This window comes from Strix uralensis, chromosome 2 (genome assembly GCF_047716275.1).
Source record: "Strix uralensis isolate ZFMK-TIS-50842 chromosome 2, bStrUra1, whole genome shotgun sequence".
In the NCBI taxonomy this organism is placed as follows: domain Eukaryota; kingdom Metazoa; phylum Chordata; class Aves; order Strigiformes; family Strigidae; genus Strix; species Strix uralensis.
This window is the reverse complement of record NC_133973.1, coordinates 126458137-126602315: the sequence shown is the minus strand read 5'-3', so window position 1 is coordinate 126602315 and position 144179 is coordinate 126458137. Positions and strand designations below refer to the sequence as shown.

Below are 144179 nucleotides of genomic sequence, written 5' to 3'. Positions count from 1 at the left end.
TGCAATACATAATAATACAAAATCCCACGTATCTGAAATGAAAAGACATTTATATAAAATGGCTATAAAATGCTTTGCCAGTAACACCTTATTTCAAAGCCATGGAACACAAGGCATAACCTAAAGAGACTGCACACCTAAAGCCAATGTACATAAGTGATCTTTCCTAAGGAGACCCTTACATCTAAAGACTCTTTCCAAGGCTGCGCCCCCACCTTGGTTTTTACTTTTTCCATCAATGTAGTCTTAGTTTCCCACTCTTAAAAAACCACAAGAAAATAAAATTCCAAGTACCTGGAGAGCAACCACTATTTACTGAAGACGTCAATTTTTAAGAGAGCCTATCTGGCACCAACCAGTGAAAGGATGAACAGAGTAGGTAGTGAGTGTGCAATAGTGTGCACTATTGTAAATAATAACTAATATTAATTTCTACGAGAAACAAATGTATTCATTTCAGATAAGAGTGCAAGTATTCGGTATGCACACAGCATCGAACATTATAAACCCTGCTTTTGGTGGAAGAAGAACATCCATGAATGTAAAAAATAACACCAGTTAAGAGACAGCAAAATAAAACAAGTGCTATACTAAATACTTCATAGCTTTTGGCACCCTCTAGTGACAAAATAAGAATTTCAGAGAGATGATAACATTCCTGCTGTCTACACATAAACAGAGAAGCATGCACTTGGTTGTCTGTGCTACAATTATTTTCCTAATGCAAATTTTCTACACTGAAATGTGACAAGTTATGCTGTTTAATCTAGATGTATGATTTCAGGAAAACATGAAAAATCCATACAGATCTAAGCTTTCATTTTAAGCACTGTGCAAGGACAGATGCAATAGAAGCCTTTCCTACACATTACTACTCTCAATTTCTAGTTCAGTACATTTCACACAGAAATACATGGAAGAATTGTTGCTATTTTCACCATGTTATTACTGCAGAACACAATTTCATTGCTGCATGATGTGCTTCAAATGCCCAAAGAGATGAGAGACACTTTCAGACACTGTAATGTAAAAGACCACTCACAGGCCAGATAAGAGAATCAACAGTCTTCTACAGCAAAATTTCTGCACTGAAGCAGCATGGTACAGCCTTCCAAAGTACCTAACTCCAAAACTGCAGAGCTCACTGGTTTTGCAGGCATTGTTGATTCTGAAAGTAAATTTCTATATTGTTAGCCAGAAGCAGGCAGGCACTTACATTGCTGCCCACAGCAGTTAAAACACTGTTTCCAAGCTCTTCCTGGTGTCTGCTAGATGCTACACCCCGTTCACTGCCAGCTGACTCTACTGCAGAGCTTTCATGAAAAATATTAAACTCTGAGTGTGTGTTAAGCTACAGGAAAGGTTATGAGTAGCTCAGAGGCACCAAAACATAAAGTTGTCACACCAACCTTAGATTTGCCTCTCGATCAGCATTTAATATGTTTATTTAGCATATTCTAAAAACCACCTCAGATTACCTTATACAAAGATGACAGACAGGTGGCTTGTTTTGGGGAGGTTTTTGGATGGATTTTCGGATGGGTTTTCTGTTTGTTTGGTTTGGGTTTTTTTTCTTTCTTTTTTACACTAACAGAGAATCTATTTATAAAAACATAAAAAACTATTCAAACTGAAGCCAGCAACACCTTTCAAAAGGACTAAAATGATTTAAGCCCTACTCAAAAGAAAGCACTTACTAACAGCAGAAGAGGGAACACTGCACATACCCACCACTTCTGCTGCACCACCAGAGGCAGAGCATTTCAGCAGTGCAGATGAAATACCTGGACTCTAAACTCTATTGCAATACAACATTAGAGCTTGTACAGTTCATCCTAAATTCTGATCAGTTTGACAACACTGACCATTCCCAGAAACAGTCCCTAGAAGTCCACTCATCAATCAGGGATTTTGCTAATGAACTCCATCCCAACAATCTCTCTTACACCAAGGAGGTGTGGGAGCCAATGGCATAGGATTTGATTCTGCTCACAGGAAAATAATCTCTGACTACAGGGACTTCCCTCTCCTTTCAAGGGCAGAACATGCCGTTTCTACCTGTAGAGAGAGATTACAGAGAGGTATGAAGGCTACGTATCAGTTGACTTTCCAAGTTCTGGACAGACTGCCGTATTATTATCTGTTTTTGCAGAGATATTTTTCAAATAAACCTGCCTGTTTATAATCATGTGAAAATTGTTCTGGTCTTAGAGTTACCACTGGTGCTCCTTGCCAAGGCAACACAGCACCAATGCTGTGAAAGAGTACCTACTGTATAAAACTTGCAGCCTTAAAAAGAAGCATCAAAAAGAAAATATTTTTATTTCATAAATAAAAATTGTATTTCTTGTTTCAAAAAAATTAGTTAACAGATGAAATTACACTGGACAGAATGTAGCTATAATGCCACTATATAGTTTGGTATGATAGCTGTCTTAAGAGAAGGACTTGCTTATGAAAAGCAAGATTATCTTGACTCACTGCCTCTACAAAGTGTTGGGAAGGTGAATAAAACGTTTTAGTGAGTAAAATGTTCAGTATGTCTACTAAAGAAAAAAAATCTTGACGATTACTAGATAAAAGGACAAATCCATCATACTTGAGAAAAGTTTTGAAGGGCGCTTACTTTGTTTGCCAGTTCTCACTCATCCCAAGTACTTAAGGCACACCAGTTTTAATAAACACCATTTTGCAAAAAACAGATGCTCTTTAATGGATGACATTTTACCTTTCGAGCCTGTTCCTCAGCTCGTTCTTTCTTGATTTTTTCCAGTTCAGCCAGAAGAGCTGCAGTGTCATCATCATCACTGTCTTCCAAGTCCTCATCTTCATCATCTTCCTAATAGCAACAAATGGGAATGAGAAGCAGCTCGTTCATTTAATAAAAAATGGTCCAGGTCCGCCCAACTAAAGCTGCAATTGGTTGCTGGATTATTTATGAAGTACTTGGGTGATTGTAGAGGTAGCAAATACAATACAAATGGTTTATTTGCTTTTGTACAGTAAAGTCAAGACAAAAATGTTTCTTCTTTTTGGATGACTGCAATTTTTTATAATTCAAATGCTATGTAGCTGACAGATTCTAGAGATTGGGCTATCCCCAGTCACTCTCTAATCATTGTAACATAATTCATAATAGCATGCCTGAATGCCCTGTCCAATATTGTTGGGACCAAATATAACAAGATTAAAAAACCCCTGAGTTTATTGTCAAGCCCTAGACTCCTAGATGCCAGCATGCGGAGGGGAGCCAAGAGCAAGAATCCATTGCTCATGCCAACAGTCAGTGTATCTCGACAATTCTACCTTTGGGGAATGCGAACTAACCCAGTAGTTGACCAAATCTAAGAAGTCACCCATTCCCCATACTTTAAGTGGTATCTTCAGTTCCCTAGTTTTTGTGTGCTTTCCAAGAATACCATTACAGCGTGGACCAGAATTCTCTGAACCACTCTGGACTTCCACCACAGTAGAGTAACTGTAAAAGGAAGATACATTAGAACTGATCTAAAACCTTTAGCAGACCTAAAAGTACATATTCTATTAACAGCAAAACCTGAAGGCAGGACAATGAAAGGAATGAAGACAGAAAAAAAAGATACCTACATCGGTAAGAGGATCATCTGCATCAAGATTTGCTGCAGGAATCTGGTCTAGCCGAGGCTTCTTAGACACAGAAGATGATGTTGTGTGTTCTATGGCATAAGATTTTAAAAAAAAGTGACTAAGTCACTTCATTTAACAGCAATGTCAGAAAGCAAAAATCTTCACAAACCATCTGACTCGCATTAGAGTAAGAGATACAAGCTTATGCTTACTTTTTCCTCACTTCTCGATCTTAATGCCCATGCTAATTCCTCCCCTGCAGGTATCCTCATGGGAAGCAATGACATTCACAAACTTACAATTTGGCCTCCAGAAGCGTTCTGAAGTCATTATTTCAAGAAGAAAGAACAGCAGAAGAAAAAGTTGTGGAGAAATATCCTTATTCTATATATCTAATTGGAGGGTTCCCACTGAGGAACACCTGAACACATTACTGTTGGCTAGTTTGGTCCAAACCACATCTGCTTTCGTCTGTGAATTCGAAAGCCCCACAATACCTTCACACCTAAACCTAAAATACCTAAATTCTGTCAAGCTTAATACTAAAAATTAGTATTTCTCAAAAACAACTCTAATTTTAATTATCACTTCACTATATCTGAACAGAATCGCATACTTTAAAAACAGATTTATGGTTACACTCCATAAGAAGGAGTCATTCTCCTTCTTCCTGTCTCACTTGTCCAAGTACAAAAAAAAGCCCTTTATGAGCTGTACATACTTGTTGCCAACTCATTACAATCATACTGTATCAGCTGGCCTGCATGATGGCCTACGCTTTTCCGCTGGCTGGCCTAGATTCCTGCTAGCATGAAGCCAGCGGACATACCCTTGCAGGTCAACAGCTCTGAACTATCAGACCAATACCCTGAATTCTACTCTCATGACATGCTGTCTGCAACCCGCAAACTTCTTACAACACCAAGTTTTGTGCAAGAGCCATGTCACACAAAGGTATTATGATTTTTGTTTCTTTGGTTTTACCTCTAGTTGGTCTGTCTCTATTCTTTTCTCTTGCAGCGACCCGCTCTCTCTCCTCGAGCTCCCTTCTGAAATCACGGTTACGCACCTCTTCAGGAGCATCCTGAGTGGTCTGTCTAAAACAACATGAGTGGGGGAAAAAAAAACCTGAAGTTGACAGTCTGCAGCTGGGAGCAGTTCTTTCAAGGAGGCAAATAAATCCTGGGGTGAACAGGTAAGTATAGAGAATAAGAACTGGGTACCACATAGACATATGTTTATTCTCTCTTCATCAGCCCCCTTCCCTGCATGCATTACACACAGGCAGACATGCAAGACCACACACGCACGCTCCTTCCAGTGGCTCTCAAATGAATTAAAAGACCATATATAAATTCCTACAAAACCAGGATGACTACATCTAACTTTTGTACGTATGTCTAAATCTTCTGTTCTCCAGCAGCCCAATCCCAGTGTCCTAGCAGACACCCACAAGCATTATGGTCAACTTTCTTCACCGTTTTATCATCCAAAGTTGCTGCTGCAAACCCAGTCTCTAAGGCTTACAGATAAGACCAAGACTAGAACATACTTTTCATAAACCTTTTTCCCTCCAAGAGACATACCAGATAATCTCCCACGACCATTAAAAAAAAGGTGGGAGAACAGGGAAAATACTAGTTTTAGTGGAACATATTGCAAATACATGTTTTTTCTTCTTTTATACAACACACTGGCCAAAAGCAACAGACTATTTGAGTCACAATAAGTTTCACCTAGAGAGCACTGAATTTTCTGTGGAAAACTTGAAAAGAACTAATGAATAAAAACAAGCAGCAATTTCTTTCACCTTTCTGTGAACCCAATGCTGGAAATACGAGTGCCTGGAAGAAACCCAGACTTAAGCCATTCTAAATACGTTGTGTGCACAGCCTGTCTCTATGATGAAGTATTTCATTTGCTTTTGTAATTAAAAACCTGAACTTGGAATCCCTGATATAGCTGCAAAATCCCCCCAAACCCTGTGTCATTCAAGCAAACATGAGTGGGACTGAAACACTGAACTCTTCCTGCAATAATGCAGCCCTGGCAATTTAACAAAGATAACTTTGTGTTAGGTATTTGGGAGAAAGAACAGAAGACACTTAATGCCCCCTCCACCTCTCCCTCTCATGCACACAGAGGGATTTGTTAAAACATATATTGTATATTCCTGTATATATCTGTCCTCAGTACTTCTTTCAAAGCAACAGACTGGTGTTTCACACTTCACTTTTGTTTAAAGAAACAAACCACCAGCGAATTTTCCCCTAACAACAAACAAAATTCATTTGACAGCACTTTCTGTGCTGCTGATTTTCGTATTCTCCAAAACACTGCAACTCCCTCATCCATATGTATTCTTAAAAAACAAAGGGGCAGGAGAGAAGAGGTGAAAAGGTAAACATCTGCATAAAAAAGTGCAAACGTAAAATTTTCACAGTAATTTTACTGATAAGAGTAACATTAGTAAGATAAAAAGAACATTTTTAGGCTGACACATTTCATTTAAACTCTAATTATCTGTATCACTCTGACTCCAGATTTCATTTAACCTTTCAAAAGGTTAATGAAGATTTATTATGTATTTAAAACAGAGGAAAATATTCCTAAGATCCCATTATCTTTCTCACTGATTAAAGCAATTTCCTCTCCCAGGACCTGCATGAACCACCTGCAGTGTTTAACATCAGCTCTTCCAACACGTACTACTGTCTGAGTGATTTCCCTGCCTCCTCTTAATACCCTTCCCAAGCGGTCCTTTACCAAATACATGATGTGGTTTTCCTACTTTTAAGACACACTCGACTTCGCTCCTCTTATCCCATCTTGCTCTGCAAGAGACAGCACCCTCCATGGCTCAGTCCCAATGACAACTTTCCACTCCACTGCCTGAAATGCTTGGTCTCCAAACCTCACCTTCTGATGATTCACTTCCACAAGCAGTAATAAAATACCACTAAAGTTAAACCTCTCCAATTATTTGCAATGCATTTGATGTCCTAGGTCGGCTTTTCAGATTTACACTTTCAGCTTGCTTATTCACCACTCCTGCACAATCCCTGATCTCTGCTCAGTGCCAAGCACATCAACATCTATTGTGAAAATTTCATAGTACCGCTCATAACAAAAAAAAAAAAAAAAAAATCTTTCCCAGCCTGTTTTGCTGCAAGACCAAAAAACCCAATACTAACCTGTATTTGATTTTAGTATGAGAAGGAAGGTCTCTGCTGGAATATTGTTTGGATAGCTGACTTAAGTCTCCTTCACCTTTTCCTCTTCCTCCTCTTGCAGGTTCAAATGTTGGCCTTGCTGCTGTCGTCATTTTAAATACTACAGAATCAAGGGATAAAAACCAGATGTTACTACAACTTACAGTGAAAGACATTCACCAGAAGCTACTTTGTTCCTGGAACTGTAGAAGCAATGGCAAACCCCACTACAGAATACCAGCTATCACTTGGCTCATGATCCTCGAAGTTTGAGAAGCTTTTTATTGACAGACTTGACAGAATCTATTGAGATTTTCAAACTAAAGTCTTTTCTAACATGCTTGAAAGATGACACACAGACTCTAACAAGAATATGAAACTACATTTGTAAAGTAAGTAAAACTGGCCAGAAGCTGTTCTCCTATGCTTAAGACAAGCGACAGTCTTGTAACTAAACTCTTTCCCCTCCTGAAAAATGACAGACAAAAAATGATGACTGCCTACTGGGAATGACCCCTCCATTATTCCCCAACCATATCCAGGAATCATCACCAGAAATGCTGGCTGACACAGACCATAGCATGCCTAGGATGGTGTTGGTAATTAAATACTGATGAGGATGACGCAACTGAACATGAGCCAGCAGTGTGCCCAGGTGGCCAAGAAGGCCAATGGCATCCTGGCTTGTATCAGAAATAGCGTGGCCAGCAGGGACAGGGAATGGATCTTGCCCCTGTACTTGGCACTGGTGAGGCCGCACCTCGATTACTGTGTTCAGTTTTGGGCCCCTCACTACAAAAAGGACATTGAATTACTCGAGCGTGTCCAAAGAAGGGGAACAAAGCTGGTGAAGGGTCTGGAGCACATGTCGTACGAGGAGCGGCTGAGGGAACTGGGGTTGTTTAGTCTGGAGAAGAGGAGGCTGAAGGGAGACCTCATCGCCCTCTACAGCCACCTGAAAGGAGGTTGCAGAGAGCTGGGGATGAGTCTCTTTAACCAAGTAATAAGTGATAGGACAAGAGGTAATGGCCTCAAGTTGTGTCAGGGAAGGTTTAGACTAGATATTAGGAAGTATTTATTTCCAGAAGGGGTTGTTAGGCATTGGAATGGGCTGCCCAGGGAGGTGGTGGAGTCCCCATCCCTGGAGGTGTTTAAGAGGTGGGCTGACATAGCGCTGAGGGATATGGTATAGTTGGGAACTGTCAGTGCTAGGTTAATGGTTGGACTAGATGATCTTCAAGGTCCTTTCCAACCTAGATGATTCTGTGAACTTGAATGCTTGAGCCCTTGTCATGGCCCTGTTCAGTTCTCTAGTACTGATACAGCACTGTCATTAATACTGCAGCGCAGCCCTTTGGGAGTGACCTGCAAGAGCTCCAGCTGGCCAGCAAATCCTTCGGAAGGGCTAGGGTTAATGTTTCCCTGGTAGCACAAGGCCACAGCTTTACTCTTATGTAAATGAAGGGCAATTAAAAAAGCTTGGACAAATTAAGACATTTTCACCAGCTCTCACTTAGCAACTGCAGGCACTGCCAGCATGTCCTAAAAAATGAACTAGCTGATGCCCAAAATCACTACTATCAATTCTTCTGTTGCAAAGGAGTGAAACAGACTCCAATTACCCTCAGCCAGGCAGACACCCTATCAGCATGCACTGCGTTCAGCGCTGCTGGACAGGAGCTGGAGACCCTGCAAGCCCAAACCACTGTGCCAAAAGATGGTTAAATAATGCAAAAAATCCCTGCACAACCAACCAGCACCATCTTAAAACTGCTATATGAAACGATGCTCATTCCTGCTTCACCAAGACATGCACATCCTTAACCACAGACTGAAGATATATAAGGCACAAGAGAGATACAGCTGCAGAGATACATAAAGGCACCAGTTCTACCAACCAGAAGGTTGGATGTTAAAGGATGACATAAAAACATAATAAAGAATATTAAAAAGCAAAGAAAAAACCATGATATTGCTCCATACACTTCTGTGGTACACAAATAAAAGTTATTTATGCTCTGCTTGCATGTTATTTAATAATATTATGAATTATTTAATAATTTTAAATGAGATCACAAAACACAGTAGTGTTAAAATTATAAAATAATTTGTCAAAGTAACATCCCATCAGGCAGAACAAAGTTACTGCCACTGAACTACTACTCAGAAAACAAAATTAACAGACAGAAACACCTTTAAAAAGAAGGGAGAGAGTAACTAGCCGTGACTCATTAACCAAGGATTGCTGACACTCTTCACTGATGCTGTGCAAGTCAGCTGGAGCTCAGCAAGACATTTCAGCTCTGCTTTGGCACAGACTCTGCCAGACCCATGAGAAAGCCACTTGCTCTCAGAACCTGTCTGTGCTAATTATATGTAATGGAGAAAGGGAGGGATCCATGAATTCAGGTGAAGAACCAGATCCAATGTGGCTTCATAGTTTCATGAAGCATTAACAAATCCCCTGGAAACTGTCCCTGCTTCTTTTAAATCAGTTTGTATTCGTCTTGGCCTTAAGGGACCCGGGCTCAATCTGAAACCACTCAGTGACTGTCACACTAACCTCTCAGGTTTTGGAAATACAGCCCTAGAGAAGCCTCTTCAGCGCTACACGAAGACAGGACCGGCCACGCAGGGCTTACTAGCCACGAGAAAATCACTGGGCTCGGCCTGGAGCTGAAACGCCTTGGCCACGCAGGGCTGCGCTACCGCCGGCCCCTCCCGACCGCCTTCACGGGGCAGCCCGATGCCGAGCACCGGCCCCGGGCACAGCCCACCCCAGCAGTCACCCCGCGGACACCCAGACCCGGGGCAGGAGCGGGGCTGGAGCACCGCGCGGCTCCCGCCTCCACCCACTGGGCCCCGCCACACCGCCCGATACCCGGAGCTCCGCCGCCAGGCCCGCCGGCCGCCCCTTCGCCCCCCACCCCACCACCCGCCGCTGTTCTCCACAGAAACGCTCCTCCTCGCCCGCCCCAGCTGCTCCCAGGGCCCATTGCGTGGTCCGGCCACAGCCCGTCCCTTCACAGGGACACGGGGACACGACACCCCCCCCTACCCCAGAGCCGCCCCTTTCCCCCCTCAGGACACCACCAGAGCCCTTCCAGACACCCCCTCCCGGGCCAGGCCGGCCGAATCGCTCGCTCGCCTGCCGCCTGCGCGGTTACTTACACCGCCACCTCCTCCCACTCTGCGCAATCAGGCCCTACACCACCACCATAATCCCGCCAAGCGCCCATAAGGCACCGCGCGGGAACCATAGACACAACGCGGCGGAAGCCGCCGCCGGGGAGGAGCTACCATAGAGAGAGATGGCGGGGTTGTCACGTGACGGAGGGGAGCGCGTCCGCCATGATGCTACCGAGGCGGAAGTGGGCGCTGCGGCAGCGTTGCTGCCTGTATAGCAATGGCGGCCTCCTACCAGCCTTCTACTCCTCCTCAGGCCGGGGTCGGGCGAGCCCTGCTCGGAACAGGGACCTTGGGGCGCCTGTCCTAGGGGCTCAGGGTTGCCCTAGAATAGGGCCTTGCCCTGAGGTGCTACCTGGTCCTGCCTGGGCAAGGCCTGCCCTTGGCAGACTCTGGGCTCTCACTGGTGCGGGGGACCAGGCAGGCCCTGGGGGAAGACCAGGGGACCGTTAGGCAGAGAGTGAGGGCCTCCTGAAGCCTCAGTGTAACCTACTGGTGTGAGCCACTGTCCAGTCTTCTCTCACAAATGAGCTCATGCATAGACTCCTGAGCTGTGCATCTCAGAGGAGTCTGCCCAGAGGCTGCTTGCTTGATGTAGGAGGCTTGGAAAAGGGCAGTAATGTAAAAATGTGAAATTTTAAAAATAATGTGAAACAGGATTTCATGGCTTCACAGTGCTTGCCCTGGGTATCGGTGGGAGGAGGGACAAGGGAAGAGCCGTGGAAGAGGGAAGTGGTTAAAGACACAAGGTTGGGATCCTTCTAGGGATAATGGGGTTGGATAAAAACTGTCAAACAGAGGGAGAGGGAATGCCTTAGTTATTCTCTTTGCTCAAAGTTGTGTGTTAGCAACATCAGTCTAAGCCCGACTGTCAGTCAGCAAGTCCCCCGTGCCCGTCTACACACACACACACACACACACACACACACACACACACACACACGCCCTTACAAAGAGCTCCTTTACATGTATATTCATTTCTGTCTCTGAAAAGAAACCAAAGCATGAATGAGCATCACTCGGGGATTAAATTTCCCCTCTTAAAATGCTGTTCTTTCCATGTGTTTTATGTTGCTTTTAGATGCATCTTATTACCAAACTTCTGCGAATCTACACGAAAGCATGTGAAGTAAAAGGCTCTTTGATGTACCTAGAAATCATCACGGAAACATTTTCGTGAGTGCTCTTCACTCAACGTGCAATTTAGAAGAGAGCCACAAGAGGTCCCCAAAGATATTGCTATCCAGAGAGCTACAGCAACAGTGTAAATGACTCCCTTCGGGTCAGGGAGCCATCAGAGCCACTTGGAAGAAGTGGGCCCTTGGTATACAAAGAAACCAGTTATTTTAGGCAGCTTGTCATAAATGTTAAACTTCATTCAGAGGTGAGGTAAATAATAACAATAATCACTGTGTCATTTCCCAAGAGCTATACGTATCAGCAACCAAGTATCCACCATTGCATTTTCTTATCTGCAAGCCTCAGTCCACACCCTGTGAGATAGGTTTATGATTTCTTTCAGTACAGGCAGTTTAGACTCAATATCAAACGTCGCAGAGGAGTCGGGCTTCCCAGCTGGGCAGTCAGGAATTCAGTATTGTCAGGCTACAGATCACAGCAGCCTGAAATCGGTGCATCATCCTATGATGGTGCGTATTATTCAGAGATTATAAATCTGTGGACTTTAAATCAGGAGGAACTGTTATGCTAATTTGACTGTCTTTGTGCAGCAGAATGTTGTATTTTGCTCAGTAATATGTCCTGACGGCAGTGCCTGCTATTCAGTTTTAATATCCATCTGGCAAAAGGTATCGAAGTCCTGATTAAAGACCTCAAAAACTGAAAAGAATTCTGCTGTTGGGTAAGAGTAAATGGCAAATGTTCTCTGTGTGGAGGATTACTTGAAGATGAGAGCTAAAAAACTAGAATAGTTCATGCTCTGGACAGATACAATGTTTCTTTGAATAATAAAGGACTGGCTTAATGTCTTTGGCCAAAATTGTTCCCCACAACCCCAAGGTGCTTCCCTTCCCCCAACTCGTGTGTATCAGTGTGGAGTACAAATAGCTACAGACATTTTTTATGGTCAAACATTTGGTTTCCTCAGAAGACTTGGGCATTAAAGAAGGATATTGGTGGAGTGGAGGTGCCTGCATCCAGACTCCTGAAAACCCCTACCTGGTCTTGTTGCAAAGGCACCTAACCTTCACAGATGTACAACATCTGGTTTTAAAGATGCCTAAACATACAGAGTTTTGCCCAATCTTGAACTTGTTTGGACTTAGTTTAGGTCTAAGAAGTTTAGCATCATGCTCTCACCAGGACCTAATAGATACATCCCCCAGCTCAAGTGTTCAGAGAACTTTCATCCAATAATTGTTCTCAGAGCATGTCCAGCCCTCATGACATCACGAGCAGCCTCTCGGCCCCTCTGGGGCACATTCTATAGTTCTTTCCCAAGCAGCACTGACCCTGCATGTGGAGAATTGTTGCCCTGTCAGTCAGGCAGCTCTAGACTGCTTTGATTTTAGGGGTGTTCTCCCTGTGTTTTTGAAGCTGACTAGGTGCACGTAAGGGAAGGAATTAAAGATTCATTGAGAAAGAGAGCACGTATGTAGAAGGGTACACCAGTCAAGTTCAGTGGTATTGGCAGCAACTGGGAATTCCTGGATTCCAGGATTATGCATTAAAATATCATCCGATTAAACAACTAGACAATGACAAAACCCCATGTCTTCCCCCTTCCCATGGCTGTTCTAATCACAAAACAGCTCAAGGCTGAAGACATCTTTCTTCCTGTGGCACACTAAGCCTTGGATCTCTTTGCACACAGTAATTGGCACGAAGGATGCACCCTCAGTTATTATTCCTCTGCTCAGCAATTTGGCTGTGGCAGCCCTTAGAAAGGTATTGTGTACTGCATGGAAAACATGAAAAGCAGGAGAAATCACCACCTCCCTTGATCATTTCCTCCAGTGATTAATTATCCTCACAGTTTAAAACTGCACCTTATTTTTAATTTCAGTTGGCTTTATTCCCAACCACGGGTGCCTGTTGTGCCTTTCTCTAGTAATTTTAAAAGCCTGTTTTCTCACCAGGTATTTATACTTTGTAATCTAGCCTTGTGACTGCTTTTGGATAAGGTAAGTAGACTGGGCTCTTCCCGTCTCTTAGAATTGTTTCCTTCCTCCCACCAATTATTTGAGGGCTTTTTCTTGCTCTCTATCCAATTTATCAACATCAAAAATATAAGAACTGTTTCAGCATCAGTTCCACTATTGTGAGAGATAAAATCACTTTCCTCCCCCAGCTTTCCACATGCTTATTTATCTGTCTGAGGATCACACTGGCCTTTTTACCCACACCACTACACTGGGTGCTTAAGTCCAGGTGTGTATCCATGATGCCTCTTGAATCCTTCTCAGTGCTGTTGCTTTCTGGATTAGAAAATTCCATGTATTCTTGGAGTTGAGACAAATAAATGTGTTTGGCTGTGTTAAAGGCATCTGTCTTGAAAAGAAATCCCTTGCTGGTGTCACTGGCATGGCCCCTTAGCTATTGTACCAAACCCTTTATGGTACATGTACATATTCTCAGTGCAATTTTATATTTGCTTGTGGATCACACCAGGAGACCAACATCCTTTGGTTATCTCAGTGCTCTAGGATGCAGGTCTCTCCTAAATGCTGCCCTTCTCTGAGATTATTGCAAGACTGCAAAAGACATCGTGACCTGAAAGAGAACAGAAACACTTATAAAAATCTTGTGTCTGTTTGGAACTTTGTTAATGTTTTTCTCATCTACTTCTTGGCCTGTAGCGTTATGAAGATTGCTTACGTTCCTAATGGACTTTAAAAACTCCCTCTTAGCCTTGCCAATACAGTGATTTTTCCCCATTTCCTGTGTAATTTTTCTGCTCCTTAAAGCTTCTCATGTATACTCTTTGCTATCTGGTTCCCCTTTCTTCCATCTGTAACATTACTCTTCATTGTTGCTTTTCACTGATTGTTTCTGAATCCAGATGGGAATTTAGTCGAGGCAATTTTCTTTCCTGAATTTTTGGGTCTCCCACTGTAGACTCCAGGGCTATCTTCCGCCCACCCTTAAAGTACAGCATCAGGGCATGCAATCTCCTCTTTCAAAGCAGCGTGGTAGCGTGAACATGAGCATTTTCCCCCATCAGGGCAGAGGTTCCGTGACAGAATGGAAATCTCCCAGCTTGAATTTTCCCCTTACCTCCCTTCCTGTAAGAGCCTGTCTTTTGCCGTCCGGGGCACAGCTTGCATGGGCTGAGCGGCAGTAAATCCCGTTTCTGCTTAGGAGAGGCTGTGGCACATTTCCTCCCTCGGGCCACTATGTGCTTTGAAGGATTGTGCCTCCCACTGGGTTACAGACGCGGAAGGGCACAGGGGATCGTCAAGGCCTGGTGCAGGAATGCTCAGCATCTGCATGGCAGTCTTAAAAGAAGTTTGTGGGAAGTTGCTGTTTCCTTGATTGGGAAAAGAATAGAGGCCGAGCAAGGCTGTGACTCAGCCAGTGAGTCAGCGGGGGCTGCTTTCCGATGAGGCCATCGTTGGCTGTTTAGCTCTCGTCACGCCCTCCCTGCTGCCATGGGACAGTAAAAACCTTGTGCTTCTGCTTCTCTGTGTTCACAAAGTCATCCCTGGCCTTAACCTCTTCTCTGCCACCTCCCACCGCACTGTCTCTCCAGCTTTCTGTTTCTGTGCTCCATCCCATCCTTTGGGCTGCTCTCTTCCTTTACACCTTCAGTGCTCTGGTCCCCAGTGGATTTAGTGGGTGTGAACTCCTGCTTTGCAGTGAGGGAGAAACCTTGTAACCTATTCACAATGGAGGGAAAATCCCAGGACTCAGCAGGAATTCCCTACAAGAAAAGGCACAGGGTGAGGACCTGATCTGGATCCTGCCTGAGGCAGTGATGACCTTCATCAGACATGGCAGACTGTGGTTTCTTTGCCAGACATTAAACAAGCTGGACCAGTGCTGCGGGTCCGACATACTGGTTTTGAATGCATGTTGTGTTTACTGTGTCTTTCTCTGTCTGCTTCCCCATGTGTGCTGCTCTCTGCTGAGATCCCAGTGCTCTTTCAACGTGAGATGTGATGTCAACCAAAAGGCACTCAGGAGACATGGGGAGGGAGGGTGCTGGAGGAATGAGTGACACCCCGAGACATGCACAGCTCACACTTCCTGGCTTCACAGTCTTGGATGCACACTCAGCTCCATGGAAGCTCTTGTTTCTACCGTATCAATTTTTTTTTGAGCTTGGACAAAGCAAATAATTCTAACCATGCAGTATTTACATCCAGGCGAGCAGCCAGGACATACCTCTTGTCTATGGTTTCATCCACTGTTAAGCAAAAATGTCCCACTGTTTTATTTATTAGCCAAACATTTCTACTAATAGCTAAGCTAATTTTATCCCTTTCTTAATGCTGGCTGACGATGACTCAGTCTGGCTGGGAGGAGTCTCGGTAGCACAGTGCCCAGACTCTGAAAAACCAGTGTTACAGAGCCGGCTGTTCATGCACCACAGTGGCTCTGGCTTTGGACCTGCTTGATTTCCTTCTGTCTTCTCTATGTAGATGTGGAACAGAGAAACCAGTGAAGTATTCCACAGCTGAGCTTATCAGGCAGGATGGAGTGGAGATGCACTCTCTGTAAGAGCCAGATGCAGCTGTAACTTTTAGCAATAGCATCAGGAGCTGGTACCCATATTGCTCCATTAAGTTTTTTCTCAGTTTTAGTTTCTTATCCAGGTTTTCTGCCTGTGTCAGTCCTCAGTTCATGTGCTACTCTCCCTTAACTTTAGGATTACTTTCACAGGGCTCTAGGCAAGTGAGGTATCTAGTCTAGGTAAATCTTTAAGGTTCCTTTTCTGTTCAGTGGACAGTGACAGGTTCCTCTTGGGAGGTTATCCACTCACTTGTCTTGGGCAACCTCAGAAAATCCTGCCCTGTATTTCATTAGTACATTATAAAGGCAGGCAGAAGATGTTGAGGTTACAAGGTAAAACAATATAAGTAGTTTTGTTCCAAATATGAGGTTAAGTTAGATGAGATCCTTCTGAATTAAAAATTTCTGTAGCTGAAAGCTTCAAGATGCAGCTAAGTACTTTTTATAAATCGGGCTGTAACGATAGAGCAGCCAGTGTGAAAACACAGAATCTCCTCATTTATCTCAAGTCCCCAAACTGAGAATACAAGGAGGAGTTTATAAGAAGAGTAAGACAGCTAGGTGTCATCCTGACCAAGTTAAAACACAATTCAGGTTCCTTTCCAGCAACATCTCAGTAGTGCAGTCCTCAAACTCATTGAAAAGGTTAGCCGTGGGATCAATCCCCACCTCCTCCAAAGGTGTCATATAAATGTATCATGTTTTCCTACCTAAGAGGATTCTAACTGATATTAGCCAGCAGTGACCTATCTTCACAATGGTGATAACCTTTAGTTATCCTTTAGTTACTGAACTAGTACATTGTGCAAAGGTTTTGCCCAGTAGCAAGGCAATTTTGGCTTTGGAAGAGTTTTAACCACTTGTATTGTTTCTTTCAGACGTGGGCAGAACCGAGTTTACTCTGATTCAGATGAAAACAAAGAACAACAGCTTGGAAAACAATGAACTCTTGACCCACGAGTGGGACCAACCAGGTTGATTTTCCTTTAGCCCTTGATTGCAAATTTGCAGTATTTTAGCTGCTGAGGCCTCGAGGGAGAATTTTGCTTATGTGGGGCTGTGGCAGTGCAGAGAGCTGGTACTCAGGAAACTTCTTTCCAGCGCTGCCACTAGCCCGGGGACCTTGAAAAAGTTACCCCCTCTCCCCAAGTCCTGTGCATTTCCTTCTTTATAAAACCATGGATAATAGACTAAAGGCTTTTTCTCTGTGATCTGTAGATGCAATATCCCATGGAGAAGGAGGCTATGAAATTTGATTTCCTGTATTACAAAGCCCAGAGGGCTTTACTGTGTAATTTTACCATCAGAACCATCACCTCTGTTTGAGCTAGACTTGTACACCAAGTCCTGCTGTGGGACACAAACTAGGGATGAGGCAGGGTTCTTCTACAAGGTAAGTAACCATGACTGAAGCCCTTCCTGGATGAGATGAGCCTGGCAAAATTTGTTCCCTTCCTGGGTTTTGATCTAGATTTTGGTGTTTTGGCAGAGGGGAGGTAGGTGTTCAGCTGAAGTTAGTTGGTTGTGTTGTTGTTAGTTGTTAGTTAACAACTGTTGTGAGTTAACTGGTTGTTGTTAGTTAACCGGTTGGTTAGTCCTGGTTGGGAGTATCAAAATCCGATTAGCAGAGTTGGTTAGTTCAGGATTTGCGGTGGCCAGTTCCTTCAGCTGAACATGGAGCTCCATGGTGGGTGTAATCAGAGCCTGATCTGCAGAAGCAGGAGGCCTTCTGAACAGGGCATTGCATGCTCCCCTGCAGACTTGGGGCACAGCAAGAAGGTGTGTGCTGCAAACACGTCTGCAGACGTGCCTTGTCTTGGCAAGACTCTGCCTGTTTCTGTATCATTGCTGATGAGGATTAGTAACTGAAACCAAACTTTGTGTTCCCCTCCCGCTCTTTCATGTTGTTCTTGGCCTGTTGCCTTCCATGAGCATGGTGCAAGCAGCCACAGCTCACGTCTGTCCCTGCAAAAACACTCACGTGAAGCAGCTTGAGCTCATTGCTCCTATCCAGTACTACCTTAGTGTGCTCTTAGTAACTTTGTCTTGACATCCTTGCAGGTAATAAAATTTTAAGCAGGAATAGAGGGAGAAGTCCTGATCCTGTGCAAGGTGCTGCATCCCACTGGTGGTGAGTCCCATCAAAGCACAGCGGTTCAATGAGGAGCTGTGGAGGGAAGCACGGATGGAGCTGGTGCCTGTGGGGGTAGGGCTTGCACAGGAATGTTTGGCGTGCAATGAATGTGCTTTCTGCACTGTTCACATCTCTCCCCCCTTCAAGTTTTCACTGTGTTGGAGCCTGCCTACTCCAACAACTCTCAACTCCTGCAGTCTTTAACAGCTATGAACTCTATAATCTGTGCTAGGTAGTCTTCAAATCACTTCCCATCAGGTGTAAGGATGTTCAGTTAGAAACATATGAAGTGGTTATGCACTGCCTTGTGCTGAAGGAAGGGTAGAGGGCTGGGGTGATCTCCAGGGAGTTCTGGTTCATCTGGATGCTGCACAGTGGAGATTGAGAACACTATGTCATGGCACGGGCACAGGGGCTGCTGCTCAGGTGAACTGTAAGCAGTGTGGCGCAGGCTGGATTGCGGGTCTCTTGCTCTTGTGCTTTCACTACAGAGCTAAAGGGCAGAAAGTGTTTCACCTTCTGACTTCGTGAATAGGTGACTATTTGTGCAAAGTCCAATAGCAAGCAGCCCAGGGCAGCAGGACAGTGACTAGAGCACTCTTACAGGAGTGAGACAGTTGACCCCAAACCTCTTCTGCCTCCTGATGGAGGTAAGACTAAAACCTCAGTCTCCTAAATTCTGAGCTTAAGAGAGAGAGAACAAAGTTACCTTTCCTTGAGTGCCTTCAGCCAGAAGAGGATTAATGACTACAGATCTGGAGGATACACAGGCTTTTAATTTGCAAAGCAGTGCCAAAGCCTTATACTTTGCCATTAGTGACTGTCTAGCTGAGAAGGTCCCTGTGTAATGTGCTGCCTTCTATGGTTTCTGTTCTGCTGCATCCTCTGGGGAGCCATAACACCTACCCTGAGAGCTTGAGTTTTTCTGCATGGAAGGAGATCTAGACATGAGACACTACAGCACTGAAGCTGAGTGCACCCTGAATATCACTTGATGAACCATGTGTTTGGGGACTTGCTGCTCCTCAGCCTCGTATATGACAAGTGTTACACGGCCACAGACAAGTTAATGCCATCTCCCAAGAAAGTCAAGTTAGACGGTTACACAGCAGATCCCTGCAGAGACACTGCAAAGTCTGGCTCTTTTCTTCTGAGCAGTTTTCAAAAGCAGGAAGATCCCAAGTCTGCTCTCCAGAGGCTTCAGGTTTTGCACTTGTAATTTAACCTGCAGTCCCAACCAGGCACCCATTTATTTACAGCACTAATTTAAGGCCAGTACTTCCTTCCACCCTGCTGTCAGTTAGTGTGACTAAAAGCACTGCTGCTTTTGTTTTTTCAGAGGAAATACTTTGTCCTGGCTGTCATACACCAATGCTATTCTGTGAACTCTAAAAGCAGAAGCTGTATGGTGTACTCACAGCAGTGACAGGATCCTGGTGGTTATGTTTTTCACATCTGAACCTTGGCAGTACTGGCCAAGAAGCAACATATGTGGAAAATATGATATTACATTTACACCTAGCAGCAGTTGCAATATGTATTTCAGTAGCAAGGCCAAGGCCTGAAAGGAGCATGGAGAAAGACCTGCTCACTCTTCCCTCACTCAGCCAACGCACTTGATTTTTCACAGGCTAAATCCCTGCAGTGGCAGGATTACATTAGATCCTGCCCAAGGTTTGTCTGACCAGCTGTGGACATCCTGGGCTTGCTTTACAGCCGTCACAGAGGCAGAGGCATATATGGAGGATGCCATCTCATCCTTGCCTGGCCATGCAGGATGATGCAAGTCACACCCTTGCGGTGCCTGCTTCTCTGCTTTGGCCATTGGGATGACTGGGCTCTGTGTGGGCACCTCCACTGCTGATCCGAGCAGCACAGAGGGCCTTGGAGCCAGGGGGCCTGGTTGGAAGCTTACCTCCATCTGTTGGGTCTGGCCAAACTCTTAATGCAGAACATCTCACTCCTCCTCCAACTCCTTGGTTCCAAAACACGATGGTGTTACTGGAGACAGGCAGTCTTGGGTGCGGCTGCTATCTTGCCACTTGATGAAAGCTTCTGGATCCTGCCAGCAGGTTTAGCTTTCTCAAGGATTATGGTTTTCTCATTCTCTCTTCTGAGATGATGCAAGCCTAACAAGTCTGTACCTCTAATTTTGTTCCCACCCGTCAGTCTCCTGTCAATGCAGACTGTCAGGAGCTGTCTCACACCTTGTTTTCAGGCAGCACCTAGCATGTTGAGCTCACAGCATTCACTGAACTGCAACACACTTTTGAAAAAATAAAATATAGCAAACAAATTTTCTAAAAAGTCAGTAATAATACCTAGAAGAAAAGCATGCAAGTGGGTAGCTTTCCTGTCCAAAATAGATTTAAGGCGTGAAAGAACTGCTGTGTCTCTGACCAACTGACAATCTGTAAAACAAAGGCCATTACTTTTGAAGCATCAATTCTTTTATCATAGTTGTTACTGTGTTAAAAGCATCTCTTGATTTAAAGAATGAAAGTCTTTGGAGCTTTCAGCACATGTCTAAATAATTCATTCCGATGGTTAATCATTTGCACTGTTAAAAACATTGCTTTGTACCACTATTCTAAATCTATTCTACTTCTGCTGTCATTGTGCTTGTTTCTAACAGCCTGAAGATTAACAGAGATCTCTTGAGCCTGAAGGCTGTGATAAAGTGCCAAAGGATGTAGCCTCTGGATTTTATTAATTTTATTCAGTATTTATGCAATGCATTTGTACTTCATGGTTTACAAGGTCCCTGTCAGACTCCCACTGTGCAAGTTTTTGTACAAACCCAGAACCGGTCCCTATCCTGATGGTGTTATTACCCAGAGAGCAGTATGTTTGGGTGCTTCACCATTCCCAGTTGTCACCCTCTTCCTCTGACTGTGCACCACAGACAACCTCCTCCATCATTTTATTTCTTAAACCTCTCCATCTTTTTCTCTTCTGATTTCAGTTGACGCCACTTCGAGACATCCACTGGCTGCTGTGGACAGAGACCATGAGTGCAGCCAGGAGGAAAGGCAAGTGAGGAAGGAGAGTAGCCAGATCAGCATTCCTGACATTTTGGGGCAGTTAGTGGCCTCTTGCTGGCCCACCCTTGTTTGTGAGCATCATGACAAAAGATGAGCAACAAAGCAGTACCACCAGCAGTGGGCCATTCCTCATCAGCATGAGGGGCACCACCGGGAAGGTATGAAGATGTCTGTGTAAACACCTAACAAGCAGACAGCAGAGACTGGCATCAAGACCTGGTTTAAGGTGGGACTCAAAATCCCAACAGCATGTTGCTAAGCTCTTCCCTGAAGAATTTATTGTCCTTCTGCCCTCCTGGCCCTTGAATCTTTTAGTTTTAGCAGGAAAATAGTTTCACTTCTGCTTTTCTCCCTAGGTCAGCACTGGGCTCCTTTCCCAGACTAAGTTTTTGAGCTAATTTTAAAAAGACAGTCTTTCCCCATGAGACGGTGAGGAGGCAGATGTGCTCTCTGACATGCCATGGCGTGTCTGCTGGCATTGCTGTGCTCCAATCTTTGGTATCTCCACTGAATCGGATGGTGTCTCTCTGGTGGGAGTGCTTGCCTTTGAAGACACTGTCTTCTTCCTTTCCTTCTCAGAAGAATGGGACAGTCACACATAGCACTGGGGTCCCACCCAGAGGTCATGGTAGGAGACAGGAGATCCAGCCTGGAAAAATATTTGGAGTCAAGAATGTTTTGAAAGACTAGACTAGAGGGGTCAGGCATGCGAGGAGAAAGATTTGCTATTTGTAGCAATTCCAGTGTCAGCCATGTGAACAGAGAGACAGGGCTGGAGGCACAGTGTGGGAAAGCAGGCAAACAAGCCCAACAGCTTCTCTGTGGCTAAAAGGTTTGAATGCTGGCGTGTTTATCAGGTTTGTTTGGCAGGGAGGTATTATTTCTTTGAGACATTGGTCTTGGTGCTTGAGACCCTTGAGGAAGAGGACTGGTCATCCACATTATGTCAATTAAGATAGACGAAAACCTCCTTTCATTCTCCTTTCCTCCTCCTCCTCCTGTTTTCTCCTCATTTTCTTACCACAGAAGGAGACAGCTTTCCTCATCTCGCTCTCATCTTCTCACCTGACCCTGGATTTCCTCACACCTATTTACATTCATTTTCCTTCTTAACCTTTCCTTAGTACCCCAGTTTATAAGGAATGCAGATCACCCTCAAGTCTATTTTTTGCCCAGTATCTTCCTTTTTCTCCTGGTCAACACCATTTTCTGGATCTATACCTCTTTTCTTGTCCTTCCCTCTCTCCAATCTCTCTCTTTTCCCTGACGCACTTTATCTCTGGTGTGCCTTGCAAACTCTGTGTCCTTACAGTTTATTGCCTACAGCCTCACCTGTCCTTCTACACAGCTCTGCCTGCCACTGAGAGATCACTTTTCTCATGTGTCCCATTCACTACATCACCTGCCTCTTTGCAGTTTCCTTCGGCTCCCTCTCCCCCACCACATCAAACATAAGGTGCTGGCCTGCACTGCTGACACTGCTGGGCCTGTTGCACTGTCACACCTCGGTGGGTTTGGAGGAGGCAGCCCCTGTGAGGTCATGCTGCTGCTGCTGGCTCATGCTGCCTGCTTCCAACCCAATGTGCATTTTCCCAGAGCCCTTCTGCTCACATCAACCACCTTAGGGCTGTTTTGGATCTGATACTAATAGTTACTTTTGCATCACTCCCTATAGCCATCATTCCCTGTGATACAGGGAATAGATAAAGCTTGTGACAGCAGATAAGCTACTGGAGCATTGACTAATCAAAACCTCTGATTGACTCCATCTCATTGTGTTTGACTCCTCTGTCTGTCTGTGATCCCTTGGCTGAGAGTGTGATCTTCCCAGGGCAGAACATTCCTTTGGCCTTTTATCTTCCCAGCACCATCAGTGCCACATCATGAGGATGGCAGACAGTCTCTTCAATAATAGGGGTGTTAGCAAGAACAGAAAAAAATATCCAGCTCCACGTTCAAGGGTCACAACAACTACCTTAAATTAGATAGAAACTGCAGAAGGGCCTTGTTTGGAGAGAAAATGGGATTGGGAGTAGAGGAGTAGAGCTCCATGCTGGCTTTCACATTGATGCTCTTCATAGGAGTTGAGACCCTGAGGCTCATGCTCTTCAGGCTGAGTCAAGACTTATCCATTTGCTGGCAAATACAGAGCTAAATAGGCAGACAGACCCCATCCTCACAACCTGAAGGGAAAGAGTTGCTCAGAGTTCCCAAAAAGCAGATAAGAAGTCCTTGAGGATCGGAAGACAGCTTGGGGCTGTGCATCCCAGTGAGACAGAGGTGCCGCTTTGAGGGAGGAGGTTGATGTGCAGGTCCGGGGCAGAGGCAGGATGTCTGTGTTTCCTGGTGGAAGTCATCAATCTGCCCAGCATGCTGGTCACTGTCATGCTCATCTTGAGACACCTTATGCTGCTTTTTTGTTGGATTGGGACCATGTCTGTCCTGGGGTAATGCATGTCAGTCTTGGAGTGGGGTGTTTAAAGGCATCGCCTGGCCTAGGTTTGCCTGGGGAACATGGCTTACTATGCTTGTGAAAATATTTTCCTCCGCTGCCCAGGTAATTGCAAGCCTGGGATCAGACAAACATCTAATAGCTAAGGTTTAGCTTCAGTTCTTGATTTCCATGAGCCTTTTTACATCCAGGAAAATAAAATTTTAAGCCTGCCTTTTGGAGCTGTTGTCTTCAGGACAGGCTGTGGCTGTGCTTTTAGATCCATCATGTTTCCTGAACATGACTAACTCTTTCTGTCAGAGCTGGGTGACCATGCACCTGCCTGGATCGAAACCAAGCCCACTTACTACATTTCCTGTTGTTCCCCAGCCTGTCCAGACCATCTCTGTCTCCCCCAGCTGATAACACCACACCAAGAGGTGCAGATGTATTTCCTTGCCTTGATACTTCTAGAAGTCATCCCTGAGTAGAGAAATTATAGTCTTAGAGTCCAGTCTATTTTTAGCACTTTTACAGGCTCCATCTCTGACCTTGGGCAGGCACTTTAACCACCCGCTGTCCCATTTCGTCATGTGCAATATAGACTACTCCTACCTCATCTGCAAAGCACTTGTGGGTTGGTAGCACTTGGAGATTTTTGCTTGGAAATCACTTTAACAGTATAAACCAGCTTTGTCTAAAAGCAACCTGTGCCTTATTGGCACCCAGGATTTTTTAAGGTTTTTGGCAACACATATGATCATATCTAACTTCCTGGGTGGGAAATTGCACATTTTCTGGACTCTGAGGAACTGCTCTGTAGTCTCCTTTCCATCCCCACTATTCTGAAAACATTTATTTTCCCAGTCCCTGAAGGAATACAGCCTTTACCCAGCAGTAGCTCTGCTGATCATAAACTCAGAGGAGTGGTTTCATTCCCTTTAGGTAGATTTTTTTTTTCCCTAGTTCTATAGGTATGGTCAAAATATTCAGAGGTGGGTGTTGATTAGGTGTATGTGATCCGAGTGTCTTCATCCTTCTGCCTCTTGTTAATCTCTCCTGAGGGAAGGTCTGCCAAGGTGAGGTGATGCTGTTCCACAGGAGGGTTTTGGATGCCCATTACAGCTCCCGGAGAGACAGGAGGAGAATGCCTTTCCCAGGTGCCTCAGCAGCACATGGCTGACAGCAACAGTGATGACAGACACCCCAAAAAGGGGCAAAGTGGTTTCCCAGCAGTGCCAGTATCCTACCACCTGTCTCCCTCTCCCTCTCCCTTAGCCAGGCTCATGGCTGGAGAGGGCAGCTAACACCTTCTTCGGGGTGGTGAATGTGACTTTGCAGCATCCCCCCTGGCAGCCCCAGGGAGATTTCTGGCTGCGTCAGCCAAAATTCCTGCTGGGGACTCTGCTGCAATGCAGCACACCACACCCCCGCCAGCGCTGAGCCCCAGCCTGGACAGCCGGTGCTGCTCAGCTCCGGCCCCACACAAGCTTCCCTCCTCTTCCCAACAAGCCCTGATGATTTCAGGTTGCTTGGCATTATCTCCTGCAGGCAGTTGGCATCCACAGCGTGTGTCAGCGCAGCCTGGCGCACGTTCGGTTTCACAACGTGCTGCCTGCAGAAAGCGCTGGCTCCCGAAGGGACTGGCTGTGGTTTCATATTTCATTTCCCTCGCACGCTACACCCAAATTCCAGACGCTTTCTGGCTTCGCTACTGCATGGACTCAGAGCACAGGTCCTTTGCTGTACCCAGCGGAGGCAGACGGGGCTTCCCTCAGCTCCAGGGAGTGGACCATGAAGACGTCAATTGTATTTTTGCTTTGCATCTCAGTTTTCCCAGGCTTTTCCCAGGGCAGAGTTGTTGGAGACGATGAAACTGGTTTTGCTGAGTGTAACATGTTCTTCCCTGGACAAGTCCCACCCGAAGGATTTACGGAGCCTTTCCACGTGAAAATCTGTCAGCAGTACAACAAAGAGCCACGCTTTGCAACCCTCTACAGTACTAAGGACAAAATCCCTCTTTATTCAGCTTTTAAGTATACAAAGGCAGCACAAAATGAGGAGGAGAACTGGCTGGTTGAACCTCAGGTAAGTCAGCTTTTCCTTCGCTGTAAAGCAAATGTTCCTGGAGACCGTTTCCTCGGGGGTGAAGCTGGGGCTAGGATTTTGCAAAGGAGGCAGGAGCAATTCTTGTTGAACTTCTTTCTATATTAATTTAACATGAGCAGAGCTTATTTTTGTGCTTGGAACTGAGCAGGCAAATAGTTCCTTGTCCCACAGGGCTTTTAATGAAAGCTGGGAGAGGAGAGGAAAATCATCTTTGACACCAGCTGATGTGGCTGTACTGCCCAGCGAGCTATCACAGGCAGGGAGCACTGCCGGTGGGTAGCAGGGTTAAACATCGCAGTGTCAAGTGGAAGTTTGTTCTGTTGCCAGTGTGATCGCAGTGTTGATAAGAGCTCTTTAGCTTCGCTGGGCAGGGATAAAACATCCATTTGCGGTTCACCAAATTGACGCTGCAGCTTTTTGTTGTGTCCCTGTGTTGCAGACTCTGGTAGGGAAATGAGTTGCCGTGTCCTCGAGCGGGGCAGGCTTCAGTCAGGTCAGAAGTGTGCAGGATAAAATTAATTTCCCCCGGAGCCTCAGTTGTTTTGTCTCCCCTGACACTTGGCATGTTTAAGCAAGTCCTTCAGGTTGTTAAATTTAAAGGAAATCCTTAAAAGTTTGCCAGTGCCCTAAGAGAACATGCATGCTTTACCTTTTTTTTTTTTTTTTTTCCCCTGTTTCAAGTTTTTCAGCAGTGATCATGGGGAATTTTGTAGCAAACATCAAACTACCCCCATCTATTGAGGTCAGGAAAGATTGGCAGCAGGCAAGGGTGCTTCATCAGGGAAGGAATGGCTGCAGTATCAGAGCAGTGTGTTGGGAGCGGGGCCCTCGGGTGCTGGTGCTGGATGTAGCCTGAATCAAAGCTCACCCCTGTACCAAGAGAGTGGCTGCCATGATCATTTTCCTCGTGTGGGGTGATAAGATACTAAGACCAGGAGGTCACAGTCAGTGGAGACTTGAAATCTTGTGTCCCTTTCTTTATCTTGGACTGTCTCTCTGCTCTCTGGTCTGTGTTTTGAGTTGCAGGAGTTCCCAAGGGCCTTTTGATCTGCTCTCTTTCCACTTCACAGATGGTTGTGGGAGGTGTCCGCTTGACCTTTTAAAACAGGGAAGCTTTTTGCAGACTTCCATTATGGAGTTGAGGAAGGGTGATGAGTTTTTAAAGCACAAAGAGGTCGTAGGCGAGTGAGCATCTGCTGTCAGTGCCATGGAGGCAGCAAGGCAAAGCAGCAGAGATGAGATCCTTTCCCATTTGCCTCAGCTGCTGATGCCCTTTGTCACCTCTAGCCACCATATCTCCTCCTGCTCCCCATGGTCTGACTCACCAGACCTGCCCAGGCAGGCTTGAAATGCGTTCCTGCCATGGAGCAGCAGGCAGCCCCTCCACGACAGCTTCAGTTCTCCAGCACTTCCCTCCAGCTGGCTCCCCTGCCCTCCCCGCTCCATCCCTCTTCACCCCTCACTTTGTCGTCGTCCCCACCAGCACTCCAGAGTCCCAGACCTTGTGTCTCCTGCCTCTAAACCGTACTGCGGCCCCAGAAATAATTGGCCAGGTGTTATCTTTAGTTTCTCTGGCTTCTCCAGAGCATCCCTGTGGGTTGCTGTGGGTCCATTCTCAGTTTACATTAATGGGTCCCCTTCACCCACTGCTGAAATGCAGGTGTCTCAGAGGTAGGAGGTAGCAGATCTGCAGTTCACTGAAGGAACCTCAGTCCGAGACAGAAAACCACTAAAAAAGAATTGTCTGAAGAATCTGTAAGGAGAAGAAATCAGGACTACAAAAAATTCCTATAACTCAAGAAATAAGTATCTACACGCCTCTCAGATACTGCCACACCAGGTCCGGGAGGAGAAAGTGGGGAAGAGATTTTGCACTCATTATGTGTGTTCCTATCAAGACTAGTTCAGATAGTTAGGAAAGGTCAGATGGCTGGTGAAGGGAACCCTTAGCAACACCTGCTCTGCAGCATAGCCCCATGAGGTTATATTGCCTACTTTATGGGTAATTTTCTTGCCAAGACAGGGGTAGCTGGGTATGAGCAGACTCGGCTGCACAGTGGCCTGTGGTTATGCCTATGTGCATGCACATGGAGATACAGAGACACAGCAAGCAGAAAGAAAACACTATAAAAATGCTCTCTGCACTCTGGTGGGGGCCTCAGGGTTGCCACATGCTTTTATTTTGGGTAATGATGTAAGTGGTGAGGGCACCATCTCACTCACTGCATGCCTACCTCCTCAGGAATGTCTGCCTGAGAAACAAATGCCAAATGTAGCACAGGGGCAGTAATTGGGTGAGAAGTGCGAGGAATGTTAGTGCCACCCACTGCCTATTGGCAGCTGGAAACAGCGAATTAATTCAGCAATTAGTGAAAAATTAGAGAGCAGGCAAGGTAGGCTGATGAGCAGGGCACTGATGGGACTCCCCCAGGCTCGGGTCTGAAAACCTGCTCTGCCACAGATTTCCTAGGGGTTAAGAGCAAATCACCTTTAGGTGGCTTTCACCTCATCTCATTTCAGTTGTCTGAAAACCTATGGTTTTGACTCGTTCTATAGCTTAGAGAGAGGTGGAAAACTCTGGAGTTGCTTTTTCTATCCTTATGTATGACGGGCTGGATGAATCACCTTGTGTTTTCATTTGGTTGATGACTAACCACCAGCCAGATGACCAAGGTGGGATTTGCATAGCCCAACTCTAGCTACCTCTGAGCTACTCTTACCAGCTCTCTTGGTAGACAGTCAAGAGAAACAGGTAATTCTAGAGCCACTCATGTGAACGTCGTACAACAGAAACCTTTTGGTCTAAGATGCACTGTGCCTCCTCCCTGGGACCTGTACTAAAGGTAGATGAAGTATGTCCACTGCAATCAAAGACTATATAAGCATGCCTGAGGAAGCAGCGAGGGGAGTGGGATGCTGAAGTTCACCTGGAATGGTACTAGGGTGGGGAAGGTGGGAGGTAACAGCGTTCTACACTGTCGAATGACCAAACTTGATGGAAGTTGCCTGCTCTAATAGGTGTTGCCAAACTTTTAATCCCCCTCTGCCTCTACCCCTTCTGTGAAAGTGCAACTCCCACTTTATGAAACACATCAATATTGTAACAACCATACAGGTGTTCAGATGCATAATTTATTTTTAAATCCCCATCCTATGGATGAGGTGTTTACCTGTCTGCTTGGATCTTGCCCTTAGCTGTTCCAGGTTATTTGAACAGGTGGCTTATGGCTGACTCCATGAATGCAGGTATGCTTTGGCAGTGACACAAACCAAAAACTTTTTGAAGCAGTGAGGAAAGGTAGGTTGCAATATAGATTAGATGCAGTGCTGGAGACAGCTGCCTTTGGGGCTGAGCTGGAGTAGGCAGGAAAACCTCAGTTACACATGAGTTATTACAAACCATAATATGAGTTATTATAAGCATAACTTGGTGATGTCAGAGCCTTATGCATGAACAGCCACATTTTTATCATGTTTTTTTAATTGTGCCTAAACAATCACAATGGTATGTGCAAAAGCCTGCAGCTGAACAGGTAACCAGAGACATATTTTCTTGATAGGCACCTCAAGGTTTGCATGCATCAGCTCATAAGGAGAGAAAATGAAGTTTATACTATTTGCATCCTGTAGGCTGGGAATCTCTGTCAGGAGACAGACCTGACCCATCTTAGGTCCACCTGTCCTTGTGGTGTGGCACCTCAGCCCTCTTCCACCATTTCACTTCATTTGTCGAGAAGGCAGTAGAGTCCTGAAGCAGGAAAGGGGCTGCAGTGCTGCCATGGGAACAAGAAGGGGTGAGTGTCTCTGCAAGGGTGTCAGGCTCAAAAGGGCCATAACACAGGGAGCTGCTCCCAGGCACAGCTTCATACCTGTGCCTGCTCCCCCACCACCTGTACTGTGAGATTAAATGCACCGGGTGCATCCCTTGGCACAACACTGCCATCTCATCAGAACAGGGAAAATGGGTTGGGGGGCAGGAAGGGACAGTGATTTTGTGGAATGCAAGATGTCTGGCCTCATTAGCCAGCTGCAGCCCATGAGTTTGGGGTGTCTGAGCAAGAGGAGCAGAACAAGGCACAGCATGAGTCTTTTTTAAGTGGTGGATTTAGAAAAAGCTACAACTTGCGCATCAGCACTTAGGACTTGCTGTGATCCTTCCAGTCCTGAAGCAATCAGCATCAGATGCTTCAAAATGAAGTGCAAGCAACCTCCTAGCAGGACATGGGGGTAATGCAGCCCTCTGCAGTGGCCAGTGTTGGCACTGTGACCAGCCTTGGTGCGGAGGGAGCCCTGAGCCTGGACCGCAGGGGCTTGGCTGCTGCAGGAGGCCAGCCAGAGCTCAGTCCTACGGCAAGGGTGATGAATAGCTGCTGACAGTCGCTGGCGATGGCCCTTTCACCCTGGCTCTCAGCAAAAGCTGTTGCAGAGCTGTGGGAAGGTAATGCGGCACTAAGAGGATGCAAACTCTGCATGAGGTTGCAAGGATGTAAGTGGACATCTGTCCAAGTGCATTGCAGGATGGCCAAGGGAAGGGGAAGGATGACTGGGGAGTGATTCAAGGTGGAAAATGAATTGTTTGCCATAGGTGCCTCTAAAGTACATATTATATGGTGCAATAAACAGTCTATAGGCCAGGAGCAAAGACAGCAGATTTAATTGGGCCAGCACAGTGCTGGGACCGGAGGGCCACAGCCTCAGAAACAGAGACTACAGGAGTCAGCAACTGCTGGAGACCGTCTGCCACCCCTGAGCTTCTACCAACATGGTCACCCTCTAATTTGGGGAAGAAAATGACAATCTGGCACACCCCCTTGGAGCAGCTGCAGGCAGTGTCAATAGGAGTGTCTAAGGAGCACACAGAGCTGCGGCTGCCCAAGAAAGACCTGAGCACAACCTGACATTTAGTGCTTCTGCTCCCACTGCTTGTTACCTCCCTGTGCATGGCTCTGTGCATGACTCCAGGACAAATTCCTGCTGCAGCAATTGCTACCTCTGGCTCTGCAGCATGGGAATGGCAGACATGAGCAAGTAGCACAGATTCCATTAAGGACCTGTGGTGATGGCATCCTTGCCCATGTTACGCCGAGAGGTGTGGGGTCGTGAAGGATGAGGTTCAGACTGTTAATGACGTGAGGTTCAGACTATCAATGACAAGCCTTCAGAGAGCCCTAGAAGCTCGCTGCAATGTCTGTGTTCAAGGCAGGGAAGTTCAGGTCACCTGCCATGGTGCCTGGTTTTTATTCTGGCTTCTTACACAATCAGTGGTGAGAAGTAAATGACTTCTCTAGGCATCTTATATACCATGGGTTTTTTCTCCATGGTTTGGATTTGGTAGTTTAGAGGGACTGAATTAAGGTGCCACAGTACGTGTTTAAATGAACCGTTGTACGAGGTGAGAACAGTGCCCTAAATCAAGCCATCTATTGGTCTTAAAAATCTCTTCTAGAAAGAGAACCACAAGTTAGCAGCTTGGTCCAGGATGGCTGGTGAGATTTTGGAGGCTCTGTTGTGTTGTGTCCCAGACTGGAGAGCTGCAAGCATCCCTTGCAGCCTAAACCTATGTGTTTGTCAGGGTAGCTAAGTAGAGCATACGCTCCTCTGAAGCGCTGCAAGGAAAATAAGGAGGGAGAGCACGATGTGGTCTGAAGCAAATTGCATCCAGTAACTCTTCTCTCTACTATTTCAGATAGACGATCCAGAAAATGACCTGCGTGAGATGGTTCATGAAGCCAATATTGTTGGTACTGTGGCCAACCTTGGTGCAAATCAAGCCCTGACCTCAGACTATGTGGGCTCTGGTTATGAGAGAGGGTTGCTCAATCCCAGCTTGCTCAATGAGGAGGATTTCCAGATGGCCACTTACACGCTCACAAACGCCGTGCCTCTGAGCCCATCTCTGAGCAAAAGCTGGCACAGAGACATCGGGAGGGTAGTGGAGCAAGCTCTGGTCCCTCACTGCTCCAAGAAGGATCATCTGTATCTCCTTGCAGGTGCAATTCCTTCCAGTGTCCGAGTTAAAGGCAAGGTGTCAGTGCCAGAGACCCTCTGGCTGGCAGCTTGCTGTGATGCTCCAGAGGGGTGGTCCCTGGGACTAGTGAAAAAAATGAATGATGAAAACAGCTTGGTGGACCTCGCAGTGGGAGAGCTGGAGAAGCAACTTCTAGCAGGAGTTCACTTGTTCAAGGGCAACTGTGGGGAAGACAACCAAAGCCAGGGGAAAACAGAAGCAATACTGCAAGCTGTCAGTCAGATCCGCTCTGGAGAGCAAGTAGGAATAAGTGACAACCAGGAGGCCAAAGACAGTGGCTTTGTGAGAAAAGTGGCTGGCATCATTGCTACCCCTTTCATCAAAATTCTGGAACTCGTCATCTACGTGTTTGTGGAGCTGGTGAAATTTGTGTTTTATTTTCTGTGGCTTGTTATCAAGCGAGTTGGTGGTACAGTTCTGGATGGAGTCTATAGCCTGTGGAACGGGGTGGTGTCCTACCTTAAAGCCATCAGCATGGTGCTCATCAGCATCCCCTATGACGTGGGGAGGGTCATCGTCAACATCTTCCTGGGCTTCCTGCAAATTGTTCAAGATGTGGTGTCCCTCACCTACAGCATCCTGCGCATCCCCGTGGGGTTTGTCCTTCACCTCGCTGCTTTCCCTTACCACTCCATCTGTGCCATTCCCTCCGTCCTCAGAGACATGGCCACTGGGATCGGGGGCACCTTCTCACTGGTCATCGATGCCACAGCTGCACTTCTGCACGGCTTTTATTACCTGGCTGGTCACATAGTCAAACGGTTTGTCCCTAAAGGCTCCTCTGATGACTGATAGGGATGGAAATCAAGGCTGCCAAGACACGGACTGAAGGAGGACTGAGGCAATGCTTTAAGATACATGGCCAAACACTGTCAATTTTGTTCTGGTATTTATTGTAGTGACATTAATAATAATGAACCAACTGGGGCGTAACAGGGAGGGCTGAGGTAACGTCGCTGAGGGCTGCCACCATTGTAACTCAAGTTCTGTGTGTTGTAAAGTGCTCAGGTTTTATCGGTGCAGGCCACAAAGTTTCTGTGATTTGTAGATGTCAAGATGCTTCCTCTGGGAGATTTGCCCTAAATGTGGTACGAGGTTATTTCTTTCTGGCTATGATAACACTGAGACTTATGCACTGGCAGTGAGTTCTGCAGAAGCCCATCTCTGCCAGGGAGGTGGTGGTGAGGGGAAGATTTTAGTTACAGAGGGTTTTCTGGGACCTGGAGAAAGGAGAAGGAGGCAAGGGTGCAAGGATTTGGGTCTGGGAAACAGTGGGGAGTGGGTGGGATGGGAACAAGGTCCTGCTGTTGGTTGCACTGCTTATTGCAGCGGGCTCCCACTGACAGAGGGGATGAGACTGAGTGTATCTTGTAGTCCTCAGGTCTTTCCAGGCATCTGGAATTGCATGGATCTTGCTGTGAGGAAAGATCCGCTGCCCATTCTATTGCTTGGTGGAAAAACATTTTCCCTTAGCCATACCAAGGTCATCTTCCCCCAACCCTTCCTTGCTCGCTGGTGACCACTGGAGGTCTAAGCCCTGAAGCTTCAAGAGATGGCATTCCCTGAAGGTCTAAGCCCCTGAATGTCTCAGCCCTGAAGCCCTTGTGCCTGCTCCAAAGCCCAGCAGCACCTGGACATCACACTTTTGGCTTTGAATCAGCTGCCAGCCTGCCCTGCCTCCCTTGAGAGCTCACAGCTCCCCAAGCACGCAGTGCTATTTATGTGTCTGAGGTCTCTGTGAGATGATGCCCAGGCTGGTGATGGGCACACCACAGCCATCCTTCTGAGGCTTGTTTTGAAAGCATGCGTCCATGGGGAAAAATGATCCTCCTGGGTTTCTATCTAGGGCAAAAGAAAAGCAGCTCTGCCATTACCACTGGTCTGGGCTGGCAGCAGGGTCATCCTTATAGAGAAGGGACATGGGAGAGGAGATGCATGGGGAGCACGGGGGAGATTTTGCTGCTTTCACATGGGGTGATTTGGTGTTTTCATAGCCCCTGCCTGGAGGTAGAGTTGGAGTGGGGCTGTAGCCAGCCCTGGGCAGGGCAGGTGGGTAACCTTAGTGATGTGCTGGGAGTGAAGCTGACCTGAGGGATGTCAGGGAAGGTAGTCCAGCATCCGGGAGAGAAAAGGCAGAGGGAATAGGATACTTGTGGCAAATTACTTGCACTTGGAGGTCCTGGCAGCGCTTGTGAAAGAGGCCACTGCCACCAGCAAGAGGAGGAGAGGTCACATGGCTGTCGCAGCTGCAGGAACCAGCATGGCCAAGCTCAACCTGAGCACTAACAGCAAAGCCTTTTGCTGGGCATTTCCCCTCCTTAGCTGGTTTTGGAAACCTGGAGGAGGGAAAAAGCAGTTGTGTTGCCTCTGTCTCCTGTGGGGACTATGGACTGTCAGGTGGGAAGAAAGTCAGGAGTGGGATCTGGGGTGCAGCTGTGTAAATACCCACTTGGTGAGCCCATGCACAAGCAGACACATTTATATTGGAGGGGGACCCAACCCCTCTCTGCACCGCTTGTCCTCTCTGCTTGCTCTTCACCTCTTCTCCCTGCCAGTGTGGGCCAGGATACCCAACATCTGGGACACCAGAGCCAGAGTACATGTGGGGGCTTTGCAGGGGACCATCAGGGGTTTGCAGCTGGATGAGGGGCTGTCGTGGTTTAACCCCAGCTGACAACTAAGCTCCACACAGCTGCTCACTCAGTCCCCGTCCCACCCCCCAGTGGGATGGGGAAAGAATCAGAAGAGTAAAAGAGAAAACTCATGGGTTGAGATAAAGGCAGTTTAACAGGTAAAGCAAAAGCCACACGTGCAAGCAAAGCAAAACAAGGAATTCACTCACTACTTCCATCAGCAGGCAGGTGGTCAGCCATCTCCAGGAAAGCGAGGCTCCATCATGTGAGACAAAACACCATCACTCTGAATGTCCCTCCCCTTCCTTCTCTCCCCCCAGCTTTATATGCTGAGCATGATGTGATATGGTCAGTCGGGGTCAGCTGTCCCAGCTGTGTCCCCTCCCAACTTCTTGTGCACCCCCAGCCTACTCGCTGGTGCGGTGGGGTGAGAAGCAGAAAAGGGCTTGACTCTGTGTAAGCACTGCTCAGCAATAACTAAAACATCCTTGAATTATTAACACTGTTTCCAGCACAAATCCAAAACATAGCCCCATACTAGCTGCCATGAAGAAAATTAACTCTACCCTGGCCAAAACCAGCAGAGGGGCATAGCTGCTGCTGCTGCTGGAGGAGGGCACGGGGGTGCTGCCCTTCCCCAGGACTGGACTCACAAGGGGCTTTGGATCTCTTGGTGCAGCTGCCTGCAGGAGGGAGGCTCTCGGTCTCAGTAGCATTTGTTCCAGCTGGACTCCAAGAGGCATTTAGGAGTCCTACATACATAGATCCTTCCCTTCACCCCCACCTCTGTCTCTCCCTCCAGCACCAGGTTGGTTGTGGACCTCTAATCTGCCATAGCATCCCCTAAGGAGTCCCAGGGGTGTGCAAGTCAGTGTTGCTGTCCCCATGGGGGATGCAGCAGTGCTGTGTTGGTGGTGGCCAGTCCTGGGTTGAAGATAGCCCAATTACTCAACACAGCAGCTTTGCCTGTCTGCCTCCTGCTGCCTGCAGCAAGGTTGAGCTGGGGGGGGGGAATGGATTCAGAGGGTTAAGGGAATTTGAATGGTTCATGGCTGCAACAGAGTGTTGTTTCTTTAGCTCAGGGGCTGTGTTCAGTGCAAACCAGCTGTGCATGCACGGCCTAGACCAGCACACCCTGACCAGGTGGCATTCTGTTTGGCAATGATGCTAATGGCATTGTTAGGGATGCCAAATGAAGTGGAGACATGGTGGGATGAGTGGGGAGAGAGAATGACTCCTTGTCTCACTCTTCACAGGCCACAGCTGGTTTGTGGAGAGAAAGAGGCCACCTGCAAGCAGCACTGGCTTTGTTCAAAAGGAAAGGCAGGTTTTGTGTGTCAATATGGGTATAGCTGGGTGAAGTCAGTGGCGTTTTACACATCCCTTCTTCACCTCAGAGCTGTTGGTTTGGGATTTCAGGTCCAGGTTACTTCTCCCAGCAGGCAGACAGCAGCCCGCGGATGCTCTCCAAACTTTGCATCTCTGCCTACTTGAATGTGCCATCCCTGCTGCAGAGCCAGATGTGGACCTGGTTTCTCACTCCTCCTTGAGACCCTGTCCCAACTCCAGCACTCCTCCTGGACTATGTGGCAGCTGCCAAGGCAGGAAAGCAGCCATCTCAGGTCCCAGGAGATGCCAGGGTGGGGTGACAGGGGCACCAGCCTGGGAGACCCAGGGTCCCCAGCAGCCTCTGAAGGCACACGTGGTGGCAGAAGCTCTCAAGTGCAGCCCAAGCATTGGGGACGAGGTAGCTGCCCCCCACAGCTGTCTGTCTCGTGCCTTCTGCGTGGCTTCATCTTTGACCCATCTTAGCTGTGAAGTGCTGCACAGCAGCCGGCAATGCACTTCTTGGGGGTCCTGCACCCAGAGCAGCTTCCCCACACCTTAACCCAGCAGCCCCCACATCCCAGCTCCACCAGCATCTCCAGTGCACCCCTGGTCGGAGTGACATGGGAGCTCATGGGCTGAGAAGCAGCAAAGCTGAGGCACCTCTGGAGGTCTGCACTGCCACACCTCCATCACCATCGCTACCCAGCCCAGCTCGGGTCAGGCCAGCAGGTCTCCGTGCTGCAACCGTGTCTTCTGACCACAAGTGGACAGTCCTTGAAATCTAAGGGGCTGCAGCACTGTAGGATTTGGGAAGATGTGAAACAGTATTATTAAAATTGTCTTAACATGCTCAGATTTCAAATGCTAAGAACCGCAGCCAGCACGGGGCATTGCAGCATGTCTGAGCAGGCAATGGGAAATCTGCCTCAAACGCTGAGCAATTATCACAGAACAAGCAACATCCTGCTACAAACTAACTATTGTTTGAGATTATTCTTATCTGGGCATGATTTATGGCTTTTGAGCTTTACTCTATCCTTGGAAACATATGGCTTCAAAAAAATAAAAGTTACTTTTCCAAAGAGGGGCTGGTATCACATTTCTGTCATGGTTGCAAACAAGATAATGCAACCCGGGGTACCCTGACTAATCAAGAAAGCACCAGCAGCACAGTTGTTCTTTGTTACAGCTTGACATCTGATATTAATGGCCCTTTTGTGCTTTTAAAACACCTTTCCTCTCTCAAAGCACTTTAAAAGAGTCAATTCATTAAGTTGCAGAATATGTAGGTAAAAGCTGGGGGGTTGCAGGCAGTGAATTTATCTCTGTATGTGCCAGAAGAAAGAGGGAGAGGGGATGTTTTATTCTTGTGAGATGCGGTGAGGTGCACCTGGGCTGCAGCATGATGGACAGTTCTGACACAGAAAAACACATCACAGCAGGATGATTTTTTGCAGTTGACAGGGAGAAACTCCCTCTTGTGCAGTGTCATTCCCTTGGCCAGTTTTATCACAACTTCTTTAGGAGGAGAACAAAACACTACCTAAAAGTGACCATTTTCCTCCACTGACAGTATAGAGATCCTGGGATGAGTAAACCGGATGTTGGCACCTGCATTTTGCAGGTACCTCTCTTTGGGCAGATGAAACCCTCTGGTAAAGTCTGCATTCCTCTCTGCAGGAACTGGTGAGACACTGGCACAGGTTACCCAGAGAAGTTGTGGATGCCCCATCATTGAAAGAGGCCAAGACCAGGTTGGATGGAGCTTTGAGCAACCTGGTCTAGTGAAAGATGTCCCTGCCTCATCCAGATCACCCAACGCATCGACACAGGGGTCTCTGTGCACCTTGAGGTGACCCTTGTCTCTGCTGCATTCACTCCAGGACTGGGCACTGACGGCAGAGGGACTCAGCAACCCTGGCAGCACGGCCCCTCGGTCTCAGCCCTGGGCTCAGGTCCTCTGGGTCACACCTCTGCTGCCATTGCATGTTTCGGAGCTGCTCACCTCTCCATCACCAGCCCTGCACCTCCCTCCAGCCAGGGAGCTGCTTCAGTTTGGCAGGGAACAGAGCCATGCTTGTTCACAGGTTATCTCTCCAGCGTAGTCAGTGCCAGAAAATGGAAAAGATATTGGAAAAGAAATACCAGTGTAACTCGATTGGCCAGGAAGGATTGCCTGAGAGCAAGGAGCGTGAGGCGTGTCCAAGGTGTGTGTGTTAGCGAGATTGCAATCCCACTGGTTTGGCATGGGACAATTTCTCTTTGCCACATGGTCTCCCAGGCTGTTGGACTTCTTTCGATTTGGGAATGGATCTCACACTGGGTAACATCTGTCATTGATTTCCACAAAACTGGTGTTTCCAGCCAAGCAGAAAGGCCTGCAGACTTTCCAGTGGTGTTAGTGTTACAGCTGGTTGGAAAATCTCCAAGGAAATATATCCTGTCAGAACGGGGTGATTTATCAAACAGGGTTCTTTTCATGGCAATTTGCCATTTTTAGTGTAAAAGATTTTTCAGGTCCAGAATCATCCAAGGGCAGCCCAGGGTCTGGATTAGAGTTTTGGATGTGGACATTCAGCACCCGCTCCTGCCTAAAGCCAGGTCTGGCACTGACCATGGCTGTCTCCATCTCAGAGGAGTGCCCTTACAGCCATGGCCTGTCATTTTCTCCCATTTGTAAGGGTGAAAAAACCCTGTTTCCTTTCAAAAATTGCTGAAGATGTGACCATTTCCCTGGGAGGTAGAAGCCGTTTTACACTGAGACAGAGCAAAGTTGCCTGCACAGCTGAAGCAGTGGCTTCAAATTCCTCTGCAGAAACACCTTTATTAACAACTTGATGTTTTAAACTAAGTTAAGATGGTGGAAAAGGGACATTTGGAGCAGATGTCACTGTGTGTTTACTGCTGTGATATTGCAGATGTTGCCAAACCTCCCAGTGTCTGCTCGTAGAAGATGATTGTGGACCAAAGCCAGGAGCTGTGGCAGGTGAACAGGACAATGCTAGTGGGCAGGGGAAGAACTATGGGGGGTCCTCACTGGTGGGAGAAGAGCAGCAGATGGATGGGATGTTTCAGACTCGATTTAAGGAAGAAATTTTTTATGATGAGGGTGGTGAAACCCTGGAACAGGTTGCCCAGAGAGGTGGTAGATGCCCCATCCCTGAAAACATTCAATGTTAGATTGGATGGGGCTCTGAGCAATCTGATCTGGTTGAAGATGCTCATTGCAGGGGAATTGGACTAGAAAATCTTTAAAGGTCCCTTCCAAGCCAAACCATTCCATGACTCTATGATTCTATGAACCAAAGTAGGTGGTAGCTAAATAATGAACAGTAATGGCTGAGGAGTGGTCTCTGCTTGGTCCTGACACCAACAAGCTGCTGAGATGAGTGGAGCAGCTCCAGAGGAACGGTACAGTAAACTCAGGGGGACATCACTATCTGGATTGATGCCACCCAAGTGTGGGCATTTAACATCTCTTATCTGCAGGCACCGGACTCCCTCCATTTAGTGTAAATATCTCACTAGGATTTCACCTGGGCACGTCATCTGGATGCCTAAAGCTGGGGCCAGTGAAGCTTAGCTGGGGTTGGTGGCTGATGGGGCTTGTCCAACCCGTGGAGACCTTTGAGGTGTCCATTGACATGGGTCACCCAGATGATTGTACAGGTGGGATGGTCTTTTCCACATTGGTGGAAAAGGAATGATACCAGGGGCTGATGCCTCCTGAGTGCTGCTGGAAACGCCCCCCAGTGCTGGGCAGTGGTAGGGGTTTATGTGTGGTCCCACTGCAACAGACAGGATTAACCACCGTGTGCACCCCAAATCCTATGAGTTGGCCTGACCTGTGTGTAGTGAGTCCATTCCCCAAAGAACCTGGCACACGATTTTTTGAGTTCATGGAAAACATGCATATTTCTGGGGTGGCTGAGTGCATCCTTCACCCTCAGGCATCTGCAGGATGTAACTGTACAGTTTTGCACTGTAGGTGATAGCCTCCACTTGAAAAAAACACTGCACTCTGCAAAATTGAGATGAGTTATTTGTGTGGAGCAAAGGGATTTCCTTGTCAAGGCTTTGTGAGACCACGGAGCCCAGTGGCAGCAGAAGAGGTTTGAATGGTAACAATTAGGGTCTTGGTATCAGGAGGTGCAAATGATCTCTGAGGCTCATCATCCCACCAGTAGACAGTTAAGGAGAAAAGGTGACAACTCAGATGCTGGGTGTCATCAAGGACTAGGGCATAGGGGCTTGGGCTCCAGCGATGGAAGATAGTTTTGTTCATCCCCAGATCCTGTAATGCCACAGATCATCCCCCCATGCCCAGTCAGAGAGAGGCTTTGTAGAGTGGGATGTATCTGGGAACCTGGTTCCTGTCTTTTATTTCTCTCAGGAGTGCATTCAAAGTCTCACTCTTTCTCCATTACCCGTTCCCAGCTGTGAGCAGATGCAGGTGCAGGTGCTCAGCACTGAGCTCATTCCCGCAACATGCCCTGCCAGCATTGCTGGGACTCCAGGGGACCCAGCACTGAGACTCCAGGGGACCCAGCACTGAGGCTCTGGGTCTCTGTGGTGGTGGGGACTTGTACTCAGGTCTACTAATTAGAGCTAGTAAGGATGCTACCAGCTGAGCTGCTTCTGTTCCTGTTTTTTGCAAAAATTGCATTTTTCTTGTTTTTCTTTTTCATCACGAAAAACAGAAAGAAAAATCCTAGGGGTTAGCTTAAATCTAATAAAAAAATGTTTTCAGCAGATCTTTTTAGTATCACTGTGCTGTACAGAAGATGCGAGCTGGAGTTTAATCTTCTGCAAGCTGAATGCTGCAGTCCAACTGTGTTTCCCCTGACGTGGAGGGTGGAGGAGGATCAGACTTCCCCAGGAGATGATTCAGGTCAGATGTCACCCTCTGGTGGAGTCTCCCCATCTCTCCACTCGTTGCAGAGAAAGCCAAGAGAGATTAGCTAGGTAATGTAGCAAGACAAGTTAAAAGTCTGTATTCAGGCAGCATCATCTCCCCAGCGCAGCTCTTCTCCTGGTGCTTTCAGTGCATCGTGAGAGACAACATGGGAGAGGTGGACTGGGCTGAAGCTAAAACTCTCTTCTGTTGGGTCACACACTGAAGCAACAAACTTCTGGGGAACTCATTGCTGGGCAAGTCAAAACTGAATGTTGCAGGTCATGACTGCTAAAACACTTCAGTTTTGGCTGAAATCACATTTTTTGTATTTTGTGTATCCAGTTTTTGGCAGTTTTGTTCCCTGGACATGTTGGTACTCCAAGCACCAGTCACAGGCAGGAGGAGAAGGAGGACTTCCCCTCTGCAAAAGCACTTTCCTGTAGGTCAGAAACATTCAAGTTTTGCTCCAAGGGCCTGAAGAAAGCCTGAGGACAAAAAGCACATGTGGAGGATGCGGAGGGTAGGTTTTAGTTTAGCAGCAAATACAAATCCAGTGATTATCTTCTTCTATACATTGAAAGCATGATGAGTGATGTTATTCATAATCCTAGCTCAGATTTGCAGAGCCTCTGCTCTGCTGTCCAGGTGCCTCACCAGATTGCTCTGTCATGATCAAATTAAAAGTTATTGGGGGGGTTTACATGCTCCCACGTGGCCTATAATTTGGGCTAATTTAGCTTGCAGCGTTGAAATCAAGTCATGAGCTGGTGGGTGTGCTTCAGCAGCAGTTAATGCAAACATTTGGTAGAGAGGATCCAGTAGTTGCCCTGTACAGGGGCCTGGGGCTGGTCACCATTTCTTCCCAGTGCCACAGCATGAGGAGCCTGAGGCGATGCTGGGAAGAGGCCAAGGAGACCCCAGTACAAGCTGAAATCCAACCCTACAAATGTGGGCTTGCCTGAACCATGAGTGGGCGCCTGCTCTCTGCTTGCGGTGGCACACACTGCTGCTGGCCACCCTGCTGCTGCTCATGGCTTTTTGGCTCTGTCCGGGAGGCTGGGGGTGGCCGTGCTCCCAGCTGATGACAGTCATGGGGCACACTGGGGCGTCTCCCCGTGCTTTGTGAGGCTGGGGAGGGACCTGGGGAGGCTTGGGGTCAGCCCAGCTGGGTCTCCCCAAGGATATGACACCTGTGCAGGGCTGCCCACCCTTAGCCCAGGCATGGCCCTTTCCCAGATCCTAGGGGGCATCCCAGGGGGGTCACCTATGGGGTGCTGGGAGACTGTCCCGTGGCCACCTGGCGTGGGCATGAGCATCCCTGTGACGCGGTCCCTGGTCTGCCACCACCCTGCGGTCTCTGGCTTTCTCCGGCCATGGGCTGGGTGCCAGGGCGAGCGGGTGCGGGAGCAGAAGCCAGCAGGCATGTGGCTAGATGGCAGCAGAGCCATAGTGGCCTGGGGAGGATGGTCAAGGCGAAGGTCTGGGGAATCACCAACACACACAAACGTTTTTGTCTTTGACTGTCCTGGGGGGAACCAGCTGGAGGTGAGGGTGGGGTGCAGGGCAAGCCTGGAGTCCCGGGGGAGTGGGGCTGTCCTCCACCTGTGCTGGGTACCCTTGTCTGTGGGACCTTTAGGAAGTAAAGCAGGAACTCCACAGCAGCCCTTGGCTTTGAGGAATATTCCAAGTTTTTCATCTTTTTCTCAATGGTGCTGGTGATACAGTCACCCTCCCTCCAGTCCGGAGCTCAGTGGCCGTAAGGGGATGGGAAGGTCTGCCTGGACCCAAGATGATAGGTATTTTCAGTATTTTGAAACTCCCACTGAAAGCAAATAAGTAAGCTCTTTATATATTTACAGATCTACTTTTTTTTGTTGTGGTAAGTATGTTTTTCAGGGCAGGATGAAGCTGAACCAGCTGAAGATGCCAGTATGTAATGGCTGTGCTGTGACAGCCCTTGATCACAGCCCTCCTCAGGGTACACTCTACCTCTAACAGAACTGGTAATGTGTTTTTGGGGGGCTATTTCCATTACAGGGTGAGGCGAGGACAGGCCAGCTGAGCATCCAGCAGCTGGAGGGTAAGATACACCCAAAACACCTCAGGTCAGCACCTTGTGATAACTAGTTTTGGAGATGAGCATCTCTCCCAGGACAAACCCCCTCGGTGATCCCTCAGCACTCCCTGGGGGCTGGATGGGGCAGATGGCAGGACCACGGGGGCTTGGGGGCAATTTGGCTGTTAGATAAGCTTGGCATTGCCCTGAGTCAGCACTCTCTGCACACACAACCTCTCTCCTTTGCGTTTCCTTCATGATTTTATGGCTCTCACCCACTTCTGCTCTGGGGCTCGCTCAGGGCTCCCTGAAGAGGGAGTAGCTCCTGGTGCATCCCACTGCCCGTGGCTTTCACAAAACAAATTTCTAAGGGGAAGGTGACTAGCCCCATATCGAGTGAACATCATGATGCCCATCACCCTGTCCCTCATCACTGACAACTGCCTGTTTAAAAGACATCCCCTTCGGCAAGCGCTATACATTTTTCAGGACCTACATTCACATAGATTAAATAGAATTATTATCTGTATCTATGTATAGATTAAATTATCTCTATATAAATAACACATAGACTAAAAACCAGGACAGGGGCATGGAGGGGAAGCACACTTTCAGGACTGGATCTTGTCCCAAAACACAGGATGCTCTGCTCCAGAGATGTGTTTCCCCACATGTGGCAAATGATGGTTCAAACCAGAGACAGGTTTTATACATTTTATTTAACCAATGAAATTCCTACTGATAACAATGAAAGTAATTTCAGCAAGTATAAATGAGATACAGTTTTAAACAAACCCCATTGTTCCGTACCTATAAATAGATTTTTCAAAACCTCATAAAAAGTGCAGATTTATGAATTGCTGTTAAAATGTTAATACATGATTCCTTTGTTTAAAAATGCATTTGTCTCTTAACTCACAAAAAAAAAGTTCCTTCTGCATCTGTTCAGATAAATTCAAGTCGGGTAACTTAAAAACTAACAGAAGTCTCACACAAAAAAAAAAAAAATCCATCCCACTAGGTCAGTCTGTCCTCTGCAAAAAAAAAAACCACCCAACAAAAAAAACCCCAACCAGCAACAACAGAAAAAAAAAAAATTATAAAAGCTGTTGTGGAAACCCACAGTGAGCTCCTAGCAGCTGCCTCACCTTGCAGGCAAACCTCCTGCGAAAGCATGGTGCCTGTGGCATGTCTCTGGAGCTCAGGGCAGGTGGTGGCCCAGAAGGCAGGACAGGTGATATGCCACCCACCCGTGGGATGCTGTAGGGACTGTGGGACCACAGAGCTACCATGCTTCCCTGCTTCGTGGTGGTGGGAGGCAGTGGCAGGATCAGAGCTTTGTCCTTAATCCTCCATCCCGAAACACCTGCGTGGCAGGAGGCAGCAAGAAGCTGCCAGGCTGGGGCTGGGTACAATTTACCCCCTGTCCAGAGGGCGAGAGGTGGGAGGTGCAATGAAAGGCCACCCCCCCCCCCCCGGGCACTGCCCTGCCCTGCCTGCTGCCCCAGCCTGCGGGCAAGGGGGCTCAGACCCACAGCTGCCCATGGGGAGCCAATGCCCTTTCTTACCCCCGACATGCCGGGCTCTGCAGACAGCAAATCAAGAGCTAGTTTTTGCACTCGAGAGAGGCTTGGAAGCTTTTCAGCTGCAGAAACACCATGCCCGTGTTTTTGGCCTAGCAGCTGGTCCGTCCATCCCTCCCACGCCAGTAAGGCTCACGTGTACCCCCGTGCACCGGTGAGCAGACCGTGGGGGGCGGCCAGTGGCAGGCTTATGGGCACGGGGGGCTGAAACACAGGCCTGACCCCGACCTTCCCGGCGTTTGGGTCCAAATGCAGCCAAACGCAGGGCGGCCGTGCTTTTTGCAGAGAGGGGTTCAGCTCACCCATGGTCGAGAGGTCTGCCGGCACGCCTCCCTGTATCTACAGTGGTATTTTATCTACAGCAGGGTCTGTTTAGCAAGAGCAGTTTAAAGTGGCTATGTTTATCAAGTTTGCTACTTTATGAATTAAAAAAAACCCAACAAAACAAAAAACCAAATCCCAACAACTATAAATACAAAGACTCTCACACACCAGACACTTGCAGCCTGCGTGACTCATAAACCGCATCAATATTCTGTTAAAAAGCTTATTCTACTTAAAACTATACATAGTACAAGAGACCGAAAAGTGGCAGTCGTGTACGGGCACGCTGCCTGCCCCAGGGTGGCCCACAGTCAGGTGCTTCCTAAAAAAATCAAGGAGTTACAGTAACACGGCACAGGACTGCAAAGCCGATCACAGCTTCTGCTTACACTGCATACGAAGTACCAAGGGGAACACAAAAAAGAACTGGTGTTAATACTGATGGATTAAAGAGTAACTATAAAGATCAAAACAGACGTTCACAGCATGCTACATATATTGCTCACAAACTTTTTTTTTTAAAAAAAAATGCTAATACAAAACAAGGAGTTGGCAGTCTGATTTTCAGTTATGTCAGATAGAAAGATAAAGCATATACATTCATCGTGTGGCTTTCCAGCAAAAGGAGAAAAGGGTAAAACTGAGAAATTTCAAGTTTACAAAATTTCTATTTTTTTAAGCTACAGTTTATATCCAGTTCTGATCACAGTCGTGAAAAGATTTCTGACTGTGTCACCCTGCAGAGTCCAAGGGCTGTAGCCTAATTATTATTTTTCCCCTAAAAGTGGCCGCATCTCCCACCACCCTGAGTGGGCTACTCCTGCAGCCACCCAGGCACGTGGCAGCTGGGCTGGGGGGAAGAGGTTTGGGTCTAGTGGCACGACATGAGTGTGAAGTGGGGAATGGGAAACAGGTTTGGACCGTGTGTGTCTGGACCTGCTGCTGTCACTGCCCCGCCAGACCCTTCAGCTGGAGACACAATGTTTGGTGACTCACCCATTTTGTCTGAAAACTCCCTTCAAAGGGCTGATGGGGGCAAAAAAATGTAATTCAGCAGTGGCACATTCTTCTTGGGCAGAAGTGAACGGTTCCCTTCCCCTGCTCCATCCTTGGAGTAAGGAAAGGGTCCCAGCTCTTGCCCTACAGAAGCCCTCTGGACATCTTGGTGGGAGGCATCTCCCACCACCTCCCCTACGCGCAGACATACACAAGAACCTCTCGGACACACTGGTGAAGCTTCTTCAACTGACCAACATGTCAACTCCTCCTGCGCTGTGTCCCCTCAAGAGCCCTTGTGGTCTGTACCTTCTGATGCTGATGGCATGGCTTGCTCCCCACAATTAGTATATTAATTGGCACCTTCAATACCACCTGTAACTACTGTTGGGAACAAGAGCAGAATCCAGATTTCTATTTTCCACAAGCCCTGATGATACTCAGTACCTGTAGGAACACCCAACCCTGCCTACATCTCCAGCAGCCACTCCAGGGCGTGCATTTGGATTTATCCCATAGATATGAGAAAAACCCAAACCCACTTGTTCCAGAGGCTGGCTGCAGTCTGCCCGGTTGCAAGGCACCCGAGGAGCTGCCGACTCAACAGCCTTGTAAACCTGCCTGGCACAAGAGGACCTCAAATCCCCCATTAGATGTTCCTCAAAGAAACCTGCATGGATGAACAGCCCAAGCACAGGGCGTTTTGCCAAAGAAAGCATTTCCTTAATGGAGCCACTGGATTATTACTGTAACTCCAGAGATGGGATCTGACACACTACTGGCAAATGCTACCTAAATGTTGTAAGCAAGTACTGAGTGTCATCCTTTTGAATCAGATTTAGGATTTTCCTGTCCAGAAATAACCTAATATGGCAATTAAGTGTTTCTGAACAGAAGAAAGACCCTTTGAACTCAATAGCAAATGGTGGTATAGGAATCTAGCATTGTTTTACAAAGTTAAGGCTAGGAGGTTGGGAAGACAGGAAGCACTTGATGCACGGTGATGGTTGTGGCAGGGTGGAAAATGACAATTTTTGTCCCTGGTGAGCAGCAGAAGGATTAAATGTCTGCAAGAGAGACCTGATGTGTGTTGGGGGTGCAGCAGCATGACTACATGTCAGGAAATGTGCTCTGAGGGATAAATTAACACTGATCAAGATGCTCCTAAAGTTTCCCCATACTGCTGTGCTATCTCCATCTCTCACACCTGTGATCTATGCAGTCAGTATGAAATGCTAAATTCATTTTCATCTGGAAATAAAAATTTTAATTTACAATTCCCAATTGAGGAGAAGCTGGTGGATGCATCTCTTCAGGAAAACATAATGCTGGGGGACATTAGGGAGAATACATCTGAAGTTCAGATAGTGAAAATTGACATTTTTGTCCAGCTCTTGCTATGATCGCTAATGGCAAACCAATTCTTACAGATTTATATTCAGATCAGCTCTGGGAAAGTTCATTTATGATGAATCCACTCCCCTTCCCCTCCATTTTGTGCAACATCACCCCTTATTTATGGGAGAAGGATCCAAACCTCTAAGGAAAGTAACCGAAAAAACATCACTTGAAATCAAGAAGATTTGGAGTATTTCTTTCAGGCCAAAACTTTTTAGTTCAGGCACAAGCCATGCACTTGCTACCACCAATAAATCTTTTCTGCAAGTAGAGGTTAAATAATCCAGCTCTTCTAAAAAGGAGCCCAAACTCTGGAACATGAGCCTGAAATGCATGCCTATGTTCATGGAAAACACACATGCATGAGAAACATTGAGAACCTGTTCTGCAAGAGCAGCAGCTTACAGTTTAACTGCTTTGGGAAAGATTTCTCTAAGTCTATATTAAGTCCCCAAAACAACAATTTCATTAACAATTGCTGCAAATCACGCGGATCTGGCTACACATTATTCCTTTAATCTCTATGGAAACTGATTTTATTCTATTAAATTTAGGTGACTAAGTATCTTTAAAAATCTGACTCAAAAATGCATGTGGGCACCTTGCAGGATTTTGCTAAGTGGCTACGTGCTTAAATTCCCACTGAAATTTAGGCAACTAGCTGCTTTTTCCAAATCCCAGGAAAACATCTATCAGTATCACTATGAACAAAAATACTTTTGAAGAATCTGGTGCCTTGACCTTCTGCACTCAAGTAACAGAGAAGCAAAATATTTTCTTTTTTGTTCTGTTCTGATCTGTTCTAACTTTATAGAGACCTATGTTTATCATTTTTACAATCACTGATTTTTCCTGTCCTTAACATTTTTTTAATACATAAGAGGAGCTGATAGTGGCAATTCTTTAACTCTTAAAGCTGAAAGTACATCCTTTTCATTTTAATGAAGGCTTTAGGACAAAGAATGTATGTTTTATTTCAGTCTTGATGAAAATAAATCCATCTACAGCTCACCAAAATTTTCATAGGATACCACAACACTAGCTTTAGTAGTTATCTGTACAAACTGTACCCTAGTTAAAATGGGTTCTGCTCCTGTATGATGGCATGCTTGTGATGTTCAGCTGCAGGCAGACTGTTCTGGGAAATGGAAATGCCTTCTCCAATCGGCACCTTTTTCACTTCATTACCCCCAAAAATAGAGCCACTTCAGCAAGAATGTACTCTATCGCAACACACATTTTGAAGCTATTCTGCAACGAAAGAAGCTGTCCATGCTCAAAAGCTCTGTTCCCTACTTACAGCATTCCCTGTGCTAGCTGGTTAATTTGTACCTACGAAGCTTTCTCTTCAGTAGACAGGAGACTGCACACTTTGTTTTTATGTTGGTCACGGCTGGGATTTTGTGGACTAACTTTAATGCTGGTAAATATCAATTCCAATAAAGGAACACAGAGGGAGAGTATCTACACTTCTAATGATTACGGTACTCTTTAAGAATCATATTAATGAACAAAGTGTGAAGATTCACATTCATGAGTGCTTTAAAAATGCAAAAAATCCAAGAACACTTGCACATTAAAATTTGGCACAGTGTGAGCCTAAAGCGTGCATAAAGTGTATGGTAGAGTTGTTTAAACACCTATTCTGAACAAACATCTATTAAAAATCATAAATTTGAGTATAAAAACTAGGCTATAAACTGTTACACTGTAAATGCAATACTTTGAAAAAAAATGCCACGTGGAAAACATTTCCAGAAGTTTCAAGTTTGCATTTAATATTAAGAAAAAAAGAGAAATAGCAAACTAGTTGTACAATGACATTTCCTATGGTGGAATGTCTTGCAGGCCATATGTGACTTGATATGGCACCTCAAAAAAAAAAAATAAAAAAAAAATCACTGGTTTACTACAAATTTTATGAAGCAATCCATTTATGGTTTCTAGATTTCAAATCTGCTCAGGTACTTTACTCAGAAGGCATTTGAGCTGGCAAGTATATTTCATAAGGAAAGAAGTAAAGGCACTCATGTTTCCAAACGTAAAACTCAACCTACTCTAAGAGTCTTTGCATTTCTGAAGGGAAACTAAGCCATCATATTAGTTACCCAAATCTAGTTTCACCTCCTTTCCAGAGCTCAACTGTGCTTCTTGAGGACTACTTGACTTTTCAAAGCAAAGGAATTTGAAGTAGTACTGTACAGTTCCCATCACTTGAAAAAAACGAAAGTATTGCATGAAAACTTCTCTCAGCAGAACTGTTTTATGCACAAAAGCCATTAGGTATGGCCACTACAGTCACAAGAGGGAGGAAAAAGGATCATAACAACTTAGAAAGTTGATCTAAGTTCATATATATATGAGCATCTCAATACTTCTGAGAAATCTTTGCAGTTAGCTATACAAGATAAATAAATCTGATGTTTTACCCAATGCTCCCTCTAGAAGAGAGCCTGATGCTGTCTATTGGGTAGTTTTCTAAATAGCCAACATTACATTAAAAAAAAATAATTACTGATTTCTTCCTCAAAAGTTTTTCACATGCAGAGTCTGCAGTCTGAAAGTGCAGAAAAGTGTACAATCATTTAGCTTTCCAATCTGGAACAGATAGATAAAGCGAAAAAACCAACATGCAAAGTCACAGCACGGTATCAGGAAAAGGGAAGAGAAAACTAACTTTAGTAGCGTACTGGTCCATGATTTTGTCAATGAAAAGTGTTAAAATATGACTGATAGTATTTCTGTAAACTATTCTGCAATCACAAATGAAAAAAAATCCTGTATTAACTTCTACAATCCAATGGAACATTAAAAATAAACCTATCCAGTTAGTTTTGAATGTATGCAACAGAGATAAAGGTCACCCTCCTCAAATATGAAAAGTCCAAACCAACAGACAAAAGCTGAAGCAGTGATAACTTGCATCCTATCGGGTAAGTTTAAGCATCTCTTTAGGCACTTCACTGGTTCATTAAATGCAATACAAAATAAAGCTATAAATATCAACATTTTGTGCTCTTAAAAATTAGTCAAAAGCAACAGAGAACAGCACAAAAGTGTGACATTTTTGGCAGCTTATTTCTTCCCTTCCCCAATATTACCGTTGTCCAAGAATGCTTTGTTTTGGGGATGCTTTGGCATCTCAGTATCAGTTGTCTTAAGCCGTAAAAGCTAAAACAAAACTGCTAGGCCTTAGACAATAAAGAAATTTGGTTTTAAAATTTCTTTATGGCTATATAAGAAGGACACTTTAGCAGTGGCATGATAGGGAAAAAAGCTTGCTTTCTTTTTAAATATTGCACTTTTCTTTTGTTCACTCACACTAATGCATAGAACTTTTTAATCTTTGAATATTAAAATTTAATGTTATGAAAAAATTATGGGAAATAAATTTCTATACATCCAATATGAAAGAACAGATATGCTAGCCTTCCTTTACTTTCCTTAGTTAAAACATTGAGAAAGAAGAGAGTGCAAAAAAACCCACAACCCTATTTTTGGTCAGCCTGTGTGTTAACTTTATAGGTGCCAACTAAACAAATTGCAACATGTGATGAGCATGGATATTGTGAGGACAACTGAGGGTGACTGTCAGTAAAACAAGATTATGCATGATTGAAACACAGTAAGTGTGGCTGAAATGGCAAATTGTGAGGCCTCTTCTCTTGGGAAGGGGCACGACAAAGCAGATGAATTTTGCACTTCAGTAGCATGCTGTAGGATTTATCATGATTAATTTCACATTAAAGTGTGCTCAATGTTTGCATCCACATCTTGCATCACCTTCAATTGCTGTAGTAAGACAGTGACTGGCAAGCAGCCTCCAGGAGACACAGAAGAATCCAGTGGGCAGTTCAATGCAACGCAGCCCGCACGTCTCGGTCACAAGTCATGGCATGGTGGTACATTCTCAGGACAGGCAGAACTGATCTTCTGCTGGACTCCACTAATCTGAAAAATGATTGCTTGGAAAAAGAAGTCTCTAAGCACTTCACTCCAGTGCTTAAAGAACAAAGCGCTAGGATTGGATATAAGAAGAACAGTTTCAGGATCCTGACCACTGTGCAGAAATCCAGGCGGAAACAATGCAGAGTAGTGCTCCTCAGTGTTACTTTTGTTATCGTTAGTAATGTTAAGCATCAAGAAAATAAAACACGTCATTGCACATTACAGCCGTCAAGAAGCACGGCTAAACTTTGACACTAGAGAATTGAATAACCTGATGCTACATCACAAACAGCTTCTGGTGTGTATCTATTTCAAAAGGTCTTTACATACGCCGTAAAAACTCCTTTACTCCTGCCCAGCGAATGCTTCAGGTTAAGTGACGAGTTATGGCACGAAGGGCATACAGAAGTTCAGCTTGCATACGAGCTTCCATTAGAAGTAGATTGACATGAACCTGTTAAAAATTGTATCAGCCATTTAGTTCACCTCTGAATACAACAACGTTTACACATTTAGGCTAAAATTTCTAACCTTTAGTAAAGTATTGCTGCAAGAAACTGTTCTTTCTCCCTGTACCCTGCTGCAGGACTCCAGTTCCTCTAGAGACAGCTGTGTAGCATGCCAATACTAGACAAAATCTTAGGACTGCAAGGAACTAGCCTCAACCGCTGCTTTAAGCAATCTTCCATCTGAGAAGTCCCAATAAAACCATTTTTGCACCCTAATTGTATTAGATCTTTATGAATTATATTTTGTTTTCTTTACTACCATCTGTGACCACTATATAGGAGCAGAGATTAAGGAATAGTTTACATGCTGGATAGGCTAGCAGGCACACAAGCACTCAACTCTAGTCAGGAAGCATTTAACTTGGATAGCTGAAGACATGTTGACATTTTTATTGATGAAAAAATCACAAAGATTATATCTACATATATGAGTTAAGGCCTTTTTTGATCCCCAAATCCCAAGTATTGGCATAGCTGACCACTTCTGCATTCCCAAGTTTATCCACTTTTCTTTTACAGTGTCAGTTCAATTTTATGGAGAAGTCACTCAAAATATAAAAAAAGAACCAATCTTTCCAGTACACTAGGTTGTTTTTTTTTTTTTTGTAAAATTGATATCTAACACTCAATTAATTAATCTGTTTTTCTATGGTTAAAAACAGTTTGTTTGACAAATACTGCCATTTTTAGGTGTTGCCACATTTTCATTTTTAAACAGCATGGGGGTCTCTGTGAAGCCCGTTTGTCTTTGAAATACATACCTTCTCCGAGTGCTTGAACTGACGCCAGTAACTGTCGTACATGCGCTTGGTAGTTCTCTCTGGGTAGCAGGTCACTGTCTTTATGTAAACCTTCAGGCTGCGTTCAAGTAACTGATTAACTTCTCCATAATCATAGTCATCATACCTAAATAACAAAGGCAATCACTCTGTTGGATATAAGTTTTTAAAAGCATGGTCTTTTGCAGCATTATGTTCTTAAGTTTGGGAATTGGAGCATTTTACATGCTAGAAAACCACCTGTTGACAGAGAATCTGAAAGGCTTAGTACTAGGATGTTGCTTTTCTGAACAAAAGATACAGGCTGGCTTCAGAGAAGACATTTCTGTAATAATTTCCATCATGATTCACAATCATTTTCTCCACTGGAAGCAAATGTTATACTGATATGCCAGCAAAACCTCTTAACTTCCAGACTGAGGGACCATCTCCATTTTAAGATCATGCTTTTCACACGGTTCATTTTTCATTCTGTTTACACAGTTTAAAACGCACTCCTAAGCTAGGGGATTTTTGTCCATACCTGATTCCATACATACAGTGGACATAGTTAAATAAAGCTCTTCTTAGTGTAGTTGTATCAACATCTTCATGGGTTGCCATAGTGTTATATGTGAGGTTATATACCATCCGAAACTTCTCATCGAGGAGATGCCCAATATCAGAATAAAGCCTGTTTACAAGGGAAAAGCCATGATTTTCCCAGGTATAGTCCTGCAGGAAGAGAAGAAATTGTATAAATGCACAAATGAAGTGGAAGTCCCTATCTGATCTCTATAGCTCAATAGTTTTTGTAGTCTGCTAGTTATAACTTTACTCTCTTCAAAAAATTTCCAGTTTGAATCCTTTATCTATATCACCTGCTCCATTCTGCCAGGCTTCCTGGCAATGACTATCATGTTGGAGCACCCCACCTCCAGCTGGATATCATTAGCCTACAGGAGAAAAACCCCAAGCTTCTCTTAAAGCATTGAGGCAATTTTCCACCGTTTGCTCTGCCACTCCATCCAGTGTCATGCCATGTGGGATAGGCCTGTAAGTTTACAAACTTGTTCCTCTTGGAGGCTTTGATGCTTAGCTCTGAGCAGAGATGGAGTATCTACTTCCACCCAGGATGCACACTCGCTGGGTAAAGTGCTGAACCGTCCTTGAACAAACTAATAAAATCCAGGCTGCTTTGGACTTAGATAAACACCTGGATTGCAAGGATAAAAGTCTGCCTGCTCACATCAGGCACGGGAAATCTCTGCAGAGTGGTGACATGGCATCAGCAATGGAGAATGACCCTGCTTCAGACCAGCGTGAAACCCCTCTCCACGCTGCGCTTATACAGAACATGTTAGTTTGCCCACATTCTTGGCAAGTGTTCAATCATTCAGTCACTGATGCCATCTTACAATCGATGGCATCATCTCCACGTCCTTCCTGTGTCTAGCTGTTTTCAAAAGGTACTGCTAGGCAAGGGTCCTCACCCAGGTGCTTTAGAGCACATCTACTGGACTGGTCCCCTGATTAGGATAGTGGGGAAGAGCATGTAGGACAATATTCAGCTGTCTAACAGAGCCATTCACTGACATCTGAAACATGCCACAACATCACATTTGGCCTCCAGCTGCCAGTCCAAAATACTGTAAAGCTTGTGAGAAATATGACATACCTGTCAGCCCTGTAAAAGTGTCCAGAACACCTGGGGCATCACAAAAGCCTCTGAAAACCAGAAGCTGCTCACTAACAGCAGTTAATCCATACTAACAATGAAAAAGGGAAAAAAAACCCTGTTCAAAGACATTCTGCTGCGTATGGAATACCTTTTCCTATTACTAAATTTAAACTCACAGAGATAAAGGCAGCCTTGTTTTATCAGAATAAGGACTGGATTTATTGCAGAGTCTTGGGATGCTACTGCAATTTAAATAGCATTAATAGCAGAGCATTTGGGAGGCTGAAGAGTACGACATACTAATAAAGTTAAATTATCAATGTGACTCCTCTGAATGCAGGCCAGAAGCTGTCCTGTTTATTTAAGAGCAGAGATGTTTTAGTTCCAATTTCAACTTCTGTAGAGCTTTTTTCCATGGGAGCCTGCTGCTCCTAAAGTAGTTAAGCAGAATGTTTGATTTATAGGCACCGACTCTGCCTCATTCTTTTTGGCAATATCTACCTACTTTAGGCTCATATAAAGACTGCAGAGTAAATTATCCAGAGCAGCAGAGACTGCTATATAGCTAAATACATTTCCTGAGAGTGATTAGTGATGCTTTATTTCTTAGAAACATCTTCTGACCATGAAGTTTTCCCGCACCCTTTTTAAAATTTAAATTCTTTGATTTGGTTTAAGATTTCTTTTATTGCTTACAATTTATTACTAGACTGCTGATTAATCTACTCTGTAAGTTGAAACAGAATCACCTAGAATGTCCCTCCTGTTATATATATCATGAAGAAGTTCGTGAGTCTGGTCATAGAAAAAGGTGCAAATATGTAAGACAATGTACAGATAAAATGTACCTGTTGTTCTTTCAACAGTACTAAAAAAATATATTCAAATATAGCCAAAACCTTCAGTAATCATATTTAAGAACTCCTTTTCTGTCATTCAAAGTCCAGTGATTTGGTGCATATATGAGAACGATACTCACTCTCATAGACACATATTGTTCTCATAGACATATACACATCTAGGTATTGATAACCACTGGATGGAGAATACTTGATAAAATGACAGGAATAAAGAGTTCTTCCAGGGGATTTTTTTCTACAACATCTGAAGGGACAGGAAAGAAATTTTCTTTTCTACCTTTCATTTTTATTCCAGATTTAGTGATATGCTTTACAGTTTTCAAACATTAATTCTGGTAATAATTGGAATAAGACTGAAAGCTAAGTCTTCCATTGTCTGAGATTTACAAACAGTGAAAGACTCATCTCAGGTAGATTTATGGAAGCTTGCGAGTTATTTAATGGACCAGGACAAGAAAAGGAGCATGCAACAAACATGCCCCACTACAACTGCTTTATGCTGTTTGCCCTGTAATGAGATAAACAAACATTCTTTGAGTGAATGTACTTTAAAGAGATGGTACCTGAGCTCTGAATGTTGGCAGATGGTCTTCTCCTCGCCTTGCAAAGTCTTTGTACCCAAACCCAGGATCTTCAATATAGCGGGAGACATCTGTGGAAACTATTTCATCATCAAATGCTGTGAATAAAACAGCAAAATGCTTTGCTTTAGGCAAGCACAAGTTAGCACTGACTTCCAACTACCACTCTACTACAGGACTAAAGAACAATTTTAGAAGTTGTGCAAAGGAAGAGTGCAGTACGAAGGAAAGAAACATTTCAATCCCAACCTGCTTTTATGGGATCCACCCCTTTCATTGAGCCAAATAAATGTCAGCCTACACCAGAAATCTAATGTACTTCTCTAAAATGGGAAGAGATGGGCTAAACTTCTGTCTGGAGGTATGTTTTTCTCTCTGTTGACTTCTGAGAGAGGCTAGGTATCTTAAATCAGGAAGATGAATCCTGTTAGTAAAGTCACTGTGCTAGGACAAGAAAAGAAAAATGTACCCTTGATAGCAGGATTGCCATGCTGAGCAGGTACAGTGTCAGGAATTACACCAGCTCTGTTCTATAACCTGGAGTACGAGCAACCATAAAGCAATGCAACACTCCACTTGTAAATATCAGTTGAAGATTACAGGAAAGCAAAGAGCTCTACAGTACATCAGGCTGAAATTCTGCCAGAAGCTCTAGTAACTAAGCATCTTCAAAGAGCTCCAAAATGTGTCACTAAGCAAGCGCAGGTTCTCTATCAGGAATCAATCTTTTCCTCCCAAATAAACAGGTGGCTTGATTGTGTAACTACCTCTGCAGAAGTTGACTACTACATAGCTGACTGCATTTGACCCTGATGTTAAAATCCTGGCTCTCTTCCACATGCATTGACAGAACAGTTGCCATATGTCCACTGTTAGCACCTTGAAAAGTCAGTTAATCTAAGAATTGCAGAAGTGCTTTATCTCCTCTTTGCCTCATTAAACAATCAAAACATAACTGCGTAGGAAGAAGCTTGCACAGCAACTGCCACAGCAAATCCTCAGCAAAGAATAAAAAACCCGCACACATACAGTCCTCTCCCCTGACAAGAACTGAATTTCATGAAAGGGTAAAGGCCAAACACATACAGACTACTCAACTCAAACCAGCAAAAGGAAAAGAGGGAGAAAATTCAAAAAAACTCTCAGCAACCCCATCAAAAAAACCTCCTTCTGTCCCAAACAACACCTCTCCCTTATATGTCTGAAGTTGCAGAGACTTATGGAAGTCCTGATTTGATAATGAAACTGCAATGGCTGTCAGTTTATCTGCGCTGTTGATACTGTCTGACCAAAGAACGCATGAATGGACAATGTCCATTTCTTAAGATCCAGACATGAAGTTGCTGGATGTATCTTCTTTAAGAAATTTTGCATGTTCCTAGAGAGTCACAAAACAATCTGTCTGCTGATCCATAATACATTCTTCCTCCCTTTTGAGCTCAGTGAACAAAAACTTAAGACACCTTCAAACATGTTTGGTCTGAAGCTAAAGAGATCTAAATTCACAAAGAACTGTGTCAGTAAAATGTGAAGCATTTCATGAGTCCCTTCTTAAAAAGACAGAAGCTATCATCTTCAAGTAGCCTCTACTATGAAGAAATGGTTAGAGATTCTGATGGTCTTAACAGTATTCTTTCTTTGAACACCTTCTTTGGAAAAAAACCTCACCTTCCTGTCTATAGGAGACAGATTTCATTGTATAGTTTGTTAGAGATGAAGGTCTCCAGAGCATATGAAGAATATTAAAAAAGAAGCTTTCAGCTCAGAATTTTGAACATTATTTAAGAATTTTTAAAAATGGTAAGAAGCTCTATCACAACACAAGCAGTGAAACAGCACAGCAGTATGATCACTCAGAATAGCAAGTTAGAAATGTCCTTTCCAGGTGGACAGTAAATGGTAAAGAAGCTGAGTCTCAACCCTATTTCCTGAACTATCTGAAGGCTACTTATGAGTGTCATTGAAGTTTTAAGCACTATAGAACCTAAAACCTGTGAAATATTACTGAATATTTACATAGATGAATTAATTTGAATATACAGAGCATATAAACAAAGAGAAATTTACACCCAACTTTTTAAAGAAGCCTACAGGCTTTTTTTTTTTTAATATACAAAAGCTAGATTTCAAGTAGCAAAAAGGGTGGTGTTATTTGCCAATCAAGAAATCTTAAGCAGATGAAGGAACTGACAGGACCACCCTTACTACACTCCTACACCAAGAGCCAGAATAAAGAAATGGACAGAAAAAGCTGTAGTCACTGAACTGGCCTCAAGTGTTTAGTTCTTACAAAACACAAACAAAACGGAACTGGAAAAGCACAAATACCTCCACTAATTACTAGCAGACTCTCCTTCTTCTCCTTCTCAAAGCGAGTTGCCATTTCCTCCTGAGAGGCTTCTTCATCCTCTTTATCTTCTTGTAGCCTCTTCATCCTTTCCATTAAGGCCTCCAGCTCACTTAAAGAATCTGCAATCTGCAAAAACACCATGACATTCTGCAAAATTAGAAGATAGACAACGTGTGTCATCTTCAGATTTCATGCTAGACAACAAATGTTCTCAAAAACACAGCAGCAGCAAACACAAAAACTCAAGCCAGAATGCATGTGGCACATACAGCATAGACAAACAGCTTTCAGACAGAAGAAGGGAACTGGGAAGTGTTAAGTCTAACCTATCGCAGTAATCTACTGCAATGGGATTAACAGTGGAAGAGGTGGTATTTGAATGTGGAAACCATAGTTGCTTATAATATATATTCCACCATGTAGACAGCTCAGGAAAAGCCATTTGTGTGCCCTACATGTATCAGAAAACAACTTTTAATATTAATTTTTTCAGTCTATTACTAATGCAAGCTTTGTTTCTGAAGAGATATAGTGCAACACTGCAATGTATGAACACAACCTGAGACAGCAAATCAGTTTTCTTTTTATTTTCATTACACGTGATCAAAATAACCATTATGTTGACCCCTTTACTTGCTTTTGTGAGGAAAACTGGCCTCTTCTAGAAATAGATCAGTGTTTGGAGTTCTGTGATCTGTACTTATCAATCAGATTTTTCATAAGATAAATTGTTTGTTTTTTCTTTTCCATCTTTTCCTTTTGATTCTGTTCTTCTGCCCATAGCTATAGCTGTAGTGTATGAGAGGACAAAATGGTCATATCCATACTTGCTGAAGCAACTTTTCTGCTTAAGTCAGCGGCAGCCCTTTGCCCACTACAAACAGGGAATAAGACACCCTGGTGATTTCAGCTAGCACGTCTTACAGCCCAGCAATTGAACTGACTGATCACATGTTCACATTTGACTGCTAATTTTTAAAAACATATCTAGTGGCTCTGCTCATAATCCCGATCTTCCATCAAAGGTGATGAGGCTAATTCATCAATTGGCATTAATTCAAGGACATGTCTTCAAAGCATTACAGAGCCACTTTCAGAAAAAAAAATTCCACATTTACGTTAATTAACTAGTAATCAAAGTTCTCTGTTGGTTGATTCAAGACTGGAACACCAACATGGAGAATTAAGTAATTTTATTTCAGACATTTCCTCCAATCTACATGGAAGTGTTTTAGGATTGACCTGTTTTGTGGTTGTAGGCCTTGAAGTAAAAATTATTATGACTTCTGTTTTTTTTCCCCATTTCTTTTTTCATTCCACGTTACAAACATGGATGACACAATGCTCCAGTCAGTGACACAGTATCTGAAGAAACTAGGACTTTAAGCTTTCAGCTGAAAGCAAAGTTTTAGTCTTGCCCAATGGGTTGTGAGATTAACTATCAAAATCACATTGTTCTGACTACCCTCCACTGTTACAATGTGCTTTTCAATAGATTACACTGAAAACTGCTAGAGTGAACATAAGAGTTACCAGACTCAAGCATTCCAGTAAAGTAGACAAAAACTTTCAAACTACCCTGAAATTTAAAGCGGAAAGAATGGAAGAAAGTTTTCTAATGCAAAACAGAGGCAAGCAAAAGAATCTTCTTGCAACACTAACCCCAAAGTTGCTACTTGTGAGAGATGCATTTTCTATGTTGTTGTCATTGGCAAGATCACAGACACAGAAGTTGTTGACTGCTATAAGTCTGACTCCATTAGATGTATCCGGATCTCTCTCTGGATTAATGCCACTACCAAATACAAAACTTGCCAAGGCATGATAATGTGCCAACAGGACAACAGCATGCACCAGTTCAGGAAGAGACCAATTATTTTCCCCAGTCTTGACAAGTTTCTGAAATGAGAATAAAAAAAGTGTAAATATAAAATTTCTTTTGGCCCCTAGCTTTTCTATAAAACACTATGTATTTTAAAAAAGGGATCAATTCCTTTCTTCCAATAATACCTTATTTCTCCTGCACACAAACTCTCACAGGATAAAAAAAGAGACACCTAATATATTACCTCTTTTCTTTTGGGGTTATTTTAGCCAATGCTATGCCTAGAAAATAAATCTTGTTGGCTTTGTCACACAGAAGAATTTATTGCTTATTCGATGCTCTAGTACTTCCCTGAATTTTTTAACTCAAGGTAATGAAGCCTAACCAGACACTTGTGTAGTTCTTAGCAGTTCTTATTACCAGACATTTACTGCTCTTACAGGGCACGACTTAAGAGGTACCTGAATGTGCTCTTTTGTGATTAGCCAGGGCCGGTGTGCAAGGAGTTTGTTTATTTCGTTCAGATTTTTCAGTCTTTGGGGAATGTATTCTAAACCATTCAACCACTCTGCAATCCCGCCAGTCTTCAAAAACTCATCAACATGCATATTTATTAGGTAGGAACACTGATGTCTGGCAGCAGCCTGGAATAATTAAACACAGAGGGAAAGGGCATCACATTAGCGTGTAATCCGATTTTGCTGCAGGTGGAAGGCAGGTTACTAACACAAAACAAAAATACAATTTCATTCCAAAGGGGCATTTTTTATCTTGCAATGCATTTCTATGCAGTATGGAGGATTCTCCAATAAAAAGACATTTGATTCCTTTATTCTGAATCACGGAATCTAATTTAGGTTGGAAGAGTTCTCTAGACAAGATCTGGTCCAACCCCCTGCCTCACAGTAGGGCTGACTTAGATCAGGTTGATCAAAGCCTTGTCCAGACAAGATCTCCATCCTTAGAGATGACACAACCTCTCTTGGCCCCTGTTGCAATGTCTCAACAGCTTCATGGTAAAAACTGTTTTCCTAGTGTCCACCTGAAATTTGGTGTGACTTGAGTCCACTGCATCTCATCCTACTGCTGCACACTGAACAGTTAAATATCCAGAAATAAGGTTACACAGTTTTAACTGCTCTCTGTAAAACCTCGCTCTCGTGGGCATGTGAGAAGTGTATTACTGTGGGAAACTGGGAAACATGTACACTGCCAATTCTCCCTTCTCATTGAAAACCTTCTGGCTAGACATGCATTATTCTGATGAAAATCAACTACAAAAATTCACACCCTGTCAAAACATCACACTACTCTCTCCTTTCTAAAGTCCTTCTTTTTCTTTTTTAAATACACAACTCAAGGTCACAGGAGAAAATATACAGCCTGCTGGTACATACCATTATAGCAATGTAGTGCCTATAGGGCAAAGGAAGGGGCCCATCCATCCGCAGCATATAGAACTGGCTGCGGAGGAAAGACTCCAGGTACTGAGTATGGATACTCATGACCTGCGTGATGTTGTCCAGGCGACCAGATGTAGAGTATTCTTCCACAAGAAGATTAGTACGTTCATCCAAACCATTTGCTTGCATAACCTTAAAAACAACACGGACAAACTTAACAGAGAAAGAGATTTTCTCTAGCTTTAGCCCTGGAGAGAAACATATTGCAGTATGAAAGGTTTGCTTGTGTACAAACTTAAAGGCAATGCTGGAGATCGGGATGAATATTTGTAAATACACATGCTTGCATGCGTGTGAATACAGACATACAAACGCTACTTATATACTGAGAACTGAAGAGCACTTTACACTGTACCTCTATTATTTTAATATGTTTCTAGGAAAACCAAAAACATTTTTCTGTAGATCTTTCCAAAACGGCTAAACTCGCAGATGCTTAAAGTCAAACCTGTACAGACAGCTGGAAGTAAGCAAGAGCTAAATGGAAAGTAAAGTCTTTATGGAAGTCAGCCTGTATAGACACACACCACCTGAGCATTCAGCCCTAAAAACAATTTCAAAATTAATGGAGAGGAACTGGGTTATGTAACCAAATTATAGAAACAGCCTGGCAATCTACCCCTTCTGTGCTTCTATAATTGAAGGGGAGATCAAATACTAATTTGTCCATAAGATTCAAGTATTATTTAGAATAGGAATTTAATGCTTTCTTTAAACAAAAGCTGTTCTTTAATTATTCCAACCAATCCAAACCTTGGGCACAAGATGAAATAAAACAGCAAAAGAATAAGTAGCTCTTGTATTGCAAGCCCTGACACAGTGTTAGTGCTATTAGTCAGTGTTTATCACCAAGAACAGCCATTCTCAACATGTTCACCACTGAAGTTACAAGCACAAGACTAGAATACCCAGCATTTACTCTGAAACTGCACAGCATTAAACCAGCCAGCTTACTATTGCAAACACCATGAAAGGAGAAAACATTTTAGCTGGTTTACTGCACATGAAGATAGAAAGTGCCTAAAACCAAGACAACACAATGATTTTGCTGAAATATTCTATTTAAAATACATATTTCTTCTTTATGATGGGCTGATGAATAGATCGTGTCTCAAATATTTTTCCATCAAATCTTATATGGAAGTTACATACAAAGAAACACGAACAACACACTACATTTTCACTTCTCACCGCTGTACTTCCCTGTTTTAATTTGTGGGCCCAGAAAGAAAGGGTAGCAACAGCTAGGCAGTTAGGCAGTTCCGTCATTTTTACACGTGTAGCTCTTCACTAGGGCAGCTTTTCTGTGCTTTGTACCAAAAATGATGACTCCTCAGTTCTCCTTAAAAATGTTTTACCACTGGAAGTTTATTCACACATTAGAGATAAAATTATCTCACTTATTACAGTATACCCCTTACTCCACTCCGAGTCCCCTTATTCTTCAGCGAGTGTATCTCCCATGTATTTAAGAGATATTGTCTCATTTAGTAGTTTCTTGGGGAAATCATACTTTTCATGTCTCTGGTACGGTTTCTAATCTCCTCCAACTTGTCAGGAGTTTTCCTTGTAACAGTACAAGTTATGGAGAAGAAATTCTGCTGACAAAATTGAAATACAATCCTGTAGGACTGCACTGTTGCTATGTTAGGCATAGCAATATGCTGCATTATTGCTTCTGAGATTGATCTCCACCTATATTACTATGCTCTTCATACTGTATATGTACTTCCTCCTGATTTAATACCATCCATGGATCCACAAACATGGTTTTTTTATTCTGCTTGTAAATCCTTATGGCACTTTAACAGGAAACTTTACAACTAAGTTGTTATTGCTCTGTCCATATTCCTTCCATTACAACAATAAAGTAGGCTTTGACATGAGCAGTGTTATTATCAAGATCTGTGAGACATTCAGTGTGTTACTTATCTAACTACATCCTTCCTATTCACTGTATTATTTCATGCCAAGGAACAGGGGAAAAAGGTAGTCCTTAACATTTGTTTGTGACACTGCACAGCTGTTTTATTCATACAGGTGAAGGTTCCCTGCTTGTACTGGGTAACTGCTGGGGTTACTCCTGTCTGAGAGCTACACAGTGATTCCTCCTGCACCCTTTGCTAGCACCTTTACCAGGTGTATCAGCTGTGAAATAAATTAATTGACAATTATCTCAAAATATGTTATCATTTTAATGATATTTATTTTTCTACTTTTTATATAATTACTGACTTTATGAGAAAAATTAAGTCATTACAAAGTTTGGCATCTCAACTTCATCTCATATTTCATACAAAAATGAAGTCCTCTTCACAAGTTTGGTTGGGTGGAACTCATTCTGCTCCCCTCTTCCCAAGTCTAAAAGACTCTTTTTGACCTCTCTCCCTTTTTCCTTCCTTATGTTTTCTTGTTGCAAGGCTTTAGACTCTGTCTTTAAATTCAAACCTTGCTGGTGTATAAATGGAGAGAGACTCAGAGAACAGCAGCTAGCTCATCTTTCAAAATGTCTTTTTGGCCCTTCTAGCATGTGAATTACCTGCCTTTAGCAACTACTCAAAATAAAACAAAAAAAGGTCCTGGTTTTATAGTAAGCCATCCTAAATAATTAACTCATCAATAAATAATACTCTGTGAAGATTGAGATCACAGGAGAACACCATCATAGCAAAGTTTTTACTTACTCCAGAAAGCTGCAAATCAAGGCTTAAGATGAACATTAAATCATGGGCAGAAATCTTGAGTTTGAAGTCAAACCATACCTTTCAACCATAAATTCTCTCAAAAGCCACAGTTACAGTCTAAAGAGTTAGTCATATTTTCAGGTTCTCTCAAACTGAAGGTCAGACACTGGTCTGAGAGCTCTATAATCATACCACTGCACTACTGGATAGGTCTCCCCTTAGGCCTGGCATTAAGAGTAGTAAGTGATCATCCCCCACAAGAAGAGCAGATTTGGCACAAACAGCTCTCTCCGCGAGTGCTGGTGACTGAAAAGATGTCAAACATCATCACCTATGTGAAAGGGCAAGGTGGTTCTTACCCACTGGAGCCTGCTCCAGAGAAATCATCGCTTTTGCTCACAAAGGAGCTCATCCAGGTATCATGGGACAAGCAGGATCATAAAACTGTCCTTCAGTATTTCCATTTTAAAAGCTACCACCCGCCCAGCCCACCTAACCGTAAACTTACTTCGTTCTCTGGTATAAAGGCACTTGGTCCTCTTGTCAATGGCGGGGAGACTTGTACTCTTTTTTCCTGCAAAACAATCACATAATTTGATCAGCGTCAGGAATAACATATTAACTGGCTTTATCTCGCAAGACGAGATCTTCAAGGCCTGGATTCGGTTCTCCTCCCAATGCCACCTGGGCGTTTTACAGCCCACTGAGGAGATGAAGCCACCACACCATGTTGGTTACATCAGCTTTGCATCCCCTGTACTTTGCACAAACGAACGGCACCAGTTTTGGCAAGGAATAAGACAGAAAAAAACCAAAAATCGAATCCCAGTTGGTTTATAGACAGACTTGAAGATACACAGCAGCAATAAAACATTTGGCACGATGCCAAAATTAGCCATTTACTGGATTGAATGAGTTTGGAAAGTGGTGGGAAAAAAAAGCCACACTCAGGAAATTATAAGCAAGACGCTGTTTTCTTCAATATCAGCATCTAATGAGATCCTCAGTGTTGAGAAGAGTGTAAGCACTTTGTGTGCCAAATATTGGCATGAAAAGCACAGAGCGGAGGAGAACACCACACACAGTACAAGCCCTAGCTAGAAGTCATGAAACACCCTTTGAGAATGATATATTTAGTACAGAACAAGCTGATAGCGTAACAAGAGCCAGAGAACTTTTTTGATTTATTAGGGATAAGAATTGAACTAAGATAAACTGTGGAGGCTTTCACAGCATGGCCACTGGCAGCCAGAGGTGTAAAGGGACCCTGGGTTGGCTGCCTGCTCCTCTGGTTCACCAGGGGCAGGACTAGCACTGCCCATGTCATTTCTGACCAACGCTGGTCCAACCTCCTCTTAAAGACCTTCCTGGAGGTTCCTCTGTGTCCCCGGGTCATTTATATCAGTGACTAACTCCTCGGATTGTTACAAAGTTTTCCTAATACTTAACCTGAATTTTCCCTGCAGTATTTTAAAGCAGTTGCTTCTTGTCTTTTCTTCTTTTCCTCTTTATGGTTATACTCCACCTATCTGGAAACCATGGCTGCACACTTTCTCAAGCCCCTTATTGCACTGCAGCATTGGTGACTCTTAGTAAGTTATCCATCAACAGCAGTACTGGATTTGCATATTAAGTATTTTGTGCCCCTAACGTAAAACTCCAAGGTTTCCCATAACAAATGACACTTAAATTCCTCTACCAGGGGGGCTCAAGCTTAACTACCATGTGCATGAACAACAGCGCTGGTCCCAGAAGGACCGTGCTACTGAGTTCCATACAGGAAAATTAAGCCACTGGAGCTGCGTAACTATTGTCCTGCTCCTTAAAAACATCCTGTCCTTTCTAAATTAGATTATGAAAAAACATGCAAAAACCAGCAGTGACTATTCAGGAAAGATGTTCCAAAGCAAACTCTCACAGGACAATTAAATTTGTGATTTTGGAATAATTAGCTGCTAAAAGATGCAGAAATAAGTTAGATCTACTGTGTGAAGTCCAGCAGTCAGGAGACAACTTAGTGCAACTGCTGCCTGCTGTCACAGCCTCAAAATCCTGTGAAATACTTATGAATCAAATTTACTCAGTCTAAAGTAAGAAGAAAGGGTGCAGGGAAACTGGGTATCTGTGCACACAACCCCTTTTTCACACAGCTACACAAGGCACAGGAAGGCATCTTCTAGCTTTAAATAGATAATCTTGCTAGCAGCCAGTCCTTTCTGCCAACATCAAAACAAGAAATGCTTTCCAAGATTATTATTAAGGTTGCATTTTACTTGTTTTATGAAGGTTATCTGGATATTAGAGTTTAAAACTCTCACTTCATACTGAATAATCCAGAGGAAGCAGCTTGCGTGAGAGAGACAACTTGGATAGCTGCAAGCTGCTCTCGCTGGAGCACAGGTCTAAACCAGAGCTGAACCACTGCCTTCTCCATCTTGCTCTCTGACCTATACCCTGCTTCTTCAGGCTCTGCAAAGCTGGTCCTTGAGGCCAGATCAGGGCAAAAAAATGCATACACTTCTTCGAGCAGGATCTGGGCTCCATTCCCCTGTTTCCCTGTTCACTGTGACTGCTGTTACTCCTTTGACCCTGCAAATAAGCTACTGCTGAGAAGGAAAGGAGGAAACAGTACTTGGGTGTATGAACGTAGGCGAGTATCTCCAATTAATTCCTGTGAATGATGACAGAAAGCCAAGGAGACAGTCAGACAAGAAAAATGAGGTGTGTTAAATAGACTACAAAAAGGACAAAACGCAGCTCCTTTTGGCTGGTGGCAGTTCTAAAAGACACAACCCTGGAAAAAACAAACAACCAAAAGAAGAACAAAAACCAAAAACCCCAAACGTGGGAATTCAAGCTGGAGAGTCTAATCACCGCATGCTTCCAGGGAGCTGTTTTTTTTCTATATTAGAAGTGTATACTCTTCCATCAACATGAAAGATTATTTTGCTTTCACACCAAAGCTTTTATTTTATTAAAACTGGTTAAAACAAGCTTGTCAGAAGAAAAGGAGCAAACATCATCTAGTTGCACAAGTTCTCAGGATGCCATTAATAAAAACATGGGAAGTTTACAAGCATTAAGAAAGATAATGTTGGCTTTGTTGAGCTGTAGATAAGAACCACTGCTTCTGAGCATGCTTTATCTAGAGCAGTGAATTAAGGTCTACCCAAGAACTCAAATATGAAAAACTATGTATGGGAATTAGAAAGCAATATTGCAGATATATGGTCCTTTACAGTGAAAGTTCCTGATTCCTGAGAAAGTGGGTTTGTTTTCCTGTTCTTTGCTAAGTCAGCCAGGGTCCCAAATATCTTATTTGAAATTGGATTCTTATGCTAAGTGGCTGTAGCAAGAAACAGGTTGCTCAGCAACTGAAATGCCGTATGCACATATACCAGCCATTTTCTGCTTCACATTCCTCCAGAAATGCATTGCCGGAGTATGAATAAGTTATCTTAAAAGCTTCGCAACCGATTCCATTTACAATAAGACTAGTGCCTTTTTGGGGGGCATTTCTTCAAAAGGAAAAATATGATGAAGATCTTCAAAGATAAGCAGAGAAAACAGCCTGGGCGGGTTACTGGGAGAGGGGCTACTGCAAGCTAGAGCCTAGAAGCAGGTTTTGCAGTAGCACAGCGTGGTGTCAGACCGAGACCTCTGCAGACCATGGGAGAGCTGCTGCAGGAATTCATGAAAAATCACATCTGAGCAAGCTTTATCTGCAACTTGCTTTCTGTCCTTAAGTTGCACTTGCAGTGGTGTTGGGAGCTAAATATCAGGAATTTTAACAGTGACAAAGTGGAACCATCTCCCATTTGCATGTCTATAATTTGCAAGAAACACCTTCATCCTTGGGTGAGCTCTGCCCAAACCCCTCAGAGCCAAAAGCTGCGACTTGCCATCTCATGGGTTTATTTTCAGTTGTAGCAGTGACCACGCACCTTCTCTACAAAGCCAAGAGGCCGCGGGCACTAGGACATGGCACCTGCATCTCAAATAGCTGCTGGGCTGCAGCAGCAAAGAAAGGGATGCTGGAGCCACTTGGCTGGTAACTCAGCCGTGAAGCCCAAGCAGGAGCAAGCACAGGCCCGGCCAGCGCTGGGACAGCACAGCAGCTTTCTTCCCAAAGCTAAAGCAAAAGAAATAACCCTTCTTCCTCTTTGCTATCACGAGTCACCACGTCCTCAGGCTTTAAAGAAATGGCTATTTTTAGCAAGCCGTAAAAGGAAGCTGTTTTATTTGAGAATGGAGTCGCTAGCTGGTGGGGCTGATCGAACAGCTGGTTTAGGAAGTACTTTTGAATACCCACGAATGCAGAAAGCACAGGCAAGAAGCAAGTGGTTGCACTGACATGGGTATACGGGGGCTTCTCACACACACGGCGCATAAAAGCTAATTCATCAAGGTGGTCATGCTGTGACTGGGGAGGAAAAAAAAAAAATCACTGGGAAGAAACATTTTGCACCTCAAGAAGACATTTTGTGAGCTGTCGCAACACTGCCACTCATATCCCTGCAAATTCTGAGAGCAGTGCAAACAGCCGGGAAACACCCACGAAGGGGCTCAGTGCCTCCACTCTGACAAAAACTGCCACCACTGTAAAGACATGAGGATAATAAACAGCACTAGATCAAATATAAATGCTAAAGGCATCCCAAAATTAGCTCTCCTAAGGAACAAACTCTTTCTCCTAAAAAAAGCACAAGGGTTTTTCTGGGGGGTGATGAGTATGTAATTTCTTATTTATTACACCTTTTCTTACATTATAATCTAAAGCAATTTTGCTACCATCCAGCATTTCTAAGGATCTTTGTTATTTAAATTCAGCAGTCTATCTCTTTATAATACACACTATCATCTGCGGCAATAATCTGAGACGAGTCCCTCATTGGGACACCTGGGTGGGAGTTGAGAACTGGGTTTAGCCCTCCCTATCTAGGGTTGAATCTCCCTAAAATGATCGATTTTGTCCCAGTCTCAGATTTATCTTGCAGTTCTTCAAAATCAAAATACACCAGTTCAATCTCACAGACTTGATGCTGCAGAGCCCACTTTTGGTTTTCAGTCTGACAGACACAACTGCCTTGCATTTTACTTCACATGGTACAGGCAGTATTATTGGCTGCTGGTGGTTAAAACCCTACTTACAAACTGGTTTCTTCTACTCCCACTATCGCTGACTGAACACATTTCCACTTTCAGTTCTTGGATCCTGGAGCAGGGTCTACCTCCACTTGCTCTGATCACAGTCAATTGCTCTAACACAATTTTGCAGTCATACTGGACCATCTGCTCATTCTATCCTTACTGAAGACAGAAGAAAGCATGCAAAAAAAAAAAAAAAAAAAAGCTATCTGAACACTGATTGTGTCTTAGCTTCTATTATTATTCAAACCATTCCTTAGGATGTGGGAGGGATTTTTATTTCTACGTATGCCAAGGTGCATTTTAATTTATCCACCTGACTTTGTCAGAGGAAGAACAGTTTAGAAACGTGGCAGAAGTTTAGGACGCATCCAATTCATTTTAGGTGGAAACTTTAATACTTTTAATAAATTTATAGAGGATTAATATAATATTTAAAGCTACATATAGTCTTACTGACTAAAAGGAAAACTAAATAGTCACAGCTTACTTGCCTTCACATGTCAGTACTCCTGGGAGGTTCTGATTGACAACAACAGAAAAGCACATTCAAAGCTGTGAATTGAAATTTATTGACAAACATTTATTGATGCATCAGTTTTTAAAGAAAAAAATCTGTTTATAGCATCAAATGTAGTAAAATCAGGAGCTTTATAGCTTCAGAATATATCTGCAAATCCTTTGTGTTGCAACTTCAAAAATTTGGATACACGTTAGAAGGGTAAACCTTGGTGTCCTGTTTTTCAAAACCATTTCCACAGAGAAAGAAAAAGAGAAAATATGTAAGTTGAATGATGAACAACACTTTATTTGCTGACAGTGCAGAACTCTTCTTTAAGACTGACCCATTCCTATAATTAAACCCAGGACATATCTCCAGAAGCAATAACAGAGATGTTCAGAACAAACAATGTCAAAATGTTAAGAGTTCACAAAATAAAAGTCCTAGCTTACAGCCATTTGTTAAGGGTATTTCAAGTGATTTTGCAACAGTTTCTTCCTCTTAACAGACTGTGCAACTCCAAAAATGCAAACTAAGCAATAAAGATGAAAATTAGCAGAGGAAGTCAAACAGTAGGAAATCTTTTTTATGGAATAGCATTTCAAAATACTTAAAACAGTCACTTTTAACATTAAGAATTTGGCATCTTTGTGCCTAACAGCTGATGAAGTGGTGCAAGGAGCTGGGAAGAGAGCCAGTGCAGTACAATTGATGGGGAGCTTTTGCTTTGGTAACAGGTTACAGCCCTTTCGGATTTCACACAATAAAAGGAAGCCTATCCCAAGTTCCCATCCCTCCACCAGCTATTAAGAATACAATCCACACTAATTAGAAACCAAAGGGCAGCAATTTCTACCCAACCCAAGATGGATGGCCAGGCAGCAGAAGTCCAACCAACAGCAGTTCCTCGGTCTTTGACAGATAGCCGGTACACCCAACCTATGGGAGAAAAACTCGAGAGTGAACACGTAGTTACTGGCAGAAAACCCTACCTCCTTTTTCATAAAGAAAGCCTACATCTACATCCTTATTAGTCCTACTTCTGTCTTATCACTTTCCATGTCCTGGAGATAATTTCTATTAACCAAAACCAACCTTCAACTGCAAGTGGGAGCAGACAGGTAAGGACTGCAAGTCAAATGTCAGAGTAACAGGTATGCTGCAAAACACTTTTTTATTTAAGAAGCCCAAACTGTGCTTTGCATTTTTGTCAGAATAGACCTGAATATATCAAGTAAAAGACACATCTGTAACTTAATCTTGATGTAACTGAAGTACAGAATACATCTAACTGAGAAAGTAAGGCTGAGGCTCCTGACCAGAAAAATGGAAAGATCTTAATGAGAAGATTTGCTCAACTAAAGGTATTAAGTCAAACCTAAACATCGATTATGAACACATGAAAACGATGAGAGACAAACAGCTACTTCTTCTACTTCTTGTTGCTAGAGAATCACTTTAATTTAATTTAAGCCAAATCTCAAAATGTGGGTTCTTATCCATGCCCCAATCCTTATCAGATACAGAGGGTGAAACTCAACTCACCAAACACGGACACACAAATCAGTTAGCCAGCTGGATCCTGGCTACAACTGAAAAATAAAGGTGATGTCTAACTCAGGATGAGATCAGTTGTGCCATGGAAAAGCCTGGTTTTCCTCTACAGACTAACAGGAATCCATGGCTAAAAAAAAACAGAAGGGGGTGGGGCAGGGGGGGGAAGAGAAACAAAGCTTCCCTCATCAGTCCATGGAGAACTTGACCTCCTGCCTCACTGAACACCCAGTGGTAACACTGGAGTTTGTGTGCTCCCCAAGAAATGCCCTGAGGACAGAAGATCTTGTGATTGTCAAGATGACTCAAAATCCTACGAGCACGGCAGAAGAGCTTCTTCTATGTTTCAACAGCATCAGATATCAAGAGCAAAAGTTACAGCAGAAAACTTCAGTTGCCTAAGCTGGGACTTGTTTTATCTGTACCTTGGCACATTTCCACCTTCAGATTTAGTCCAAGTCTGATGTACTGAGACAGACCAGTATTATCTAGTTTGGGGAACATAGCCTTTAGCCACTAAATTGGCAAAACTGCATCGAGTTAATCTGCCTCATCATCAGCCAGGACAGCAATGCTGCTTGCTAATGAAGAGTCTCTGAAGCAGCACAGCATATCCTTTAATCCACCGCCTTCCATGCAGAGGGCTGCCTCGTCCTGCCTGAGCACAGCCCACCTAACCAAGCCTGGTTTTGCTCTGCCAGCGGGGTCCCACGTGCTTGGGAGGCTGCATGCTCAGCGTGGGCAAGGGCAGCAACCGTGGTCATGCATGTGGTCTCTGTCCTCCTACAGAGAGACCGTATCAACTTCCCCATTCAATCCACACAGCAAACCACTGCCAACAGGTAGAACAAACGTTTGATAGAAGGTACAGATAAAACAGCAGCTGCTTTGACAGGCCTGAATTAATACCTAAATTAGCTACTGATAGCACAGCTTCTTTACAATACAGTAATTGAATGGTTAAATACTTCAATTCGTAAATGCACACACATTTGATTTATTGGGCATACTGCCAATCGGAGAGGCATAACTGGTAGATATTTAAAAAAAAAAAAAAAAAAAAAGAGAGAGAGCGAAAGACCCCTAGGGTTATGTAAATTCCTCATGTATCTCTGGCAGAACCGCCTCCCAAGAATGCTCTACCGAATTTTTAATAGAAGTATTGTCTGAAAATACATGCCTTGTAAGCAAGCAAAATTGAATGGTATTCATCCACGCTGTAAATGCATAATGGCATCCTTCTGCTGTGAAGAAAGTGGCTTCAGGTTTTTTTTTTTTTAAAAAAAGTATTCCAAAGATGCTAAATGTTCAAAATATTAGATTAATATAAAAGCAGTACACAGCAAAATACTGCAACAATAAATTTTAAAGAAAAGCTTTAACAGACTCCATTGCAATTCATGCTAGAACATCCTCAAGTGCTACAGTATTCCAGCAGAGATCATCATCACCAAGGGTTTATAGGAAAGAAAATGGATTTAACTGCAGGTTACTATAAAAGCAGACTGAGAGAACTGTTTAGCCAGGGACTGGCATCAAGGCTGCATTCTCTTACCTCTCCTCTTTGGCACTGCTGTTGCATTCATTATGACAAAGAGCAGGGAGAAACACAGTTGAGGCACAGTGTGCCTTAAAACATTAAGATTTAGATTTTTACTGTCTGCACTGCAGTTGCTAGCACAACTGCTGCTCTTCCAGAAATATTTAAAGCTAGATTTAAAGAAGTCCTTGGTTAACCGTTCCTAAATCAGGCAGGCACATGGAGCTGAGCTGCACAACCTGCTTGAGAAACCAGCCAAACGTTAATTCAGCCACTGCTGAGTTTTCAGCTGAAATGTTGAAGCAAGACAGTTCAGACTGAACAGTACCATAAAGAGATCTGCTCACAGCAAATAGAGAGTCCTACCTTTGCACTTTAATGGAAAAATAGTAACAGTATCCTCCTCTGATTAGCATCTCTATCCCCCTGCAGTTGCAGAGGAGGAAGCTGGGCTCTGACCTCTGCACCAGCTTGCTAAAATTGTTTCCTTCTCAGCTTCAACTACTTGCATGATAGGCTATCAGAAGCAACAAGGTTGCACTGGTGTCCCCACCACACAAGGTATTTTGCTGGCTGAGGTGTTAGTCAAGCAATGTTTGTGACTGTTGTCAAACACTACACGTTTACTAACTACCAAACACTGAGAAATCTTTACTAGAAAGTGTGGAAACCCACCATAGAGTTTAACTCAAGAAGGCAAAGATTGAGGATCTTTCCAATGTGAAAAGCCATTTGACCTCTAGCTATGAGATCTTGGACCATACAGTCCTGCTTCCCTGGCACTTCCACTACTTTTCATCACGGATTTCACCACGCAGTGCCACTGCCAGGTTACAGCTCCCGCTTCTTGTAGCTGTTCTCTGAAAATGTGCTCTGCCTGCTCCCCAGATCAGCCAACTGGTGAAAACCAGTGAACCTGGATGTTTAAGTGGAAAGTCTGAATTTTAGCAGAAGAGCAACACACCCGCTGCACAAGAGCATTTTATTACTTGGAGCACATCACAGGTGTTTCTTCACATCTCAAGAAAAAGGTAAAAATCACAGAAGCCTCACACTCCAGAAATAAACTCACCATGTGTCCCTGACAACAGTCCCTCTTGATAAGTCTGTGTCCTTGGAGTGTTTTCAGCTCGATAAAAACTACTACTGAGCAAATAAATAGTGTTCCAGAATATGCTGCTACAGAAACATGCTCCTAAGCACCTTTCACTTACCAGGTACTATATAAAACCAAATTCTATTCTGAGACATAGGAAAGTCAAGCAGATGGCAGAAGCATGGGTTTTCAAAGTGCTTTTCCCACACATTTTATGTACAAAATGATCATAGCAGTTATTTTAAATCTGTGTGCATGAACTATCTTAAGAGTCATGTCAGTAATTTGCCAAAATTCAGAAAAACAAATCCTCTCACCCAGATAAAAGAGGGAAATGTGCTCAGCTCAGTACTGGAGCCCCCCCAGCTAGCTTTCTATCATCTTTTTCACATAGGATTGTGAAACACAGTAGCTTGTGTTGTGGAAAGCAACTCTGAACTGCTGAGCTTGCTGTCATGAGCATGTCAAGATATTTTAACTGATTGCCTCCTGGCTGTCACAGTCCATGCATAGTATGCTTTTACCACCTCCAATAAAAGGATTATGAACCAACCAGCAGGTGAAAAGCTCAAACAGACGTACTTAACATTTTTCAAAATGTGCAACAAAGCTGTGGAAATCCTTGCTGTAAGATGCTACGAACACCTGAAGTCAGAGTGTGTTTAAAAGTGAATTGTTCGAGCTCATGGAAGAGAAATGCAGGAACAGTTATTAAACACAGAGAAACCACCTCCAGCTCAGGAAGTTTTCAAGTTGCAAATACTTGGGAGACTGCGAAACAGTGCCAAGGGAGTGTCACGATGAACTTGCTCCATTTTGTGTCCTCTTCCTTAGATACCTTCCCTTGGCCACTGTCAGAGACAGGACACCGAGTTTTGATCTGACCCACTATACCTGCTCTAATGCTGTTATGTATCTGCAGCAGATTGGTTCAAGAATACTGATTCTATAAATACTATTAAAAAAATTAAATCTATTTTCTAATAGAGATAGGAATTGGCATCACCCAAACAAGGAGACATTTTAGCTAAACTGGACTATTGTAGAAACAAGCATTATGCTAATCCCAGTCTAAAAGATGCAGCCCACATTATGGAGATCCTTAGTGCCTGGGTGAGCACATTCCTAGAGTGTCTGTTCAACACAGGTGGTATCATATCATTTACTTCATAATCTTGAGTAAATTACACTTCAGTTATTTACTAACACTGTTTTTAGGAAACAAATGTTATTTTTTTCCCCTTTTCTGAATGTGCCTCATCAGAATTTACATCAATTTAGATCTGAAAAAGGTGAAGAAAAAAACCCCTGAAGAGTTAAAACATCAAGACAATATAAATATGTATCCTCCCTAGTCACTTGATGGACAGATGATGCTTGTTTAGATTGATGGTGTCTACCTGGGAGAATATAAGCAGACATTGGCTATGCCACCTCACCATGAAGAATCTCAGCTAAGCTGTTCACATTAAAATTCAAACCAACATCAAAATATTAAAATATGAGGGTGACATAAGGTTTCTAGTTTATAGCAAACAGAACTTGTGGCCAATGTTCCTTAAAATTTTAAAGTTAATCCATTGAAAAGCCTTTAAAAAAAAAAAAAAAAAAAAAAAAAAAAAAAGAGAAGCCCCCTTGGCACAAGTTTCTCGGACAAATGCTCATGTAGAACTGATGACCACTGAGCATCTTTGTTACAGTTCAAATAACGTAAGGAACGCTGACGCTATTCTCACAGCTTTGCCTGGAAAGGGCTAGCCCCTTTGGATGTCCAAAAGCAGCAGAGTCCTGCTTTAAAAGAAGCACCTTTTTTTGCCATCTTTCTTTGGTCGATGACTCAAACAAAGAATGTGCCAGACGAAAAATAAAATCTCCCTGACTAACACGCTTTACCTCTAGCCTAAAGGTACAATTTCCAAGAGCAAGAGTCTTGCTGTCTAAGCCACGAGTTTAAGCCTTTTTTGATTAGTTGACTTGTAAGCATTTTTCAGAAGGAGGTGGCATCTGCACCATGCCTCTGAGATTACTGTAATAAGTTTTCTTACACAGTCTCCTTAAAAGAAGTCCAGAGAAATCTTACAGGTGCTAGGGCCACAGATGGAAAACCACAGGTGAGCCCTTTTGATTCTTCACCTGATAGGAAATCCTAAAATAGTCACCAATTAGAGCAAATTATTTCTCCAAGGAGTCTTGTTTGCAAAGGCTAGAGACTGTTTTACAATGAGCAAGGAGCTGACATGCTAACTGTTTTATGTTTGATTAGCCTGGGAGAGGTTTGGGCAAGAGACTGACAGAGGAAAGATTTCATCTCAGAAGCACATTCAAAAGCCACTGACTTGCTGGAATGACCATAACAATACTTGCAGTCAGGCAGTTTCTGCCTCATTCTTCTTTTTTTTTTTTTTTTCTTTTTTCCTTTTTTTTTTTTCCCCAAAGAACATTTTGCATCTTAAACTACATCTTACCAAAGTGAGTCATTACTGAGATACAATCTTCAAAACACACTGACTTAATGTGGCTGAGCTGGTGGCAGCAAAGACCTAAGGTACAAATGTATTTTCCTGACAGAGCTTAAAAGAGATGCTGATTTTCAAAAATGAAGACTCATAACTGTTACAGAAGATTTATTGAATGTAAATACAGAGTTGTGTCCATAGACAGATCAGCTACTCCTGCTCTCTTCAGCTGTCCAGGCCAGCAGATTGGCAGAACTTCAGATTTACCTCCAACCTCAGAGCTGACAGGCGTTTACCATCTCCTCAGATTACTGCCTACACTTCTTACTAAGACAACTTTCGGCTACATTTTAGTGACTTAATGACTCTACAAAAAAATCACCAGCAAGTACTACAGAAATAATAAACCCACTTATTTTACACCCTGCCTGAATAAAGACTTCTGTAGCTACAGAAGAGCTATTAACATGCATTGCCTAATGAGACCCTCCACTGTGTTCCAGCCTACTTGCCCTTTTTCTGAATGAAGTCACCAAACCCAAAGTGAGCCCAGCTCCTAAGAGACACATTCACAGCCTTCACCTGCACCCAGCTTAGCTCTGTACAGACAGAAGTTAGACCATGCAATGGGTATTCCAACTTTTCTGGGAAACAAGAACAAACACCATAGACCTAGCTTCTCAAACAAGACAAATTACTCATGTTGGATGGCTAGATGCTGCCTGTAAGTATTCATGAGGCACAGCTTAACCCAAAGGAGTGTCCCACACAAAACAGCAACAGCACTGGATAGTCAAACTGCTTCTGCTTGTACTGCAAGTTTCTGTTGGATAAATAGGTCAAGTAACTATAGTTTATCTAATACCTTTTGCATAAGTGACCTAAAGAGCAGGGGCATGGAGGGAGACCTTTCACCTCCATTCCCATTTCTAAGCCCTGTGTGAAAGATGGCTCCAGCATACCCTTCCTCAGTGCAGACTGCTTTCTACTTGTCCTCTGCTCAGGTGTAACAAGCACCAAGCTCTGTCTCCCCTGAAGAACTACAACACCAGCTGCAGACTCCTTCAGCCTTTAATTACCTTACAGTTGACCTTTTCAACCAACACACCTTTTCTTCTAACTACTTGTGAAGCACCAGCATTGAAGCGAGACAACAAGTTTTAAATTGCTGGAATAGAAGTCACTTATCTCAAAGTAGGTTCTACCTGCACCATCCCTGATGTTACTGCCTTGTCCATTCTTTCCCCAGTAATGCAAAACTTAAACTACTAATGCAATCGAACAATTTGTTTAGGTTTTCTGGAAGGAACAGAAGATGAAAAAAATTTCTGAACTCTCCTAAAGCATTAATACATCATAAACTAATTGGAGTTCTTCTGGTTTGGCACTTGCACTGTTTTGTTTAACTGTGGAGACTGCAAAATGTAAAAATATTAAATATGGTGGAGAAACAGAATTAAAAAAACTACAAGGAAGACAGGCTATATCTGATTCTAGTTCAGATGCATTAGAGCCTATCTTCTGTATTTCAGAGGGAGAAGCTAACCAGTCAAAATGAAGAGCTGACTAATGAACATCATGCACCTAAAGTGTTGTTTTAATGCATTTCCTACCACTAAGGACTGGAAGTTTCCACTGCAGGATGCTACCAAAGAGTCCCAATCCAGAGTTTTCTATCAGTAGTGCTCTTGAGTGAAAACTGCTGTAACTGAGTTAAAGAGGATGTAAAACATGGATGCTAGAACAGCTGCCATGGCACCCAGTGGGTGTTTCAGTCATCCTTTGGAGGGAACAGAACAAGCCAGCTCCTAAGGGGGAAAGAAATGTGGTGCTTTATCTTTAAATTTTCATTTATAGTGTGCTATTATCAACTTATTACTACACAAAACCAGTGACAACTTGTGAACTTTAACAGCATGCTTCTACCTCATATACACGTCATACTACATATAATGTATGTGTGCAGCCACTCTAAAGTCCAGTTTATGGAGTTAGTAGTATGGGTACTTCCACATAAATAGTTGCCTTAATTTTCTAGCTCTAAGCTAGTTATTGCAGTAAGGCAATGAGTGCTCACTGGAATAATCAAATCCTGATGCTGATTTCCAGGGAGGGTCAAGGTTCACTCTGCCCGCTGAACAGCCAGTGGGTATTTGCATGCAGGCAGCACAGTTGATTTCAAGACACAAAACATATTGTAGTAAAGCAACATTTCAAGTGTTCTTCCATGCTGGATGAGATCCAACTGGTGTCAGGTAGAATATTTAGACAGCATGTAGGCACTCCATTTCATCAGAGGTCTAATCAAATTTCCAAATGCTAGAACAAATTACTATTTCCACACCTCTAATCAGTAACAAGGGTGCTTTACTGAGAAGAATGTCAATCAACTCAGAGGGAGTATTTTTTATTTTTTTAGTTAATATGGATAATTACATTAAAACAGATTTAGAACCATATGGCCAAAACCCCTCCAGATACATTTAGCCAATAATGTAACTACACTCCCTTCACCACATGCTAAAGCAGGAGATATTAAACATATTTACAAGCACATGCTATTAAATTAGGTTCAACGCTGTTAAGATACTGTCTTATTAAATAGTTTTCAACTGCACAACTCATACAGAGGAGAGAACATACGCTGGCTTTCAATTGTTTTGTTGGTATCAGCCAGACCAAATCCAATGCAGTAATAAACAGCTCAGAGACAGAGAAAAGATTAATTTGAGTAAGCAGCACTGTACTGCTCTAAGAATGGCTTACACTAAGACAGCCAGTACTTCTTCGCTATCATCAACATAACTCTATTCTACTTAGGTTATGTGGAATTGCTCAGAAGCACAGATTCTTCATTCCCAAGTAACCTTCAAGTCACAATTAATGTTCATTTTTGTGTGAAAAATGTTAAGAGGTTATCCTTGAAACAATTCCTCCCTTCTAAGGAAGAATTTAATTGACCCTTTAAAGTATCAATTGACTCTAAAAGATTTATAATTCTCTCTAGTTTCATGGGAAAACTAAGTTCAAATTTAATACACTTTAAAACAGATACACAATTACACATTTTGATTCCAAAGTGCAGCAACTGAGACATAGTGGTTGTATTTACAAGTTTATTGCTCATTCTGAATGGATGAAAACCTGATTTTAAAGTCACCTTTTATTTTTCTTCTAAATGTCTTCCGTGCTTGAAGAGATAATAGACACCTATGGTTCCACGTAATTCTCAAGAATGGGATTTCTCCTGGCTTTCATACATGTTAACCTAACATCTGTGTACATTGGAAGGCTCAAACAACCCAAAGGGTGGTCCACACAGCGATCACACAAATGGAGCAAGTTCATGAGGAACTTACTTCCCGTGTGATGCAGGCTTATAACTTCAGTTCCAGCCTACTCAAAACACATGAAGCCAGGAATACTACATATTCCTCTCCATTACTATTTTTCCACACCTGATCCCCTGAGGGACTGCAGATAGCCTCACACTGGTACCAAGTTCACTAGGTTGGGTGCTGAGTTCAGAATCCATCAGAAATCCATTGTCAGTCTAACAAAACAAGATGCTTACCTTGAGAGAAATATGACTGAGCCATTAACAAGAAAAAAAAAAAAAAAAGGAAAGGTGTTTAATCAGGAGGTTGTATCTGTTTATTTACCTTACTCTAATTCAGGTAACTAGGGACCTTCAGGAAAGATTTAAGACATCTTTCCAGATTAAAAGCACTGACTTCTGTTGATTACCTTGAGCACCATCACTTACACCCTGTTCAGCCCCTCCCTAACTTAAGTCCCTGATTGCCACAAACACTATGCCCTAGAAGAAAAAAAAGCCTGTGTTTCAAAACATCTTACTTTCAATTTAAATAAGATGTGAGAATGAAGGTATTTCAATAAATCAATGGTTGATATGGTCTATACCAAGAACAAAATAGTTTCTCAGCATTCTAAACACGTAATATTAACTATCATTACATGAGTATTTTGCCCCAACTGATAGTTATCCAATGTCTGATATGCAGGAAGCATCCTATAATAAAAATCTGAAATTAGTGGTTAAGAGAGACATTTAAAATTAATACCCCTTGATCATGGCCTCCTCTATTATCAGTAACACTAGTTTGGCCAGGGTGGCATACTGAGAACCCCAGAAAATTTCTTGAACTATCCCTAACACATTCAATGGACTGACTGATAGATAAACAGTCAGAAAAAAATTGTTTGTGGAGAATATCCCTGTAATGGAATTTCACAAGATATTTGAGTCATCTGCATTACGCTCCCTATAGCTTCTACTCAAAGCTCACAGACTACCAGGCTGGGTTGCGGAGACAACAATGGGAAGGACCTCTGCATACAAACAGGAATACTTGCAAAGAACAGAGAAATTACATCGCATAATTTATTTCCATACAGGTTTTTCCAAAGCTGATGAGGTGAAATTTCTCATTAACTGAGGTCTCCCTCCTGACAATTCAAATTTCTTTTCTACTGAAAATGCCCCTTTTACCCCCAGTCTATCCTGACCCACTTAAGACAAAAGCCAATATTTAGCCTAGCCAAGCAAACTATCTATGCTTGCGATCCTTATTCTCCAGCCCTGGAAATGGAAATCTTATAATAAAATCTCCAGACCAGCTCCCCTAGCTATGGAAAGCCAGGGGACAATTATACCACTATCTTCTCTCGCTCAAATCTCCCTAGCCAGAAAAAAAGGTTCAAATAAAGAACCAAACGAGTATTAACAGCTCCCTCGCCAATGTGGGAGAGAGGAAAAACCAAGGATGCTTAATGAACCATATTATTTTTTCAGATTTCAAAACACCACCATTTAAAGAGAGGTGAAATTTGAAGCACTAATTAAGTAATACGCATAAATTTAAAGCAAATGCTCACAGAGTCCACATCTCCAAACCACAGCCTGCGATTTGGCTAATGCAACGCACCACTCCTACCAGCAGCAGTAAGTCTTAACAGAGGACAACCTCCATGCTTGGCTAACCCACTCCCAACACTAAACCTCAAAGTTTCTTTTGAAGAAAATCCTCCTCCCCATTTTCTTTCCTTTCCTACCTCCACTCACTCCCTGTAATTCAGGGAAGACTGTTTTGTTTTGGTTTTTTTTAAATAAAAGTGACTATTCTAAATGAGCGTGGTTCCTATGAGGCCACTTCTTACAGCTTTTCTCTCTTGCAAAACAGCGTCCTTCACCAGAGGTTCATTTCACTCATGCCACTCTCATTACAGGTCTAATGAAAATTTAATAGTTCTGCCTTCTCATTTTCAGCACATGAGACTAGAAAGGTAAAAGGAAAATTTTTTACCCTGGCTTTTAAGGCAAAAGTGGGAGAACCCAGAAACCCTCAAGACCAGCACAGACGTGCAAAGAGCAATAGCAGTCTTCGATTCCAGGCAGCAAAGCCAATAGTTAACACAGGGGGGTGGGAGAACAATTATGTCAAGGGGTCAGAGTCTGAAGAGATACAAATCACTGCAAGACTTGTGAGGATGGGGAAGGAAAGAAACCACAGTCATCTCTGGATTTCCACGGCATTTATTTCACAGGAAAGAATCTTGTTTTGTAAGTTGTTTTTTTTTTAACCAAATCTTTCCAGAAAAAGTAAGAACAAATGATGAGGGTGAGGAGCCTGTTGCTGACAATCTTAACTGCCCTAAAAGGTTGGGTTTGTTGCTCTTGGTTTACAGCTTTACATTTTGCACTCTCAAAAGACCCGTCTTCTCCCCCTAGCTGCGCCTGAAGGATTAGTGGTGGAGTGACCCGAGCTGGTTTCACCACAGAACACACAAACACCGAAGGCAGACACTATGCTTTAAGCAACAGAAAGTTGCTAAAATTAGAACCAATAAGAAACAGAGCTAGGTTTCCGTGATAGACTTTGCAAATCACTTTGAGGACTCCTGTAGAAAGAGGCACATCGGAGATTTAAAGCCATCTAGGAAACTGTAAATGTAGACAACTACGGTGTGACGAGACTATTATTGACAGTGGTCAAACTATGGAAGACATAATTTGATTTTACAAAGTAAGATTCTCTGTGACAGTCAAGCTTGTTCAGATTTCCAAAGCCAACTACAATATGCAACCCAATGACAAAGACGCTGCACTGTGGAACACCCAGGGTGTTTTTCAAGCAAAGGCATAGCAACTTTCATTTGCCTATGTTCAAAATAGATTGAACCTCAAAATAGTCAAGACGTCCTTGAAAGGCCTCTTGATTTCTACAGAACAGGTAACAGCATCTCCATGCACCTTCATGACTCATGGTGACACATATTTTAGCTTGCACAGGCTTATGAGACCTGACATTAGACTATTTTTGGTTCACTTTTGGGCTACTTTTTTCACTTACCCATACAGAACAATAAAGTGAATGAAAGTGTCTCTTCATTTTTTTTTTTTTTTATATGACCTCTATTGCAAGCACTACATCATTTAATGACATTCACACATTTTTCTGTCTTAAAAGTAGTGCTTTTTTTTTGACAGCACTAGACCTAGAACAAACTTCCAGAGCCTCACAAATTCAGACACTTTTTAATTTTCCAACCTAAGTGTATTTATGACCATTTTACATCCATCTACTCATGAGATAAATTCTCCTCACGGGCTCTTACCATCAGATGTATTCATATCCCCTCTCAGACTTTGTTTCTGCTGTATTAAAAAAGCAGTCTTTTAGTATCCTCTCCTGCAAAGTCAGCACTCTGTTTGTCCCAGCACCCAACCAGCTCACCTCTACACCTGTTTGATTAGGGTCCATCCTTCCCAGCTTCCTTCGTCCCCAACACCACTGCCCTGCAGGGTGACAGTAAGCTGCTGGTCCTCCTGCACACCTACATCCTTCTCCCTCTCCTTCAAGGAGCTGTTCTTATTAAAAATTATGAGTAACAAGTAGTCAAGGCTGTAACTCTTACATTTCATATCACTGGATTTCACCCCACTTCTAACTACACCAGCACTCAAGGTCTCCCAGCTTTCTACGAAATGTTCCACTCTTTCCCTGGACCAACAACATTTACCACTTCTGCTGTGTGTATGTCTTTTAGAAACAGTCACATTCTCATCGCAATTCAGGACAGTGTTAAACCAGATTAGTTTCAAGCGATCTTTTGAAAACCCACAGGTAATCTACTCTCAGCACAGTGACTTCTTTCAGCATGGCCCACCACCATCCCCACTCCCGTCAGCTCCCTAACACTCCTCTATAATTAACAGGAACAAAAAATAGACATGTGTCAGATCAAAGTCTCCTATTGCCCAGTAACCTGTCACTGCCACAGGGGGCAATAGCAGACATGTAACATCCAGGAAGGCATACAGAAACTATACCAGATTGTTGCTATTTCTTATTTACAGGTCCAGTTTAATTTTTCTGTTATGAATTTGCCCAAATACTTTTCAAACCCACTTAAAACTTTTTGTTATTTAGAACATTTTGTGTTAGTATATCCCAAAGTTTAATGTGAGCTGACTTGCTAGTGCCGCAAGAAGTTCAACCTTTGACGTTATTTCAGATGTTTAATGAATGAAGTCTAGTTTTAGTCCACCCAAAGCTTTCGGAAGAGGACACTCCAGCAGATGTCTTATCTACAGAAGACTACATAGTTCTAGCGTGACCTGCTTTTGGCAGTATCATGTCATACATTTTTTTTTCATGTATCTGTATACTTTTCTGTCAAAATTTGCTTTAGTAACTTGTATAGTATTGAGACTTGTGCTAAAGCAGGCGATTGGCATGGGGGTATGAGGAGCACTGAAAATGATATCCATCATACTGATGGCTATTTCCCTCTCACAGGATCACCCTGATTGGGTAGGTCTATGAAAAACAGGAACAGATTCTGGATTTCATCTACCTTTTATCCAGGACTGCAGCACAGAGACTGTCTCAAGCCAGAAGAGTCAGCTAAGCCGGGTTCACTTCCACCTTGCCAACAGCGATAGATGCTTATAAACCACACTACTCTCCCATCACCCATTTTGCTGTTGCTCTTGTATCTCCCTCACTGAAATCTAACATAAAACAAATATTTAATCCCAGAACCACGTTTATACTAATTTTCTTTTCTATCCTACCGACTTGTATGCACATGTAAAATAACCTTTCACTTCACATGCTTTGCAATTTGCAACTAAGCTTGAACAGTTGGCAAACTCTCCCTGTTCCTACATTTCCTGATATATCAGGATTTTTCCATCCCCTGAAGACTTTTTCCTTATTCCTAAAAGCCTTCCTGAAGCAGATGTTTGTCCAAAGGAATACTGAGCCCTTCCTATATATTCTCTTCCTGCTTGCTTGGGCTATTGATTTTGTTTAGGCAGGAGAACCTTGGGTTTCCATCAGGTTCCAGAGCCCCTCCAGATTTACAGCCCAGTGCTCCCCTCCCCAGGGACTCCCTTACATGTTGGATTTTAAAACATGAGAGCTGGAGGCTATCCTGGTAACTGCAATGGCAGCAACTCTCAGCCACCTCCAGGAAGGACTTGGCCACAGCACTCATATGCCATTTTAAGCACTTTCCCCTACTGATATTTCACAGTTTTGTTACAAAGCCTGTCCATCAATCCCACAAAACAGAGCTACTCCTGTTGTTTTGTTCATTCTTCCATTTATTTTAACCTGAGTCAAAGCATTAGCCTCGGTTGTCTGTTCAACAAGCACTTGTAAAATCCAAACCAGCATCACCTATTACTGGTTGTTGTCATCTTTTTTTCTAAATCAAATAATAACATAGCTGTCATATCTATGACTGTCTAAGCCCTTCTGATTAGCAGCAATTGTTCTGCAAGTAGATCTGGTTATTTAACATGTCCCATAACAACAAATCCAACTGGAAATTGTATCTTTTTAATATGAAAAACCTTCCTCATAGGGAAATTTAACCCATGGATCCTTAGCAAGTTTCTAGCGCTACTCTAATAGAACTTTCCGTAATAAAACATAACTTTGATTAATCTGAAATGAGCTGAAACCTAAAGCACTGTGTCCAGCTTTTCCTGTTCCCCTTTTGAAAGAGAAACTTACCTTCACCCATGAGAATCCAAAACCTGCTAGACTATTTCAAATTTCATTATATGCCACTGAGTAGAAAGCTTGCTTTGCCCCTTATAATTTTGACAACAACACTACCTAAACTGCAAGCATTCAAGTGGCTTCAAATAAAGACTTAAGACTGAGGAGGGCAGAAGAGATTCAACATGTTTTAAGGCCAATCATTTTTCCAGTATACTATCACATGAGCATTAAAAAAACCCCAACACCATCAAAAGAACAGATGAGACAGCACTTATCTGAAGATTATTACTCTGAGACTCAGGTCAAATTTGCATCTCACTTCCACCAAGCCTTTTTTTTTTTTCCTGTTTTCTATCTGCATGCTTGCCAATGAAGTGCAAAAGGTTAAAATTTACAGTGATTTTTATTACAGCTGTAGTCAGAAGCTCTATACTTCTATGGTTATTGTCCATCCTAAAACACAGATGCAACAATGTCCTAGTACAGCCACTGCAAGCACAAAACACCTGTATTTCAAGAGGGTTTCACGGGCTGTCGCTTAGTTTCTTTCTTCTTTCCCCAATTTTGCAATGTAAGTAGTTGAAATGACCACAGACAAAGCAGGCCAGAGCTGAGCTGCCTTCCTCAACAGACCCAACTGGGTACCTATGTTTTACCATCAGCATCCCTAAATTACTTTTTAAAAAAAAAAAAAAAAAAACCTAATCAAAAATCTAATCCAGCAAGTTTCCTGTTACCAGGAAAGTACCATCTAGCCCAGTCCGTGCCCCTCCACCCCCCACTGATATTAAAGCGGTATACAAAAAAAAGTCCTACCCAGCAGGATGAGACTATGGCTTCAAAAAAATTCAATAATTTAAATTTAATTTTAGATCTACAAGTGCTGCCAAGCACCACTTTATTTGTCAACAAAACATTTTGATTATTTGGAAGAACAAAGCAAGCTCCCTCCCTGCTTTTCTCCACAGACATATTTGGCACCGGTTAATTTGTATGTCTTTAGACATATGTCAAGTCTGAAGCTGTTTCAGGCTTTAACCCCGCAGAACTTCTCTCTTTTAAGTACTTGTTTTTCTTAAAGCAGTAACAGCAGCAAGTTAAAGCCAAGAAGGGATTCGATCCTGCAACGAAATAGTTAAAAATCAGACTCTGCTGATGTGTGCTTCTCTGATCCATTACATTTCTCGCAAGCTGAGCTAAGAGCTGAGCACCAAGTATCAACTGTAATATGATCCAAGAGTTTATGGAAAAAATAACTGCACATACCAAGCATGCACATTTAATAAGATTTTGTTTCCATTAAAATATTCGAGAAACATGATTTTTAAGATCTGCTTCTCTCTCTGACCGATTTTTAACGTTTCTCCTCCCCCCTCCCCTAAATACACACCTCCTTTCCAAAAACCAAACCCTTAAAAAAAAAAAAAAAAGAAGAAAGAAAAAAGCAGTCCTACTGCAGGGAAGAGAGGCTTGAAAAACAACTTTGATTGGCACTTGGCCTGACCCACAGAGGAAGAAAAACAGTTTTTGGACAAAGAGCGCAAATATTTGAGCTCATTGACTTAGAGGCTTTCTTAGCATTTGCAAGAACCAACCTGGTGCGAAATGTATGGGGAGAGACTGAATTAAAATAAAAGCAAAAACGGCATCACGTTCATCTTGGGCGCTTGGACTCTGCGCATTTGCACAGCTCAGCAATTTTAATTCATTTGCACTGGACAAACAAAAAGCACCTCAACTAATGCTCCCCGTTCCGCAGATGTCGAGGGGAGGTGGTAAAGCGATTACACTCCTGAAGCCCCGAGCGCAGAGGAGCGGCTGATAACTGCAGGGATGGGGTGTAGCGGACTGGGAGGGGGGGGGGCAGGGGCTTTTGGGGGGCTTTTTCAATGTTTTTAAAGCTCTGATTTCAGATGCCCCCGCACAAAGACTCGACGGAGATTACAGTGATTGATTTTACCGGTGAAATGTGTGGATAAACTTTCCAAGCGCTGCTGGGCCCCAAGTCAATCCCCCCCCATGCCATCGGGGAGGGCAGGCGACCCCCAGATCCTCGCCGGGAGGGTGTGGGGGGGCAGCCTAGGGCAGGGGCAAGTGACAACCGTCCCAGGGGGAGGGAGGCGATGACGGTGCGGGACCTGGCACCCTCAGCACCCCCGGCACACCTGGGGCCGTGTCCCCCCCGCCCTGCACCCCTCTGCTGCCCCCCACCCCACACCCCCAGGCACTCGCCTCTTTGCGGGTCCCATACACCCCCCCACCAGGTGCCCCACAGCCCCCACCCTACTGCCCCAGAGCCCCCCCCTGAACCCCTCTATCCACCCGCCCCACTGCTGCCCTATGGCCCATTTGTCCTCATGACCCTGCCCCCCTCCTCCCCCCCCCCCAAGTCTCTGCCCCATCGCGCCGCTCCCCAATCCCTCTTACAAGTCCCTACCCCACCGCCCCCCGCAGCCCCCTCGGCTCCCCCCGCCTCACACCGGGCCCCCCCCCCGGTACCTGTCTCGGCACCTTCCGGCAATTGCCGCACACCCGGTACTGGCCGGCGGCGGAGGCGGCGGCGGCGCTGCCCACGGGGCCGGAGCCGAGCCGGTTCATGCTGGCGGAGAGCGCGGCGCTGGCCGGGCGGGGAAAGGGGGGAGGCGGCAAGGTGGCTCCGCGCCGCTCAGCAGCCCGCGCCGCCGGCCGCCCCCATCCTCCAGCCGCGGCCCCAGCACCCCGCTCCGGGCCGCTGCCCCCTGCGCACACCCCTGCGCGCTCCGCCAATCCGCGCGGGCCGCCCCGCCCACAGCCGCCGCGTCCGGCCAATCCCGGAGGCCGTCCGCCGCCGACCAATGGGCAGAGCGCTCTCCGGTTCCCATCTCCAGGCAGCCTGCGAGCGGGGGCGGGGTCAGAGGCGTGGCCACCGCCGCGGAGGGGCGGGGCCGGCCGCGTCTCTGGGCAGCGTTGGGGAGAGAGGCGGGGCCGGCGCCTCGGCGCGTGCCTTCTCCCGGCCAATAGGGTGGGCCAGCGGGCGCTATGCAAACGAGGCGCGAGAGGCCCCGCCCCCGGAGCGGGGGGCCGCGGCCCGGCGGGCGCCGGGAGGAAGCGGGGAGCGGGAGCGGGGGGCGGCCGGGCCGCGGGGCTTCGGCCCTCCCCAGGCGGTCCCCCGGCTCTGCTCGGGGCTGCGCTGCTCCAGGATGGTCCCCGAGGGGCTCAAGTTTGGGGGCGCGGAGCAGGGCAAGGCGAGGGGGCTCCGGTGTGATGAAGTGCGGGCCTCAGCCTCCCGCCTCGCTTGGCCGCCGGCCCCGGGGCCAGGCTTCGGCCCAGGCCCGGGCCCAGGCCCAGGCCCAAGCCCAGGCCGTCCTCCCGGGGTATCCCGTCCCCAGAGCCGCGGATCCGTTAATCTTGGCGAGGGTGCTCACTGCTGCCAGCCGAAGGCGTCTGGGGCGGGGGGCTGCCTGTGTGGAGGACGAACTGCTTTCTGCAAAAGCGGCCGCTCTGAGGTGGCAGCTTGCACATGTAGGGACAAGACTGCTCTGCTGCCAGGCAGAATAGGATTAGGTATTTGCTTTAGGGGAAGTTGGGAACGTTTGGAGCGCGCATGCGAGCGTGTGTGTGTTTGCCTCAGGTCGCCGGGATTGTTAGAAATGATGAGTCAGGTTTTCTAGGCTCCATGCTAATGCTCAGAGATGGAGTGTATAATTAGGATAGAGACAAATCTATAATCTGCAGCCTAGGATAGCTGGGATATAAACCTCTTTTTTACATCATAGCATCACTGCAGTTTTCCTTGTTTGTGTGCTCTTTAGCTTTAGATTTTAAATACGTATATATGAGCTTTAACATGAGTTGTCATGCCAATGTCAATAAAAGTTTGCTTATTAAATGTTGAACATGGTATAACTCCTATCTTGAAAGATGATGGTATAGAAGGATTTGATTTTATTATGGAAACAGAATGCTGTAGCCCTATAAAATTTCTGAGAAGACTAAGGGTGTTACATTGTTTTCAAGGCTTCTCCTGGCAAAACAGTTGTAAATCAGCTGCTTGAGAACTGTGATCTGCTTTGCCTGGGAATACTTTATATTTTTGCAAAATGAAGCCTTGTGTAATTTAGCCAAGTGGCTGGCTAAAAAGGGCACAATGCAATTAGTAATTTACATATCTTAAAGGAGACTAATTGAACCTAGACCCGACTGTCTTTGAGAACTACTGAAAAGTTTCTCAAATCAGACTTTGCCACCATAAGCAAAACCCATCCACAGCAACACCCTCCTCCATTCTTCCCCTTCCATCCATTTCCAAAAGGATCTTTTCCTCAGGCAGAGCTGCCTTCAGCAGACGGGTGCTCTGTGGACTCTGCTGTTGCCAGTCAGTTCACTGTGGAATGCATCCAAATGTTACAGTCACAGGCAGCCATACAAAATGCTTGGAGAGGAATAAATGGAAGAGGTTTGTTTTTTTTTTTTTCCAAGCAGTGTAGCAGAAATGCCATTCCAACATGAGAAAACAGTTTGCTTGAGTGCAGGTACTTGTGGTGCCATGTCCGAATCCCACGTGCTACAGCACGGTGCTATTAAAACAAGTGACAAAGGGGAGCCAAAGAGGTTGGTTTCCATTATCTGGTCGGAATGTAATGCTAAAATATAAGTAAACAGCATTTTTATTTCTTGCTGAATTCCATGATAATATTATCTGAAATGAAGAGTTTTAAAAGAAGCAGAAGATCAGAGTTATTAAGGCCACAAGCAATGCAGAGCTGACTCTTTAGCTCAACTAAGAACACTTTGAGTCATTTGCTGTCAAAGTGCCTGGTTGAAAACAAACCCATTGGCAAGGATGGTAGCAGGCAAGTTTGAAACACAGGTAAAAGAATGATTTCGATTGAGTTACTCTTAATATTTAACATTGGAACATTGGCAAATACTCAAATTTCAGTAGCAACATCCATTCATTTATTTCCACAGTGGCAAGTACACATGACTGGACATCCTCAGAAATGTGGTTGGGTCCTATTCCTCTACACTGAAGTTATTTCCACCTTTAGTGACAAATTCAGACCTTTAGCAAAGCCCGTTACAACTGTGAAAAGTCTCCATTAGCCAAGTGTGAAAGTTAGGCTGACTTGTAATGCAGTTTAAAATTTGAGAAATTTGATATCTGGTCTCTGTTCTGCCACAAACTTCTTGTGAAAGGGGGTGGGACATGTATGCCCAGATGCTTGAAGTATTTGGTTGACTAACCCTCACTTAAACCATAAGCACTTAAGTACCTTTGTGGCTCCCAGTCTTGCCCTTCAGTACTTTAGTATCTGAGAAATGTCAAGAGAAGCATAAACTTTGAAAGTGTTTCATTGTTTTTGGAAACAGCATAGCAAATTAAGGTTGCCTAAAATCCTTTCCTGCACCCAACAAAAGCTCTCTCAGATATCTTTTCTGAAGTTCATTTTTTCCTCTGCATTTTCTTTCTATAAAGAGTTTTAATGCCTAATAGAGATCAGAAGTGTACCTAACAGGGCTAGACGCAGTGCTTATCCTGTATCAGTATTTGATAATTAGTGTTTAGACTAGAGACAATACCAGAATTTTCAAACCACCTGAACTCTGTCTAGATGCAGTGTTTGGAAATGAACTGTTGGGATCCCTGTGGCACTGGTCCTGTAAAACACCATGTATGTACTCAGCTTACGCCATCTGCAGAGTCCTGCTGCCTGCAAAGACTTGTGCATGTGTGCCTGATTTTAAGCTCTTGGCTTGTTCCATTTTGAGTTAAACATGTGCATAAGTTCTGCAGAGTAAAAGCCTCTCTTTGTGCAAGCTGGCTTCTTGGTGAATATATCCACATTCTTGAAAGTTCTCCTTGTAAACTTATTTCTCCAAAGAAGTATTGCAAAAAATAATGAGTGCTCCCTTCACAATTGTCTGGCAGTTTTTATGATCCAGCTGTACCTCACTTGCCATCCACTGCTATGGATTTCCTTCAGTTTTTGCCTTGTTACTGAGTCGTAAAGGAAAGCAGAATCCTGAAATTAAGAGGTAATTGAATTAGAAGTTGCCTGGCATCTTGACCTGCCTGAAAATTTTAAGAAGGTCATCAGTTCTATAAACCCAACCAGTCCTCTCTGCTGAGGTCACTTAGAGAGGTTGCAAGTTACTGCCATGTGTGGGAAAGGTGGAGATTTTTTTTTATTCATGGTACGAAACCTACCGTCTTGAGACCATCACATCCTTTCAGAGAAATTACTGACCTGCTGAGATAGAGTTGCACAAGTGGTTACTGGTTTAAATAGATTTTTATCATCAATGATTGTAACTTTTGCAAAGTTTAAAAAACAAACACTATGATGAAACAAAAAGGCAGGAACAAACTTTAAAAGGAAGTAGGGATTTCTCTGCCTCCTGAAATCATCAGATGCATTTTTGGCAGACACATTGCAGCCAGGCGTGGACTGCTGCCCTCGCCATAGGAGTGGATGAGATGTGACGGCCTTTGCTAGAAGGTCAAAGTTCTCCTAATGCCTTATGCAGCCTTCACACTAACATGGTTGAAACGGATCAGCTAAGAGACAAAGCTCATCCAAACATCGATCTGCTTTCATCTCCAGAACGAGCACTTACACCGTGGTTTAACAGTGTGATACCAGCTTTGAACTCCTGCTGGGGCTGCAATATTTCTGCCTGGAATTTCCTGAAGAGAAGGTTGAGAGCTCGAAACAATGCATCTCCACTGCCTTCCAGAAAGCATCACACCCAACAGTCATCCAATGTACAACCAGTCTGTGAGAGAGCACAGAGCAATAAGTGTCTTCTTACTGCAAGAGCAATAAGAAGATGCTCTGTAGATTGTCTGTGCAGTGTTGACCATGCTGTGCGTCCTGGAAAAGTCAGCCTAGCTGCACTGTGCTGTGAAGGTGCTATGGGAGTGCTCAGTAAGTCCACGCGATGCTTTCCCAAGACGTGCACCTACTGTACAAGCGTGCAGTGCTTTTGTTGTTCAGACATTAATGCAGCAGCTTGATGCTTCCTGAAAAGGTTGGATTGACAAGATCAAGTGCTGTAAAATCAAACTTGTTATGCAGTGAATATGTTTGTGATTCATAAACCTTCAGCAGCTTGGAGAAAGAGGAAGGGAGGGGGCAGCTGCCACACAATAGCTCTGACTGGATTGCTGCAAGACTAGAAATCCCATGTGAAATTAAAAGATCCTCAAGTTTTGCCCAGGAGCAGGAAAAGAGGGCATGCCTGAGAACCCAGCTCTGGAGCCTTACCCACTCTCCCCATCTGACTGCCACGATAAAGTGCTATGCGTGTGGTTAGACGAAGTGATTGACACATGTCACATGCCTCACATTTCATGAGTCGATGAATCATTCAGTAAAGCCATACTGAACATGTATACATAGGAAAATAGATGTGGCTTCTCCAGGCCAAAAATCCAGCCCATTTTGCTATTATGTCAAACGAGTGATAGTCCTGCCTTCATTATCGTAATTTTTGTCGCACTGTTCTAATATCATTTGCACAGGATTTATTTTACGTTGTTAGGTAAAGGAAGGGCAGCAGATAAAGTTTGTGCCCTGAGTGATGTTACGCACACTTTAACACTACAAAATGACTTCCCATCCTTACAATTACACATGCTCATTTGCAAAATGAGTGTTCAGATAATTGCATGAGACAGAGAGATGTGATGATTTGTGGAATTCTTCCTTGAGGGTGGGGGTACACGCCTTTTCATTTGCAGCATTTAAACTCTGACTAGATAAAGCACTCAAAATTATGTTTATCATAAGAAACAATTACGGCATGACCCAGGAGAACTGAGCTCGCTGACCTAATAGGCCTTTTTAATATCTAATTTCTTTGACAGTTAAATAACTCTAAAAAGCATTAAATCACTACCCAACTAAGAAACCTCTTCTCCTCTCTCTCTTTATGTTCTTTCGTGCTTTGCATGATAATTCACTAAATATATTTCAACATGTTGTTTACTTCAGTTCAGCCTTCTGAGACCACACTGGCCTGTAAATAGGGATCATCTGGAAAAAAATAGGTTATACTTTGAGTTAATTTCGGAAGTATTTTGGCCTGTACAATTTTGGGGAGTGATACAGCAGGGAAATACATTAATTGAAAAATATCTGAAAGGCAGGACAAAAGTAGCCTGGTCTTACTCCCTGCAAAATGACAATTACAAGTAATCCCTTGCAATGTATTCATATTAATATTGAAGATAGTAGTCCTACTGAGCAGATTTAATGACAGCAGCAGGACTATCTTGGTGACAGAAATGCCTCTCCCCTCCAGGACTGGAGGTGGAGTTCACAGGTTGGACACAGATGCCTGGAGTTGTACACACGGAGCAGGGACAAGACTGGCTCTTGGCACCGGCTGCACAACCACGATGTGAGGCACCGGCCGCAGCACTGGGAAGGATGAGCCTGAAGTTTCATCCTCTCCTAAACATGGGTGCCTGCATCAAAGCTGTGGTTATGATATCTCTGTGAGATGTGGGTGTCCCCCAGTGCCGTGGGCATGGGTCCAGGTGGTGAGATTTCCTTGAGAAGACACAGAAATACTGCTGGCCTTTGGCTGGGAATTGGGAGCTCCTGCCTCGGCTCCCAGCTATATCGCACATCACTGGAGAGTACAACCTAACCACAATACTGTAGGTCAGGCTGGGCAAAAACACCTCAAGCTCTCATTTTGCAGCCAGGATACCATGAGGCCAAGAGTTCAAGAGCCAAGGAGCCAAAAGAGGGCAAGCAGGAGAGCTGGCTCAGATATCTGCTGGCTTGGGAGGTGAACTAGAACTCGGGGTTTTCCTGCCTGTTTCCTTCCACTGCTTTGGCTCAGTTCTGTGCCCAGCCAGTATGAAGCACACAAATGTCTTTGGCTGAAAAAAACTAAAATTTCTCAAGCAGCAGAGCTTGTCTGTTCGTATTTTGAAACACATGGTACGGCATGATGCCACATTACGGATGGAGCTGATCAGTGAAATTAGCTTCCTGTATTCACTGGCAATGTTATGACTTTCATTATTTTCAAATACAAAATACAAATACAAAAGACAAATACAAAACTCAGCAGCTTTTGGGATATGGCACATAATTTATGTCCATTTCCCCCTGAAGCCCCTGAGATATGAGCGTAAGTATGTTGGAAGATCAGGCTGAATTATGACAGAGTTTTATTCTTTGTTTCTAGACAAAGAAGAGCTGAAGTGCTGAAAGATTTGCATCTGTTATGGACTTGGCTTATTTTCATTTAAGAATGTTTTTACCCTGTTTCATTATTTTTCTGATGGTTACACCCTGAAAAAGCAGAGTGTCAGTGCAAACAGGATTTTCTCAGAAGGTATTACACTTAGAAGCAATTAGGCGTGTGAGCGAAGGCAGTTAGCACATGGAATCTTCCCCAGCAAAATCAGCTGAGTGCTGAAGGCTTGTTTGCATGGCGTGCTTCTTCTTTCATTGATCGCCATCTGGATATCAGGGACATCCTTGGACAGGAGGGGTCCCAAATTTTGAGATTCAGCCTTAAAGAAAGACCCCTGAAGGGGAGCTGGCTGACTGAATCAGCAGCACAGCGTGCCTGTGCAGAGCCACACAACCCGCTAACCTTGGCACTTCTGCCTCCCTCCCTCCTGCGTGGCCAGGTGGTGCCCGCCATGATATACCAAAATACAGCAAGCAGAATGGGCCTAGCCATCTGGCACTGAAGAGCAAGAGAAAAGGAGCAGCAGCTTCCCTGGACCAACATCAGCCAGCTCCTTTCTGTTCCTGTCTCCTCTAGCCTGCCTGTTTGTCTGCTGCTGGATGGAAATGCATGACTCCTGCATGTAGATTTTCCTTTGAAGACTCCCCGACCTATTTCATCCTGGCTTTGCAGTTGGCACAAGCTCTATAATGTTGGGAGAGTGGAAAGGAAGAGTCAGTCTGGAAGGGAAAAAAATGATGTAAGCGATGCACCTTGCTCTGCTGGTGAAGCCCTGGCAATCACAGCTTCAGCGCTGAGCCCCTGAGCTGGAAATGGCAGAACTGACTCCTACTTGGGCAAATAAATGAATAATAACAGGGGTCATTGCATCTTGCTCTGCTAACTGCCAGATCTGCCTGGTATAACTGAACCTCAGGCACATAGACCTGACTATTTACTATCACCACTGAAGCATTTATATTGATGAAGATTCAGGAGAATGCTGGACAGCAGAAGCAGAGAAATGACTGTTTTATAGGCAGAGCAATGCCTTTGTACAGCACAGGAGCATGATCTGAGATGGAAAACATAAAAGGATTGTATTTCCACAGCAAGGTCATGTATTAAGAATTTTATTTGTCCTCATTTCTATTAAAATGCCCTTTTACAGGGAGAAATAACTTCTTTTAGTCATGTTGTATTGCTCTTGAAACCTAACCTTCCTCTACCTAGGCTCTATAAATCACTGGAAATCATGGATTTTCTTATAAAGAAACTACAGATCAGCTTATTTTTTTGTATTATTTGGCTCCCTCATTTCAGAAACAGTATGGGCCAAATTCTTCCCTGGCATAACTCCAGTCCTAGTACTCCTATTCTGAAAACACTGGACCAAATTCCCGCTCCCTGTTTTGTCAATACATGTTCAGAGCCACTCTGCTGTAATCACTGGTGTCACATATCATTAACACTAATGTACTGTTGAGCAGAATGTATCCCTTTCTATAAATATCACTTTGGTCAAGGGAAGTAAGGAAAATAATGCTGAACGTGGCCTTAAGCATCTTGCTTATTCTGTTGAAAGATCATTCACTCTTGACTTAACTTATTTCAAGCATGACAGTCTGGGAAAAAAGTATATCTGTGAGTGAAATGAGACTCAGTAAGAGTCAATAAGACCCAATGTATTGCGGTATTAATAAGCGTATATTTGTGCTGAAGCATGCTAAACCTCAAAGACTGGATATAAATATCAATGTCTATTGAATTTCAGGAAGACACTGCTGGCGGTAACCATGCTCGATGTCGTTCTGCAATATGTAATCTGTGTTTACACAGGGGCTATTCATAGGCACATTCCTGTTGGTAGGCAGAGAATTTGTCTCTTCCTAGTCAGTTTATGAGAAATTATTTTCTCCCCTTACTTCCCGGGCAGTATTGTTAGATTCCCTTTGAGTAAAATAGCAGTGATGTGCTACCATGCAAGTAATATGTGAGCCAAAAGTGCTGGAGAAAGAGTGCCAAGAGGTCCACCATGGAATGAGGATAGCACTTGGTTAAAGGCAAAGGGGGTCCTGGTGCCTCGAGCAAGCTCCTGCAGCTGGTGGGCAAAGCATCCTCCGTGCAGACTGGGGATCCTCCAAACCTCAGCAGCAACTTCTCCCCATGATAAAACATGGCATGCATGCATTTAATCAGAAAATGTGTCATAAGCAGTGGGGAGAAGTCATACTGCAACAGAAGGATGTGGTTTATGAGCGGTGTCTGTAATATGACTAAGCTAGGAAAGGCAGAAGAAAGTGACTGGTAACTGTTTGTCAGTGTGGTGAACAACTTGTGACCATGCCAGGTAATTTTGTCGGTTGTGTTCTGAGCCGCCATGTGCAGCTGGTGTTAAAGTATCGCCAACTTGTTTGGCTATGGGTGGGAGAGAGGGGCACAAGTGAATAAATCACATCTTTGGGTTTGCAGACCTGTAGCTGTCTGCACCAAAGCAGAGAAGCTGACTTTTAATCTGAAAAATACTGGACAAAATGGTTGGTGTCTGGTAAAAATAAATTAAGGCATGTCCTTTCTGCAACGTGTTTTCCTTTTGCCCACCGGGATGATGGACGTGAGTGATTATTCAGAAACAGGAAGGGGTGCTGGTTGGCTGCTGTGGAGGCACCTGTCCTGGGTGGGCATCGTGGCAGCAATGAAAGTCCTCACTGCTAAAAATACGGTCATCTTCCCAATCCTCCTGGTATCCAAGCCCTGGTCTCCACTGCCTCTGTGTGCTGAGGCTCACTCTTAAAACAAGGCACTGGGGGTTGGGACAGCTGACTGCTGTCTTCTCGGGCTGCCACAGACTTCTTGTGTCTTCTTTTGTGTGAGAGTTATTCTCTAGAGACATAATGCTCAGCAGCATCCAGCTTGATCATGAAAAGCAGCCAAGATTTGAAATTCTGTGAAACTGGATTCTCCTTTCCCACACCTGAAATTGCTTTGTAGGTCTTTAAGCTTTATGTAGTTATAAAGGACAGCATGAGGCACTGGAGAATCAGACCCCATCTGCCTCCTGATACTCCCTTTCAAGGCTTCCTGAAGTACGGGGAGATCCACTCATGCAAGGTGCTGAATGGTGAAAATAAAAGTCCAGAAAGAGCAGTTATCTGTGGAGTTATCAAAGAACAGTGTCTGCATTTGATAAGCTGCAGAGAAAGTAAACCAAGAAAATACTCAAACTGAAGACAAAGCTGATGTGGCTGCTGAGGTCTTGATAATGGCATCAATGGAAAGAGCTTAACAGGTCATGCACAGCATATCTGAAGTTATCTGAGTGATTGACAGAAATAAATTTTATTCTTCTCACCAAGAAAGGTAGGGTGATAATTTCAGTGTGATCTCATTTTCTTTTGCTATCAACACTTCCCTGTGGTTCATGCTAAAGTGATTAGCCAAGGCAAGATTTCCTAGGAGAGCTACAAGGCCCGGTGAGACATTAGCCATCTAATTAGCTGCCACTTGTTAGCGCAGGGAAAAAGGTGAGCAGCAGATTTTCCCTCCCCCTCAGTACCTGAAAGCTGATGTGCCATCAAAAGAGGAGAATACTTCTTGTCTTGGGTAAACCAAGGCATGGCCGTAGCCTGTGCTGGAGTATGGTGCCCAGACCTCCAAGCTTTTGTTTCCTAAAGCTTGCTGACACAAAGGACAGTTGTGTGCTGGAGCTGCCCCATGAGCAGAACCAGTTAGCTTCCTTGATGCTGGGCTGAATGTCTATCCCTCTTCCAGCCCCTTAGCAGAGCCGGTGAGCAGCCTCCAGCCAGTTGCATGGTGCTGCTGTTCCATCAGGCAGCCTTCCCTGGGAGGACGAAGAGCTGCCTGAGAAGAGCCTGTAGGAAGGCAGGCAGGTCTTGAGACTCTGAGTTATCTTAAATGTCTTGCCTAATTGCTGCAAAATTTCCAGGGGACTTCGAGTTAAAGTAGTCTATTCTGATGCCGGGTTTGCCACAGGCACTGCACCCGGGCACCGGCTTTCGGAAGCTTTACTGATCTGCAAAGTTCACATTTGGACCTGAACACACCCACAGTGCAGCAATGGTGTGATGGGGGTTTCCAGCCCAGACTCCCATGTGCTGCAGCTGAAATGTGATAGCTGAACTCAAAAATGGACCTACCCAGTGCAACAACGTTATGGGCGTGTGGCGGGCTTGCCATTTTTCCACTCAATCTGTTGCAGAAGTATTAACACGCTTTGCTCTTCATCTTTTAAGAGGATGGTAGAAATCCATGCTGTGGGCTCCTTACACCACTGAAGGCATTGGCAAATATGTGGGGTTTGCTGAAGAACTATTAAAAGCTGCTGGCTGAAGTTAGATGGATGTTCACAGTATAACAAAAACCAAAGGTGTCATGCATCTAGCAGAATATCCTGAGCAGCACCAAGAGACTTGCATAAGCTCTTGCATAAATATGCATCGGAGGTGAGAAATCCCCGAATAATTGTGTTTTAACGCTTTCCTTTGCACTTCTGTTATACCTCTTGCCCATGAAGATCCACGGGAGACTTGCAGTTTAGAGAGGCTAGCGACTTTTCTCTTAGATTAAGAAACAAAACCAGTAGAAAACAAGTAGACTTTCCAGAGGTGGGGACAGGCTCTCTGCCGTCACAGGCGGTATTCAAATGACACTGCAATCAAAACTCTACTTCACAGCAAGTAAGATCACAGTAGTGTATTTGAATGAAACTGCAGGAAGAGCTGGACATTTTAAACAAACTCTGTGCCGTTTCTAGGTCTCCCGTGGCTTATCCATATGGCCCCACTCCGAAGTTTCCCCATGGCCAGAGGCTGCAGCAGTGTGGAGCAAGACTCCTGCCGGTAATTGCAGAGGTCAGGCAAGTGCAAGGGTTTTGGCTTCTGGCTGGCGAAAATGGGACTCTCAAGCCGCAGATGAGAAACAGTGATACTGAAACTTCATCTGAGACAATCGCTACCAGGAAGATGAAACCAGCAGTTAAGGGTGTCGGCGTGAAACGAAGCAGCCAGTCAAAGAGGCACGTTGGCTTCGGGCACCTATGAACAAAAGGCCATTTCATGAAGACGATGCCCTGGGAACAGTGCTGGTGGGGGGAGGAGGGCAGTAATCAAAGAGCGGGCAAAAAATAAGGTGGCTAGATATCAGTGGACAGGGTGACTCCAAAGGCTGCCAGTCCTCCCAGCTGAGATGAATGGTTTCTTTCTATTTACGTAGATCCGTATGCAGAAAAACATTATAAGTATGATCTAAGCAGAGTCACAGACATTTTGGCGCCTGGGCTGTTCCCTCCTCCCACTCCAACAAACAGGGCTTGACCCGGGTGGTGAAATGCATCCCGCAAGCCCTGCACGTTGCACTCCATGCCATGCCGAGTGCCGTGCACAGCATGGACTGCCCTTCACCCGCCATTTCGCACCCGGGCTCTTCCTGAGAGGCTGCCTGCAATGGGATGACCCCATCACTCGGAGGGGAGGATATGTGGGCAACACATCCCCCCTGCTCTACCAGTGCTACAGACCCCGACCGTATCCCACACCCTTTACCACGCATCTCCACATGCATTTCACTTTGAATTCAACAACACTAGCAGAGCCTCAGCTGCCATCCCAAGTTGAGCATGTGCTGAAGTGCTCTGTGAGCAGCCAGCTGAGTCATAAGCCGATCCAGCAATTCCTATTCAAAGGCTGCTGTCTCTGCCCTTGTGGAAAATGCATTTATTGTTTTGGTTTTTTTGCTTCTTTGTGCTAAGGTTCAAGCAGTGCTTTACTTGTTATTGCATGTAATGGTTTGTACGCAGCACACCAGCCCAGGGAGATCTGATGCCAAGATACAGGCAGTTCTGGGACCGAGCAGGTACACTTGATGGAGCACAGCACAGCAGTGGCTGGCATGGGAGAGCTGCACTGTGCATCCCCCAGCATCAGATAAACTGGGAAACTCATAGACTACCAAGGTAGGATGTATCTGAGCATAAAACCACTGAAGTGAGCAATTTGACTTGCTTACCTCAAGACTGAATTTATCAAATTATTTGTAAAGTAGCAACCTTTTCCCCCTACAGTCTCAGGTCATCCTGTGCAGCTGGGTGAGATCAAAGGAGGGTCTTGTCTTCTCTCTCTCCCTTCACAAATCTGGCGTCAGGCTGGACTTTACCACAGGCTGCTGGGATGACCTTGGGGCAGGTAATTTTTCTTCCCACCTTGGGAAGGGTGTTGTGATAAACCCACTTTTGTATTTTATTCATGCAAGTGAATACAATGGGAGGTGTCTGGCTGCCGACTGGAGCCCTGCCCCTGGGCTTTCCACCTCTCCCCAGCACACTGAACTGTGCCCAGCTCCCTGGGGTGGTGATCCCCTCCCCAGCACCTCTCCAAAAGGCCCATGGGTGAGGGGGCTTTTGGGTGCTGTCACCTAGCTGGCGTGGCATACCTACACCCTTCCCAGGCACCCGGTGCTCACCCCAGCTGCTTGGCAGTCACTCTCTGTCACCCGACCTGGGCCATCTGCATCACCTGCTGACAACCAGCATGCCAGAAGGAGAATTAAATAAAGATACACATTGTTATTGGCAGGATGATGACTCATTATCCCCATTTTAGAGGCAGGCTTGCAGGCCATCACACGCCATAACAAGCCAACCATGGAATCAACAACAAAAAAATAGAAAGTCCAGGTTTCCTCCTTGCCAGTCCCTTTTCTTACTCCCTGGAGGGCTGCCCTGCACAGTGCATAGGGAGCAGGCAGATTTTGACTCAGCAGCGCTGTTTGGAGAGGGGAGCAGTACCAGGCTGCCAGCATCGTGTGCAGCAGAGTACACAAAAACCCCCACCAACAATCCCACAGCCTTTGAATGGCAGCATCTTCCTTTGTAAACAGAATATGCAGACACATTATGCAACCCCTGGTAAATTAACTGAGTTTCCATATTGTTAAAACATGGTAATTAGATGTTTGCTTGTCTAGTGCCTTTGCAACAGGAGCATTTTGACTCTCTACTAATTTTACAGTTGTGGGTATGTCATTTGTGCTCTTTCTGTGTTACTGCCATGCTGCTAACACCAAGTGTTAAAAATAATGATTAGCACACGCAAAATAACACCACCTCACCTCTGCGTTATTTCCATTCTCAAGTATGAACTTCTGCTACTTGCCTTTTCAAGCTTGCCTAAAAAAATGTAGTTTTAACTTTCCTTTTAAATGAAAAATTAATTCAATACATCATCGCAGGAAAGGAGACTTCATGAGAGCCATCGAACACGCAGGCTTGCAGTAAATCCCCAAGAACTGGTAACATTGGCAGTGCCAAGAGGCACAAATCAGGCTGACAGCTCTGGTTTGGTATGTATTGTACAAACACAGTGAAACTCATCTGCCCAGCTTACAAGTTATGGAGATAAATGTGAAAAGGTTGGAGCGGAAATGGAGGTACAGGAAGATGAAGTGACTTGGCACAGGTCACGGTGCAGGTCATGGGCACAGCTGAGAACTGGACTTTTTAATCTGTCTTTCTACAGTGGCGCACTCCAGAAACTATTTGATTTGACTGTATTCTTACTTAGGCTGTACTGCAAGCTCTCCTCTACCAGCAGAAAAATCAATTGCCAGCAGAGATGCTCTTTAGCTAAGGACATCGCACAAGACATCCTGATGATACTGCAAAATCATCATTTAAAGGGGTAGTATCCAACAAGTGAGATGAAGATTTTGACTTATAATATTTTTATAACAGCCATTGTTATGGGAAGTCCTTCTTATTTATGTTTCTGCCTAGTTGTTACAAATAAAGCAGGTCCTTGGATGTAAACCTTATCTGAAAAATCTACAAAGGAATAGGATGTTCAAATGGCTGCTTTTACTTAATATGTGCAACAGGCAAGTACCTTGCTATGAGCTACTCTGGTAGCCATCTGGTTACTTCTGCTGTAGTTGCTGAAGCATAGAGGGTGGTGAGGGACACAAATAGGCTCACAAAGTATTTAGAGGGTGCTGCAGTTCCCCTTCTTACCCCTGACATTTGTCCATAGTGTAAGAAAGATGTAGGAAAAAAGATGTAGCATAAGATACTTAGGCAACTCTGAAACTGAATTTATATTTAAAAAAAGGCTCAGGCTTTCTTTCCAAAGCAAACTACATCTTCCTTTGGGGTTCATACCCTCCTTTTGCTACCTGTTTCAAAATGCCACTGCATCAGAAGCTCCTGTTTGGCACACAAAGCCAATCTTCATTCCTAGTCCATCACTATTCTTCAGCCAAATTCCTTGGCCTGTTTTAGCGTTTGCAGTGCACCAGATAAGGGATCAAGGAATGAACAAACGTTTTCCTCCCAGGAGTTTGGTGCGTGTTTGCGCAGTTTCATGAACAATTCTTGGGCTTTATTCAACTAACCTAAGTTATGTGCAGAGCAGAGGGTTTTAAGTTAGGACCATAGATATGCTGGACTCCTTTTGCAGTGAGCTGAGAGGGGTGGACCTTTTCAAAGGGTAAATCAGCCCATTTGACATCTGAAGCATTACTGGAAATTCCTATAATTGTGGGTGATATAGGATGAGTCTAAGCCTTACAGTATGTTGGTATTTCAGGGTTTATTTGTGTCTGATCCTGACCTTTGGGTTCCCCCGTTAGCCTAGGTGTGAGTATCCCTGCTAATACTGTAGATGTGTCCCATGCATGTAGCCATGCCCTCCCTAGTACTGCAGTCACCATGGTCTGGGGACATCCCATGGTTCCTGGATTGTTCCATGGCCATGTCCTGATGCCCAACTCTGTACACCATGAGAGAAATTGTTGAGTCTCCCCAGGGTTCTGGGCAGATCAGCTCCTAAGGCTTTAGCTCAATAAATGTAGACACTTGAGGCCACCATCGGTAGTCATGCTCCAGCCATGGATTCAGGGTGGTAAGACAACCCAAGTCTTGGTGTTGGTGAAAGTCTTGTCATGGTATAGGCAGGAGAAATCAGGACCCACAGTGCAGTGGAGACTGTTTTGGTAGCCACTTACTGCCCTGAGCCTTGATGGCCCTGCTTCAGTAAGGAGGTTATGCAGTCTGGTAAAATGGAGGTTATTGGTATGGGTTTTAATAGACATAAGTAGTACAGTAACATAGGATGGGTAACAGTGGGTCCAAAACCCCTGTCTATTGAAAGGAGGATGCACAGGTGAAATCCTCCATCCGTGTAATGAGTGGGAGATCATCAGCTGACCCTCCATGCCCAGCCTGACTGCCCTAGCCCTGCAGGAGCTGATGAGGATTCAGGGTTCTGCAGAGGCTTAAAGGATGCCCCAGACAGCTTGCCTGGAGAAAACACCGCTGTCTCAAGCATGTCCTTTTGTTTCCAACTCTGAGTACTTGTTCCCATCCCTTTTGTGATCCTGGAACAGTCTTTTGTCAACTGCAGTAGTTATTTATACAGACAAATGAAGTTAGGAAAGAGCTTTATATCTTTTAAATTGCATCTGATGAAACCTGCCTGCAAGGGACACATTGGTGAGAAAGCCCCAGGGAACTCTTTGGCTCTCGGTGCTGGGCTCATCCATCACAGCCACTCCATCAGCTCTAGCTCAGGGCCCTCATAACTTCGTGTGGAAAAGTCCCTGCCCTCTCATCACTGTTGAACCCTTTCTCCCGTTGGTCCCATGTTCATCACGAAGCTGGTGCTTTGACCACTGCAACACGCAGTGACTAAACGATGGGCCACGGCCAAAGCTGGAAGGCTCAGAATTTGCTTCTCTTTTTTTTTTTTTTTTTTTCTTTTTTTTTTTTTTTTTTTCCTTGCATGCACAAAGTATCTAACATTCTTCTGAAGTCAGTAAAAGACTTTCAGGTCATCTTCACTTGCCTTGGTTCAGACCCTAGGTGTGGAATTAATTTTTGAGCCAGTTCCTGTGAATTACATACTTTCTACAAGCTGACCATCCTCAGTGCAAATACACATGTGCAGACCTGATGGGAGAGAGAGGGAAAGAAAAAGAACAAAGTGAGTATAACAGAAGTAAGAGCAATATGGAAAAATAAGGGGTTTATCTTAACTTCAAACATTATTAGAAATGACCTAACATGGAGAGGTGAAACTATTTTCCTTGCAGGCAGCCTACAGACAACCTGAAGATGACCAGGTTGTGTTCCTGCCGTATGTAATAGCCTGTTAAACTCTGTTTATATTCTATTAATACCAAACAAACTCAAATGAAAATGCAGCCCCATTTTCTTACGTGCTTTTCAAACCCTGAACTTTCCCTTCACTGTCTCCTTGCAGCGTGTTTCCAGGGTGATGTGCTGTAACCCAAGGTGCCCATGCTGCTAGGTGAATGTTCCTGCCCTCCCTTGGTGCCAGGATGGGCATGTGGCTGAGCCTGCAATGACTTGCACCGGCAGGAGACAAATCTCTCTCCTAGATCTCTACCTTGCTGCATCTTGGCTAATTTGAGTGAAATTCATGTGTATTATTGTACCTAATCCCCTAGTTACTCCAACCTGCAAAAATTCCCGTGAAGCTTGAGGCATGGCTGAGACCTGACTTTCCAAGTGACAGGTACCAGCAAGTTTCATTGCTGCTTGGTGGATTTGGGAATGCAGGATGTTTGGGAAATTATGGGTGCAGATGCTGTGTATAGGTAGAGGGTAGCATTCATGGCACCTAGCTTTGGTCATTTAAAAGCAAAAAGTGCCACGTTTTGGGGGCTTGTCTTCTCCAGTCACCTGCAGAGGCAGGAGCCCTCAGCATATGGTTTGTCTCTTCTGTTTAAGATGCTCAGGACCACATGAGACACCATTTCTCTCTGCTGACTTGGGGGGCTTATGGCAGATGACTCCTCCTGCAGCACTGTCACTGTCACAAATCACAGAGGGACATTCCGTGACTCTCAGGACAGCTGCTTAACTTTGGGCCAGGCCACACCAGGGGAGAAAGTAACAATGTGGAGCTATGCTGGCCGTGGGTCCCAGTGACCTTGCAGACCTGGGAAGCTGGGCTGGTTTCATGCTCATGTGAAAACAAAATCTGCTCTGTGTTCCTATCCAGGACTGTGAGCGACGGCACAGGCTGTGCTCTGCCTGCCTTCGCCAAGCAGATGCAAAGTCTCCATTTTCTGCTCACCTTATGGGAGTGCTAAAGATAAACATCTGCAGTTTTCTGGGCTGAGAGCACTAAAAGCAAATGCCACCCCTGCTCAGCTTTTCAGATGGTTGACGAAGCACTTTAAAGGTCCAAGTTTTATTAGGAAATGAAAAGATCTTTGTACCAAACAGAATATAGCTTGTGCACTGTTGAGACCGACAGTCACTAAAAGCAAGCACATCTGCTGATGCAACCTAATTGCTGTTTTGATTGCCCAGCCATGACGGAGCATAAAAATATTGTCTGCCTACAAAAAAAGAATGAAACCTCACTTGACCATTTTGTGCCCAAATACCTTGGCACCCAGCCCTGCCGAGCTAGAGTTGGGCAATCTGAATTAAAAATTCCCCAGTGGAACCAGCTCCTAACAATACAAAGCTGTGCCTGTCTGACTGGGTGGACTATTTTCATGACTCTGAATAAAAATCATGTCTAGAGCACTGCATGTTTCTGTGGGGGCTGTGTGAGCAGGCGGGCATGCTGGCCTGCACCTGGGAGCTTTCCAGATTAAGTAGGCAGAGGATGGGCCACTGCTGAAGGCCAGTCTCTTGAGACTCGTGGGCTTTCTGCTTGCCCGTGGACAAGTACAGGATCCTTGCAAAATGCTGATAGGAAGATTTCTGAAGCAACACAGCAGGGTTGAAGCTAATCCCCAATTAGGAGAGACCACATCTGCTTACTGGAGAGGTTCTGGACCCATCTTGTGAAGCTTCCAGCATTGCTCACTGTGGGAAACTGGAGAGTGACCTCCTCAGCCACAGTTATAAATCATAAGGATGTCTCTCTTTCACTTGATTTTGATCAAAACCAGGTGTCGTATCTGACCCTGTTGCTTAACAGTATGACTTTTTAACAAGTTATACAAGCATGACTGTTGCTAACTTCCCACCTCCCTGCCCTGAGCAACGTGACCATTGCACAGCCCCAAGTCCTGTGCCAGGGGCAGGTGAGTACCAACTAGCCAGACTGGGATGGAGTAGGGACCCCTGTCACAGCCAGCACAGCCCAGCAGAATCCTGCTCCAGTGCAAGTTTTCCGGGCCAAATCTAGCTTCCTACAGTCCAGCTCTTCTAAATTTGCCTGGCTATAAGAAGTGAATACAAGGGAGCAGTAATCCATACAGGGGAAGAGAAAAGATTGATCTTTCCCTCCCATTAAAAGGGCTATTGCTTGATCTGTCCATTTAATAGACTTCAGCTGCTAAACCCCAGCTTGCAGCCTGTCTCTGTCCCTTGAGCCAGCTCCTCATACCACTGCTCTTGTGTTTTTCTTCCCCCATGGTGGAGCCTTTCAAGTCTTTCTTTAAAGAGAGAACCAAGTGCTTTCGATCAGCTGCCAGCGCAGCTCTAACAGTGAGGGGCTCCCCGCTGCTCCCTGGCCATGCTTGGCACTGCAGAATATGAAATCCCCAAGATCCACCCCTCCCTCAACACAAAAAAACCCAGACTGGCTTAAAAAACACCAGAATTTTTTATTTTTTTGTTTTAATTTGGCTTTTCTAAAATTCCCCTTGGGAACCACCGGGTTTCACGTACTTGGTTAGAGAGACGCTGCTGTGTGACAGAGCCGGGCTCTTTCAGAGCTCTGACTGCAGCATCCATCAAACTCACTGGGGCATTGCAGCCACCTGATCATCAGGTGAGAAAAGGATGGAAAAGATGGACTGCCCCTTTTCACAACCTGCTGGGGCAGACCCAGGCTCTGCAAAGCTGGCTGTGTCACTGCTGTAATCAAACCTCCAAGGAACAAGCAGGGAGTCTAAAATCAATTCTAAAATTCAGATTTTTCCCTGAATTACAGGAATGTGTAATCCTGTAGTCAAAGAACTTGCATGGCTTCCACAATGTCTCCAGGCTGCCATAATCACCCTCATCTCACCTGCGCGGCGTTCCCTTTGGGTTGTCCTTGGCGGAGCACCAGTTCCATGTAGAGGCTGACCTGTGTCCTTCAGCCCAGAGGAAACAGCAACATGCCTTTGACCACTGTAGACCTGATAAAAAGAAAAGAGCTGCATCTTGCTGAATAGCCTTTCCTCATGGGCACAAGGAACAAGAGAGGTTGACAGGATTAACACCTTGTGGTACCCCACCATTGAGAGCCCTTCAGGAGGATGTGTGGGGTCTGGGACCATTTGTGGAGATGTCCCAGGCAGAAAGAATGAAGCTGCTGAGGAGAGGTCACATCTACTCCCAGAAGCGTTTGCAGGCAGTGCAGCAACACCTCCCTGTTGATGGAGTCAGAGGTAATCAGTAGTTTGAACAGATGGATCTACATTTTATTCCATGCTCAGTTCCACAGATGGGACCAAAAAAGAAAGTTTACTCCAAAAGCAAATAAAACTTTCAAATGGCAAAGTTCCAAAAGTCATCTAAGAAAATATTAAGATGGGTTTTTTTGTGTCAACTATTCACAGGCATTCCCAAGACTCTCAGAGAGAAGACTCAGGGAGGATGTCTTTTTTATTCCTGTAGCCCTGAGATCAGCCACCTTTGCTGGGTTCTTTCGATGCAGTAAAGGGAAGCTCCGTGAACTTGCTGTATCTGCGAGCCTTGTGCCTGGGATTCAGCAGGGCTGCCTGCCAGGGGTGCTGTGTGTGAGCTGACAAGAAATGAGGAGGGTTTGGAAACCCACCTGGCAAGTGGGGCTGCATTGGAAACTTGCCTGGTTTCTGTCAGAGTATTGTCAAAATCATCCCATTACCAAAGTATGTTTTCTTTGTGTCAGATCAGCATTTTCAGGAGAAAAAAAAAAAAAAAAGAAAAAAACCCACCTCATTTGGAAAGTTTGCAACCAGCAGTCAGCCCAATGGCAGTATGTCCCTGGTGACCACAAGTCTCCAAAAGGAGGTTTCTAAGCCAGCTCTACGTTTTACACAGGGCTATAGCGAGACTGAGGAGGGCGAAGGAGAGCAAAGGCACTTGGCTCCTCTAAGAGCTGCCTCTCCACAATCTGATCCCAAAAGAAAATGCTGTAGCTGAGAATGACCAGGGTTACCAATATTCAGCAATGACTTCTTGAGCAAAAACCACTTTATTGACTCCTTCAAACCAAAATCAACCCTCCATCTTCAAAAGCAGTTCTGATCATCTCTAAGTCAAGGACCTGATAGTTCTCCACCGGCTTTCATCCACCACAGACAACACAGATGCAAGATAAATTCTGTTCTTCCAGCATCTACAGTGTCTTAGGAGTACCTATAGTCCACACTCCACAAGATGGGGACTGTGTTACCTTGTGAGTTTTTTCCACCATCAGATCAGCCCTACCCACAAAAAAGCAATTCCTTCCTGATTATAAGCACCTGCCTTTTCTGTGAGGTTAAGATCATCCAGACTTACCACTCTGTCTAAAACCAGAATAAACTTCTGCTGCAATTCTAGGTATCAAAAATGGCACAGCCTTAGCATGAATGGAAAACAGGTGTTTTCTGGAGGGATGTGTCTCCACTCTGAAATGCTGAAGTAGTGGTTGATGCATGATGTAAAATCTAGTTTTTTTCTACTCCACTCCCAACTCAAAAATGAGATCCAAACACTCAGCCGTTGGTAATCCCTGAGACATAGCTGCTTTGATGACCAGAAAATTCCCAGCTGCATTCTCAATTCCATCATCTACAGGGAGGTGGACACTGCCAGGAGTGACCACGTCCAATGTCACTGCACTGAAGAATTCATTTAAGTTGTGCAGTGATGTGAACTAATCTGATAGTGCACCTGGGGAAATGACACACTAAACCCAGTGCCATTTCATGCTGAAGTAGACATTTTCATCTCCAAAGGGAATCTCCTCTCAGTGATCAGTACAGCCTCCTGCCTAATGGCCTTAAGTCATGGTATACTGCTAAATGACAGCTGTGGTCAATACTATTCTCGTGCATAGGTAACACACTACATTTATTTTTTTGGTTGCAGGTGGCTGCTTCTCCTACCAAGAGAACATTTCTTGTAGTTAACCAGGATCTTTGGGTGGCGTTTATCTCACCCAACTTAAATGTCTACAAAGTAATAATCTATATCTGAGCTGACTACTCTGGGCTCTTCTATAGTTATCAGAAAAAACCAAACACCTTCAGAATGCAATGCATCTGTTTTATTTTAGACCTCTTATTTAGGATGACATGAATTGAAACATCCAAAGTGATCTAGGTATCCAGGTGAATCTCACCCTTGTGTCACAAGAATTTGAGATCCTGAGAGGATGAACTGGAAAGGACCAAAATTAAACTCTTTGTCCAGGATCTGTGTTGTCTCCGTGGTTTGCCGTTACCTAATTTCAAGATGCCACAGAGACTGAGGACACAAGACTCTGATGTTCATATTGGATCCCCATTACTGGACCAATGAAAGCCGCTACTGAGGAGATGCAACTGTCAGAGAAGTGGGTAACAAGAAGTGACCTCCTATCACCATACCAGAAAAGCACTCATAATCCCTGCCCAGCTCCTGCTCCTTGTCTCGCACTGAAGGGCTTTCCAGATATTTCCAGATATTATTCTGCAGCCCCTCTTATGTTCTTAAATCCCCTTTTGTCACTATGGACAAGTGGAGGGAAACATTAACACAGTGACTCCTCAGGCTGATCTCTGGCTAACCCCTAAGTCTTGCTTCCAGAGTCCCAACAGTGGTGGGAAACCCAAAACTGTTTCTTCTCACATTGCATGGGATTCCCTCCCTTCACAGTACCAAAGCCCTTGATCTGTCCTCTCCCCATGATAAGACTACCTTTAAAGAAAGAGCGGACTCCTTATGTAACTAGAAGGCTCTCTAGGGTCTACCAGTACAGGTTGTCCCCATTTCTGATGCTGCTCTTTCTCTCTCAGAAGCCAGACTATATGGAACACATTAAGAAATTCAGCACTTATGAAGTCTTATTCTGTCTGCTTGCTCAACACAACAGAACCATTACACTCTATCCCACACTTAAATCTGTCAGCGTAACCAATACGTAATGAATGGGAGAAAGGAAATTTGACAGCCAGGGGTGTATGAAGGTAAGTCCTCATCCTAGATCTGAGTTCCTACTGACTGAGAAACACCTCTACCCACAAGAGTGGTGGTAGGTGGGGTGCAGACAAAAGCAAGAGCAGATCCTGAGCTGGGTCATGAGTCTCCATCATCTGGGAATGATTCCTCTTGCAGTCCAGGTGCCTTTACTAGTAATCCTCTCTGTTAGCAACAAGGTGGGTCTGTTGCATAAGGTGAAATGAATTTAAAAATCCAAACTGGTATTGATGTAAATGAAAAGAAGGGCATTTTTTTTGTCTTTACAGCTGTAATCTCTTTGAATTCTTGCAAAAAGTCTTACTGAGTACCAGAGCTGAGTCACTCCTATGGTGCATGGCCAAACTGACATTTTGTGGGGATATGTTTGGGGAGGGGAGTGGGAGTAGAGGGGAGGAGACTAATCATACTTCATAATTTCTCATCTTCCAAAATAATCTGTTTTCTAAATGTATTGCTAAATCCTTGTGCTAGCAATCTACCATCTGCTCCTTCTTTCAACACACCCACTATATAGTCTGCTGTCTTGTTATTCTGCCAAATCTCTATATACTGTGGGTAGAAGAGAGTCTGTACTTTCAGATGCTTTTCTTAGGTGACAGGGAAAAAAAACTCTTTGCAATTAGCAGCAAATATAAGTGAGTGCATTGCCATGCAGCTTGCTCTTATCCTGCAATCTGTGATGTAATCTCAGCAACAAACAGGCAACTAAATTTTATCCCTCTAATTCCAGGCAGGGACTCTGGTAACAGCCTCCAGCATCAACTGGAGCTGGAATGTTTTGGGTAATCTCCGGAATGCCTCAATAGAATTATAAATCCATAAATCAAAGCAGTCATTATGTATTTGAATAATATGTGGATCAAAGTCTCAGATTGAGGGCCCCTTTGTTCCCATGCTCTTTTTATATCTTACTCAGTGAGCATCTATTCAATGAGAAACAATTACAGTGAATTTAGAGCAAAAACATACAGTACTAATGGAGCTCTGAAGACCTCATCTGGTAAAGTATTTAAGCATATGCTTAATTTTAAGCACATGAGTGGTAAGAGTGAAATTGCACACAAACGAGCAGCATTTGGTTCAGCAATATGTTGGATCAGTACCTAAATTTAAGTTATCGACCTCTCCAAATTGAGCCTTTCTGGAAGTAAGTCATCTTTATTGTCCCACCCAAACACTTTCCTAGCAGAGTTTCATACCACAGGTCTCTGCAAATAGTGCATTAAATCCTGCTTGTCCTACTCTGGAGATGGGTCTGTCTTCATAGGAGCAATTAAAGAAAGAAGAGCAAGACAAGGGCCACTATCTCATTAAATAGTGCAATTATCCTGGGATTTTTTGCCAAAGGGAACCTGAGGCAGAACAACCAAGTGAGTTATGGTGTGTGGCGAATCAGTCAGTGCCACTGGCAGACTGCCATCAGTCTGCCCATGGCAGACACGGGACTAGACCGTTGAATCACCAAATGCCACCACCAGAGAAGTCAACAAAAGCCTCCTGCCTCCAGTCTAGGATAAGCAAGTCCAGGACTCCCTTCTCATCTGGAAGGACATTTCTTGGGTGAAAGTAAGTGTTTACAACACTGTGCTGGTAAGCCTCTGAAAAGCAGTACAAACAAATACAGTTATGACTGCACTGCCAATAAAGGAAAGAGGAGCACTGGTGGATCTGGAGGGGTTCTTCACATGGCTGTGCTAATGCTTGCTAGGCACTAACGAGGCCAACAGGAGAAGGACTAGAGATGCATTTTTTGTGTGCACTGGGAAGTAGGAAAATCCTCTGGTCTAAACTATTTATGCCAAACTCCAGGCAAAACAAATTTGACATCTCTGCTGTGCTCCAGAGATACTCTGTTGGATGCCCTCCAATGTCAGGATGTAGCGAGGCTTCAGGCCGGTTTGCACAGATGCACAGGAAAGATGCAGGTTGTCCTCCAGCATGGCCTCTGCTCCAGCACCTGAGCTGCTTCCTGGGGAGACTTATAGCTGTTCAGGGACCACCTCCGTGCTTCAGCCTGGCTCGTGTGGGTGGCCAGGCTCAGTCCCTAGCTGGAAACCTTCCCCCCCTGTGACTTGACCTTTCACGTCGGCAAAAGCAGGAATTGTGAAACACATGTCAAGACAATTGGGAGCACAAAGGAGGTCTGCTAAAAAGGTGAAAATAAAACATTATTTTAAAACATAAACGTTGCAAGAGACTGCAAAAAACTGCCAGACTTCATAAAGAGCAGTGAGAGGAGCTCATGTTGCTGAGAAAATGAGTCAGGTTTTTGCCCCACGACCCACTGGGTAGAGTGGGGAGGGATGGCTGGAGCAGAAACCCTTCCAAAAGGAGGAAGGGAGAGATAGAGAACCTTTTTCCCTAAAGAACAGGACAGTTTCTCTCCTGCTTCAGCACACACCAACTCTAATGCTTAACTTTAAGCATATGCTTAACTCTTTAGGACTTTCAAAGCTGCTGATTTTCTGATTCTATTTAAAAAAAATTTAAATTAAACCAATTGCTGACATATCAGCTCCAAAATCTCTTACCACACTTCTCACAGAAAAGCCAGACCAAATATGAGCCCCAAACTGGGCAGCAAAGAAGAAATGCTTTCTAGGCTTGTGGTTAATGAACATACTAGAGACTGCCATGTTTTGTCTTAGAAACTCCATGTGCAGATGCTGCTATACACCTTTCCTGGTGGACATGATTAAACTCCGATGAAAATAATGGCAAAGACTTATTCAGGTCAGCTACTGTAATCTGAAAAAATGTTGTTTATGTCCAAGTTCTTTTTCCCTTGTACATGTTTTCCCCTCTTTAAATGCTCTTCAGTTTGGCCCCAACTGAGTCACAGATCAAAGCATTTCAGATTTTGAGGCCAAATTGCAATTTATAATGTCTGTGGTTTTAGCTAATCTGTCTCTGTGTCATCTCATTTTAAATCAACAGAAAGCAGCACAAAATAACTTGTTTCGGTATGCCCTGCTGCACTAGGGATTTTAACTCAGGCATCCTGTTACCAGCTCTCCCCACAGGTAAATGGGGTTTTCTTGCTTTATCTGAGGCCGCTTTGTTCCTGTTGTAAACATCAATTTTGTAAACATTGTGCTCAACTGAGGTGAAACAACTTCATCTCCAAACTCAAGCTAAGATTCTGGTTTGTCTCCCTTCTTACAATTTTAACTGTATCAAAGGGTAGCTTAATGCTGTAAAGAGCCTTTCATTTTTAATTAAGTAAAGAAGGTCCTAATTTCAAACCCACTTGAACGGCCTGGGTTTAAAAGTTCAATTCATGCCATAGCGTTATTTGTTCTTCACAGTAAAGACCATGGCAAAAAGAGGCCTATTCTAGTGGAAATGCTGCTCCCCAGCTCCCAAAATCACTGCTGTGTGATTCCTTGTTTTGTGCTGATGCTGCTGCCCTGACAACAAAGGGGATCCTCCAAAGTAGCATGTGGATGAGTCAGCCCTACGGTGCATCACACATCAACATGCCACAGGAATAGCTGAGCACATCTCCACTGGCTTCACGGGCTCTCTACTGGGCTATCACCATCCGCTCTATGTCCATGCAAGTCTTACTGTGTACCACTGTATGTGAAGAGAAAATCCAACCTAATGTATTCCGTTTCCCATTCAGATTTCTCTCATCCATCTCACTTTCTTCTCCTTTTCCTTGCAAGCTGGCACAGGCTTTCATGCCATGCATGGGTTAGCTGCCTCGCTATTCCTGCATCCCCTCTTTGAGGCCACAGGGGAGGTGGGTGCACACTGGATGGTGTCTGCAGCAGCCGTGAGTGACTCCTGTGTCACCATACCCTGGGAAAGTTGGAGACAGAGACATGGACTCCTGGTGTTGAGGCTGCCAATTAGTGCTGTTGGAGCAGATCTCTTTGAGGAACAAGTAACACATGAAACTCCCACTAATGCCAGCCTGGCTTTTGTTTGGGATTGCCTAACTCTGATGAATAATGCAAGAGTCCAGCCTGCACCTCTTTTTATTTAACCGCATCACTCTTCAAAACAAAACCAACCAAAACCCAAGCAAACAAATACCCCTCCAGAACAAGTAAACGTCTGACCTTAAAGTGTGGCTCTACAGCATAAGGTGTGCTGGAAAAAAAAAAAAAAAAGCTTTGTGTTCACAGCAGAGAGGCCATGCACAGAGGGAAGAATTGCTTTTTGCAGCTGGAGCAAAAGTCCACCCAGCTCAGTCCAGGCTCAATCTTGTCAGTAACAGGAGTTCAAGGAAAAAGATAAACCTTCTCACAGTTGGCAGTCTGAGATCTTCCTGGTCTGGAAGTTACATCCAGAACATTACTTTCAGCAGCTCTTGGTAGATCTGTCCTCTGTGAACTTGTCTAAACTATTGGCCTTCACAACATTTCATGCCACTGAGTCCCACAATTTAATTACGTGTTGGGTGAAAAAGTACATCTACTTGTTTGGTTTTTTTCAAGGTCAGTCTGGGTGCTGGACTATTGCAGATCAAATACTGCAAAAGCTAAAAAAATAAATGGAATTTTGAGAGCTATTATTTACACACATATCCTATTCTCCTCAAAATATGACCCAATTTCTTTTCACTTCAGTTGAGCAAGTTAATACTGAGTCTGTGTGATCAAAAATTGCTCTTGTATATTTGAGTGTCCAGAGACCAAATCCCATGCAGGTCCTCATAAATCCAGGTGCTGCAGTCCTGTCCTTGGGGAGGTTTGGATGAAGGGGACAAGAGTCTTCAAGGATGAGGGCAAAGCAGGGATCTCATCAGTCCCTGTTGGGAGGAGAGGTGGATGCTGTGGAGTAACTTGTCTTCGCTCCCCATAATCTCTCTATTTAAGTTTGAATCAGTTGGTCCCTGCGTCAATGGAAACCAACCATCTTCTCCCAGTCAAGGGCACCAAACCCATACTGAAAGTATGTGGGCCACCCTTGTTGCTACACTAATTTCCAGACTCCATCTTCCTCTGACAATGTGTCCTAAACCAATCATGATCCTGGTGGAAATTGTGAGTATAGAAGAGGAAGATGATGGATAGACTGATTAGGTTTCCTGCAGGGACTGCATAAGGCCACAGCCAGGGCAGTGCTGCCCCCAGTTCTGCTGCTGGCTCATCCTCTGGAGACAAATGTCTGCCTGGGTCTTCCCAGTTGCTCCTGGTGGTACACAGACTGCCCTCCTGTATTGCGCAGCACCTCAGGCCACCTTGTGATGCCTGTCCTCCTGGGAGTCAATAAGAGTTTGTGTCATTGTACACGGAGGAGCTGAAGGGATACGTGAATTAGACCATGTCAGCAGTATGGCACTTTAAAAGTTGGGGTGTATCTTGGGAAGGTATCCAGTTCATCCAGTTTGGCAGAGGTGAGGGGTAGCGTGGGGGAGGAAGGCAAGTATGCTGTCAGGAAAGGCTAGCTTACCTCTGAGCGTCTTTTACTGAAAAAGAGCAAGTGGTACTCTCTCAATCAGATGGAAACCAAAATAAACTCTGCAAGATGGAGGGATTCCTGGCATCACTGATCTCTGCAGGAGCATGTACCCTGGTCATCTCTCCAGATCTGTTGCCATAGTTTTAGAGACAGAATACAGAATTGACTGAAAAGTGACATTCCAAGAAAACAGAGTTAAAACAGCTCATATCTGACATGTCTAACCCTGCCCTGCAGAAGGCAGTGGCAAAAATACCTCTTGAGTTCTTCTTTGTGATTTTCACATTATAGTGTCCTGTTTTGGCCTCGAGTATCATATCTGTGTCCCCTGTAAGGGATGGGTAGCAGAGCCCAGTGCCCACGCAAGGAAAGACATGCATCAACACAGTGAGTCAGAGAGGCTGCCCAGTGTGTCCAGTACCCTGCCAGTTGGAAAGCCTAATGCTAGCTGGGTTCAAGCGCCAGGCTGGGTAACAGGAGGTGGTAACACCCAAGAGGGGCAGAATGGGTAATGTGTGCCCAAGTAATGGTTAAGGCTTGGGAGGGAGCAATTGTGGGAGCCCGTGGTTGGGAAATGAGGAGAAGGATGGAAGAGTGAAGGAGTGAGGCAGGGGCAGAGGCTGGGTGGCAACACATCTCAATAACATTTTCAAATAGTTATTGAGATATGTTTGGAATTAGAAAGTTGGATTTTCCATTTCAAATGAGGTGTTGATTTGAAAAATACTGTTTGGCTTTCAAGATCTACAGCTGGTGGTGGACAAACCATAGCTAATGGCCAGATACCCCACTTAACTTTAGACATCCACAAAGGTGACATTTGATATGGACAGGTAGCAGAGGCCTTTTCACATCAGTGGGGAGAAACAGACAGTGGGAGGGTGCAGCTCACCCAGGCAGGTTGGATACGTTGCCTTTTGGAGGGGCCTAGCTGTACAAAATTTAATGGGATCTAGATAGCTAGCTCTGATGTAAACAGATATTTGTTGCATTCCACTCAAGCTAAGGAGAGGAATCGCACTGCGAGCATAAATATTTGGGTCTAAGTTGAGTTTGGACATCCTTTTCCAAGTTGATTTGTCAAGGTATATAAGGAAGTAAAATTTTTTTCTTTAGTTATATCTAATCTGTGGAATGCCTTCCATATAGTTTAGTTCAGTCACATCAAAGCTCTCCACTATTTGGAGGGAAGATGCACTTATGCTGATACGCTTCTGCACATAAACATAATTATAATCAGTATTAAAGAAATAACTTTTGAGAGTGCCTTGACTCAAATTTTTCTGTTCAGATAGTCTGAATGAGTTGTTCAGATGTGTATATATATTAGAGATTTTGATCTTTCGTCCTGGTTTAGGAAAAAATAATTTTATAATGTCTTAGCCACTTCTGCAAGAAAAGAAATAATGTTCTTTCCAAGTCTACGTGAGCTTGGTTGCAGTATCTTGAAGTGGAGACTGTGCTTGTTAGTAATTGCAGTTGTTCTGCTAACTGCAGGTAAATAAAACAGCTTTGTGATTTTTAATTCTGCTAAGTTTGTTGACATAATGCTATCTCTAAGTTCCATAGGCTGCTTAACCATTGTACAAATAAAATCCTTTGAAAATGCCCATCTTCTTTATTTCAACAAACTTCCTTTGCTGCTTAAATTGCAAAATGGTACGTTACCTCACCAGCCCAACAAAGCCCAGCATGTGGTACCAATACCACTGGAAGTACATAACCCATTTTGGAGTGATATGTGGCCCATTGGAGCACAGGAACCATTGACTTTGACAATATATGGGAAAGAGCACTCGGAAACCTGTGCTCTAGACCACTCAATACTGACCAAGCTACCTGTGGTTCAGCCTCTCCTGCTCTGAAAGACTCACTTTACCTCTGATCTTCCCCTCTTTATTTTCTTCCTGCCATATTCTTATAGAGAGTGCTTTAAAGGACACCAGACAAAAGGGAATGGTACAATACTCGCAGCCTGACTCATGGTTTCTAAATAATCCTTCCTTGCTGTGCTGTGCTGTAGCTGTGTGTGTGACCAGCACCTTACCCTGACGGGTAATTTAATTTTGGTAGCACCTTGAGCTTTTCTCTGGGGGGGCTGCAGGTAATCCTGATGCCTCAGAAAGCCTGGGTAGCCCACGCTGTTCCTGCCAGCAACTCTTTTACATTTTATTGATGCAAACACCGGAGCTGACAGCTTTACAAAAGGAATATTTCCTTTCTGTGCTGGGATGCAGTGAGCAAGGAGGATCCGTTTTAATCTGTAGTGCTAGACACAGAACTAAAGACCAAGGTGGTGGTTTCCCTTTAAGATGGGACAGATTAGGCTTGCCTGTTTTTGCTACCATATCTTCTAACAGAAGGCTTGAGTGTGGCAGCACACTGCTCCCCCTCCTTGTGTGCCTGCTGGGTGGCTGTGAGCTGCCACTGTTCCCTGCCTCACATTCCCCATCTGTGAGTGGGGATAATTGTCCTGAAGGGCCTTGAGACCTATTGGTGAAAGTGCATCATAAGCCTCTCAGTGTACTAAGGACTCTGCCTGCTCCTGTGCTTCCAACATTGTTAGTAGTCTCTGAAGACTACGTTTATCATTTGTATTTGAACAATATGCTGAGCTCCTCCAAAGCCAGGGACCCCGTATCCCAGGTGGTCTTTGAGCATGGCCTGCCTCCTTAAAGAGTCTAGAAATCTCTTCAGTTTTCACTGCAATACATCACTTTGACTCATTTGTGGACCCTTCTCTCTGCTTCTGTTCCTCCATGCAGCCACTGAAGAGTCCATATGCCTGAAAAGCCATTGATGGGGATATGAAGTGCTCTGTGTGGTGCCACATGGAACCTGCTGCTTGTCCCTATGTGGACTGCCACTCCAAATCAGGTGTAGAGGGAAGGTCGCAGTGCTGGGACGGGGAGGATGCCTCTGAGCAAGGATCACTGCATGGGGTGCCCTGCAAGGGGAGACAGCAGATAGGTCACACATCCAGTCCGTGCCTGGCATGTGTCACAGGGCAGGAGGGAAGCCACCAGAAGCAGCAAGGTAGCACAACAGAAGAAGCAGTCAGGTCTGTTTGGATTTTCACTGCTGGGTCACCATCTAGACATTTGACAGGCTCAGCAGCAGGTCAGAGACCAAGTGACTATAGCAAGGGGGGGTGTTTACGCCCCCTTCCCAGGCAGAAATGCAAGCAGAGCTGCTGACCCCATGAGAACAAACATGAGACAGATCCCAGATGCAAGATATGGGAATAAGAAGCAAGAGATTTAAGGTCTGATACCTCCTAACTCACCAAGGGTAGTTAGAAACAGTTGCTATGCGCAGCCAGGGTGCAGGTTTTTTGATGGAGATCATCCTTTCTGGTCCCTAGTGATCCCTGAGCCATTACCAGTTGGGCAAATATATGGGCCACCTTGAGAAGCTCAGCTAGTCCTGGTAGAGCTGTGTGGTTCATTCTGGCACAACAATATATCAAACTGAACTTAATTAGCAATCTTGCAGCCTTTGTTCCAACTTCAGTGCTGCTGGTGCTCCTCAGTGGATGGAAGTCCCAATCTGAAGGTCAGTGAAATCAGTAAAAGGATTTCCACTGATTCTGGGGGGCTTCAGACCCAAAAGGACTGTTTCATGGTCCCTTTTCCCTCCCCCCACAGCATGCCTTGTCCCTCAGTAATGCTGATAGGATGGTTTTGGCAGCTGTTGACTGACCAAATTCCCAGTGCTGGAAAGAAGCACTCAATGCCAGGTATCTAGAGTCCCTCTAAGCTTACTTTGCATCTCCTCAGCTTTCTTCTTGTTCTATTTTTTTCTTGCCTCTTCCCCTCCTGCACCAGTGTTTTTTATATCTTGTGTAAGCACATTGGCTCTAAACACCCAAAATGTAGCAGCAGGCACATTCTGCCCATACCTTTGCACAACGAGGCTGCAGGAGACTGAAGAGAGCAGGAACCAAACGAGAAAAGCAATCTGGATATGTGGGCTGAGTTTTGTGCTTTGGAGGTGTATTTTATTTTTTACTTGTTTGTTTTGTAGCTTTCCAGATCCTTTTCTGCAAGTTTGTCACACAAGGTGCAGTTTGCTCTTGGCAGCACAGTAGTAGACTGTGTGGATAAATTCACACTAAGTGCCCAAGAAGTGCTCAAACTCAGTCTCCGTGCCCACAAATGGACATACAGACCATTTTATGCACAATGAAAGACGCTGCACTGAGAACTACAATGCCTAACCTAGTTTTTATTCATCCCATTTTGATCAAGGCCTGTGGAAGGTCACCGGCTCTTTTAAAAGTAAGGAAAATATGGATAGATGCCCAGCCGCTATCCTGCTGACAGTGCACTTCTCTGACACATGTACAGTGCGCTGCTGAAACACTGATAGTGTTTTTTCACAGAGGTCTGCAATCTATTAGACAGCACTTACTGGTACATTTCAATGTATCAGCCGATCCAAGGCTAAGCAGACCATAAAAAATTATGAAATATTTGGCTAGATGGCAATGATCCTTTTAACCAACACTGTGACTGTATTACATTACACACACAAGTAAATACACACATACATACACAAAAAATCCCTGGCAGTGATCCTGATAAATTGATTGTGCACCTTTGGCCACCTCTGCCACGCACGGCTGCACTAATCCATCTCCTAAGGGAGCTTCTCTTGCTCCAAAATCTCCCTGAGGCTGTCAGCAGCCGATGGTCCTTGAAGTGAGATCAACCTGCCACAAAACTGCTTCCCTTCTTCCCCCCTGTTGGGAATTTCCTTTCCCACCCACCCCATATAATTACCCATAGAAATGCAAGCTAGACAATATTGAGTCTTGGACCAAAAATGAGGTTGAGGTCCAATTATTGTGTGACTATGCAGGATAAAAAAGTGGAATTTTATATGACTGGAAAAGATAAATTCTCATCCTTCTTCAGGGACTACCAGCATCTTCTTTAACTGACAAGTTGAGACATAGCAGACCTTAAAGTCATGAAATTTTTAGCTCCAGAAAACTTAATTTGTATGACTTTTAGAGGTGTTGAAAGCTCATTAATCATATATTTTTTCTTGTTTTTTGTTCTGTGTAGTTGAACTTATGGAAACAAATATTTAGCTTAACACAAAAGGATCTGTAAGGAATATTTGATGTTAATATTACCATCTCCAACTGAGTAGCTGGAGACATTTTCTTTCTGGATGGAAGATGCACAAAATGCATGTCACAGTTGAGGGACATAGGGTATTATTGGCCCCTTTTAGGGTGCCTTGTGCAATTTGTCTTAACCAAGAGTTTCCACAGACTTATAGAGACTTTGGATCCAAACATTGCTCTGCCATTTATGGTACATGGCATCAAGTATTTGCACCAATAAAATCTTTATGCTGTGCCTTACGCTGCCAGTCGAGTGCATTGCAAGTAGAGTCTAGGCACATGTTTGTAATGCTCCTCGGAGCTGTGTTAGCAGAGTCACCCACTTTTAACCTCCATAATTTAGATAGCAGTTTGTCTAAACACCGAGAAGACTCCTGAACAAAGAGCCATTAAACTCAGCAGACCCTTCTGGCTTGTTTTCTCCTAGAAATGTACTTGCAAGGACTGAGATGATGTCAATCTGATAATGGCCTTTCCTATTTCTACCAGCGCTCAGACAGGACTGCAGAATTGACGTTAATATTGTGTCTGCTTCATTAGTTCACCTACTGGCAGTTGCCTTGCTGAGATCACCGGTTTTTCCCGTTCTGTATTTATAGCTTTGTGTGCCGCTTTCAGCATGCAGATTATCAGAGTCCTGATCGCTGCATTTTGTAGTTTATCAAGACCTTGTTTTGCTAATCATGAAAAACTAGTCTCAACCAATTGGGCAAGAGGGAAATTTCATTTCTCTCTTTCTCTTTCATAAATATGTGTGTTTCAGGTACTTAGACATGCACATAATCGTTTAGAAAATAACCGGTGCAAATGTTGTCATTTCTAATGGGAGGCTGCTAGCATGCAAGATCTTTAGAAATATTTAAAGTCAAAACAGGTTCAACATATCATTAGCTCCAGAGGTAAAGAGGACAGAAGATTTGCAGTTCACACATGAGCCCACATCTGGGTTTAGGACTGTGGACCCACTTCTCTTCATCCCTCCTCCACACTGACACCAGTGGGTGCCTGGCAGACAGAGCTCAATATTTTCCTGGTTAATCTTGTAGTATCTGCTGTCTTAAAGCTCTGGCTTCTGGAGCCAAGTGATCTTGCATTATTATCAATGATTGTCTTTTAAGAGAATGTCTAATTTTTAAAGTTGAAGAGAAAGCTTGCAAATTAAGTGAGGAGCTCTAAAAGCCTGGATGCCAGCAAGCAAATGAAGAAAGACATACATTTCCTATTAAAAAGAATTGAATGATATAACTCTTGGCAGAGGGCCATGGAACTGCTCTCAGCGTTATTTCCGTCTACTAGGGCCAGGATTCAACGCACAGGGCTTGTCTGTGCTCTGAAATGAGCTAGCGAAGGCTTTGGCAGCGAGTTCGCTCAGTGTGCCCAGCGCAGACCTGGATGGGGGTCCGGATGATGACTAGCTGGGCTGAGGGGCTGGATGCTTCCTGGGCCAGAGAAGCATTGCCATCGTTATATCCTACCCTCGTCCTGTGTCAAGACGATGCTGGACATGACTCAGATGCATCTGGAGCACTGGGCAGTCTCTGCACAAAGGTCCATCATGACTTGAAGGATCTCACCAAACGGTTCCTTTTTCCATTTTGTTTTGCTGAAGGATTATTTCTTGTACCTTGTTGCTTTTGAATGTGGGCTTTGGCTTAATCACGGAAATGGATATTTCCCCAAATGCTTGCCTTTTGTTGAATAGTTTCCCTTTTTCATACCTCTTTTGTAAGATGCCTTAAGTTATTTGCATGCACTCAGAAATTTATTCCCATCTCACTGAAGGGGAAAAAAAGAATGTTGCAAATGTCAACTCATATTTGACTGATTTGGCCAATTGCTGGACTACAGGAAATTGTTCTGTCAATGTGAGGCAGGTTCTCAGACAAGAAGATGTGGATAGGAAGTGAGTAAAACACGAAACACAGTCGTACAAAAGGTTTTGCATGTAATGTTCAAGATTAGATTAAACCCATAGCACATTGTGAGGCTGGTGTGCTGCAAAACAAGTAATCCTAAAAGAGCTGCCTAAAACAGATGGGATTGATCACCACCTGAATATACTCTTGTTCTTCATCAGCAGTCCAGAGAACCTAGACAACTACCTTATACTGAGAACATTTTGGGCCACCTGAGACTCTTGAGGGCATGTGAGACACCTGCATGAGACTGGTGGACATGAGTGCTCTAATGAGTGATGGAAGGCAGGCAGGACTGTCAAGGACACATCACATGGCGCAAGATGTTTATAATGGGCAATCAAACCAAACCAAACTTCAAGGGTGGGGTGCAGCTGCAGATTCAGACACCTGCTTTTAGATATTGACTACGTATGAGTTGGGCATTCAAACTCTCACTGTAATCAGGGGAGATCTAATCAGTGCAATCAACGGAGCCTGGAGAGAGATTCAGGTGGGCACATACAGATATCTGCTTTAAGGTAATGTGAATCAGTCTCTAGGCTTCATTGGCTGGGGTAAGATTTGGTTGCCTACACATGACATATGGTGCCATATGAGATGGTTTACAATATCAAGATATCCACACAGGGGAGGTAGATAGAAGCCAGATCTGAGACCTTCTGGAGAAGCAGCTGGAGGATAAGCAGAATACCCTGCGACATGTCAAATACCTGCCCATGTGAATCAAGACTCTAGATCTCAATGGACAAACTTAGACACCCAGCTCCCATGTGCACCTTACATTTCAGGCACCATCATAAAGGTGTCTCAATCTGCAACTGAATCTCACTGCTAACTTTTAGATGGTGAAATAAGAAATTTACCCCACTTTTTAAATGGATCTTTACCCTAAAAAGACCAAGTTAGTTCACTGAATCCACCAAATTTCTAATTTTTCATGCTTTTTTTTCTGAGAAGGAAGAGAGTTATTACTTATCAGCCAAGTCTTACCTTGGGAATTAGCTGCAATTCAGGATACTTCTACAAACTCCAGTGCTTACATAATTGGAGAACAGTCATCTGCTGGATTTCTCAGTTAAGAGACTGTAAAACTTGAAAATTATATCAGGTTTCTGAACTCCTGCAAAACACAAGCCTTCCTACAAGTTCTGGTCACTCACTGAAGCCAGAACCTATAAAGCTGTGACTTCCATGAATCAACCAGAACTAGGGCATGACTCTTCCGAAAAAACATGAACCCTGAATTTAAATTTTTCCTTTGATAGAGACTTCTCTATACCAATTAGTGAACTGTTCTGATAATTAACTTTTTCACTATTAAAATTCATCTTCCTACTCTCAATGTGTCAAATGTCAGCTTATAGACATTGGATCATGTTGTAGGTTTGTCCATGAGAGTAGTGAACATTTTGTTGTTCTGATTCCTACATGGGAAGAACTTACAAGGTATTATCAAGGCATCATTTAACCTCTTTTTCTATAGCCAAAAAACCTGAACTCTTTGAGTCTTCCACTGTGTTTCTAGTCTTTTGGTTGTTCCCAGAGCTTTTCTCTGAATCCTATCTAATTTTTTGAAATTGCTCTTAAAATATTGTCACCAAAGCTGCACAATCATGCCACAGACACTAGAACCTCTGGACTCCTACTGAGCATTTCTGTGTTCATTCAATCACTTTGGCTTCATTTGCTTTTGGCTACAAGTTTTTATTTATCCATGCATGGCCTTAGTCATTGTTTTCCATAGCATGGCCCAGCTCGTATATAAAACCAATTGTCTTTGTTGTTAGATATTTACTCTGTCAGTGGCATACTGTCCTCATTAGTTGATATTATGCCTATATTTGTGCTATTAACTTTACTAAATAACTTTTCTTTCCATGTCATAGTCAAAAATGTTAAATAACAGAAAGACAAGAAAAAGTCTCATGAGATCCTGTTTGGGGATGTTTCACTGGTTACCCTTACATTTGAAACTTGTCATTGCTAGCGTTTAACCTGTGTTCAACCATGTGCTGTGCTGTTTCTCTCATTGTTGGAGCCTGTGAGTCAAAGTGCCATGCATAAGCAATTCTGATGCTTTCTGGGAATCTCTCAGATGACCACTACAGCTTTTATCAACCCAACCTGTAATTTCATCAATAAGAGATATCAAGTTATATCTTGTCATAATATTTTATATATCAGTATCCTGACAGAGGGAATTCCTTCTCTATCCAGTGGCTTTTCTTTTCCTTTTCAATGAGGACAGTCTCCTTCCTTGTCTTCTGGAGGATGGATACATAGAAGACACAAGTGGCCCAATACCATGTCATGCACCAGTTGCATTGAGTGGCAATGGAAAGCTGCATCCTTGCAGGGCTTTGCTGGGACTGTTTGCCCTGTTTGCTTCCCAGAGAGCACTGCCAAAGCACAACTTAGCTCAGGGGTGCAGTGGAACTGGACCCTGCACATGGGAGTGGGAGCAGGGAGTGCTGCCACATCTCTCTCAACCTCACTGCTGTGCTTTCCCCTTCTGTCGGGTGGTCACAGCAAATACCAACCCACCTGCTTCACTCTGATGTGACGCTGAGTTAATTATTGCTTAAACAGTTCTTTGGAAATGCAGAGCACTGCAAGAGCAATCATTAAAAGTGTTATCATTATTAAATCAGTGTTAGTCCACAGCCCTGCTTAAATTTACAGCTCTGTGCTAAAACATGTGAAAAGGACCATCACAAAGGAGGTTGAACTCCATGCATATGTTCAGTCTTTAGGAGGACATGAGGCATACTAGCACTTTGGTAGTGTAGTTTGAACAATATGTAGGATTATGGAAGTCAGGGGACTGAAAGAGTACAAAACATTGACATTATTCTACTACCTCCCCACACCATCTCAGCTCACAGACAGGAAAATCACTGAAGTTGAGGGAGTGATATCAAGCTTAATTTGACAAAGAGCACTGGTTAAAAAAAGAGCATTTACCATATGTATAGTAATTTACTAAAATGACATGGAAACAGGAAGGGAAAAATAAAAGATATATGTATTATTAGTGCAAATGACTGTAATATGTAGAGAACAAAACAAGGTAAAAGTAATGTAGAAAATTCAGATTTAAAATCCTGAAATTGTATTTTTGAGTATTTTTGGTTCTGTGAGTCAACTGGGCAACCGATTATTTTACAAATCATAGCTTGAATGTGAGAAAATAGTATAGTGACACAGTGCTGTTACAGTCATCTGCTTCTGCTCACATGGTTTTGTCATAAGGCTCCCGCTATATTGTGAATCCTTGCTGGGTCAGCAGAGAACATCGCTATCTTCAGACTATTTACTGCAGCTTCTGAATTTTGTAAATTATGCAGGCTTACAGGAATGGTGCCAGAGTCTCTTAGAGTCTGGACTTGGTTAAAATTTGTGGTGAAGAGAAGGAAGAAAGGGGGAAAAAAGGAGATCTCCATCTGGAGTAAATTAAGATAGTGCTACACCAATCTATGTCAGCTGAAGACCGCTTTGGAGAAGAAGAACATGCTGGGAGCTCATGGAGTTTAGCTCAGGGGGTCCCTGCTGAATAACCAACCAGGTGATATTTTCATCCCTTTGTTCTGTTTAGCTGAGAAAACTGAGTTAAGTTCATGGTTTTATTCTGGTTTGTTTCTAGCTCTCTACAAGTACGGATAGAGCAGTGGCAAGAAAAAAAAAAGGTCTACTTGTAAACCAGTTACTTGCTTTATTCCAGATATAAGTTTAGACTATCCCATCTGAGGTGGGCTAAGAAAGTGGTAAGAAAGTGTGAGTTTAGGACTAGTTATTTATTTCCTGGCTTTAGAATGAAAGAATTAATTGGCAAAGTTTTCAGGAATTTCAAGTATTGCAAACCTTGGGATATTCTTACCTTTTTTCAGTCTCTATGTCCTTTAAAGGAAAATCATTAAAACGTTGAAGAAGGCCATGACCCCATGTTCTGGCCTTCTTTGGCTTCTTTCGAGTACATTCACCATACATTCATGTTATGAAGGGCAACTCAAATTTTCCAAGATTTTAACACTGTTTTGGGGAATGTCTGAGTTCTGGTATCACAGGATGTCAGCCTACGCTTCCCATATTTGTGTGTTGGGGGCTTAGGTGGTTACAGCTTGGGCAGTATTTGCTGCTTAATGAATTTCATACATTTCACCTCGCCTCCTCTGCTACCGTGAGGACACACCTGCAGAAGTTGTGGGATAGTTCTGCCATCCAGAATGGTCCTTTGGGAAACAGCTGGATGTCTCTGAAAGTCTGTTGAAGTGGTTTTCCGCCACATCTGATGAGAGTGTACAGATCAGGAAATTTCCAAGCAGCATGATCAGGTCTCTTATCCGGGCGTTTCTTCATTAACAGATTGCCAGAAGACAACTGCTACATCTGATGGGTAAGGAGTGGAGATAGATCATGTGGCACAGCACAGCAAATAAGTCCAGTCTGCTAAATCAAATGAGTAGGAAACATTTCTGAGGAGGAAAATGAAGTGTCACAAATTAACATGAAAGGATGTAGACAACCTCCTGAGTTCCTATGCCCTGCAAATATTACAAAAGAAGCATTTCCTTGCTTAATACACAGTGGGGACATTTTGAGAAAGCAGATAAGCATTTACAGATGTTTTCAATGATTTCCATTTTGTCTGGGGCAATCCATGGCCATTCAAACCCTACAGAATCTAATCCCATTCATAGCAGTCAGTCTGGGTTGCACCAAGGGAATTATAGAGATATTCCAGATTTACACCAATACAACTGAGAACAAAGCCTTGCTGCAATTTGCAGTCAATTCAGTTTCATACCTACTATCACTTGGACTGAAGCAGTCTCTTTAGGTAGCTAAGCTCAACAGGTACGCAAAATTGAGCTTATTAGCTAACATTCACAAATCCTTTCCTTATTGAGGATGAGGCCAGATTTGGCCCATCTTCTCAAAAGGACACAGACTCATCAAGATTGCCGAGTATTTTCAGCAATTGCAAAGTATTTTCTTGTGGTCAGCAATGGCTTGTCTGAAAAGGAGTTTTAAGATTACAACTAGAATGCTTCAAATGGGATGGACAGAAATACATTACTCTTTGCTAAGTTTCTTGAGGTGTTATCCCAATGAATACAACAATCAAACCTGGAGTGATTTATTGAGCCTGGATCTCAAATCTTCCTTGAGTTTCTTCAGCACTGAACTGGGCATCCGTGTTTGAGGCTATTTACTATCAGGGTGACTTCCCGCTAGTTTGCTGCACCTAAAACCTGATGCTGGTTTTCGCAGTCACCAAAAGCCACCTTTTTCAGAGTTAATCTTTTACTGGTGTTGCATTCAATTATAGAACAGAGCTTTATTTTACTTTTCTTTTTAATTTTTACTATTGAAATACCCTATTAGGCATTTCTAAATGTAGAGCTTTTATATATCATCATGGACATGTTAACAAGTGTGTGCATCTGGCCTAAATTAGACCACCTATGAAGGTGGCCTACAAAATCTAGATATTACCAGAGGAAACATTGGAAAAGGCCGTTTACTACCAAGAAGAGAAACATTTTAAAGCCAGCCCACCAGCGAAGAGACCCTGGCAGCCCATAAAGAATTCTTCAGCAGAGAGTGGAAAGTGCATATGAAGGACAGATACTGATCCCAGTTCCACCAAAAGTAATTAACTCTGTTGACCTCAGGGTATTTATCCTGGTGTTACAGTTGTGGGGCTGAATGAGACGCAAACAGAAGGTAAGATGCAGCTCTGAGGCTGTGTGAAACCGTTGCAGATATGTGGTGAAATGTCACCAGCAGGAAGAGAAAACCATTAGAAAACCAAAATATTTCAAGAAACTTTTGGACAACATTGAAAGGCTGGATCTCAACTAAAAGTAGCAGGCTGTAACAAATGTAAAAATTTGTGGCTACACATAACAATCCAAAAAATAAAGGAAATGAAAGTAAAGATGCATACATTTAAAGTATTTCCTATTTCCTCTCTACAGAGCTGAGCAGTCTTGATACTTACCTCACATACCAGAGCAGAAGGACCACATGCTGTCCTATATAAACACTGCTGGTCCAAGTCTGATTTTATAGAGTTCAGGTTTGGCTCAAGAAATTAAGACTGCCTGCAGCCCTCTGCATTCCTGCTTGGCTGCATCACCACTGTGCAAAGCTAAATAGGAATAACAACTCCCACAAACAGGGTTTATCTCTGCACTACTGAAAAAAAGGAGTGTATTATATTGTGGCAACCTGAGAACATAAACTGAAGATCTGAGCATACAGTGCCAATGTTTTTGCAGACTGCAGTTAGAGATCCCGTTACATGTCTGGTACTCCTTCAGCTAAATCATCACAAAGGATCTGGTGCTTGGTACTTAGCTGTTACTATTGCTTTTAAAACTATGTAAGTGGTGGAATGCTTGGAATATGGTTTGAGATTGGTGTGTTCTTCCACCCTGAAGGAAGAACTCAGAATGGTCCAGCAGCTATGGGGAGAAGCACAATAAATGTGAGGTCTGTGGGGAATCCTCTTTAATCTTCTGAGGGTGCCTGGGTAAGTGCCTCATCCTACAGACTCAGATGACCATGGTGCCCTTGGGTCCTCTCTACTCTCTGCTAGTGTCTCAGGACAGAAGTCAGGTGACAGTAGTGAAGAGGCAGCAGTCACTGACATGGCAGTTTGCTAAATGTAGCCCAAGTGGTTGTTAAGGTGAGAAAGGGCTGTAGGTCATTAACATCACCCATTTTGGATAGTCACTCTTGTCATCTGCATGAATACTTAGACTCTCCCACTTTGTGATTTCGGCACAGATGAAGGAAAAACAGTGAAGGACCAACTTAAGCTACTTCAGAAGAAGGTGTAAGAAACCCTGTTAGGAAGAATCTACTGTGGGAAAAATTTATTTCTAAACCTTCTCAGACAGTAGTTTGTTTATACTAACTGACAAGTCAAAGGGATATCCCAAGCCTAGCAAGCTAATGAGCTAATGTGGTGGAGACATGCTGGCACCTGAAGAGAAGAGTGGTTACCATCCTGTCTGTCCACTTTGGACTGTCCAGTCCAGGCTCTGTGGTGCAATTGCCTGCGGTGACCATCAGTACAAACCAAGATGAAGGGCCGAGCTCACACCACTGGATCGAGGGCAGGAGCCATTGAACCGTGAAAGGGTATAGATGACGCTGACTGACTTGTTGCCTTGTGCTGGTGCACTGTCCTGAACAGGAGGCACTTCACCTTGTGCTCCTTCAAGACCCCAAATCCCTCTGGTGAAGATGGCACCATGCAAGCAGACTTTTACTCCTTTCCTCACACAACAGTCCTTGTGTCTGCTCCAGCCAGGGTGGCATGTGTCTGTTTGCCATAGTGGATAGTACAGAGCCAGCTGGGCCAAGGACAGCGCTGGAAAGGACATTCATTTTACCAGTTCTGCTTTGGTAGATACTGGTGCTTAGTAGTGAATATGAAATAAGAAAGATCCAAGCGCTTTCATTTCAGCAATCACCATGCTGTTGCCAGACATGCCTTCTCTAACACCCACCTATAGCCCGTACTGTCCCTTGTTTTAGTTTACTGAGGACACAGGGTGAAAGGTGCAAGGGACTTGTTTCACTGAGATCTAGACATCAGTAAACTGCATGGGTCAGCCTGGAGACAGCTCTAGTGAGAAGGAAAGATGTGAGTTTCCATACACATGGGGTGACAGGACACATCCCCACACCAAGTCCCTCAGCAAGGAAGGGTTTGTGGAGTGGGACTTTGGCTGGGGAAAGGTGCAAGACCACCCTATGGTCTTCCATCTCCTGTTTCCCTGGTAGCTCACTGCCTCTCCCATCTTGCTTTTTAGGTCTAACAGATGGTGTCAAGGAAGTGAAGGCAAGCAGGGAAGACACAAATAGGAATACATCCCTGATGTGATCTGTTAAGAAAGCTGAAATCTCCTAAGCCCACCCACTAAATCTGCCCCTGGAAGTTATGATAGGATCTTGAGGAACCCACGAAGTAGAAACCATCAGTGCCAACATCATGTAGTTTAGGCAAGGTCCCAGTGCAGATGATCCCAGCTAAATCTGGATAATATCCCTCTAGGTTGAAGGAAAAAAATTGAATCTGGAGCCCTATTTTATGGTCATTCAGCCATATGTTCCTTTCCAGGGCTTAGAGAGTGAGAAGCCCATCTTCCTCAGCAGATGGGTCACATAAGTAAAATGCACATGAGTCCTAGTCTGCAATATTGCCTGTGGTTAATATTACCTGTGACCTCTGAATTGAGTTTTCTGTGAGTTACAACAGCAAAATTTGTGCTGCCTCCTGAATACCAGCTGACTCCAGGTTCATGGGGAAGAAGGAGATCCAGCAGTGATCCTACTCTGGAGCAGACATGAGAAATTGAAGCCCAACAGTAGAGGAAAAGGGAACCACATACTAAGGTAAATATGGTCTTTTAATGCCTGGGAAAGGTGTAGCAGCCACCATAGGGATCATCATGTGCTGGAGGCAGGTTTTTTAAGGAGCGTGAAGGAAACATCTCTGGTAAAATCAGAGACTTTTTTACAATTTAACTAGAGTAGACCAAACTCTGTAGGACAGAACTGGGGCAGGGGGGCAGTGATATGGACAGCTAGATTCTGCCCCATAGGATATACAGGGATTTTGGTAGGGTACAGGATGGCCATGTAACCTTCTTATCCAAGCTGGTTGCATTACTTCTGATGAATGTTACCACTTCTTGATCTAATTGGCACGCATGTGTGATGATCTTTGAAAAAAACATTGTTTTCTTGTGGGAAGAAGGACTAACTTGTCCATCAAACATTTGTGTCATTCCTGTACAGGTTCAGATTTGATGTTCTGCTGTTACCAGTGAGGGCTGGGCAGTGACCCCGATGTTTTCTCAGCCCCAAACATCCCACTTCTAAAGACAAAATTCAACCAAGTGCGGTGGAGGGTCAGGGCTGAGCTCTGCCCAGCTCCTGAGGCCCTCAGATGGTGCAGAGCAGGGAAAGAGACATCCTGATCTGCTCGAGGGTAGGGAGGCTCTGCAGAGAGATCTGGACAGGCTGGAGCGATGGGCTAAGGCCAACTGTAGGAGCTTCAATAAGGCCAAATGCTGGGTGCTGCACTTGGGCCACAACAACCCCCAGCAGCGCTACAGGCTTGGGGAGGAGTGGCTGGAGAGCTGCCAGTCAGAGAGGGACCTGGGGGTGTTGATTGACAGCCGGCTGAACATGAGCCAGCAGTGTGCCCAGGTGGCCAAGAAGGCCAATGGCATACTGGCCTGTATCAGAAATAGCGTGGCCAGCAGGGACAGGGAAGTGATCTTGCCCCTGTACTTGGCACTGGTGAGGCTGCACCTCGATGACTGTGTTCAGTTTTGGGCCCCTCACTACAAAAAGGACATTGAATGACTCGAGCATGTCCAGAGAAGGGCAACGAAGCTGGTGCAGGGTCTGGAGCACATGTCGTACGAGGAGCGGCTGAGGGAACTGGGGTTGTTTAGTGTGGAGAAGAGGAGGCTGAGGGGAGACCTCATCGCCCTCTACAGCCACCTGAAAGGAGGTTGCAGAGAGCTGGGGATGAGCCTCTTTAACCAAGTAACCAGCGATAGGACAAGAGGTAATGGCTTCAAGTTGCGCCAGGGAAGGTTTAGACTAGATATTAGGAAGTATTTCTTTACAGAACGGGTTGTTAGGCGTTGGAATGGGCTGCCCAGGGAGGTGGTGGAGTCCCCATCCCTGGAGGTGTTCAAGAGGTGGGTTGACATAGCACTTAGGGATATGGTGTAGTTGGGAACTGTCAGTGTTAGGTTAACGGTTGGACTAGATGATCTTCAAGGTCCTTTCCAACCTAGATGATTCTGTGATTCTGTGATTCATCTGAAGCAAGAGGACCTGGTTACTAACTCGTGCGCTGGCAGTTTGGACCTGGAGCCCTAAAATTGCTGTGTGTGAGGGAGGAGGCAGTTGCTGTCCTCAATGACAACTTGGGGAAGTGGAAAGGGTGTTATTTGTGCTGCTCTGAGTTTGTGAACTCTGAGTCCTATCAACCTTTAGATCCTTTAACTGTTGTCCTCCTAAATGCCCACAGCAAAACATACACTGCCTATTGCCATCAGATTCAGGCAAACAGCGGTTTCCTTGCTTGATTATACTGGCCTCATTTTAGCTGTTTCAGATATTTTACCAGCCTGTGATAGATTTTTCATCAGTGTTTACTGCACAGCAAACACGGGAAACAAATCTTTTTCGCGAGTTTGGGCATCTCCCAGGTTGATTGTATGAAGTTATACACAGGACCACACAGCAAAATCTTTGCTTAATTGGCGGAAAACCTCCCCAAGTTATTATTGGTGCTGCTTTTGCCCTTGGGTTATAACTCCCATCTGAGATGCAGGGTGCCAGCTCAGAGTCAGCTTAGGTATCTAGTTTTTCTTGAGTGAGGGGTCCTCAAGCTCCAATTTGTACCACATAGGTCACACTGTCAGCCTCATCTGTGCTCATGTGCTGATTTCTGACCAACAATTGCTTCAGAGACTCATTACTGTGAGCCTGTGCTGGAAGTGATCCAGAAGAGCAGCACAGGGTGTACTGGAGAAGCCAGGGTCCTGTGCTCCCCATCACAGGCAGAAGAAAACCCCTCTTCTGCCCTCACTGCTGAGGTCCCCTTTCCAGCATGAAAAATGCAGCCCCTTGCCAGGTAAGCAACACCTTTAGCTACTTGATACAAAATGTATTCATTACTGTTTTGCAAGGATTAAAAAAAAAAAGAAAAAAAATCATTGCTAATTGCTTCCCAAGCTTTGCCGTTTGCATTTGCAAGACCAGGAGGACTGAGTCTGTGGGTCTCAGACGTGGGTCTGCTCTTCTGCGGGCCCCATCCAGACCCTGCTCTGCACCCTCTCCTCACCTCCTGCAGACTGCAGCAGCGTCTGTCACTGCATGGAGCAATCCCCAATGTCGGGTTTGATGGTGAAGGTCAGCTAATTGGGCTTAAATCTTGTCTAGCATTTTTTCAAATAGTCTGGCATGTTGCATGTCCCAGACCACTGAGCAATCACCTCGCTACCTCCGTTTTGAGGCCGGTTACTTACATCTGGACAAAACACGCCTCACACGTTTTGATTCCCTTTTCATTCATCTGAGCAGAAGCTTCCAGCTTTTCATGTCTTTTCCTGCTGAGCACAATAACCAGCTGAGACCCCCTGTTTCTCTCAGCAAGGATCCTTACCCACTGCAGTCAGAGCTGCCTCTCAATTTTCTTCCTAATAAACTGAACAGCGCAAGACTCACAGAATTCTCATTGCCAGAATTTCTCCTTACACTCACACTGTTTGTGTGAGTATTTTCTGCCACCTCTACAATTTTTTCAATAGCCCTTTAAAAATGCTGACATTTAACTTGAATACAGTTTTATGGTACTGATCTCATCAAATCCATATGAAGAGGCAAAATCACCTTCCCTGTTATAATCATCATTCTTTTGTTTAAATATCCAAAGGTCATTTAAGCCTTCTCGCTACGTTCTTTGGAGAGATGCTCCTCAGCTTGGGCTCTAAATCATCTGAGCTTTGCTCCATGTACTGGCATATACAAATCAGGCTTTATTAAAGCATATTTTGTTTGAATGGATCCTGATTGCTTCATATAATGGTCTCATTATCTACTATTCTGGGTGTTGGACCACCCACATACCTTATCAGTGATGGCTTTATGGTTCATTCCAGACAGCTCATGGCCCTAGCAGGCCACCATCAAAATATCCATCCTACGTTCTGAGTGGTGCCCGTTAGCTGCTGTCAGACCTGTATAAATCAGGCTGCTGCTGTGTGCCGAGGTGCAGCTCAGCATGGACCAGCACGGCCATTGAGGTTACCGGCAGAGCTGTCTTACAAACAAACCTCTCCAAATGAATGCAGAAGCTGATACCCTTTGGGAAGGGCTGCAAAGCTTTCCACCTCCACGAGGCCTTTCCAAGCCAACACTGGACTCTCTTGCATCAAAAAACCAAAACCCTGCCTTGTGTTGAATTTTCACCCTGGAAACAGTAAGTGTGTTGATTGTTTTTATTGATTTCAAGAGAAAGACAGTCGGAAAAGCACAGATGGCGTCAGCTTAAAGCTCTAAATATGAAGAGACCAAGTCTAACCTATGTTTTGGGAATAAGTGCACTTGTTGCTGCTGTTTGTTACCGCTGTTGTTTTTTCAGTAGTGGAGTGCACTGAAGGCCTGTGCACCGTGTGTGGGAAACCACCTGGCAGCCCCAGGTAGCACCAGCACTGGTGCAGGAGCTGTGGTCAGCTACTTGGCTGGGCTCTGGAGCACAGAAACATGTTGTGCAGAGACCTTATCTCAGCCCTCCCTTGCTGGTAGGCAGGAAAGGAGCCCAGCAGGCAGCCGGAGATGCTCTGTGCCTCAAGGATCATCCTAGGTTAAGCAGGAGACAGAGAATGCACCAGGGATACAGTAGACCCCCAAGGATGATGTGAGGCTATGTATGAGCAACGTGGATGCAATTATCAGCTTCCTCAGCGTGGCTGATGTTCTGCATGTGAGATCAGAAAAAAAGAGGACTGTAAGGAAAATCTGGGACAAGGAGGTTTGTGCTAAGCTGCGATTATTTTTACAGTAAAAGAGCAGTTTCTGGGAGCTCCTCTCTGCAGAACTCTCCTTCCTCTCTCCCTCTGCTGATCGCTGCTCCTGCGTACCAGGGAGTGGGCAGGTGAGAGTGGGTGGCTGGTGTGCAGAGCTGAGTGCATCTTTGCAAATTATCTGCAGACTTCAGGTAAAATGTAGATCAGAAAGCATCACAGAGCAGGAGCTGTTTTTCATATTTAGATAAGCAAGGCTTGATGTGGGATTTTATGAGGTTTCTGTACTGTTACTGGAGCACCTGGTTCCTACTAAGGAAACACTATAAAAACCAGAAGTAAACCTCCCCAGTGGGGTTTTGAAATGCCTATATCAGGCTGGTGCTGTTTTGGTCCTTCCTAACTATGTCCCTGTCCAAAGCCCAGAGAAGTCAATGGAAAATCCTGCAGCTTTCAGCAAACATTGTGTCAAGTCATATTAGACTAGAACTTATCTGTGGGAAAAGTATGGCTTTCTTTCTCCTTCATCCAAACATTAGTTATCTTCATTCTCTCTTCTGATGTATGGGAAACTTAAGTCAACAATATACCAGGTATTAAGTGTCCCACTCCTTATCCCAGTGACCTACTCTATATGTTATGGAGAAGCAACTTCTGCCTTCATGAAATGTTTATTTTTATGCCAGTCCTTGATGATAATCAAGGACTTCAGGTTGTCTTTAGCAAAGGACCATATCAGCTTTATGGCATTTTCGATTGACAAGAGGGAAGACTTGCTGATTAAATGTTACGAAGGTTGTCATTATCAGATGCTTTGGACTCAGTGACCCAAGCAACTGCAACCAAAAGCAATGTTCTCTACAATAAAAGGAAATTAGAAACGTGATTCAGGAAATAGGGAGAACATCCAGGATTTCAAAGCAAGGCCCAAGCACAGAGAAGAAAGAAAACATAACACAGACAAAGCAAGGCATGAAGCTGTTGATTCTTGGCGAGACGTGGCACTGTCTAGAGTATGGGGGCTGGGCTGGGACTCAAAGGTCTCTGGATCTGCCACAGATTGTCTGGCTGACCTTAGGCAGGTCTCTGCCCCTCTGCTTCCCTTCCTTGTTCAAAGAACCAGAGCTATCTTTTACAAATATTTGCCTAGGTAGTGCCTACCACCAGGAATCAAATGTCGAACTTGTCCCTTATTCTTCTTCCTGTTTGAAGAATGTAGGTGCTATTTCCTCTTCCCAAGGATGGTGCACAGGGCTTGTTGTATGTGCAGCACCAGGGGACACTAAAAGGCATCATGCTTAATCAATGGCTGTGTAGGCTATTTTTCACATTTTTTTCTAGCCTTCTGTCTGAGATATCAGAGTGCTCCCTCTGCAAGCAGGATGTCAAACAAACCTCCTCTGGTGGCTGGTCTGTCTGGGAGCTGCCTCTCACAGCATCACAAATTCCTCTGGAGCGTGCTGGCTGTACTTGCTCACCCATCCAGGCTGCAAAGCTATACCCAGCATTGGCCCCTTAGCTCTTGTCACCTCGTTCCAAAGCATTCCCTTTCCTCTGATGAGCCCCAACACTGTGCAGTATCCACCAGTGGCATTTTTCTTGAGCAAGGCTAGAAGGATCAGGCCACATGACACCAACACAAGGGAACAGCTTTCCTGTGATCTAGGAAATTGATCTGGTGATGCCACTAGCCAAAATGCTTCTCCAATGGTGAGAGAATATCACGTGTCTTCTTAGGAAGGATATAAACGTTGTCCAGTTGTCAATCAGCTGAGATGGATCATTTAGTCCTTCTGGTGTAACTTACCCTGTGAAAGACAGAAACCAAATGGTGTGCAGGAATACTGCAAAAGAGAGAGATGAGACTCATTTGTGTGTGGCATCCATGCATAAAACTTATTTTTTATGGAAGCTACCACTGACCTTCAGAAATCTTGTTCATCAGACAAGAACTCCAGAAATGATCCCACTAAGGAGAGTCTTCTCACTGATGGCACCATTTGACTGGTCCAATTTTCAAGTGGACTGACTACACAGTGACCTCCTGGTAAGTACTCAGCAATTCTGAGAAATCAGATCACTTAGCCAAGCAGGTTCCATTTTAGGAACACATTAAAAATCACAGTCCACCTTGTTCAGAAATCAGCATAGTGCTTCAGTTTGTTGACCTTATAACAGTTAAGTTCTTGAGCTGGCTGTGTCTGGTGGAGGCCACTGTCTGCGTCCTCAGCTAGGATAAATTGGAAATCTGTGGCTTTACATTAGTTGATGACAGTGAAAGATCTATCTCCAGCTTCTCATCTAGAGCTGGTATGTCATTACATCTAAAAACATTACATTGTTTTTAAATACAAATTCCAAACTGCATTTCGTCAGCCATCTCAAACTGTAAACTTGACATCTGATTTGAGGAGCTGCAGATCGTTCAAAACATACTCCAGGGAGTGTTACAGCTGATGCTAGTTACCTCCTGTGTTTAAGCCATCCTTCCTACATGTTCAGAGATAATTTATTTATCTTAAGATGTCTCTCTAAGTTGTAAGGCCACACAGTGGTGAGGAATAGTCTCTCTGATCCTCGTGGTGTCAGGCAATGCAGAAGGTACCCAGATGCACTTAGGACTTGAAGCCTGATCCTTCTCTTGTTTTATGCCAGACTTACTCCATTATAAATCCACATGGGGTTAATCTTGATTTATAGCTGAACAAATGGTATCAAAGTCAAACTCCTGCTCTGTCTTGCTTGTGGTTATAAAATTCAAGTTTGCATCTGCTTGTGAACTTTAATCTCTGAAGATTTACTCATCCCCCTTTTTATTTTTTTCTGTGCATTTTTCCCCTCACAAATTAATCTGATGGATTGTCATTTTCTTTTAAATGCTGAAAATGACCTTGCTTATTTTGATGGTCTCTGAACAATAGCATTCACTGTCTTGCACTCATTCTCCATCCTGGGACTGTGAGTCATTATGGTTATGAAAGACAGAACATTGAGTCACTGATTGTCAAACATCTCTGCTGTGAGGGATGGAGCCTTTCAAGAACCCCTCTCCTGGTAATCATTACTCTTCTGTATTTACATTGCAGTAGGACCCTGATCCCCAGTCAGAGCCGAGGCTCTAGTCATTAGGTGCAGTGCAAACACACTCATCTTACCGTAGTCCTTGCCCTGACGAGCAAGTGTGGGATCAGTTTGGGACTATCTACATCTAGAGAAACTTCCATCCTAGTGTCTTTACAGATATTGATTAATTAAGCCTTGCAACAGTTGTATCTGCTAGCAGAGCATCAGCATATAGAGCAGTAGTTTGGCTGGTCATTACAACACTGACCTAGGGCTTGGCTGGTACTGCTCAGTCCCTGTCTGTGTCTCACCTCGTATTTCCTATGGGAAATTGCATAAGTCTTCCATAGGTGTTGGGCTTCTGAATATGCACGAAATAAGGGTCTTGACTTAGGTGTGCCTCAAAATCATCTCTGCAGGGGGTATTAACACTGCTGCTTTTACAGCCTGCATGAGAAAAGAAAAGTACCAAACCCTGACATGCTCAATGGTAGTGAAAGCCTGAAAGTGAAAGTGTTTCTGGCAAATGGAAACTAACCCACGCACCAGGGTGCCAGGCACACAAACAGCTTTGGGTCCTGCTGATCACGCCCTGGTGCCACTCGCCCAAATGAGCTTTTTGGTGGAAACACACCCTGCGAGGTGACATAATTTGCCAGCATCAGCAGCAGAGCTGGGGTTAGGACTGCTCTCCCTGTGCTCAAAATATTATTACCATGCGCCTTTCCTAATGCAAAGCACCTCTTTGCTCAGTCTGGGCTGCAGTCCCCTCAGGGCCGTGCCCAAACCTTATGAAGGACTTTTTTCTCTCCCATCCCAGACCCCAGGAGCAAGGTGGTTTCTGGCTGGAGCATAGCTCCATGAGGATATGAGCATCCCTCCTCCAAGCCCTTCTGCATGTTCCGGCAGTGACACCAGCTGCGGTTTGTTACAAAGACATGTCATACTGCTTGCAGCACTTCCCACCTCATCCACTCTACGGCCAAACTGAGGTTTACATTACTGCTTGCTGGATCCAGTTCTGTGCTTAATCCTTCCTCCACTGCTCCCTGTCCCAACAGGCCAAGTACAAGCTTCGGTGACGCCCGCTTCGAGGTTTATACTGGTGTCACTGGCAGTGCAGACTTGAGGTCTGAAGCACTAAGCCGTATGAATTTCCCCATATGGGTTTTGCATTTCATTAAGTCAGTTTTGCATTCATGCCCTGGGACCTGCTGATGCAGAAGAGAATGAAAACCCTTAGCAACTGCCTCGTGGCACTGGTCTCTGGCAGCCAAATAGCCAGAGACCAATTTCTCATCTTTGATGTGACTCTGCTGACACTGGTGTCAAATGGCAGAAATTCCCCTTGTGCTGGTGGAAATGCAGTTTTCTGTATGGGATATCATTGATGAGAGTCCACCAGCTTCTTTAAAACACCGTGTTCCAGCCCCATCGCTCTTTAATGACTTATGCTAATATTAATATTATTTTTGGTAAAGTGAAATTAATTTTAACAAGTTGTGTTTGACACTGTTGGGGTCAGATAAGTGATCCCTGACAACTTCTGCAGTGACCCAGTAAGTGAACAGAGGAACTACGTGTTAATTAGATCTGTTTCTTTTTTAATACCCTCTTGATGGTTGTTTTCTTTCAGTTGACACAAATAGCTGCACTGCAGCAACTAACCTTCACATCTCGGTGATGAATGTCTCACCCCATTACACCAAGCTCGAGCTTTTGCTAGCATCCACTTATGAAACTTTGTTCAGTCAAAGTCCATGGTGATTTGAAGATTATTATGCAAATATACATTGCTCTGTCACTGAAGAATGGCTTGAAATATCCCTGGACAGTAAAGTTTGTCTGAACTATTTGCAACTAATAATCAGAGAGGCTGGAAAGAGAAGTGCTGCCCTGCCTGGGTAGGCATAGGGGGCTTCTTCCAGGAAGGTGGGTTTCTCTGCTTAGTTCTTCCATGCCTGTCCTGGGTTTACTCCCTGTCTTCAGATGAGTGTGAATCAGAAGCAAGGTGCCCAGGTTGAGATGTCCAGAAGTGGTCGGTCACAGCCCAACCTTGAGAAATAGGTCCTTTGGAAGCAAAGTCAAGTGAGAATCTCTGGTCACTTTTGAAAGTACCAGTTGCATTTAATGGAGGTGACAGTTAATTGCTTAACCCTCTATGCATCCATCTCTGCTCAGAGTTCAGGATACAGAAATTCTATTTCTTGCCCTCTAGATGAGGACAAAGGATGAAGTGCTGTAAAATAAACCTGCTCACTGTCTCACAGTGGTAAGGAACTGCTCATTTTGGAAATTTATAGTTAAAATGGTAGAAGTTGCAGGTGGTAGGTGTGTTACAGCAAAGGTTTCTTCAGATTCTAACCGGGCAGCAAATTAAATTAAAAAACAGAGTGACTGGAGGTACTAGGCCTGTAATTAAGTGGATGGGTGGATGCATGGCTTATCTGCTAACATACGAACATTAAAGAATCCCCTAAAACCACATTAAAAAGTTTATATGGTTGAACTTAATTGCTCTTCTTCTTGTCTTGCAGTTGGTGAAATTAAAGGAAATTTTAGCCTTACAAAAAAAGTAAAGAGGGTAATTCGGGAAGAGAACCATCTGGCAGTACTCTGAAGTTTTATTGCAAAACGTATAAGAAATATTCATCACTAGGTGAATAAGTAGATTGTTCTAATACAGGGCAGCAAAATGTATAAATGTTATGCAATAAGTAGGGTCTAGCTCTGTGTAATGTAATTCACATGAGTAATTGCAGTGAGACCACTGGCTCTGTCAGGGCTTCTGACATGAATATTATTTTGCACCAACTTGCGTCATTCCAAATAATTTTACTCAAGCTGACCTATTTGTAATTATTCACCTGGCCTACTGAACCTCAGCATTCGATTGTCTGACTGATATTCACTACTTGTTCTCTCCCATCACACGCAGGGGTAGGGCAGGACTGTGCTTCTGTGCAGGGTGTGATGTGCAGGTGATGCACAGGGCCAGTGATGTGCCTGAAAGTTTTGGACCAAGCCAAAAGCAGAAGACAGCTGTTGACAAGCCCAGCGAGGAGCTGCTGGTTTATGAGCCTGGGGATTTGAAATTAAGCTCTAAGCTTCAGGAAGTGTCATGTGCTTACTTACAACATGGTGCACCATAAAAATCACAGGAACCACAAAGCAAATGAGAAAAAAAATCAAAGCAAGGCACAAGGTGGTTGTTCCTCACTTTCCCCATCCTCATTTAAAAAAGAGACTTTTCCTACTTATTCTTTCGGGTGTTTCTTCTCACACAGAAAAGATTAACCCTTTCTTGACTGCATTTCCTTTAACATCTCATAGAGACTTACAGCCTTCTGACTTTATTACCTTTTCTATCATGCTATTCCTCTATCTGCTGGAAATGTGTAATTACAAATAATAAAAATACAGCAAAAATAAATGCACTTTAGTGTTATGTTTATGCTAGACTTTAGGAACAGGAACCAGCATCACACAGAAGGCTGCATAAGTTTTTTCTCCAGGTTGTAACACAGGAAAACAACCTCCCATGCTGCAAGAGGCATTTGAAATGCATGCTTCCCTCTTCTACTTTTTATTGCACACCATTTAAGAGTCCTGAGCATGCATCAAATTCTCCGTGACCCAGCTCTAAGCGTTCCACTTAGTTAGCCTAAACCTCTTTACATTCCTCAACTCTGATCTGCTAATCCCCCATAAATCACCACTGTTTCTCCACGAACTCAAGCCAGTGTTAAGATTTATGTGGAAAGGATTTGTCATTTCCCACCAGCCTTAACCTGAATCAAGATGGGTGGGTGCTGGGCGATGACAGAAAAAGGAGAAGCTGCAACACGAGGGGGACGGTTTGGCACAGGAGAGCAAACTATTTGTTTTGCAGATGATAAAGGATTTGGTGCTGCAAATGGGAATGTTTCCGATGCTGTTTCCATCAGGACAATCCCAACAAGGAAGGGCCCATAGGAGTTGAACTGCATTTCATCAAATCATAGGCACTGCGTACGCCACCAGGTGCCTGTGCCAGACCGGTGGCAGGGGCTGTCGGATTGTAGCTGGGGATGGCCCAGCCCCCACAGGCACACACAGCCTGCACCATACCCAGAGAGTGTGGGGAGCTCAGTCCTTCGGTACTTGGCCCCCAGCTGTGCAGGGGGCAGGAAGCATGTCTACACTCCTTGTGGGAATGAAATAAAAGGCAACAAACCCTTCCGTGTCCCTCCACTGAGTCCATCTTGTTTTCCTCAGTTTAGGTGGTCACGTTTCAAGATATCGCCTGTGCTGCAAACACAGACAATGAGGTTTTATTCTGGGCTGTTACAGGCTGCTTTTCCTGCCTTTCCTCTGGTGTTGCCATGTTTTCTTTTCACATCCCATGAACAGGGGTGCAGCCTCTAGCCATACCCTCTGGGTGGGATAGGGACCTCAATCCCTTCCCACCAGGTAGTGGTGACTCTCCCCATGCTTCTGTTGCAGGGCAGAGCATTTACAGCTGTATTCCCTCTCTTCAAATCTAGTTTCTTTATTTGCTATATAATACAATCTCTGCTCTTGCTCTTCACACCCAATCAACCACTCCTTCTTAGAGGCTGAGAGTCACCCTCCACATGTGTGGCCACCAAGTCTCTGCATCTGAGGAGCTCAGCCAGCCCTCACCCTGGGGGGACTGGTGGCCATGCCTCTCCTGGGGGTCCCAAACCCTTCCTTGATACCTGACCTCCTCTCCTGAGGCTGCACTGGGACTCAGCTGGGCTTCCCCATGAGGTCTCCAGGACCTGGTCCAGCCCAGCTCCATGCAGTTTCTGCTGGTCCTTGCACCCTTCCCTGCAATTGTTATGAAGGTCGACTTCATTGACAGAGCTGTCATCAGAGTGTTATGTGGCCATAAAGATTAGCCAGAGTGTCCTAAGCAGGGCATCTCTGTTATAGGGCATTCACAAGGATGCCAGCAGTCAAAATCTTGCAAACAAATTCTCCCAGAGGTCACATGAATGGATTTGGTATGTGATAAATGGCATATTTTTGATAAACATTTAACATTCCCAAAAAGTAAATGGGACCATTGAGGGCCTATCTGCACAAGCATATAGATCAGGCATCTGTGTGGTGGGAGATGAGCTGGCTAGGTTTGAGCTGGCAAGATATGGTAGTGGAGACGTGGCATTAAGCAATGCATCAGCAGCCACCAGCTGTTCCCAAGATGTGCATCTTCATTTTATCCCATAAAAGGTATAAATAATAAAAAAAAGCCACCTTGTGCATGAACCACTTGGGATGAATCTGCTGCTCCTTTTGGCAGTGTGTGCTGTGCTGTGCTGTGTCCTTGGTCTGACCTGGGCTTTCATTCAGTCTGACCTTTACACCTGGATCAAATGAAATTACGGCTTTTACTCAGTATTATTGTTGGTGTCACTGACTGGAGTTTGAAGGAAAACCCAGGCATGTTTCTCTTCATGTTTTGTGACATTATAGTCTTGAGCTTGACCCACAACGGGGGTGAAAAGACACATGCAGGTGAAAGGGAAGGAAAGGCACCTGTAAGGCAGGTTTTCCCTGTTTCTTTTGTTAGTCTTTATATCCTGTTTCTCTTGTTTCTGTGTGTGTCAGATCTTCTCCACTCTTCCTTCATTCTTCTCCTTTTTTCATTTCACTCTTTCCTTTTGTTTGATGTTTTCCTCCCTCCCTTGTATTCCCTGTTTGCCCTCCCCCTTTCTGCTTTGGAGAGCATCACTCCAGCACCTGTGCATTTGTACTTCCTGGAATTGCACTGGCCCATGTGGCCGGTGAAATGCCAGGACACTGCACTGCTGCCCAACATGACTCTGCCTCCCCACGAAGAGCTCCAGTAAGACCTAAGCCTCCCAGGAGTACCACTGAGGGACAACAGTGCACCCCGACCTCCACAGGGACCTGCTGAAGCATCCTGTCTCGCATCTGGTAACACATGCTTAAATGGTTTCTGCTTCAGCTCAAATACTTGAGAGAGGAGCCTCAGTTTTTAACTCCAGCCTCTCTGCTACTGCTTACCTTTCCCAAATTGTTAGAGGCCATGCAGCTTTCTCTGTGCTTGGGCTCTTGGAGGAAGAATTGGATTCA

General features: G+C 44.2%; 3 protein-coding genes across 5 annotated transcripts in view; 1 reads left to right on the top strand and 2 right to left on the bottom strand.

The window, feature by feature from the left end:
• Positions 1 to 10091, bottom strand: part of CWC15 (CWC15 spliceosome associated protein homolog) — an 18914-nt gene extending 8823 nt beyond the window's left edge. The window contains exons 1-5 of the mRNA XM_074860245.1: positions 9990 to 10091; positions 6801 to 6939; positions 4591 to 4703; positions 3607 to 3695; positions 2729 to 2839 (exon numbers count right to left, since the gene is read on the bottom strand). Coding sequence (XP_074716346.1) covers positions 2729 to 2839; positions 3607 to 3695; positions 4591 to 4703; positions 6801 to 6931 — 444 coding nt within the window. The 5' untranslated portion in view covers positions 6932 to 6939; positions 9990 to 10091. The remainder of the gene's footprint in view (positions 1 to 2728; positions 2840 to 3606; positions 3696 to 4590; positions 4704 to 6800; positions 6940 to 9989) is intronic.
• Positions 10092 to 24819: 14728 nt separating this feature from the next.
• ENDOD1 (endonuclease domain containing 1) lies at positions 24820 to 36488 on the top strand. The gene is made up of 2 exons (XM_074860244.1): positions 24820 to 25395; positions 31103 to 36488. Exons 1-2 carry the CDS (start codon positions 25102 to 25104, stop codon positions 32234 to 32236), a joined length of 1428 nt encoding a protein of 475 aa, XP_074716345.1. The 5' UTR covers positions 24820 to 25101; the 3' UTR covers positions 32237 to 36488.
• Positions 36489 to 43059: 6571 nt separating this feature from the next.
• On the bottom strand, positions 43060 to 87382 carry SESN3 (sestrin 3). Of its 3 annotated transcripts, XR_012627725.1 has the most exons (11): positions 87156 to 87382; positions 63828 to 63893; positions 60570 to 60767; positions 59634 to 59816; positions 59010 to 59246; positions 57326 to 57494; positions 54980 to 55095; positions 52420 to 52610; positions 51879 to 52023; positions 50444 to 51062; positions 43060 to 44656 (listed from the first exon to the last, which is right to left on the bottom strand). XR_012627725.1 is itself a non-coding variant. In XM_074860235.1 (10 exons), the coding sequence occupies exons 1-10, from the start codon at positions 87252 to 87254 to the stop codon at positions 50976 to 50978; spliced, it is 1491 nt and encodes a 496-aa protein (XP_074716336.1). In that variant the 5' UTR covers positions 87255 to 87382; the 3' UTR covers positions 43060 to 50975. The 3 variants fall into 3 exon arrangements, 2 of the variants coding, with proteins under 2 accessions (XP_074716336.1, XP_074716337.1); XM_074860235.1 differs by having other exon boundaries at positions 43060 to 51062; XM_074860236.1 differs by having other exon boundaries at positions 43060 to 51062; positions 57326 to 57473.
• Positions 87383 to 144179: the final 56797 nt, after the last annotated feature.

Bases quoted from the DNA above. Each gene is read 5' to 3' on its own strand.
- ENDOD1 (XM_074860244.1), top strand. From the start codon at position 25,102: ATGAAGACGTCAATTGTATTTTTGCTTTGCATCTCAGTTTTCCCAGGC. The intron at 25,396-31,102 runs GTAAGTCAGCTT...CTACTATTTCAG, and splicing joins ACTGGCTGGTTGAACCTCAG to ATAGACGATCCAGAAAATGA.
- SESN3 (XM_074860235.1), bottom strand. From the start codon at position 87,254: ATGAACCGGCTCGGCTCCGGCCCCGTGGGCAGCGCCGCCGCCGCCTCC. The intron at 63,894-87,155 runs GTACCGGGGGGG...ATTGTTTTGCAG, and splicing joins GCCGGAAGGTGCCGAGACAG to GAAAAAAGAGTACAAGTCTC. The intron at 55,096-57,325 runs GTATTTGTGCTT...TTTTATTCACAG, and splicing joins TCTGCTAGTAATTAGTGGAG to CATTTGATGATGAAATAGTT.